The sequence below is a fragment of the Taurulus bubalis genome (assembly GCF_910589615.1).
Source record: "Taurulus bubalis genome assembly, chromosome: 11".
Classification (NCBI taxonomy): Eukaryota; Metazoa; Chordata; class Actinopteri; order Perciformes; family Cottidae; genus Taurulus; species Taurulus bubalis.
In genome coordinates, this window is record NC_136599.1 from 20959519 (window position 1) to 21081414 (window position 121896).

Genomic DNA, 121896 nt, shown 5'->3' on the forward strand with positions numbered 1-121896 from the left:
ATGTATTCTTCTGTAGATCAACTTTTCTCCTGTACTTTTATCTCTGCTCCTTTTTTTGGCTTCCCTCATCTTTTGTGTCTTTCACATCTATAAATGTGAACGGCATTCACCTCAATGACAAATTAAATACATGTTGCTTAATTTGTAAACCTGCGGAATTGACCAGCTCATATCTTTCAACAAGATTTCCGCTCAAGTTAAAAACGTTCTTTACATTCAAAACATATCCCACATACCTGTGTTCTCCTGGAAGTCAGGAAAAAGTGTAAATAATTTGGGGAAAACATTGTAATTGTATTACGAGACTAAAGTCACCATATTTCAAGAAAAAAAATCGACCTGCCCTGTAAAACTGAAGCAACTTTTTTTATATATTCATATTGCTGTGTATCTTATTAACCTCACAATGTACATTGGTGTAACTTTTGACTCCACTTGTAAGCATCTTATAATTTAAAAAGTTATAAACCAACTCAAATCCTAAATCAATTCTCTATAGTTCTGCTATACAGACACTCTTGGTCTGCTGCTTTTCTACAACCGATGATGAACCGATGATGAAATTATCATCATCGGTTGTAGAAATAAAATATAAGATCCCCCAAAAAACAAAAGCATCAAAGAATAGCACGACAGAGCCCTAAAATAGTTAGAGATAATATATTCTAATACTGTGCAAATATCACCAAATACGTTTTTGTTGTGTGTAACATCGCTGCGCCACACCCTCTCTGCCTTCTCTAGTCACCTCTCCACCACAGACGGTTGCATGGTTGATATCTGTCAGTTTCAAGCGGAGACGGTGGGCTTTTTAGGAGCCGAGGTCCTGACCTCGGTGACCTCACAGCTGGCTAAAATCCCATGATCGCACCAGAAGCATCGGTCAACAAGCGAGTCTGCTCCTCAGAAGATAATGCAAACGTTATATTAGAAGTTTGATAAAATATTGGTCGGGACATGTCTGCAAACCTTTCGTCTTTGGGGCCCCCTACCTTTGGCAAAAATAATCTATCGCCCCACATTTATCCCCAGGGAGTATGTTAGCACTGAATGAGTATTGTTGTGTTGAGTCTTTTGGAGAACCAAGCCTTTAGGGTTGGTTCCAGTTTCTAGTTTTAGCGACCACTCAAAGCAATCACCTACACACACACTGGTGGCAGAGACATACCCTTGAGGATACCACCTGTTACAAAGGAGCAAGGAAAATTCACACTCACACCAGCAATTAGGATAATAGGATACGGGATCTTGCCCAAGGACATTTCGACATGTAGACCACGCAGGGGCCAGGGATCAAACCACCAACATTCAGATTAATGGATAACAGCTCTACCTCCCGAGGGTATGTTATAGTTGTGCTTAATATTCGTGGTGCACCTACAATCCCATGTGGCCCCAGCCCCCAGCCTGGGGGCATGCCTGTTCGGCACGTGGCCGTTCAGGAAAGAAAGATCACTCGTTGACTCCGGGGAAATGAAGAGTTTGTACCACGAGTATATCTGGCATCCAACCTCAGCCAAAGAGCTGCGGTCTGTAGAAGCCCCGCCTCCGCTGCTACGAAGACATCTATTGTTTGTTTGTTTGAAGGGTACTAATGTTCGATGTCGCGTATCCAAATTGCCTAAACTTATAGTTATATTTGTTTATTTTAAAATATTTTTTTCCCAAGCTAAGCATATGACTGCCCAAGTCTACTTCAGTAGGCTATAGTCAACAGTAAGGGAACACATAACAGTTCATATACAGCGACGTTCAGTGCTGCAACTGGTAGTGAACTGTCAATGAATGCTGTCTAAATAGGGAATTGTCCGCAAACATTTTTCTGTGTAACAATTTTTTAAGCGCTGTTAAAGTTCCAGCAAAACCGCACCGAGAGCATATTTTAGCTTCCATAATCGAACACATTCCATAAAACTAAACCGCTGACTTTTATGACCCACATCAAACAAAGTCAAGTCCAGTGAATTTAATCAAATTTTAAACAATCTTCCATTCCTCTGAGAGATGATTGGGTAATCCACAGTTTAGAGCTTATACCAGGGACTCTTACAACAACAACAACAACAACAAAGAGAAGGAACTCTCAAATTTTTGGAGATGCTCCCGCGCTTCATCTCCTCGCGACACCGCCAGACAGACAGACGACAGCGAGAGTGGTCGGCTTGTAACGCCAAATGAGTACAACGGCGACGTAGTCCAAAGTGCACTTTATGAGACACGTACTGGAAGAGCGCGTGAGAGCGCCTGCTTTGAGGAAAGAGTGTGCTGATGTTCTCCTGCATTTTTAATTAATTTCATCCATACACTTACACCCCCGCTGCATTTCCCAGTTGCCAAAGCTCTTTAGCAAGAGAGCCGCTGGGAGAGATGCACCGCGTCATATGGCTGCTGGACAAGCTGAAGATGACACAGACGCTTTTTAAACTGGAGCCATTTAGACCAGTTGTGTGTGTGTGTGTGTGTGTGTGTGTGTGTGTGTGTGTGTGTGTGTGTGTGTGTGTGTGTGTGTTTTCTTGTATTTTTTGAATCTTTGAGAGCCTAAATGTAATGACCGAATAGCAGAAAATGAAAGAAGAGGATGTTTTAGAAACAAAATGTGAAAGGGAAAAAATAATAAGAAGAAAATAGAGTTTTTATTTTGATGAGAGAAATAGTTGTTTTTAAATGTATCCTTGGACAACCATTACCTAGGCTTGTGTTTTTTAGCACAGAAAATGTGAAAATGGTCCATTAAGGCTGACCCTTTTATGTTGAGAGGCACATCGTTCGCTCAGAAGGAAAATGCCGTGCTGTTTATTCAGGAGTGGGGACAAGGACTTGTATACAGAGTCAAAATACAGATTTAGCAAGGCGGTGAGAGATGCTAAACGACTGTACTCTGAGAAACTGCAACAACAGCTATCGGCAAGTGACTCTGCTTCTGTCTGGAGAGGGCTCAGGCAGATTACCAGCTACAAGCCGAAAACCCCCCACGCCATGAACGACCTCCGCCTGGCAGACGAGCTGAACAAGTTCTACTGTCGCTTTGATAGACAATGGAGCAGTCCTGACACCATTCCCCACAGGCCCATCAGCCAGCCACAAACCATCAGCCCACCCTCCCCCGGTCCATCAGGGGCTCACGCCTCTCTATCACCGCCCTCCCCAGTGACGACCCTCACTATTCTAGAGAGGGACGCCAACAGACTGTTTAAAAAACAAAACCCCCGCAAAGCAGCGGGCCCGGACTCAGTCTCCTCCTCCACCCTGAAGCACTGTGCTGATCAGCTGTCTCCGGTGTTCACAGGGATCTTCAACACCTCCCTGGAGACATGTCACGTTCCAGCCTGCTTCAAGGCCTCCACCATCATCCCCGTCCCCAAGAAACCCAGGATCACAGGACTCAATGACTACAGGCCCGTCGCCCTGACCTCTGTGGTCATGAAGTCCTTGGAGCGCCTGGTCCTGTCCCACCTCAAAACCCTGACTGACCCACTCCTGGACCCTCTGCAGTTCGCCTATAGGGCCAACAGGTCTGTAGACGATGCTGTCAACATGGCCCTCCACCACATCCTCCAGCATCGGGACTCCCCAGGAACCTACGCCATGATCCTGTTCGTGGACTTCAGCTCTGCCTTCAACACCATCATCCCGTCTCTGCTGCAGGACAAGCTCTCCCAGCTGCACGTGCCCGACTCCACCTGCAGGTGGATCACAGACTTCCTGACTGACAGGAAGCAGCACGTGAAGCTGGGGAAACACGTCTCAGGCTCTCGGACCATCAGCACCGGTTCCCCCCAAGGCTGCATTCTTTCCCCGCTGCTCTTCACCCTGTACACCAACAGCTGCACCTCCAGTCACCAGTCCGTCAAGCTCCTGAAGTTCGCGGATGACACCAACCTCATTGGACTCATCTCTGGTGGGGACGAGTCTGCCTCCAGGTGGGAGACTGACCACCTGGAGACCTGGTGCAGCCAGAACAACCTGGAGCTCAACGCTCTGAAGACAGTGGAGATGGTTGTGGACTTCAGAAAGAATGCAGCCCCACCCGCCCCTCTCATCCTGTGTGACTCCCCCGTCGATGCTGTGGAGTCCTTCCGCTTCCTGGGCTCCATCATTTCCCAGGACCTCAAGTGGGAGCTGAACATCAGCTCCATCACAAAGAAGGCCCAACAGGGGATGTTCTTCCTGAGGCAGCTGAGGAAATTCAACCTGCCAAAGAAAATAATGGTGCAGTTCTACAATGCCATTGTTGAGTCCATCCTCTGCTCCTCCATCACCATCTGGCATGCTGCAGCCACTGCCAAGGACAAGGCCAGGCTGCAGCGCATCATCCGCTCTGCAGAGAGGGTGATTGGCTGCAATCTGCCATCCCTCCAGGTCTTGTCCACTTCCAGGACACTGAAGCGGGCAAGAAAGATCGCAGCTGACCCCTCTCACCCTGGACACAACCTGTTCGTGTCCCTCCCCTCTGGCAGGAGGTTGAGGTCCATCAGGACTAAGACCTCACGCCACACTAACAGTTTCTTCCCGTCGGCAGTCGGGCTCATCAATAGAGCCCGGGTTCCCCACTGACTGACTATCACAGGACTATTCTCGGACCATTCTTTCGGACCATTTATTTTTATTTGTATTCCTTTCTCTCCTCTTACCGGTCACTCCACTGCACAATTCATATTTAAACACTCATGCCACATACACTTACCTTTAACTTTAACTTAAACACACACGTCACTTTAACATACACTTACATTAATGTTATCTGTTGTCTGAGCACTTTATCCTTATCTGATTTAGACTTTTTGCACTGTTGCTGTCGTTGATTGTTGTTTGTCTCGTCTATTGTCTAATGTATGCACCTTCCGCCTAATTAAATTCCTCGTTTGTGCAAACATTCCTGGCAATAAACGATTTTCTGATTCTGATACCGGTTTACTAGATAATACATATTTTCAATGCAGAGAAATGCTCTGTCTTCATTTCTTCTCCTTATGGTCTATTGTTTGTTGACAGCATGTCTTTAGCCTTTTGAAGTACAGACTTTTGGAACATTTTTCCAAAGAGTACCTTGAGTTTTATGATTGATTTCCTACCTCCCAGGTAGCCCCCATTCAAAACCTGAGCACTCCATGCGTCACTCTATGATTTAGTCTCATTACATTGTCTATGCCAGTGGTTCTCAAACTTCTTTTGTCACGCCCCACTTTGGAGGAAGAAAAATGGTCATTTCTCACCGCCCCAACAAAAAGATCTCTGTAAGGTAGGCTTTTCTGCTGTTTTTGTTATGGCAAAACGCCAAGAACTGGTGAGTCGTCAACTATCTTGGGTGCAAGCGTTAACGGCGCAAGCGTTAATGGCGTAACGAAAGTTTCCACGAAAGTACAGGCATTTCGCCATATATTTATTCATGACTTGATGTGAAGTTCTCATTTCATGGGGAGAGTGGTCATCCTGAAACCACAAGGTAGCCGGTTCGATCCCTGGTCTCGCCTTTTTTTGCAAGTTGAAGTGTCCTTGAGCAAGACACTGAACCCCCAGTTGCTCCCTGGGTCCTTCACAGCAGCAAACTGCTCCTTAATTACCAACGATGGGTAAAATGTTGAGAATAATTTCCCACTGTGGGATTAATAAAGGATTATTATTTAAAAAGAAATATATACCTCCGTGCCCCACTAGAGGGTTGCGCAGTTTGAGAACCACTGGCCTATGTCAACCTCAAGGGGGATGGGAGAGGGGATTTTCTCTTCAAATGTATGTCCATGCAGTTCAGGTGGAATGAGGAAAAGTTACCAAGAACATGGCTCTACGATTCGCCCAGTGTCCGGGCCTATTGGCTACTAGCTGCCCTCAGCTTGGGAAAGTCTTGTCTCAAAATTGGGCTTGAAAGCCAAAATTCAAGCAAAAATAATTTTGGGTGGAGACATTTGTGAGATCATAGACTGTTGAAGATGCGACCTGTTGCATGAAAATAGGTTAATATAAACTCTCCCCTAAGGTTGACTTAAGCAACGCTATGCGGCTGAATTATGGAGCAACGCCACGTCACGGACCTTCCAGGCAGCCATTGGTTTCACTTCCTGTCAGGACAGAATGTGAACAAATTTGCATTGCCTTGAACATTTCTTAAAATAAATCGCAAAACATTCCCCTTTTACTTGTTGTAACACTAATGCTCAACCCTGCTATACAAGCAGTTATTGGATTGTGGTTATCAGTGAACATTTAACTGATAAGTTCAGTGTAAACATTCAGGTATATTTGGTAACAACATGATAAGTAATGACATTCTGAACAAAAGATGTACATTAGTTTTCATATCAGTAAAATATAACACAACTGACTATTAGGCTTTTACTGCCCTAAAGACTATTTCATGACAACATTTCTCTGCTTGCCATAAATGTAAAAAATGATCAGTTGAGAAAGTCCTGGCCACATAATCCTGCTGGGGAATAAAATGAAATGCTCAAAGTCCATGACCAGCTGACAAACTGTAATGAGACTTTATTTAGAAGTGGTAAAATAGGTACGTCTTAACAGTGAGGGAACGGCTGTATTTCCAACGAAGGTCTCCGAAGATCTCACAGTACAAAGGTCAGTTTCACGTTGTGTGTGTACACGCGTTGAAGAGACAATATCACGTCATGCGAGAGCGGGTCAGTCTTCACACTGCAGTAGGTCCAGTAGTAAAGAAGGAATCTCATTTCCTCTCGGGGTGAATTGATGCGCAGAGCTAGCAGCCCGTGTAAAATTGACCATGAAAGTCGCTCAATTCAGATCAAAGTCAATACAGCCCCTCTCGCCTGTTCAATAGCGTCAGTGTATTAGAGGTTGCAAGGCTCAGAAGGCTTTCGCCCCTCTCCTCACTCCATCCAGTGACGCTGTGTGTCTGTGAGATGAGGTGGATGGGTGACAGATACATGTGGATATACAGTATACTATTTATAGCGCATGAACATGTCATTCAAAGCCATCTATAAAAGTGATACCATGATGAAAGTTAACATAAACCTTTATTGATGCCCAGACGGAAAATGCAGCAGCACAAGGACAAATATAAGTAGGCAGAGAGAAATGCAAATAGAAATGCAGATAGATACAGAGGAAAACTCTTGTTTACAAGTGCAAAACAAAATGTACTGTACAAAGATAAACTATACAAAAGCAATTAAACTATAAATTGCAGGGCAAAGAAAGCAGAGTACTCACATCTAGAGTATAAACTGCAATACAATGTGACAGGAGATGAGGGAGCACGGTTAAATGTTGGAGGGCTTCGTGACATTCGAGGATTCACAGGCAGCACCGTGAATGTCCTTTTGTCCTTCATGGGTGGTTTGTTTGTTGTCAAAGAAAATGGCAGTATTTGTCTTGATCTCTTCCCGGCCAAACCGAGATTGTTGAGCACAGTGTGTTTTTAGCTGTCGGTCAAAGCTAACAACACCCTCCTTTTACTTATTGCATTCTCCTCAAGTGTTGTGGAGCCACTGAAATGAGCCAAAGTTAACTTTGAACCGATTGATATTTGTGTTGATCTGTCACCTGAACATCAGAGAGCTTTTGAATGTGACGTCAAACATCAGGGAAGAAGATGAGTAGACATAATGTATAGCTTCTGTCCAAAAGGGTCTCTACACGATATGTATTAACAGGTATCAGCACAATTTCCCTTCATTCCCCAGAATCCTTTTGAGTTTACATGTCATTGACAAGTGGATTTATTGAGAATGAATGGAACAAGATCAAACAGAGGGAACAACAAACATGTCTTCTTCGGTACAGTGTGTTCTATTCGTCTGATACAAAATACTAAAAAAATTGCATCGAAGAACATAAAGTACAGACGAATCCTTGTCATCTAAGACAGTTATATAAAAAACATTTTTGTCAGTTTGATATTCTGGACCTGAAGCATTTTTTACAGTTGGATGAATTGCAATGCAATGCTATGTCTGTCTGGGGTATTCTTCAGTTCTGCAGTACAATGAGAGGTTTGCTAAAGCAGTGAAGTGGGTCGCGGGTCCATGCTTGGGCGAAAAACCTGTGCTTTTATTTTGAAGGGGGTTTTTTTATTTGAAGGGGAGTGCCATCTATTCACACACCTTAATGCTGCGTTCACACCTCGCTTTCCTGCCGTGAGTTTACTCGCTGGTCTATTTGTGATAATTTGCTTCATTCGCGTTAGACACGCCGGAGAGGAGGAGGGGCTAATCGCCATGAAAACAGTTAATTTCCACCATCCACCATGGAAGAAATAACAACTATTTCTGCTTTGTACATGTTGTGGAAGTTCCACAAACGTCGGAACGTCAAACGCCCTCGTGTCTGGGTTCATAATATTTTCCGTGAATGAGACACATTTTTCACGTTGCGCCATTCGCGTCAATTACGCCGCCCGTTACTCTCATCCATACATCTGTGCACTGACTCTGCATGTAATCTACTCGCAACACGTCTTTTTGAAACTACTTCTTACTTCATTTTTGTGCATGAAAGCTGTTGAGTCTGTTAAAAAAAGGCTGAAGTCACTGAATTGTTGTGTGTTGTAATACATTGTGTCCTTTAGATGCACTTTTGGGTTTTTAATCAACTATAAAAGGGAATATCTATTAATAGTTTTTTTTTTCGTGCATACTGTGATATCCTGTACTATCTCAGGTTCAAACTGCACCATCTTTTCATTAAATCAATTTGGGAAGTTGAACATTTTCCTCGATTTGGGTCGCGACTTGTCATTTAGGCGTGATGGTGGGTCTTGCAGCCAGACCAGTTGAGAACCACTGTGCTAAAGGAAGTCAGGCAGCTGCACATCATCAAGACACAAAGCGGTGGTGCTCTTGGAAACGGGGGCCGCCAAAATCAACACAAAAGGAAAGTAACTTGTATTAAGTTTAGTTTGGACAGAATCCAATGGACGATCATATAATTTCAATGTGAAATAACGACATTTTGCAAATATCAACTAGCATTAGCCACCAGCAAGACCACAGTGCAATCTTGTGAGTTTATGAATTCATGGATTTGTTGTATTGCTTATTATGCAACCTTCAGAAAGACTCTTCAGTCAATATGTACAGAAGTTTACTTTAAGCTAACAAAATTCAAGAATAGCTCAATGATATTTGCGCCAAATGGATGGGTTGACTCTCATTTCAGCCATGTCTAAAAAACAAAACAAACAACCCATTGTTATTTTTGCATTTGTGACATAATGTAACAATAACACCTTTATCCAATTGATTTTTCTGTTTGCGATTGATTCAAATGGTGCATGTTGATCAAGTGTGGAAAGTAACACCACTGAATTACGGTTAGGGTAAGATAAAAAAAACATCAATGAGTGACTGTCTCGCAACAGAAAATATATGTCTTGTAATGGAACAAAAAGTACCCGCTTTCTTGTATTTCCGAAGAAAAGAATAGCGTGTAACAGAGCTTGTCGTTCAGATCTTTATTCTCTACGCAGAGAAGGTTCATTTGTCATACAGAGTACAATTGAGTCTGCTGGAGGACGAACACACTGTGCAGGGCATGTTCATCTCATAAAGGTAGTGGACAAATGTGGGAGACAGGATGAGACCTGACAGAGAGTCTGCACAACATCACCTGACCTAAACATCCTAACCTCGGATCTGTGTTTGTAGAGAAGGGTATCCTGGTGCCATTCAACAAGGCACTCAAAGCATAAATGGTATTTACGACCTTGTTATTTCTGGTCTTGTTGTTGAGTAAGGCCTCCAAATGTAAGTCACATATAGAAAAGTATCACACTCTACACATACAAAACTGGACTAACCCTAACCTAGACCACATATGGCGGCTCTCTTATAAGTGGTTATTATTTTAAGCATCACAACAAAGGTCCCCTAACCTAAACCTATAATAATAACTCAAATAATGATATTTCTCTAACACTGAACATATTTTCAATGGTGATTTGGAAGGGTTTGAGAGGGCAGTGACAAAGAGGGAATGGACAAGCGGCATGTTTTGATGCTTACTTTGGAAGACATTCAAAAAACGATATAAAATGTTTGAAAATAAGTTTTCTGTTTCTTCTTGTTCTCATTCCGTTCGCTCTCTTGTAGCTGACGTGTCCAGCCTGTCAGTTATTTTATTTGTTTGTTTTTTTATATAGTATACTGTGATTTGCTGTCTGCCTTAATTTTTGAATTGAAAGAACGAGTAGCTTAGAAAATGCAACCCAAGCAGGGCCCGAATGACAACTGACACGTTGACTCCCTTGTGGTGAAAAGTGTTTGATGTAAAAATCTAAATGAATATTTTAAAAGTGAGAATTATTAATCTGCCAATCTACAAAGAATATTGACTTTTAATTGAAACATAGGAAGAGACATAGAGCCTTTTTAGTCAGCTTTAAAAAAAAGTGTTTTGTTGCAAACGACTAAAAATCTCAAAATATCCCTCAGGGTAATAGAATCACTTTAGAAAATGACATGAAAGCTGTTCAAATTCATGAATGTCTCAAATGCTGGGTGAGACTCAAGGAGTGTCATTTTGAAGACATGAATGGCATGTTGAGCTCAGTATACAGCACTGTGCCAAATGTGAAGTTGTCACAATATATTTGAAAGCGCACAATGGTCTTCTTATAGACTGCTGAGTTCTGTCTGCTCCCTTTATTGAGCTGGAATCTCTCCAGGTTCCAACTGTATTTGTCTTCTTCCCATACAACACCAGCTTCCACTTCTCCCAACTCTTCCCGAGCAATTTAAACACACAGCGATATCAAGTATGTCTCTTTAATTGCCTGAAACATTTTTGTTTGAGGGTAATGGTCTAAATATCGAGAAATATTTAAATTACATGCAGCTGGCTAATTAACTAGAATGAATACAATTCTCATGTACACCAGTGTTGATGCAAGAAACTAAAATATGCCTGACTTCAGTGGACTTCAGAGAACTCTTCCACAAAAGCACGTTTGTGACGCCTCACTGGTTTCGTTGCCAACTTTCTTTGCGTCGAACAAACTTTGTTTCCGCATCACTGACTCAATCAGCATTTCGTTTGTTTCCACTGTCCGAGACATTAAACACAAGGCCAGATTGATTAATGGCATTTAATTTTTCCCAGCATGCAGCGTGAGAAACCCTAGAGTGTTCTGATATATATCCACTAATTAGAGCGAGCCAGCTAATGAGCCTCGTTTGGGCTCGGAAAAGTAATATAGGAAAATCTAACGCAGAGGTGATGCCCCGTGGCAATTAGATAAGTTACCAGACAAGCAGTATTTTTCCGAGCGCTTCTTAGCCCCCTAAGAAGCGCTCAGAAAAATACTGATTTAACATCAGAAAAACATCCTTAAGTGTCTTCATTACCTGAGATGAATTTGTCTGTTACAGTCCTCAATTGATCGAGATTGATTGGTCTAAAGGCAGGTTGTACCGGCTGGTGAAAGCCAGACAGCGTGTCTTACTCATTGAGAGCTTGTTAAATTAATACAATAATGACAAAAATGTCTTCTCAAAATTGGAACCTTTCATACAGGTCTATTTATGCTGTCGACATCTACTTATTCAAAGGTAAAGTAACCCAACAATAGTTAGAACCCTATTCAACAACCAGTGTCACAAAGCCTTTCCTTTGTCATGAAGAATATAATGTTCAAGATCCTGGGAGGTGGTGTGGGGAATAAGGTCCGGAGTCCAAAAAGAGTTATACTAATAATTTTTTAATAAAAGAATGATGACAGAACAGCTTATGCAAACCCGATCTTAACCCATTTGATTCAGAAACCATACCGGTGGAAAGGCTTGGTTGATGGTGCAGAGCTTCAATGTCATTGTTCTAGTGGTTTCCCTGCTGACAGGTCATTTTTCCTCTTGGTCCGGCTCTTCTCCAGCAATCTTTAGCCCAATGTCCACTTCTTTCACAGTTAAAACAGCCTTCATCATTCCTCTTGTTGTCTTGTGCCTTCTTCCAACGAGGTTGGTCGCCTTCTGCTTCCCGTTCCTTTACAAGTTTGGTCACCACTTCTTCGGTCACCACTTCCACTCATAGCAGCCATCTGCTTCTGTGCTTTCGGGCCCTCCTTCTTTCCAGCTGCTGTCTCATCTATTTGGATTTTCAGCAGTTGCCTTGACATCTTCTCGTCACCTTCACTCTCTTCTTTCTTATCCTCATTATACTGATTGATGTGGTGGGTGATGTGTTCTTCCCACAACCCAACCGAGTCATTCTTAAGGCCCACTGTCTGTCGCATTTTCTGTATTAATGAGGGTGGGAGACCTTGCACAACGGCATTCATCTATAATCTCAGGCAAGTCTCCTCTTTGTCATGCCTTGTACCTGTATATATTTCCCAGTTTGCAGCAACTCGCCGCAGGTACACCATCGCTTCTTCACCTGGCTTGAGCTTGATGCTGTCCAAATTGGCCAGGTTGGGAGTATGGGGCCACTGGATTCTGATGGCGTTGAACAGGGTGTCACCAATTCTGGAGATTTCTCGGCTATCTTCGATGGTTTGACAGCCTGCCGTCCTCTCCAGCTCCTGCAGTTCAGTCAGACTGGAGCACCTTACCAGGATGGCTCTCAGATCCCCCATTGCTAAGAGGGTTCCCGTGGTGACTGTGTTCAATGGTCTCAAGGGGCTCCACCTTTCGTCAGGGGAGGCAGTTTGTCAATAATATACTCAACATCTCTGGGGTTATATGGCTTGTACTGTTTTACACCATTGCTCAAGGTCAGGATTGGGGCTTGTGTGGAATCTGGCTCCTGCTTCCCAAGGTGTGGTACTCGGTTGGGCAGACAGGTTTGAGGTGGGGTTCGGGGAAGTGTTTTGACAAAGGTTTTCAGAATGTGCCGGGAATGGGCCTGATAAGGAGTTTGTAGAATGGACCAGGGCTGCTCTTACGATGAGGGGGCCTGTAGGAAGGTTCAGAGCTGTGTTCGCAGGTGGAGTTTCGGCACCATCCCAAGTTTCCTCCTGCCTCCTGTCTGCTATGTTTTTATCTGCCAACTCTATTTTGAGCAATATTAGTTCTCTAGTTGTCTTTTCTATTGTTTTGGAGAGGGTCTTTATTTGCGCTGTGAGGATGCCCATACCACAATTAGTCCGCGCGACATGATTGTCTAGCATGTGTTCCACATCCTGTACTTGTTCCTGTACTTGGGGTCTATAGGGCTTGGGTAATTCAATGCTGGCATGGGTGAAAGGGGTGGGACCAGGGATAGATGGCGGTATTGCGGCTGCCTCCGCTTGCCGTGATTGTCTTACATTTGGGGGTGTTACTCCTTCCACCAGGCCCTCTCTCCTCCCTCCATTGCGTGCCTCCACTAGCGCCATGGCATGGAGCAGTAATCGTGCATCTACGAGGGCTTTATTGGATTCAGCCACGGCCGTTGAGATCGCGAGCCATCCTTTTCCTTTCAACTTCTCCTTTGCTGCGCTGTCTCTCAGCTTGAGCACTTTCATCAGTGCCATCTTCTGCTCCTTGGTGGGCCACTCCTCGGTTGTGAAATCAAGTAAACCCTCAGCATGCCATTCATGGATGTGTTTTCTCAGTCTCCTGTCTGCTTTTCCCTGCCCGTCATTCTCAGGGCTGCATCGCAGGCTTCATCAACCCATGATGAGGTATTCATTGGTCCAGACATCTTGAAAGAATCAGGTGCTGACTTTGGCTTATATAAGGAAATGTGAATGTAGAAGTAAAATAATGAGCAATCTGTGTCGAACGTGCAAATGTGGTGTAATTGGAAGAATACAGTTGGTTAAGGTTATGGGGAGAAAATACTTCACACAACAAATCCACTGCAACCGACCTGAACAAAGGAAAAAACAATCTCACACTGCAATAAAACTGGCAAAAAGGAACACAATCTCACACTGCAAGCAACCTGGCCAAAGGGAACACAATATCACACTGCAACTCGATGTTCATGCATGCAAGTATAATAAAGTTATAAAACTACAATTCTGTTAAAAAAACTATTAATTTATCAAAGTGTTATTTATATACAACTATAGTTAATATTCAGTCTATTCTTTATGTGAAAAATGTTTTAATCTCACTATCTATACTGTTTGAAGTGTGTGTAAGCTGTTTATGTGTAAACTATTTAAGCAGTCTTTATTGTTGCAGTACCCCTTCTAACCTCTGTGCCTTATTGCAGTAATACCCCAACTTTGCCACTTGATGGTGCTAAATGGTTACTCTCTTCAGTGAGAAATATTCTTCAAACCTCTAGAGGCGCTTATCTTATTTAAGATCAAGTACCCTCCTTCTCCACTATACCTTAGCCACGTTTTTACCTTCCCCTTTCCCCCAGAATAATAAGTATCACAATTGAACTTCTCTATGTATATATATATATATATATATATATATATATATATATATATATATATATATAGGTTCTCTGATTAGTTATGATCTCGATCTCTAGTTCTCTTGCCGCAGGTAGCTATATTGCTGATCCTCAGCTCAAACGTCGTCTTATTAAATTTTCATTTTGATTTCTAGCCCTAATCCTGCACCTAATACTGTAAAAAAACTCTGTGTCCCGTGCTAACTCTTTGTAAGCGTAACAAAGTGTGGATCTTCTTTATCCACTCTACAGCCAGGATTATGCAACGTCGTTTTTCAGATTTACAATTTATATGCATATGTTCATTTTCTTGAGGATTATTCACGGGGTATCGAAACAATTAAGGGCCTGCTATTTTAAAAGAAAAAGAAAAAACTCATTCGCAATGCATCGCCGCCATTGTTCAAACCACGTGTCTCCTCTTTCTCAAACACGCTTCTTTCTCCTTCACAACCAAACAACGGCACTCACGCACGATCTCATTCAACATAAAACTACAACAAAACGTATGGTGGCGGGGGATGGACAGAGAGCACTCTCTCCTATTGTCTTATCTGGGACCCCTGCTGGTGTGGCGTTGGCCGGGGGACAAAGCCGCCATTGTCCTAGAAGAACAACGCTGAGCTTCTTCACACTAGGCCACAGACACACGTGCGGTCTTTCACTCAACACAAACTACGACAAAAACATGAACATTCCTCAGCTTTCAAACCACATATAACATACATGCACAAGCCGACAATCATCTCCTTTCTCCTTAAGAATATCTTCACACTATGTCGTGTTTTCACGCTAACAATTTAAATCCACGTCAGACCGGCCTCTCTCCTACTCACGTCTAAACGTCCTATTTCTACCTATGTAAGGTTCGATCAAACAGGTCCTTAAATACCTTTCTTCGTAAGCGCTTCATGAGCAGAGAAGAGGTGATCCTTCGCGGCCTGTCCGAATGCTCCAGGCCCCTCACCAGAGCTCCTCAGAATCACGTCGGGGTCACCAAATTGAAGAATATAATGTTCAAGATCCTGGGAGGTGGTGTGGGGAATAAGGTCCGGAGTCCAAAAAGAGTTATACTAATAATTATTTAATAAAAGAATGATGACAGAACAGCTTATGCAAACCCGATCGGGGCCCCTCCTTCCTCAACAAACTCCAGACCGCAGGTCTTGTCCAGTCACGTGGGGATTTAAAAGGGCCGCTCTTCTTGCTCACGTGTGAGTTGTTGTTCTCATTCACAGAGCTTAAGGCCACTCATTGGTTTGTTCTACGGCATGCAATTGGCTAAAAGTCCCACAGGGGCGGAGTCTCTCTTGGCACATGTTTTGATTGCTAACGCAATATTTGACCTAGAAGGAATTGTTATTCAGTTCTATATGTTACAACTGATGAGACTGCAGCTTTCAGTCAACCTTTCACAGAAACCTTTCTTCTCGGCTGGCTGACATGCAACTCAAATCCCCCACCAGTTCCTCATCTCGTGTCATAAACCACAGGACGAACCACAGGTGGTCCATTCTCTTTGTTCCTCAAGACCAAATGCTCCTTTGTAAAACCCTCAACCACTGTCTGTGTGTAAATTACCGTGTGACCCTCAGCATACTAGTGGCTCTGTGACCTGATAAACAATAATCTATCTTAAGCATTGCAATGTACACATGGACATCATTACACAGTAATAAAGTGACCTTCATATGCATACAATTACAAATCCCTCATAATAATATCCCTTATTAATTATTACATTTCATGCATTGTAATGTACACATAAACAACTTATTTTACATAGATGTGCAAGTCCACATGTGACAAACTAAGCTTAAAAAACACTACAGTCACTTAATTGAAGAGGATTACCTTGTTATCTGTCCTGCTGTAGCCTACCTAATTGAAGGTTATTATACACCAAGTATGTATAATCTTTAACTGTTAATTACACTATCTTGTCGCAGTGTGATAGCCGCATCTTCGTCTATTCAAGCAATAAGCCACGAAAGTGATTTTACAACAGCTAAGTCACATTGTTAGGCACAACATGGACATTTAGCAGAACGGTTGCCAAGCAAAAAAAAGTGAGCCTCATACAAATAAAAACCTTTAAGCTAATTTGTTCACTTTGGATGGAGATAAATGGCCATTGGACCGGGCGGCAGCAATGACAAACAAACATAAATCCCTGTAGACTCTCATTATTTCTTTCACAATCAACTTTGTGTTTTTTTGAGCATTCATTTAGTCCAGGCGGAAGATATTTTAACCTTTTGCGTTATGGAATTCACAACCCTAAAGAGTTGCTTAAGTTAGCTTTAGAATATTAAGAGAAAGTGGCTTTTTAAAGAGAACAACCACACGAAATAAGAGACGCAAAATCATTTTATTTCATATATTTCTGCAACATATTGTCATAATTGTTGTTGATTTTTCTTCACGTGGAATCATGTGAACGCAAAACCACCAAGGAGAGCGTTACAATTTTACCAAGAGGGAAACACTCCATGATGGGGGAACCGACTCAGACAGAACACCTGCTTCCTGTCTTGGCTTTTCCAGCTTTTTAAGTTCTCTCATTAATTTCAGCGCGTCTCTCTCCTATCCACCTCTTCCCACCGCTCATCCACACTTCCAGACCCAGCCGCAGACATCAGTCTGTGGGTAGGCGTTTGATTTTCCTGAGCAAATTAACATGATAGGCAGAACACGTGAATGTATTGATCAGGCTGATAATACAATTATATTAGCATCCTCCCTATCTATACATAGCATGTGCACATCTCAATTCACTGATCTGGAAACAACAGTGAAGTCATTGACAGTAATACTGACTTATATTAACTATGTTTTGGCTCTGGTCCCATATTTACTTGCATAGTAGCCTATGCAAGTAAATATTGGAAAATGTAAATGTGTAGCCTGCCTCAAAAACTGATTGCAAATTAACTGATTGTGATATAAAACAAATGTATACGCTCTGCCAGTAGGCCAACTGTAACTTGAGTCACTCAGCTGACCATCAGACCCAAACACACACACACACACACACACACACACACACACACACACACACACACACACACACACACATATGCAAAGTTTCATATGCAAAATTTTATCAACACAAAGTTGGAATAGATTCAAGAAGGCAAATGTCCAACTTCCTGTATCCTATTGACCCAGAGAAGCGTCTGGCAGGCTGTCTGACATAGATTGCTGTCCAGCCAAAGCTAATGGAAGCAAATTTGATTGAGTTTCATTTTTAGCGAAATAAGTGCATTTTAGTCCCGTCTGGTCAACAGTTACCTGATGTTCATGTCGAGGGCTTTCACTGTGAAAAGAAAGATCTGTAATGCGCTTCCAGTCAGTCTCAAAACACGCTACATGAAAAGCATCTTCATGAAGGAGCAGCTCTGCACTCGTCATAGCCCCGTACTCGTGGGACCTCGTTTGTGCATATAGAGCAGAAATGCTCTCTCGTGAGGATGCTTTTCCACTCGCATCACGTGCCCCCGGCCCTCGGCAGGTTTTTAAGACTAATTAAAGGCCTCGTGGGAAGCGATAGAGAGTTTGCCAGACTCTGGAGCCTCCATTTCGTTGTACACTATAGCGTATAGTTTGAATATGGGAAGCTCAAAAAAATCATCTCTTTCCGCTTTTTTTTGCCACGTATGTCTAAAAGTACTTTTGAAAATGTCCTGATGTGCAAATTAATTGGACAAAAAAAGAAAAGGCCTTGGAGTGTAAAGGCTTTTATTTCAGAGACCTGTATTCATTTCACTGGCTGTTATGTTACAAATACTGACCTCACATTCAAACAAGGCTTCCCATTGGCTAACAGTTTAAATTGTATGCGGGACTACACTCAAAGTAAACACATACACGCCTCCTACTAATGTATCATTCCCTGTAGCTCATGTAATGTTGAGTTATCACCGCCTGAGGTTAGTTCTGTTGGGCTGGTCTCATTCAGTGCCCCAGTACTTCGTTGCATAGGGTTGGAGTTATATCTCACATTTTTGGGTGAATAAAACCCTGATTTTGAAAATCCACCTGTCACTCCTCCCGCCTGCCAAATCGGTCCTCTCCCAGGCAGCATGTGATGAAAGAGACATGGACATTAACATTTTAGGATTTACACTTCAAAAAGCAATAGCTGTAGCTGCAATCTCACACTTGTTTATGCAAAGGATCTGCTGACGGAACCGGTAATCGCATCAAAGCTCCATTCAGCCGTCATTTAGTCTGATCTTGTGTTCATGTTTGCCTTTATCTGTTTTGAAAGGGCGGTAGTGACCTGTCCTTTCAGAGTGTTTGTGGTGCTATGCCAATATTGTGCTACTTCTGCCTTTCCGACAGACAGCAGTCGATATTTGCACAGTCACAGGAGGGAAAATGTAAACATAGGTTGTGCTTGACCAAATGACTAAGGCTGTCATTTGTCTGGTAAAGACAGTCTGTGCCAATATTAGACTCTTGGATTACCATCACGGCAAGGGCAAGTCTGATATAAACTGTGTGACACCGGCAGAAAAGTCCAGGACGTCTCCAGTTATGTGGAGGCTCACGCTGAAGCATCTTGAACTGATTGCCGCAAGGCTCACAGTAGCTCAGCCGATGGCAGCGAGGGACGGAATAATCCTCTCAGCGTTGAATGACTCAGTACATACTTCTAAATGTGTTTGAGTCATAAAAAATAATGGATACAATGTACTGTGGTGTTCAGTTTCTATTGCTCTGGGGCACAATATGCTGGAGAAATGCTGACTTCTCCCAGCAACATTTTGTTTTGTTCATCCTCAGAGCAATCACAGTAGTTCTATAATTTTCTCCACATCTGTTCCTCGTGCGGCAAAACAATATGAAGGAGCTCAGAAGTGGGATCACTAGGGGGTGGAGTTTTAAAGGTTATGAGAAGTCTGAGATGCTCAATGACAGAGAAACGTAAAACGGACGGAAGAAATGCTGTTCCTGAGAGTTTGGGCCAAGACAATGGCCATCTACTGTATACATTACATTTTACACTACATTTCATTTAGCGACTTTTTGTTTTGCTCTATACACCGTAGACACAGCAACGGGGAGCAATTCATGCACAATACATGCAAGTTGTCGGGCATCAATACGTTGTGGCAAAAGGGTTCCGGTCTATGGGATTTGCAGGGTTTAACTGAGCCACTCCTCCAAATATTAAATGGGAACTTTGTTGTGCGTTTTCCTACGAAAGCCTGTCAATTTCAGCTCATTTTGTTTTCAACAAAAAGGTCCGTCTGCACAGGAAGCTCAGTCCGGTTTAGGCGACAAAACTACTTGGTTGGGTTTCGGAAAAGATTGTTGTTACTGAAGTACGCAAGTTACGTGACAATAACATCAACGCTGACTTGCCACTTGACAGATCCCCTCCATTGCTTCAGCGGTCTTTATACTTCCTCGTTCAAGATTACTTGGATTAAATCATTGTTGCGCGACATCTACGAATGACGGTGCATTATCTTTCGTAAGTATTTCTGCAAATGCTGGCTGAGATCATTCTGTCCCACCAAAGTCTGTATACAAGTTATGGTAGTGCTGCTGCATGTGTAGAAAGAGCTGCTCCAGATGGAGCTGCACAAAATCTACTCAATTCCCAATTCAACAACTGGAACAGGTTTCGTCTCGGTGAAGCTATAAATACTTGTCATGTTCAGCCCTTAAAGCTGCATTCACAATTGTTGGGCCACCAGGGGGCAGAACCCCCTCAAAACACCTGATAGTAAGTCCACAACTGTCTCCCAAGGCTTATTAGGCCGTCTACCTCCACTGTACAGAGCAACAATAGCACAGGCCCTGCCTCAGCAGTTTGGGCGATTGAGTCTTGATGAAGTTTCTTCATCGACAGTAACTTGAGCTGTTTGAACTGAGAGACATAACAGTAGCTCAGCCCTGATGGGACTAATACTAGATTAAAGAACACAATAGACTATGAAAAGGAAATGTAAAGCTTTGGAGGAAATAAGAAACCTTGTCAGTTTTGCTTGTGTTTTTCTTGGACACATTAATCTCTTCTCTGTAATGTGTTTGGCCAGCCTTTGCTAAAAGAAATTCCACACAGTGAAACTGCATTGTAATTTAGGCTCCGAAAACATATTTTGTCGCGAATTACTATTGCTTTTGACCTGTCACAAATAAAGTGTAAAGGTCGAGGTGGTGGATGGGTAAAAAAGTCCTGAAGCCAGGAGTCTGCTGTTTGTGTCCCCTGTGAACCAAGTTTTTTTGGTAATTAATTTCAAAAACACGTGAATGTAATTAGAACCCCCTCTTGTTGTACTGTTGTGACTGTTTTGTAATTGTGGCAGAGTGTTTGTGAAGTCACACTATCTGATGTCTGTGTATTTTGAAGTGTGTGCTGTGATTACACCTGTTGTTGATATGGCAATACATTTTTGTATAATTTATGGATTTACAGTATGACTGTTATATACTGCAGCAAATCAAATCTGTCTTATTCCAGTTCAATGCATGACTACCAGTGAACCAGGTGTCACAACACTATAATACTTCATGCCGGGGTTTGTGGTTTATGTATCTAATACGTCTAATTATACGACTCATAATCTACCACCAAGATGGAATAACATTGATTTAAATGACTCCTCAAAATGAGATCATTGATGCAATCACTAGACATTGGACATGGCTCTAAGCTGCCAGAAGAACATGTTAATGAATTAAAAAGATATCAATGGAGTATTGTACAACAGATGAAAGGAATAACGTGTAATGCATGCATGTTTAACTAATAAGGACTCTCGTCATAATTTAATAATGATGGCATTAGGGTGATTAAGCCTCATTAGCATTAAAAGTAATCACTAAGGGTCTGGCGAATATACATTATGATTAATTGTCGCACGTTGACAGACGCAGTGTAAACAGAGCAGGAGCTTGCAGAGGAGCTGCTAGGAGATCCAGACATAAAGGGTACAAGCTGAAGGTTGAACCAGAGAGAGAGAGAGAGAGAGAGAGAGAGAGCTCTGTGTTAATAGCACGGCAATGAAGAAAAACAGACAACTATTATATATCTGCAGAAGAGGCCTACCCACACACACACACACACACACACACACACACACACACCCGAGCATCACGCTGTGGTTTTGTTTCGCTTGTTGCCAGGCGACTGCAAAATAGCTGCCGATCTGCCGTCAGTCACACGGCCAGCTGTTGTTTATTGTGCTGGGTCGCTGTGATTTGGATACACAGGTATTATATAAAATCGGAGGTTGAAGTGAAGTGGAGTAGGTTTTTAACTCAGGACGCTCAAGGCACTCTTCCAAAAATGCAAGGCGCCTAAAGCAGAGAAGTGCTAGACGCAGCACAGCCGGGGGTAACCGCAGTGTTTATGGGGCAGTAAAGATTTGACAATCATCGGTAACAAAATACATTTATTCTGCTGACTGCATAGTAAAGGCATCTTACACTGTGATTGACTGCAATAGATGCACACTTTTATCTTCCTTACCTTCAGCGTTACTGGTTTGAAACGCCGACTGGATTAACATATGCATTTTGTCTTCATCACAGTAATCATAGAGGAATCATTCAAAAACACTAATGTTACTGAACCAATAAAACATCTTGCTCCAGCAGCAGGTTGCTGTTTTACTAACTCAAACAGGAGTTGCTTTTTATTTTTATTTTTACTTACTGGGGACATTCATTCAGGGTTCGAACCTTTCATCTGTTGGACACTACATGAGCTGTCCTGTAGGCCAACACGTCTACTCTGAAAACAAAATATCTTTTTATCTTGTAGGCAGGGAATTGAACGATTGTAAAGCTGCACTTACAAATCATTTTATTGCAACGACTGATGAAAGGGCTATTAATATTAAAGGTGTTACTCTTAATGACAAAGATAATTTACAGTTCCCCCTCAATTCTGCCACTTTTATCTCATTATTTTGGGTTTTAGGGCCCTGTAACCTTACTGTTTTGACTCGCTTTCAACAGCAGCAGGTAGATAAAGTGATTAAACGCTAACTGCCCAACGCCAGTTACAGAATACAGTCTTCTCAGGAGTCGGTGGAAAACAAAACATAGCTAAAAGTAGAGTTGGCTTCCTTCATCAGATGGCTAGACACACACAGTCTTGTATAGCCGACCAATCTCCACAGTGCTGAGGTCTGGCTCAACATATTGTCGCTCATGGGTGGCGCGAAGCACAAGATGCACGAACCCAGAGTTTACATTCAGTGAGTCAGCCTACCAGACACGTGAGTGCTAATGTTACTCCGTGTCTGCTGGGTGTTTACATAGGCAAAATGTTGATCATTTGTGTTGACAGCTTGTTCAGCCCACCAAAAAAAGCACAAACAACTAAAACACCCATTGTTTTTACATTCCTCTCCACCATACCATTAGGCTCTGAATCTGAAGATGTCAGAATCATGAATATGGTCTATGTTCTGTCCATTACCCTCATATTGTAAGGTCTAATGAACATTGTCCTTTTCTCCCTCCCCTCGCCCGAGTCGTGTCATTGTGACAAGAAGCATATTCAAATACAACATATTTTCTTTAAATTGAGCCCGACAAACCTAACTGGGTGTCCGCTAATTGGTAAAACATTTAACCTTTTGGCGGAGGTGTCAAGTAACGAAGTACAAATACTTTGTTACCTTACTTAAGTAGACATTTTGGGTATCTATACTTTACTGGAGTATTTATTTTTCAGACGACTTTTTACTTCTACTCCCTACATTTTAAAAATAGCCACGTTACTATTTCATTTTGGTTTGTTTTCACTCCGACTTGTCATCGTTCAAAAACACACACAAAACCTCTCCGCCCCGTTGCCCACAGATACGTGCGCGCGCACACAGGTGAGCGCTGAGCACACACACCAGCGGACAGAGAGCGTCGAAAAATATGTCGCGTGAAAAGTAGACCGCTATATCTGCGTTTTAAATGCTCCCAGGGTGAAGATGCAACAGCAGCTCTCCTGTGAGGAGCAACCGGAGTTCTCCTCGCACCGGAGCAGCTCTCTGAACCCGGAGCAGCTCTCCTGCTCCAGGTGAAACGAGCCACGGTGCTCGTGTCTTCTACCAACAATGAGCTGCTGGCTTCACATATTACAAAAGTACAAAGTACACGGATATAAAACGAAGTCATTAATAAATACATGGACAAATGTCTGTACTTTCGGGTAAATGGTTACGGTACGCCGTTAACAGGTTACGCTTGTGCATGCGCGATTTGACGCGACGCCGTGAGCTCCGTGAGCTCGTCTTTTCCTGCTGTTGCGTTTCTCAAAATAAAAAAAACAGATCTAAGCTCAATATTGAGCATGAATTGAGAGAGGCCTATCAAATCTACAACCCTGTTTATAACATATGTGTCGAGGAAAGCAGGTCACTGCAGCCACTAATACTGATACAACCTGATGGCTCACATATCTGCACTCATTCTGTTTTGTTTGGCAAAAACAATTAAAAGCTTATTGTTTTCCACAATGAGCTATTTAGTAGTAACTAAATATGAGTAATTTTTTTCACAGATCGAACTTACACAAAACATTGTCTGATGGGGCAATCTTATTTACTTGAAAGTGATTGCAATTTTATTTATTCTGTTATTTATAAAAGCACAGATGAGTCACACAATTATGTTATTTACAGAAAAAGTTTGAGAACCACAGCTTTAAGTGTTTGTGTCGGAGTCGCCGCCGCCGCCTATTTTGCACTATTGCAATACTTATAGGCAACTAGTTATCATGTCTTCCGCTCCATGAAACGCATGTTAATGCTCAGTAGTACACATATGGTACTTTAATGTATTTGCATTGTAATAAAATGTGATAATTTTAAATGGGCAGCTGAAACGGGTAGCCTAGTGCATCCCACATTTTTCAACATAAGATTTTAAAACATTATAGTCATTATGGCCTTTATAAAAATGATTGTTTTGGGGGAGGTGGGGTAGTGCACTATAGGCCCCTGAGACGCGGCTTAAGAGTTTGTCCTTAATGGAAAAAAAAACATTCCCCTTACATTACTTTTACTTTTATACTTTTAAGTAGTTTTTAAACCAGTACTTTTACACTTTTACTGAAGTAAAAAGCTTGAATTGATACTTCAACTTTTACAGAAGTATTTTTAAACCCTAGTATCTATACTTCTACTTGAGTAATGAATGTGAATACTTTTGACACCTCTGCCTTTTGGAAACCCAGCCCCACCTTGCCTATTCTCGGACAACATTTTTTTTTTACGTTTCCTTAATTATCTCAACCACATCGGTGTTTAACTTCATTTACATTTATAAATGACTGTAACCCTTGTGAGAAGAGAACTATGGTTTAGTAACCGTTAAGTACCTTATGTAAACTCGGAAAATCCGGAAATTTGCCGCGCCGATCGCAACGTTTCACTAAAATATTAATAAGTACCCCTTACAACGTTTCTGACTCCTGAAGCCTTCCTGGTTGCCCACATTTCTAAAGCCTTGTCATACAGCAAGTGCGGAAGCAGATGAATAGTTCGTACACAGCATGCCTAAATCGGCCAATGTTTTGCCACTAAATAAGTTTTTTTTTTTTACTGAAACTCCTTCCTAAAATGCCAACGCTTTGTTTTATTGTGATTTTTGTTGTGATTTTTGATTGGTATGTGGGCTGTTGTTAAGGCCCTGAACCATACAGTTTGAAAAACTCGGGGACCGCTCAAGGAGGCATTCTTGGGGAATCTGGCTCATATCATGCTGGATGTTCATAGTTATGATCAAAATGTTATAAAAGTGATTCTTTTGAAAATATACATTTTCTTCGCAAATAAATTCTGAAACAAATCATATAAAATAACAAAAGTATTAGAACTCATGTGAGGTTCATGCGACTACTTGAACATGGAGGAACAGGAGGTCCAACCCCAGAGCCCCCCATGTGGGGGGCTTCGTGTTTAAAATGTTTTTAATAAAACTTACATTTTTCGCAGAGCCACCTTGTGTGAGCTCCAAGCAGCTGTCCTATAAATTTGCTTCATAATATGTGTCTCTCTCTCTCTCTCTCTGTTCAGCCTTCAGCAGCTCTGTTGCCAAAAACGTGTCTTGTACCATCACCTTGTGCTGAAGAACTGCAGGCGAACACAAAGTAATGGCTGTGAACTAAAAAGGCTCCGGGCCATTAGTGACCAAAGGGGCATATACAACACAATAGCCTACATTAATATGTAACTCAGCCTCCAGAGACTTTGCCCTCAGTTACAGCTACTGTGCAGCATGCCATCCACCTGCACATTAGGGCCTGGAAGTGGTTATCGAAATGCACAGAAGGCCGCGTCTTGTGTGAAACAAACGTATGACCCATAAACCTGTGAGAAGAGCGCTGTATTTGGGATCTTACGTCTTCGTCAAAGTGCGTTTATCTTGTAGCAAAGTGATTTATTCCAGCATGTCAAAAAGAGCTCAGAATCATGATGATGAGTGAGAAGACCGGGCTGATAGAGTTTGTAGGAGTTTGTTTGCTCACTCAAATTGTCCTTCGCTTTGCTCTTGTTTTTAAGTCTGGGTTGTCAGCAGAAAAGTGCTGGAATATATCTGCTTTAGATATTGCAGAATGAATAATTAAAAACCCAAGCTTCACACGTCAAGAGAGGGTGATGTGTACATCGCTTTGAACAAGCGGTGGAGGAAATGAATAAATACATAAATTGTGCGTGTGTGTTTATGTGTGTGCGCGTGTGTGCGCGCAAGCAAAGGAAGCCACAGAATTGAAATTGCACAGAGGGGATGAAAGCAAGGTAATTTTAACATAAAGCATGAACTGTCAGAAAAGCTTTTTCACTCTTCGCGGCCTGTTTAGGCGGAGAGTTTGTGAAAATGACAGATCCAGCCTATTGTAACAGAGAGAACCACAAACAAACTTTACGGTTCGGCAGTCTCCTTTTGATAGCTTCACAAATGACATTTGATAGCATGTTAACAACCATATTACGAGTACAGTGTTCGAGACGACTCAGCAGTAGCATGTAAACGGGGATGGAAGGCAACATGAGTTAAAAATAATAATAATACAATACTAGTTTTAGAGTTCAGGGTGGAATGAGATGTACAACTGAATGTATGACATGTCGGTGGTGTAAAGGACAGGTATTTGCACCTCAGACGGATGTGTTTGCACTGCATTAGTTGAGAGGCGGCGGTAGTTTGAAGAGATGAGGAGCCGAACCTGATAACACTCTGACACACCAACAAAGATCAAGGGAGCAGGAGCTTCTGTTTCACTCTTCTAAACCAGCGCACAGCTTTGTCTATGTGTGTAAACACAGCCACGTCTGCGTTGGTGTGTGTATGTGTGTGTGTGTGTGTGTGTGTGTGTGTGCGCACTGATGCGTTCTGCTGCAGTCATTTAGCTCAGCTGCGGATAGCTCCGTGTTTGCTTTTTCGTGGCAACTTTCCCTCTCTAATTGGTCGCAGTTCAACTTTGTTGTAGAAGGCAGTCTGTTCTTCCCGTCTACAGGTCAAAGTTTCCTGTGTAATAACAAACTCAAAAGGGAAGACTTTTTCTTCTTTCGGAAAGGAAACAAATTGCACTGTGACGACTTTCCCTTTGAGTTTCCGTGCACTCGGAAAAAATCAAACGTGGTGAAGTTTGAAGACAATTCAAATAGTTTCACTTTCCACGGATTTAGTTTTCCGTGGAATTAGCAGGAGCAACAGCCACGATGTTTGAATGGAAACTCAGACTGCATCGGCGGGAAAAAATCACCAGTGAGGCTGTATTTAAGCAAAGAGGTGCTTTAATTATGCTAATATGCTAATATGCTGACAATGACAGTTCTAACGAGACGTTGAGAGATTTCACTCAAAACCACAAATGTCGACTTCATGGCGGCACTGGAGGAAAAGTAGGAGGTCACACATTTGTGTGTCAATCCATCTAATAGACGCCAAGACATGTCAAAGGATAAGTATTGAGTTTGACCTGCTGGTGGCGCTAGAGGAAAAGTGAGGGGGTTCACCAAAGTCATTAGGAGTCAGCCTTTGAGGACCGTGGACGTGTGCACGAAGATTCATTGAAATCCATCTGACAGTTGGACCAACGTGGTGGACCGGTAGGCCAACGTTGCTATTCCTTGAGACTGGATCAACATGATGTTCCCTTTTCATTTCCCAGGGGAGTCTGTGTTGAAGACTGCACTTGGCAAAATAAAAAGTAAAGAACTATATACAACATTATTCATGTTGTATATTATGCATAGTGGTGTTACTGCTTGGCTTGAGGCCATTGCTTGTTCTTTACTATGGAATACGATTTGGTCATCGTTTGTATGGATTATGATTATGTACCTAACAAGTTTTGGTTGAGACATTGCTAAACAGAAGAAGCTGACTCAGCACATTAATGCATGAAATGGGTGGGGCAAGAAAGTGTTGTTGCAATTTTAGCTTCAATGTCAAGTTACATTAAAATAATCCATTGGTTGGTTGGTTTATAGTACACTCTTGAGTATGTTCAGTGATTTTTTCTTGTCACTCGGAGGCAGCAGCAAACCAGCTGTTAAATAGATATCCGCGACTTTTACGTTGAAATGTAAAACGTGTTTGCAAAGAGTTGCTCAGTTACAGAGCAACATTATCATTCAATAAGAGACGTATTCCTGGTGAAATATTCACCATCTCTCGTACTCTCCAGGGTTAATTAATTATGCAACCTGCATTTGATATAGTTTGACAGAAACATATAGTTAGTTTTAGTCCAATTTTAGTGACAGGATTTTTGTTCAATTTAATCCAGTTTTCTTTTATGCATTCATTATTTTTATATCCTCTGAGCATTCTGAGGCTACAGCTGATGCCGTCTTTATTTGTGTGTCGTGGTTACACGTGCAGATCTTGCCACCACAGCAAAATGAGCAGAGCAGCCAATCTTTCAGCAGAAGGATTCACTCCATTATTCACTGCAACGCTTATTATCTCGGTTAAGCTTGAAGAGGAGAAGCTAAAACACTGGATAATGTAGCGATAGTATTTTAGCAAACATCTACAGCAGTGGTTCTCAAACTTTTTTTGTCACGCCACACTTTGGAGGAAGAAAAATGGTCATGCCCCACTACCCCAACAAAAAGCTGATCTCCGTGAGATAGGCTTTTCCGCTGTTTTGGTTTTGGCAAAACGCCAAGAATCGTTAGCCGTCGCGCAAATGCAAGCGTAACCTGTGATCGGCATAACGTATACATTTCCACGAAAGTACAGGCATTTTACCATGTATTTATTCATGACGTTTTATGTACTTTGTAATTTGTACTATGTGAAGTTCTCATGCAGCTCATGGGAGAGTGGTCGTCCTGTAACCACAAGGTAGCCGGTTCAATCCCCGGTCTCCCCATAGTTGGCATGTTGAAGTGTCTTTGAGCAAGACACTGAAAACCCAGTTGCTCCCAGGCGCCTCACAGCAGCACACTGCTCCTTAATTACTAACGATGGGTAAATGCAGAGAATAATCCCCACTGTGGGATTAATGAAGGATTAATGAAGGATTACAAAAAAGATAGATATTTAAAAAAAATAAACTACACTTTTTTCAGATTTTTAAAGGTAGGTTTTTATTTTGTTTTAGTCTTGTTTTCTATGTTCTTCATCATTTATTATTATCATGAATAAACTCCACTCAGGAAGGTAATTTATTAATTGACATTTTAATTTCGTTTCCAGTGAGATATTAATGACTTTGCTGTTGTGAAAATTACTGATGCTGCTCTAGAAACAATATCTAAGTATATATAATTCATAAATAACTCCTAATCCTGTACTGAATTTAGTTTTGTTAGCTTTGTTTGTATATATATATATATATATATATATATATATATATATATATATATATATATATATATATATATATATGTGTGTGTGTGTGTGTGTGTGTGTGTGTGTTTTTAAAAGCAATAATGTAATTATAAAGAAGAACAGAGTATTGATAAGAGTAGCTCCTTGTAGTAATAATATCATAAAGATACCTTTCTCTACTTGAAGGCCCCTGTAGTTCTTTGACACCCTTGGAAAAGATGGGTTGAGCGGACGGGTATGTTGTTGCTTGCAATCTGCAACCTCACCACTAGATGCCACTAATTCTCACACACTGTTCCTTTAAATCCACGGCCTGGTCAGCTGAACAAAGGGCTGAAACTCAGATTTGCTTGCTGATTCTCTGTAGGTTCATCACTACGAGCGACCCCTTTCACATTGTTTTCACATGGTCATGTGATGAATTACTATTAAAAAAAAGTATTTCTTTAAGTATTTCACTTCAGTCCACAGTATCCTCTGCTCCAAACTGATGCTGGATGCATCACACTTTTTAACATATCTTAGCTCACATGTTTAGCAGCTCCTGGTAGATTTGCTTCATTTAACCTACTCTTTGACCCACTTTCAAAGAGCTTACCGCTGACAACAATAAAGGGCAACATGACACCTTGAATAAATCAACTCCACCCAACTGAGAAACTTTTACTTCTACAGTCTATCAAAAGATTATTTTTAATTCTGCCTTGTTTGAGCGTCTGGTGTGCAACAAAGTCGAGGCCAGGGGACTGTCTCTAACAATGTAGCAGACCTGTCACTCACTCAGCGCATCTGCGAGGTTCCCTTCACCCAGGGGCCCACCTCCTTCCATTAGGCTGAGTAAATGAGGTGCCAATCAGGCAGTGGAGGTTTTGACTCCACACAGAGCACAATAAGTGCCCCTGTCTGCTTTGCTGGTTATGGCGAAATGTTGTTAGAGGCAGACAGGGGGATTCACTTCACACTTAAAGCATTGTGGGAGCAACAAACAAAAGCACTCACAGTTGTTGCAGGCTGGGATTTGGGTTTCTGGATATATTTTTTTCAGGGTGAAAAAGGCTGCAAAACTGAGAGAGGCAGATACAACTTGAAACAAATGGGGTAGAGAATTGGTAGAAATGGACTACTTCATGCCCCACAGATAGGATGCAGTATACTTCATGCTTGAGATGTGTCATTCATTCACTCAAATGACGTTTAAATCCAATCAACTATATGGTTAAAACTAAAATTATTGAGTTCAGGAGAAATGGTGGTCATGGTTAAAAGAAACCAGCATTCGCTGTCGGTAAAAGGCGGGATGTGAACCACAGTCAAAGGTTTTGTAGAGTTGTCCTTTTAAGTGTTTGAATAAATTCCCAGTGCTGTTAGGATAGCGGTCAAGTTTTCATTTAAAAAGTTGTGAGTATTAACTGAATTTACAGTAAATTGGCAAATGAAATGTGTGCTTCCATCCACTACCGTTTAAAAACATATAATATTGTTCTCCAGGCAGGTGCCATTGATCCATTGGAGAAGAAAAGGGCACAACAAGATGACGTGACCGAAAGAGCGCCAGTCAATCCTCAATAAAATATGATGGAAATATGTCATTTTTGTGTGTTTCATGTATTCCTGTCACGTTCTATCCATGAGGCCACACATCTGTGATGTTTTCTTCCCCCGACCTTTTCTTTCTCTTGCACTTTGTCGCATTTGGTTTTTATTGCCAATTGCTCCACCTCAGCCAAGCAAGTTGTTGTATGTGTACATTGAAAATGTACAAAACAAACAGGATGGATGGATAGATAGATACACTTTATTGTCCCAGCAGGGATATTTATCTTGGCAACAGTGTTATAGTTCATAAATTAAAAAACGTCACAAAAAACATTGGTAACCATCTCCCTTGTGTGGTGTTCGGGTCTGTGGGACCCATTTGTATTTTTTATTAAAAGAAAAATGATACGATTCCTTATTTTTTTCTAACTCAGATTCATTGGCCTTGGCTCATTTTCTGTAAAGAACATAAATCAGAACACATTCTCAATGACCTCACCCTGTACACCCCCCTACACATTTATATTACATACAGGATGATCGAGTCCACTGGACCCGGGGATAATAAGAGTGTGGAACTTGTAGGTCCTGTGTACCTTCACTCTGTCCTCATAAATGCTTTTTATATTGATTGTAATTGGGATGAAGTAAACATCTGTTGAGTATTTTAACATAAAATTGTGTGATTGAGTTGAATTAAAAACCCCAAAATGCCACTAGACCCACTGACACAGGCTGAATAGCAAAGATATAAACACCACACAAGGGTTAAAGGTACAGCAAGAAACATTTTACATTGACAACACGGCAGATTAAAGTGCTAAAGTGCTTTGCAGGAACAAACAATAGCTTCAAGCGGTTTGGTTTTTGCACACAGTGTTTTATTCCTGATGGCAGAAGTTGGTATTCAGGGAAGAGAGGATGCTGAAAGTCTGCAATGATTTTTGTCGCTTGTGGTATGACTGCCCGCTCGTACATGTATAAGCTCAGAGTCATTTCTTTCCTATAGCTGTGCATATTGGCCAGCCTGCCTTTTATACTGCACTGGTAGGTTGCCAGACCATGCGGTAATTCCATATTTTATGATGCTTTAGGATTGAATGGGAGCACATCAGCATGCTGTGGCTGCTCGCTCCATACAACCTCATCGCCTTAGGGAGTAAAGTCTCTTCTGCAGTCTATTGCGCAGGTTATCAATGTGTGTTTTTCAGCAAAGCAGAGTGTCTATGTGGACACGGAAGTATTTGTACAAGGATACCTGCGTGGTTGTCTGGTTTTTGATGACTCATCATCAGTCAGTCACTTGCCTCGGGTCGAGGAACATCTCTTGTAGTTTGGTGTTTGAGTGTCACATGTCCTTTTAGGAAACAATTCGCTCGATAAAGGTGTCTATCTCATCGTGGTACACAGAAGGGTCAAGAGAAGGATCAAAATCGCAGTCAATCCTTAGTAAATTTTGTATTTAGGCTATGAGGGTTATTGGGTTGTTAGAGGCGCACTTAGTATCAAATAGCATGGAAAGAATGTTGATAATAGAAAGGAAAAACGCAGACGTGTTTAAACTATAGGACAGTTCTTCTGGGGGGTAAAAAAAAAGACCAGAAACCCAAGCATGGGACACTGATCCAGACTGACTGTCAGTCATATGGAGACACCGATATCTCTCCTGAGTTTCCTCTCCCCTCCTTCCTCAGGAAACATGGCAGACACGGGACAGACATATACAGAAAGCCCTCAACGATGATGACTAACTTGCTGCAAATAATGCGCAGCGATTGCATCCGCCTGAGTGCCTTTGTTCTGTTGTACGGTACTAATTCCAGCCAAATTAGAGAGAAGTACAATAATGAATCCTCCTTCCACTTAACATGAGCGACGGTAATAATCCCATGTCAGACTGCAAGACAGAACGTTATAGCAAGGCGACAATGGTAAATCATACGGCGTGTATTGGGACATGCTATTGACAGGCCTCTGGCCCGCTTGGGTCTTAATTCATGAAAAGCCCCGCTGCGCTCTGCCCTTCCACAAGTGTCTGAGGGTCCAAGAGCAACAATGATTAATGTGGTTATAAAACCAGTCGGCCGACTTTTAAGTGTTGCACTAGATCATCTAGTGAGGGAGCTCCACCATGTGCACTGGAGCGACACAAAACTGGGAGCTGTGAGAAGTGCATCGAAAACAAATCTCTCATCAAACTTTGATGTGCCTCCCGACTTAACAAAAAGAAGGAAAAAATAAACTCCTGTCCACCGACTCGGCTATGAAAATCTTAAAATCCCGAATGTGTTATGTTCCTGAGGTAATATTTGCTTTCTGTCATGCACTGAAACTGTACTGCTGCTGGTTTCACATCAGAGGTTTATTTGGTATTTCCATTTTTAAAGGGGCATTAAGTAAGAATTTGACACATAATGCCCATTTTATATATATATTTATATATGTGTGTGTGTGTGTGTGTGTGTGTGTCCACTAAGAGCAGAGATCTGTTACTTTAGAACCCAACCCTCACATTTACAGCGGCTCAACAACAGACTGTAACCTTGAAGGTATGGAGAGGCTCAAGTGGTAAACAAATAACGCAACAAAGCAAATAAAAGCAGATGCCTGAGAGTACACCAAAACCACACTAGAACTCAATTGTTCCTCTTCTGTGCTCCTGAGTCTAGCCCTTCTAGTTCTCAGCCTGATGGGCTGTCAATCATCAACTCCCGCTCTGGTGGCCAGGTGAGACTGATGCTAACATAGCGTTAGATTGCTTATATAGTTTATTTTTACTCCCTACTTTTGCACGCACGATGCTGTGACATCTCCTCTCCCGTGACTCCTTGGCATCTCACTGCAGCGGCCTGGAGGCTGGTGTCAGGTGGTCGGGGGAGTTCAGCTCTGTATAAGCTTGTGGCAGCCGGACAATCTTTCTCTCTGCCCTTGCTCCAACGCCCATTTTGGTTTTGTAGTATTTCATTTAACTTTTCTTTAATTAAAGGGACCGTGTGTCGCATTTATGGGGTGAAATTGTCTGAAATGGAATATGTTTGATATGTATGTTTTTATTTGTGTATAATCATCTGAAAATAAAAATCTTTGTGATTGTGTTGCCTTATGACATATGACAGTTGTATCTACATACGGAGTGGGTCCTCTTCCAAAAGGCTGATGTGTTTCTACAGTAGCCCAGAGCGGACAAACTAAACACTGGCTCCAGATGGAGCCATTTTACCGCTAAATCAGTGGTTCTCAACTGGAAAGGCTGCGGGACCCACCATCACCCCTGAATGACAAGCCAAATCGAGGAACATTTTCAACTTCTCAAATTGATTTAATGAAAAGATGGTGCAGTTTGAACCTGAGATTGTACAGAGTATCACAGTATGCACGATAATGCACTTTTACAGTCAATTAAAAACCAAAAAGTCCATCTTAAGGTCACGAGGTAATACAACATGCATGTAAAATAGTCAGTAAAAGCCATAAAAATCGTATTTATCCAGTTCTCAAACGTATGCTTCTTAGCTCACACCTTGCTATTTGAAAAAACGCTACTCGTCTGGATGAGTCCGAAGTGTTGTAAAGAGTGAGCCTTTAGCCTTTTGTTTGGGAACTAGTGAGCATGTGAGTGAATAAATGAGACTTATCATATTGCAAAAGCTGTGTGTTTTGATATAGTTTTGCTGTTGTTAACGCGGCCCCTGTTTACTTCAGTTCATCGAGGATTCACTCCGTTTTTTTATTCCTCATTCACCATGGAGGCTTATGAGAAAAACAAAGTACTTAAACCTCAATGTGCTGAGCCGAAACAATGGAAAAACACACAGCATCGCTGTCCCAATACTTACAGACTGCACTGCAGTTATTGCAGTTATAGTGTGTAGACTTGGCGTTCATATTATTTGAGGGTCAGTGGGGTTTCTGATTAGACCGAGATCCAATTAATGGAAATGTTAATGCTAATCCCTGCTCATTTCTTTTTGTCCGTCCATACTCATGTGTCTGCAAATGATTGAAAGTCTGACGCAAAATCGTCGTCTGACATTGATCCCTGTCAGACCACGATTTTGCGATCTGCTTTTATATATTCCAAATTATATTGATGCTGCCACCCCCTTCTTCTCCTCTCTCCTTCTGTCTCCCTTCCATCCCAGAGGCGTCACGTAGGCTAATACAATTATTTGTTAAAACACAAAGGATCAGCAAAAAAAGAAAACGTTTGTGTTCTGGATTAAGCAATCTTTTCTTTGGCTGTGGGGCGAATAACACAGCGTGTCCTTTTAGGAAACAATTCACTTTGTAAGGGAAGCTCAGATGCCGTTTTCCCTGCTTCTTGTTCTTGTGTATACTCCTGAATGTGTTGTGCCGTGCAGATTTTACTCCCTCTATGGAGGAGAAGTGACACAGGGATGCACACAGGCACTCGGAACAACTTTGCTCGTTATCCAATACCAAGTAATCTGTTCGAACAAAGTCTCTCGTTGCTGTACATATTGGATTCATGTGAGCCAGTATTGACAGTGACATATGAGGCCTGGGTGTCTCTTTTTCTTTTTTTTTATCGTGGGGAGCCAGAGCTAGAGTGCGGATAGATGGGAGGTGAGCCACGTTACTGAGTGTATAGCTACCACTCCCTCTCCTCTGGGATTCTGCTCTCCGTTCCTGGCGAGCTCACCCTGGGGGATGTTGTTGGATGATCTGCCTTCAAAGGATTTCTTTTTTTTTTTAAGCATGTATGTACATCAAAGCGGGTCCATCAATTATGATTTAAGTAACACATATTAATAGGCGTTAACCAGTGGAGAACACATCACCAGCACATAAATGGTGAACCGTGGGATTTGTGTTCAGCGGCATGTCTATGTCATGTTAGAGGAATCTGGGCGTAGAACACGAGCCCCTCAAACCCATTAGCTTGTCAAATTGTTTTTGACTGGCTTTGATTTTGCTTTCATCCTCCTCTGTCGCTCAGTAGGAGTGAGGCGAGGCTGTTATCGTGCAGTGGAAATGGAAATCAAGTCTTAGCCCGTAGTACAATTGCACGGGAGGCTCTTTGAGTGGGGCAGAACAAAGAATACGCTTTCTCAATTCACAGTAAGTGAGTTTCAAGGACAAGTCCAATAATACTTCAGCGGCGCATTAAGAATGCTATGACTAAATTAATGCCGACAGATTATTTGGCTTTTACTTCAATCTCTGCATTATTCTAGTTCAATTTGATGGTTGCTTGGCTTGATTAAACTGCACAGTACGTTTTGGGGGATTTGAATATTAGGAGCTGTGCTGAGCATGGTGAGAAAGCTCAACATTGTTGGTCAGACACTTTTCGGGACAAATCACATCTTCTTAGAAGGTGAGATATGAAGGTTGATATCAATCCTATTTCAAGCAGGAAAGACTTTTTTCCAAAAAAAAATTATATGTATTACATATGCATAACAATTGAATAGTAAAAAGTCTTCGGTGATTGGACTCTATCCTAAAATGGGATAATCAAGGGGCAGTGATGCTGAGTTCTGATAAGGAAGAATCCCCCTGAAGTCCAGACAGGAGAAGTGAAGAAGGGAGTTGCTGTGATCCGATTTGATTGGATTAAGGACAAGGTGGGGACAAACTGCCTACCCCAAGCGAAGGAGTTCAAGTATCTCGGGGTCTTGTTCACGAGTGAGGGTAAGGTGGAGCGGGAGATCGACAGACGGATCGGTGCGGCTGCAGCAATAAAACAGGCGCTGTACCGGTCCGTCCTGGTGAAGAGGGAGCTGAGCCGGAGGCGAAGCTCTCCATTTACTGGTCGGTCTACGTTCCAACCCTCACCTATGGTCACGAACTCTGGGTCGTGACCGAAAGAACGAGATCTCGGATACAAGCGGCCGAAATGAGCTTCCTCCGCAGGGTGGCCGGGCTCACCCTTAGAGATAGGGTAAGGAGCTCGGACATCAGGAGGGAGCTTGGAGTCGAGTCGCTGCTCCTTCGTGTCGAAAGGAGTCAGCTGAGGTGGTTCGGGCATCTAGTCAGGATGCCTCCTGGACGCCTCCCATTAGAGGTTTTCCAGGCACGTCCAACTGGTAGGAGACCCCGGGGAAGACCGAGGACACGCTGGAGGGATTATATCTCCCGGCTGGCTTTGGAACGCCTCGGGATCCCCCAGAATGAGCTGGAAAGTGTTGCGGGTGAGAGAGAAGCCTGGGTCGGCCTGCTGAACCTGCTGCCACCGCGACCCGACCCCGGATAAGCGGCTGATAGTGGATGGATGGATGGAAGGACAAGGTGCAGCATCTAATTGGTTGATTTAAAGTTGATGCCCCCCAAGCAGTTGATAGAGTAATCGCAGGGAGAATTAGAGACTGAGATATTTATGAATGACAAGTAGTGTAAAGAGAGTCTTCCTTTCTGAACTACCGCTTAAGTTCCATTTCTAAAGGGGTTTAGCCTAGCTTAGCATAAAGCCTTCAGACTTTATGCTACTTTATACGTCTACCAGGGCAGCTGTGGCACAGGTGTTAGAGCGGATTGTCCTTTAACCACACGGTTGGCGTTCAATCCTCAGTTCCTCTTTTCTGCATGTCAAAGTGTCCTTGAGCAAGACACTGAACCCCAATGCTCCTAAATGCTGAGGCTGAGTTAAATGCTGAGGTCAAATGTCATGTATGTACCTTGTACTTACCATGTACTTTGTTGTTTTTACTCCTAAGTAAAATGATATCTTCACATTCTCCTGTTACAACATTAAAATGATATTTATGCAGGGACACATCAGTATAAACATATTGATAATACATGTACTTAAGTGGGATTTTAAATGCTTTACATATCTGTTCATGTTGGGTTAAACAGACAAGAGAACATATGAGTCAGTGAGTATTTTTTTCACGTTGCACTGAGACGGGATAGCAATCTTTAAGCTTAGCGAACCTTCTCTGTATTTCTTAAAGCCGTTATTGTTGAATCCAAAAGATGGAGCTAGTAGCAGTGGAAGTTGTTAACCTGATAATCGCATCCCTGCATGCTGCTGAACTATCCTCCACATGGGTCTGAATGTAATGCATGACGTAAATAATACAGAAGCAAACTTACCGTGCACTCAATGTAGTCGCTTCATCCAGGCTGAGATATGGCTCTGTCTCACTATCTACAGATGCTGGGACACCAGGGGCTGCATGGTGCAATAACAAATATCTTAATGTGTAAAATATGTGTTTATTCTCTGAATCAAGCCTCTTCCCCTCACCACTAACCCACTTCCTGAAATAGATCCGCTCCATTCACACTCTGAAGTCTTCCAAAGAGGAAAAAGTGCTTCTGGCTGCCCATGTCCTACATAATGTAATTATGTAAACCAAACCAAGAGAAAGAACCCGCCCACAACACAATCTACCACGCAATCAATGGCAGATGATCATTGAGAGGGCTATAAATGTATCAGGCTTCTGGTTGAGCGTGGTGCTGCTGTCGCTGATACAACGGTGTTTCCTGGGATACAGTCAGCCTGAGTCGTTTGTTAATATTGATTTCTTTTTTCTTTTTTTATGTGCGTGCATGGATGACAGGATTCAAGAAGTTCTTCAAGTGCCGAGAGGAGCATGTAGGAGCAGATTGCTTTCTCGAGACCGCAATGACGACGGCTATTTTCTGTCCTCTTAACGAAACCACTTGGTGCCTCAATCGTCATGAAATGCACCTTGCAAGGCCTGCTCGTCGTTCAGCGATGGGCAATGGGCCGCTGCCATAATATTCTCCCTCACGCACACACAGACACACACAATCATTACACTCACTGATGTTCGGTAAATTGCAGCTGCATAGAATAGTTTTATAATGAAGGTCTAAGAGGACAGAGCTTAGGAAGAGAGAAGACGTACTAAAAACAGCTTTGCGTGCCTTATCTATGTGACAGCATGTCTGTAACACAGCTCATTGGTCCAGCCATTAAAAGGAACAGCCTGTCCTCTTTCAGATGCTTCCATTGATTATATTGGCTCACTTGGGGACCACTTGTGCCATTACAGCGTGGTTCAATCTGCAAAGTGTCTACATCACTCATTTGCTTTCTCCCTCTTTTGTTTTATTTGTTTTATTTATATTTTCTTAAGGAGTCCTGGGTTTCACACATAAGCACACACACTTAGAACCCCTACATCATAGCCCATTGGTGCCATTAAAGCCAGGGCCGTTTCCTCAGCTAAGCCTGTCAGGTCAATGAAGATGCATGTAAAGTGAAGTGATTGCATTTTCTCACTATCGAGCCCTCTCTTTGACACATCACATGTTCACATAACGGACCATGTCAGAGCCTGACCTCCTTCGGAGACCCTGTTACTCTTTTATTTTGGGGTTTCACGAGATGTCGACACTTTAACATGTGTGTCTGGGTGAGGAAGGGGGCCAAATGGTACGGTTTAACACGCTCTGTGCTTCATGCCAAACACTTACGAGCCCAGGCTGGTGTTTAGAACCACCATTAAGGCTGCACGGCCTTCATAAAGTTTAGCTTCGCCAAAGGAGTATTCATCACAGTTCCTCTTGTGCAATGCTCAACGCTGTTTCCAAAAAAAGATGGCCGAGCTGAAGTGACAAAGAAAGCTCTTTACTTCTCAATAGCTAAACATGTCACGTTTAATGTGTATCTCGTTGGTGATTTTCAAACTTTTGTTGTCACAGGATATTGAGGCCCCTATGTGAAGCAACTGACAATTTCGGACTTTGATGACTCCAAATGGTAGTATCAAAAGAGACACTGCAATAGGATTTTACATTCTACAACTTGCATTTGGCAGAACAATTGTAACAAGTGTGGATGATATCCAGGATTGTGGCATATTGTTTTTGCTTCCGTTTTTGTCCCAACTAGAAATTGGCAATCATAAACATGATGGCATGGCATTTACCGTCTGATTATCAATCCACTGAAAGAAAATGTGAAAAATCACACACACTGAATTCCACTTATTCTGACAGATCTGACCTAATGGCAGGTAGACTGTTTGATTGACGTACTTCTGTTTGCACCTGTTAGCGTGGGTCAAATTGCTTCTGTATCATTCCTATTGGTTCTAGGAAGCCGATTCCTCACGTACACTCCAACATCAACCTAATACAAAGTAACTGAAAACACATGAGGGGTGTGCGGGGCCTTAGTTACGGTCATCCCATATGGAGAGATTTCCTCCATATTTATCCATATACGGTATTAATGTGAATACCGTAAGTGTGCAACACCCCTGTGTTTTCTATGTGTCTTCCCAGTGTTTCCTGATGGTTTATTCCCTTCACCTGTTCTCGTTCCAGACTCTTCCCTCCTTGTGTGTCTTCCCCCTGTGTGATTGTAAAGCCTCGCCCTCATTGTTTCCACCTGTGCCTCGTTGCCTGTCTTCCCCTGTGTATTTAGTCTGTGTCTTTCCCTTGTCCATTGCAGGATGGTCTTCTTGGTCTCCCATGTATGTATATCGCCTTCGAACTGTAGTTGTGTTTGTTTCCAAGGCTGGTCTTTTCCATTGTTTTGTAACTTTCTTTAGTAAAATACCTTTTGGATTTTGCCTCACAGTGACTCCTGTCGTCTCCACTGCTCCTGAATTTTTGCCCCACCACACCTGGTCGTGACAAACTGTTGACTGAAAGTATAGAGTAATAGTAGTGCCAGTGAACTAGAATACGTTCTCCATCTAAATTATTTAAATTCAAGTTCAACTTTGAGCCACTGCTTTAGATTATGCCCTTTACATTGGCACACAAAGTGAATACATGAATGTACCAGTCTTTCCCCAACAAAAAGCTCTGGGCTGCAATGGTTGAGTTATTGCATGAGTATAGAGTAGCCGGTCCCCTCGCGTGGAGGACAGAAGTAGGGCATCAGCAACATACTGCGGGGATATCGCAAGGCATATGGCTGAGCAACACTTGAGCTACATTCAAAAATGTTTGTTCATCGAGTGCTCTCAACTGCCCTAATTACGTCGTCCAGTCAGACAGTCGACTGTATTTCCTCATTAGAACTAGTGTCCCGACGTGGCCTCGGCCTCGATGACCAGAGGCCATGTTGTAGATTGGAAGTGGGTAAAGTGGCAGCTCTCCCAGCTCAGAGGAACTGGGGGTGGCAAAGGAGGCGGTCAATTAATATTTCAACAATACATCCTCTGTGGCCTGAGATTGACTGACTAAACTGCTAGCTGTCGGAACAGTTATCTTCAAAACTGCCATGTGAGTAGGAATTCAAAATGCTCGGTTGAGAAAGGGATTTCATATTCATCGCTCACTTTTGCATTCTGCATAGAATTGGTTACAGAAGCAATTAACACTGGAGGAAAAATGAAATGAATATAAATAAGGCTGAGGGACAACATGTCGGCGTAATCAGACACCTTCTCTTCTCCAACTTTGTTTTGTCTTTGGATCAGGAAGTTAAGCTAAAAGTTGAACTTATGCAGAATATGAGAGGATGGATCAACAACACCTTTTCAACCCAGAAAGAGCATTTGTATAGAGCCCTTCAAGTCTTCCAGCTGTACACCAAATGTCATCATTCACCCATTCACACACATGACAGAGGCCACCATGCAAATGCCAACTGCACTAAACAGTTTGGTGCAGTCCATATGTTGGACTCTAGGGTTGTAGTAAACCAAGTTGCCAGATGGTTCTTGTTCCTGTCCAATCTCTGATTGGAGCACTTTGCCTCTAAGTGTGATGAGATTTGGGTTTAAATGAATACTTCACCCACAAAATGACCATTTGTGTATGGTGAATGGAGTATCAAAGAACAGAGAAGTCTAATCATTATGGTTGTAAACATATAATGAATGTTAACAGCCAGATGTTTGGCTTGTAGCTTCCTTAAACCTAATGCTACAACTCTGCAGGACATATGAACTCTTGAGGATATAATTAGGAGCTCCTTGAGGAGGATATGCTGGCCCGCACTGGTCCGGGGAGGAACGACAATATTATGTCCAGAGAAGTTGCCGTAGATTTGTCCTTAACGGCACCTCTATATCACACTGTTGACTCCATGTCAAAATCCTATTCTATGTCAAAACAAGACCGCCATGTACCATCCCTGATCCACAACCAGTGAAGTAAAGCTCATTATTTTGCCTTCCATGGTGATACATTCGGTCTGGATCCTCAGCTACCCGTCAGAAAGTTGTGGAGTTCATTTGAAGTTTGCCTTTGTTTTCCCTCCTCCTCTCCTGCTGTAACGTTTCAGTGGCATGTTGACAGGTTTATCTTGGAAGCTGATGAGGTGCACCTTGGTGTGTTTGGACTGCTTGATTAGTTGACATGAAATAGGGAAATTGTGGCATGTGGTGAAATGCTCCACGCTGTTATGGGAAATGCACCTGCTCAGGTTGAGTGAATTGGTTTCTTTGTCTCGCTCGTTTACATTAACATTAGAAAATGGTAATTATGTCAAAATGTCGAGCAATAATTTCCTATGATTCTCTTTTAGACACCTTGAGTCTTGTAGTATAACTCCCTATTTACCAATGTATTATCATAAGGCAGTGCAGATATGACTTGAGTAAATTTTTTTGTGGGAAGACCATAAAGGCACAAGCTCTGCTCTTGATTACATTCACACATTTCCCAATAAATCAAAACATCAATTACATGCTTGATCCTCTTCATTCCACGTCTGCAAAGTTTTAAACAAAAGAATTGCAAGCCCCCACCACACAAGTCTGGATTGAAAGCTGGTCCCAGGCCCTCAGGGGCCCCAAAGGAACGGAGTTGATGTTGTGAGGCCATTAGTTTGTGTCAATTTGATTAATTGTTCATTGCAGAGTTGAAATGGATCCTTAATTTAAGAAACAGTAGTTGGACGAAGAAATATTGACTCATTGTCCACTTAATAGCTTTATCCAGAGCTTAAGCATTTCCCAGTATAGACATTTTGCTCTGTTTGTCGTGGACATCACTCATCATGCTCCAAACAAATCCTAGTAGCATTTCAACTCTACTACCATACAATCTGAATTAAAAATAAAATGTCAAACAACAACTAGCAGCGGGGCAAGAATACGCAAAATCTGGCAAAACTGCCAAAATGTGATGCGGTCGGCCTGTGGTTTACTGTGACGCTAGATGGTGGCTGAAGGACAAGAGAGCGTGCCATAGCTCCGGGAGACAAACCTTTGCAGCTTTTGCAACTTAAATACAGCAAACCGCTAACTGAGGATCTGTCTCCCGGATCTGCCGGCCATCTTCCTCTCAGCGAGGTAGTCTCCCGGTTGAAACAAATTGAAAGTCTGAGTCGTATTATTTATGCCCTTTTTGGACTTCAGTGTAATTATCTACTTCTTGGTTTGTTTAAAAAAACATCCAAAAATCAATTTCTTCAAGTTGGCTTTTCTATAATTTCTTTAAATGTTGTAACTAATTTAGTTGCTCTATGCTTTCTGTATGTGAGTTTGAATGTGTTTTCTCTTGTGCGCTTTGCGCTTGGTATTTGGGTTTTCTGTACTGTGTTTAAAAAAAATGTGCTATATAATGAAAACAGTACCTACTCACAAGCTGGTTAGCATGCTCCTTGTGGTTGATATCTCTGCAACACAAGACATGTCTTTGACATAACGTCAACACTGTCACCTCCTCACGTTCCGTTTTTCTTTTCCTTTTTTCTTAAACTAACATTCTGGCAAGATCTTACACACTTCATCATTAAAGGTACCAGGATACACAGCAAACAGCTCATGCCCTGGGCCCCCTGTGGGTTTAACCCATGCCTGCCACTACAAAGCAATACAAGTGGGTATATTTTGTATTTGAATGTATTTCCAAAGAAAAGTTGCATCTGTGGTTCTCACCGTGGCGGGGTGTGACACGCTAAAAGTTGCTCTCAGCTCCGGAGAGCAGCAATCAAGAAAAATCAATTGGAGAACCATGCTTGTAACTATATCAGCATGACTCATACCCACATCACTCCAACTCAATGATATGTTGACAGTGATCCATGGTTCCAGTTTGTCCTCAGTAACGTGATTGTATGGTTTCATGGTTTGAAAGACTTTGTTGCAAACAATATCACATGGGAGGGCTTTGCCTTGCTGAAGGACTTGATCGAGTCAGAGATGTACATGCAGAAGCTTTTCAGCATGCACCTGGAGGCAGCACCGCTCTTTGCCGTGTGAGCAGATATTTTTCAGTCGAGGGCTTGTGAGGGTTGATTTATTTTTTCATATCATGTGCAATGGAGTTGCAGGCTTTGAGTTACCACGCTCTCTCTCTCTCTCTCTCTCTCTCTCTCTCTATGTAGGGCAGCCCGTGGATCAGCTGACATCCCCATCCTCCCACTTGCCCACACAATCTTGTTAAAGCATGCAGTTAATCTGAAGAGGAAAAGGACTCTCTTCACAAGCAAGCGGCTCTTTCATCACCCTTTTGTATTGCCCACGTCACATTGTCACGCGAATATCGAATTCTCCCAAACCTCAGGTGCTTAGAAGAAGCGGCGCCCATGCCTCGCCTCTGCCTGATGTCATTTGCCTGGGAGTGACTTTGTGAATTGGGCATTAGCCCGCACTCCAGGAGCCCAGATAGCATTATGTCGTGGGAAGAATCAACAGCTCAATGGGGACTCTCCATTAATTTTTCTCCTCTTTCTGTGAGAAGTTGGCTCAACCATCAATAATTTAGACCCAAGTGCCGCCACAAAGATGAAACTGAGGAAAGAAAGTAGTGCTCTCCAGAAAATCTTCAGGAAGAATCCCACGACGGTCGTCGATTTAGAAAATCTTGAGTGTGTATGTATGTGTATGTATATATATATATATATATATATTTATTTTCACAATCAAGCACGCACAACAGAAGGGAGGAAACACACACACACAAACCTTTTTATTCTCCCTTTCTCTTTATGTTTCTGCCTATTTTCATTGAGAGCTGAGTGAAAGCAAAGAGCCTCGGCCGCTACCTTGCAGGCGAAAGGTGAAGAGCAGCACTTTGATGGCCACAGATACAGGGTCGCGCGGGAAAGGCCTCTGTTTGAATTGCCCCTCACTGACCGTCGCCGCTCTTCTTCCGGGCCTGCCCAACGTGAGCAAGGCTCAGTGAGCCATCCCAGCCCCCGCTTGGACAGGAGAGGTATTGTCTGGATCGACTGCTTGTCCCCAGTCTGAAGTAGCTGGAAGTCTCAGAACCCCAGAGCCGTGGCTTGAATATTTCTCTGTCCTTGTGGGCTCTCGAACGAGCCTCCCGCTTTTATGGGCTGTGGAGGTACATCTCAAAAGCACCTTCCATCTCGCGGAAGAGAGAAAGTGAGAGCGAATCCTGTTCAACTCCCACATAATCACGAGTGTGCTTTTTCAGAGATAATAAAAAAAAATGCACGCAGCTCTCAAACAGAGCTGATTGTGCTCAAGAGGGAAACGAACCTCGGAAAATGAAGCAAACCTCTTCACCCTCCTCCTACTTGTGATACTGTTTGAGGTGTCTAGATTGCCTTCATCTGACTATTCATTACACAGCCGCAGCCGGAAGGTGACTAAATCTTTTAAATTAATTTATCAAATGCCTTACTTCCTCATTGAATCAGAGGGGAGTTATCATAAAGAGGATTTCCATTCCTGAAACCAACAAATGAGGAAGTTCAACTCTGCAACTGTGCTACGGTGTTACTGTCTCACAAGTTTGTGTTTTTTTTGTCCATGTACCAGGCATGCATGTTCCGGTAAACACGGTACATGTGTGTGGTGCTTTGGTTGACTTGGCAACACTGCCATCTCATGGTGATCAGAGCAACAAAAAAACAAGAAGATGAACAGCATATTGCTTTTCCGAAACATCTTTATTGGAAAAAGATTATTAATTAAGCAAGATGCTCCCATGTATCAAAGAGACTGACCGTTTGTGTTGAACTTGTGGAACTAGTTTTCTAAACCTCCTCTGACTGAAACACCCCTCTTTGGAAAGGTTTTATCAAAGGGGGTTGCATAAACTCCTCTCTGATCTTTTCAGTGGGGACTTATTCTCTTCTCTTGTGGTCTATTTCTAGTCACTGAACCTCCAGAGAGCCGAGACTGTCTCTGGGCGAGGCTGAGATCCAAGAGATGGCAGATGGGTTTGACTTTTCCCTTGGTGTGTGAAAGGCATCCCCCAAACCCCCCAAGGGCTAAAGCCGTGCCTCACAGCGTTTTGAGCCTTTCTATACCTGGGCACCTTTCTGATCTTCCTCCCTCTCAGTGCCTCTCTTTGTGTCTGCATGACAGCTCTGCTCCTCTCCACCTGCTTCTTCCTCATCCTCCTCATCCTCCACCCGACCCCTCTGGGTTTGACACCGGAGCACCAGTGCAGAACACCTCCCCAACCCCGATTCCCCAACTCGCTGCTCGCACTGCACCACAAAGATCCTGTAAAGCTCCAAGAGGACGATGAGGATGTTCTTGCAGGTGAAGAAGATCATCAGCTGGTTGAGCACCTGCTCTCGGACCATGAGGTAGAGCCGGTAAACCAGGAACGGACCATCTTGGAGTCCCACGGTGAGCAGCAAGCTCCACGCTTCGCTGGAGCAGCAGGAGGTGGACGGCGGCGGAGCAGCCGGGCGGCGGGTGAGGACAGGCACCCTCTTCTGCTGAGACTCGGCCTCTGGGAGTTGTGTCTGGGTCAGCACCAGAGGGAACTGCATGAGCGCCCAGGAGAAGAGGCCAAGGCCCATGTAGACAACCGTTTGGTTGGTTTTGACCTCGGGTTCCTTGAAGGTGTCGAAGATGTCCAGGATATCGGCGCCCAGTCCCACATAGACCATGAGGAGCTGGGAGAGCTGGTCTCGGGACATGTGACCCTTGGGCATCAGCCAGCGACCCAGAACCAACACTATGAGCATAGTCTGCTCCAGGCCAGCTACCCAGTTCTCCGGGTCCAGCTCCACGATGGCCTGGGTGAAGGAAGCAGCAACGTATGGTTATGACCGAGGCGTTCGTCGAGTTCGACAATTCATTTTTCACAGTTACAGAGCAGGGAATTTCCTTTGTATTCACATTTGGCATCCCCCCGATATTGCAATTATTTTTTGACCAATCATCCATGGAGATATGATTATTTTGAATCATGGTCTGTGGTATTGTCAATCATCCACTCAACAAGACCTCTCCTCTCTATTCTCGATTTGAGTCAGCTCCCCGTTGTGGCAGGGATAATTGAGTTTATCCTGACAGCCCCCCTTGACATTTCACAACATTAACGAAACACTATGTCTTCCACTCTCAAAGGCTGCCACCCAGCCCCGAGCATAGCCATGGGGCAAAAAAGTTCCCAAATCCTACATAAAAGAAACTGCACTAAAATCACCCCAGAAGAGGAGAGATCTGAGAGTTTTTCAAACAGGAGCCTATCTGGACTTCATCTCACTGTGTCAATTACACATTTCCTGCAACTAATAGTTTATCCACCCCCTTGCTAGATTTAAATCTTATCTGATATCAGGTGTTGCTTTAATGTGGCTGCGTGGAGGGCAGTTTTGTGGTGGGCCACCTACCGCTGTGATCGGGATGCGAGCCAGCAAATGAAGCTCGGGGCCTGAGGAATTGTTGACAGGCAGCTTGGACTGCAGCAGGCTCAGCTCCAGGAACCAAATGGACGGGATGACAGTACTGAGGTAGAGGAAAACCATGGGGGAGAACCTAAAAGAGGGCCGCCAAAGGAGGGGGGAGGTGGACGGGGGAAAGGTGGGGGTAGGTTATTTTTAGGGACATTCTGTGTTGTTTTTTTGATTTGCCACCCACTTAAGAAGAAAGAGTCTCTTTTTTTTTTTTTCTCCAAAAGAAGCATCGAATTTCAGACACGCAATTATTCTCATCATATATGCAAATCCCTCTTGACAGTGCAAAGCCTTCTCCACGAGGAGAGAACTTCAAAGTAAGACTCAGCGAGAAAGAGAGAGGCCTGAAGGAAGCTTGTGTCTGTGGATGCTCACTGTATGTGTAGGAGAGCTGCAGCTTTTGAATGAGACGCAGCTTGATGTTGAATGAGGTGTGACACTAAATGCTCATATCCTTTGGAGACTCGCGTAATAGAGGTTGGTGTCAGTTTATGTTTACTCGGCAAGAGCCAGCAGCAGACCTTTTTTTTCTCCCGCCACTGGAAAGTAGAGACTGTGACAGAGACGTGATGGCAGGATCAGAACATAAGCTCAGCAAAAGACAGAGCAATAACAGCGCGGAGGAATAGATTTGTTTTTGATAGACAGAGAAAGAGCTGCAGAGGATAACAGAGAATTTAGTGGCAGAGAATATTACAGGCCGTACACAAGCTGCCTCTCACCACCCGGAGCAGATGGGTTGTAAAATGTTCAGAAGTTATTTACTGTCCCTCACAAAACAGGTTTACAAAGTCTTGCTCACAACACCTCAATCCTCATGTCACGCTTTAAGAAAGAGCAAAAGATGGTTTGTACGTGCTTGTTTAGCCTAAAAATATGTTTTAGTCTGTTTACTGAAGCAGATCCAGGATCCTTTTTTATCAAATTGAACTACTCAGCCTCTGAAAACACTTATACAATGTCTTCTTCGTCCCTTTTGTAAAGCCGGAGACATTTCCCCCTCTGGAGATGTTGCGTCAGGCTTCATTTGTCTCGATTTACCAGGCAGGGATGCCCTCACAAAGAGACACAATCAAGTTGCATTATGGGAAATGGAGGATCCAGCGTTTTCGGAACTTGATTCATACTTAGTCCAGATATTTCGGACTTCTTTTTGTATTTGTCTCTTGTGAGTTCCACAACTTTATGAAAGTGCAATACTAAACTGCTGAAGTATGCCTCCTGCTTTGCAGGTTGGTTAGATTGGAACAGAGTATCATGTTATTAACATTGTGGTGTCAATGTCTGCAATCGATGCGTGCAGATTTTGAGCTATTCCAGCAACGTGGCTCGAGGCATGATAATTTTTTGAGAGGCATTTATAGAGGATGAAACTTAATGATTTTGGTGATCCATTTTTTAATCTGTCCAATACCTTCAAAACTATCGTCATCTCGTCAGTCCAAGCTGCATTTTGCGTTTAGTGCCAATAAGCAAATTGTAGCATGCTAACAATCAGAATTATGCTAAGTTAGCATTGGCATTTAGCTAATATACAGCCCCGCAGAGCCTGCAGCATTGGCTGCAGATAATGCACTTTTTGAGTGAAGGTCCAATCTTAGCCAAAAATGTCCGCCTAGTCCTGACACTGTTGTGGTGTAAATGTTACCATTTCCACTCTGCGTTTCGGGTGCACTTCAGAGTGACGGCCATTTCCACGCCCAGCAGCGCTACGCCCGTCAGCAGCAGCCAATAGAGTGGCTCCTCTTTAACGGCCACCACGCGCCACACCGTCACCGCCCCGTGGACCGCAAACAGGAAGCGACTCAGCAGAGCCAGCAGGACGTTCAGGAGCCGACACATCACGCACCACAGAAACCTGGAGAGAAGACCGTTTTATTGTGTCACTTAGATTAAATGATGGAAACACGTTTTTAAATAGAAATCAAAGTGTTGTAAATCCTCCCTGGATTTTCCTCTTCCCTTAATTTACTGTATAAAAGCCATTACTAGATTATTTGGTGTTGTTGATACTGCCTGAACCACTGACGTCCTCTAGTTTAGAGTATGACACAAAGACATATGAAGTATATTAAATGATAAAGGGAAAATCTTATTTACATGCCACATTTGCTTTGAAATAGATAATTCTTCCAAAATCAATGAAAGCTGAGGCTTTTCCAGTATTTGTGCGCAACTTTCACAAAACTTTTGTTTACAAGGTCTCAAAAGTTGCAACAATAAAGCCCTTTATGTTCTTTGAATCTGATATAGTTTAACTGCAACACACTTAATATCCAACAGTAAAGGCCTTGATGGAGGATAGAATTGACAATTGCCAAAGGCCAGTTTAATTTGATTGCATTTAGCAATAAATTCAAGCAATAAACTCACACAGAATTGTCAGTGTCAGGCAGCCAAAAAACAAACCAACCACGAAAATGTTGTAAACAGTTAAGTAACTGCCTGCATCATTACACGTTATATGCCCCAATTGAGCTTTCAATATCAATGACTATTTCATAATGTTTGTGTGCAAACAGTCCTCGCTGTCAATTAGTCAGCTTAGGATAAAAGCCTCTGATCTTTGGGGGAATTCAAAGCAAGCAGTGATTAGTAAGCAAGTTAGAGAAACTGATCTGGAGTCCAAATTAAATAACTCCAGGAGGCTTTGCATGGGTTTGCTTAAATCTGATCTCTGGATCTGTGGATTATTATGATGACTTGAGGACTTGAAAGGGGTTAAAAAGCATAAAAATAAATTCCAGCCAAGGACCTTTGTTGCAAATCATAACCTTCTCTTGTCCCCTATGTTTCCTGTTTGTTTCTGAACTGTCACCGTGTAATTAAGACAAAATGCAAAAATAATCACTTGTAATGCTACTTTCTAATAAGGCACACTTGGTAACAGGATTTATAGACTTTTTTGTGGTTAAAAGAATATTTTCTAACACTGTACAGATGAAGCACAGACCATTAATAAGAACAACTTAGTGTTGCCAGGTTGTGAAAGATCTCTCTCTCTCTCTCTCTCTCTCTCTCTCTCTCTTTCGCACTCTCCCTACCATTACAAATGTTAGCAAGTCATTAATAAAGGTATTTTTCTTATTTTCTACAAGACCGTCAACACTGCAGTTACCAGTATACTTTCAATAACAACATTTACGCGTCATGTCACAATAAAACGCCATCCAGTCGGCATTATGTTCCGTTCAAAACAGTGTTGCTGATACTGTATACATTTAATTTCTAAAGGACAGGGTTGTCACCCACAATAGAGTGGAATAGAATATGTGGTTTTCACTGGACAGCGATGAAATGTTAGTCATTAATAAAGAGTCACAGCTTTCTCACTTTCTAACAAGCCAAAAGCAAAAGTTAGTGAAAAGAAATGTATGTGGCTGGTATCATTACTATAGTAAATGAATTAATGAATGAATTACATATTATATATTCAGTTTGTCTTTGTATACAAAGACTTGAAATCACAAATAACTTTTTTATGATGTCTGTTTTGATCGGTCCATATGCCCTGAAGAGAATTCATGCCATATGTAGTTGCATGCAGTACCTACAGTATAAGCTGGATCGGTTGAGATCAGTTCCTTCAGTGTATTTCCCAAAAGTTCTCGGACGCTGCAGCAGTAGAGAATGTCAATACAAGAACAGTCACACACTCTGACCAGGCCTGTGACGGTCCGGTTTTGCCTTTTAAATGACACCTACAAGACCCACTGGATGTGTAGACGTGTGTGTGTGTGTGCGTGTCCTCGGTGCCATTGTAGGAGATAGCGTTTCCTGCCCCCTGCGCCCACATCTTCATCGCCATCCGTCATGATGTCATCTCTCCTGGCCCAGAACAAAGTTATCTCCCTGGGAGAAGCCGTCCTGTCGCGCTCCCTGTTCAGAGAGCACCCAGCCCTGCCCGGATCCCACCCATGCCTGCGCTGCCTCTGCGCTGTTTGCCCTGATAAGAGCCTCGCTCCAGGGCCACTGCACTCATGAAGCACAAAAACAGGGAGCAACAAGAGCTATAAGCTATTGAAGACGCCGATGTTCCCCTGAGCGATATATCACTATAGGGGTGAGTGGATATTCATTTTGGCCACTGCCTCAGAACGAGGAGGCTGCCTGCATGGACCGATGCTGTCCAGGAACTCCAGTCCACTAAAGTCCGAAAGTGGAACAATCAATATGTTTACAGCCTGCTTTAAAAATGGGTTTTGTTCTCGACAGCTAATTCGCCAGTTCATACAATTGCCATGGACAGACATTTTTATTTTATTAACTTACAGATGTTCAATTATATTAAGGTTTAAAGTGAGGCATAATTGAGTGTGGTCACTTTGAGTGATGTGCCAGGTGGCCAGCTGCTAGCCGTCTGCTCTGCCGTGCCATTGGGGCTCATTTTTGGATTCGCCGGTTGTGTTGTCGCTGCCAAGATGTCGAAACCGATTGCTGACGCTTCAGTCTTTGAAGGACAGGTCGTCAGTGTTTGCTGACTGGGGGACTTTCGCTGAAGATTTAGTGACTTTTGGAGCCCGTGCTACTTTCATTTAAAAAGCGTTGGCAACACATGGGCTGGGCTTTTCCTGTCAGATCATTTTTTTAATCAACTTACCTACCCGAGCCTTTAGGTGTTTCCAGACTAAATGCAAGGCAGATTTTAGAGGCGGCATGAGTGCATGAGACGTCAATGAACAGACGAGTATTTGTTCCGTGTCGCGCGCATTGAGGCAAACACTTGTCAGTGAGAGCTGAAAATGTTGCAGCGAAAAATTCACATTTCATCTTAAGGCTTTAGAACTCCAATGTGTAAGCATACGGAGACCAGAAGAACAGGGGAGAAAAAATACAGAGAGAAGTTTTAAGCTCAGTCAGGGTCTGACTCGGAGCTGCCACGTCATCACAACACACTTCACACACATCTGGTGTGTGTAGCCACAGCTAACACCTACACGTTCAATACATTGGCTGTTTGGGGCAAAGAGACAGACTGTGCAGTGTGTTTCTAAATGTCCTCAGACATATCTTTAATATTTTTGTATTGCAGTTGCTTGTTTTTCAGACTCTTGTTGGGATGTTTCTGTGCAGAGCCCCTGACCTTTTCTATCGACCCATTGTAAGGTCAGGATTTTCCTTTGACCATGTTCATGAAAATCTATTGTGAAAACTAACCATGGCATTGGTGGTGAATATTAATAGTCCCCAGTGAATGAATCCTTGGTGACCCTCTGACCTTTCCTCTTGAGACAGCATCAGTCCCCTTGTATACAGGAAATCTAACGGACAGTTTAATGTGACATTTGTCTTTATGGTTGTCAGAGAAACTCTACATTTTGTCTGCAAAATAACACAACACATGTATTTGGTGGATATAGCATTAGACTTTCAAAGTTTTCTGAGCCCTAAAATAATAATAATCACTGTGGCAAGAAATCTTGCATTGACAAATGTTCATCTCCCACAAGGGATTTCAGCATTTCTATCCTTTTAATCACACCCAACAACCATTTGGATTTTAGATTAAAGTGACCATTTGAAGTAGGAGAGAGAGAGGCAGACACACAGGTACTGTAGTGGAATAAGTCCTTTAATGGTGAGGAAAAAGGCAGAACTGGCAGAGGGAGATAAGACACCCCAGACAGTGTCCTGAACGAAAAATGAATTGAAAAGAAAATGGGTGGAGGACCAAAGGCGGAAGAGGAAGAGAGAGGGGAGGAGGGTTGGCGATGGTGCGGGAGGAGGGCGAGTGAGCTATCAGCCATGCAGAATAGTAGTTCACCTCATCTTGTTATCCTTCTAGTTTGGGCGGCGCGTTTGCTTTTCGAGATAACAGGCGGTTCACTCCAGATTGTTGCTTTTGAGTTAGTTAAGCCAAGTGTGCTTATTTGTGTTTGCGAGAAGTGCACTCGTGGTCAGTACTGCAGGTGTTCGAGCAGAATGTGTTGTTTCGGTGTTTCGGAGTTCGTATAACAGCGTGTTTGGCTAAACTGTGCTCGCGGTTTATATAAACCTCCAACAGGCAAGACAGTGCTTTGCATTTACACTGCACATTTCTGTATTGATTTAAATATATGAAGTCCTGTTAACACTTTTTAAACTCATAACTACTTCCATTACTACAATATTTCCATATTCACAGGCCATATAACTTCATTTCTTCTGAAGTTTTCTTCTTTCTTTTTTTACTGAGGCCTGCAGTATATTTCAGCTGCACCAGTCTGCCAGCATTGAAGTGGCACAACTCCAGCAGTTTCTTATATACAGCCCTGGATGGCAGCCATTCGCTCATCCTGCTGCCTCCTCTTCACATGGTGTACGCCACCCAGTAGATCACGTTCACCACGGCGAAAGTGAAAGGGAACACGGCCCTGGCGTAGATGTCGATGGTGTCGGCGTCAATGGGCTTGCACACGCACTTGGAACAGCATTTCTTCTCCTCCGCGCTCTCCTCCGGCTGCCTGGATCTTCTCCTCCTCGGCTCGGCCTCCTCGCTGCCGCCCTCCCCGGGGATTTCGCTGCTGGAGCGCTGGGGCCGCCCGTGGCGGTTGGAAATCATTACGCCCTGGTTCATGCCGGTGACCGACAGGGAGAACAGAACCATAGCCTGTTTGCCGTTCTTCACAATGGACTGTGGGGAGACAGAGAGGTGTGGAGGCACTTTCTGAGGTTTTACATGCTAGAGTGCAGTTTTGAGTTGTTAAGCATCAAATATTTGATAAACGTGACTGATGGACTGGTTGTGGAGAATCCAGATACAATTAATAAACCTTGCTGAATATCAAAAGAAAAAAGAGAGGGAGCTAAATTTTAGTTTTATATTTTAAGAATTACATTATCCACTATTTTCATTATTACAAACCCAACAGTAGAACACGTTTTGTCAAACCACCTCTTGCACTGTGCTACTGCATCACTTCACACTCGTTTTGCTTTATCATAGAAATACTTGGTATTATTTAATTGTGCATTTCTTTAATCTAAAGACATGGCATTAGTATCTTTCTGCATTTTTTGCAATAAAAACATTCAGCCCCGGCCACTATTATGCAATATTTTTACAATAAAACATTACAATCCAGAATTGTTTAGAGCTGGACCTGAAACAAGGATGATTAGGAAGTCCTTGGGTCTTGATTTTGAAAGAAAACGTTGGTTCATTCAATGGTAGAAGTATTTAGATCCTTTACTGAAGTAAAAAATACTAATACCACAAATTCTTTGTTTTCTGTGGAAATATATTATATTGAAAACTAATTAGCAATTAAAGCTCACAGATTAGTGGAGTAGAAGCAGAATTGCGCGTGAAAAGTAAAGTAACTTAAGTAAACTTACAAGACTCAAATAAAGTACCTACAAATGTAAGTATGGTACATGTAGTTAGTTACATTTCACCTCTGTTGTTTTGTAGGTTTCTATAGTCCCTGATATTTTAGCCTCGTCAACAATGCATGCTGGGTCGCCACACATTTCCAATCACCCCACTGTACGTTTCAATGTCACTCACTTCAATCATCTTGTCATGTCTTTGTCCTCATCAGAATATAACAAGATTTTGCCTACCATTTCTATTATTTCATTTGATTCATGTCCTATTCTGAAGGTATACCTCAGCAAAATGTATATCAACTGCAAAGCAAACAGGCAGTATGATGAGAGCAGCTATTACTCCCTGAAGGGAACTCTTCCATTTCCCCATTATGCTCTACAGAGATGCATTGTCTCGCTGTAGGTCAGTGGGATGGTTGCTTGTCAGCGCCCGGAGTTTGAGGCGCCGGCACAGGTCTGTGTGCTCATTACTCACAACACTCCCCTCCCAGGAGCTCCACATTGTGATCTGTTGATGGGAGTACGTGACGGGAATGATTTCCTCACCTCAGAGCTGAGCTTGTTGGCCTTCACCTTGGCCTTCTCTTTGAGTCTGTAGTCGGCGTTGTAGTGAGCGAAGGCGTACTCGATGAGCGCCGCGAACACAAACACGTAGCAGATCCAGAAGTAGACGTCGAGCGCCTTTATGGCTGACGCCCGAGGCAGGGAGGAGCGGGCGCTCACCATCAGCGTGGTCATGGTGAGCACGGTTGTGATCCCTGTGGAAACAACACAGAGGCACAACATGCATATTATAGTTATTCTTTAGTTTTATTCTTTTAGCCATGCTTGCACCACTGTGCCTTTATACAGCTGCACAGAGCCGCCAGCATTGCTGCAAGCGCTTTGTCTCATTAACAGACCACATGTGTTGACTTTCACAGCCCGGTGACCATTTAACATTCATATTGCCTACGAGCTGATTATAGCGGTGATGATCATAATCATCACTTTCTTCACAGGTTAAGCGTAAACTTAAAATGATCTTCACAATACTGGAAGGAAACAGCACTTAAACAGTCACTTGGGGACACTAAAGCAATAAATCCCAATAACATCTGGCCGGGTGTCAAGCCCCAATTTTAATGTCTACACATTAAATCTCTGATCGGCATATTGCCATGAAATTTACTGAGGATATTATGCTCGGAGGAGGATGAACGTGGACATTTAATGAGCTTTGCTACAGTCGAGACAAAGTCAACATGGTACACAACATTTGTCACTACCTGGAAGAAACTAAGCGTATATTTTGACTTGGTCTTTTCTCTGTTACCAAAACCAGCATGTACTTGACATTTGTACTGCTGGTAAGGCTCTAAAAATAGCAAAATGGTCAGTGTTGTTCAGTATGATTAATTACATTCATCTACTCAAGATTTTAGAGGGGTAGTCTGTGTTAAAATGGCATTTTTTTTAAAGTTAAAACAGACCTCATCAAACTATTACCAACCTAATGATACACGAGCAGGGACTGCCGTTTGGCTGATCCAAAAGGACACCCAGGACATGGCGACCAGCAGTATGGAAGGCATGTATGACTGGATGATGTAGACGCCTCGATTACGTCTCAGCTCAAAGCGGAGGCTGAGCCTCGGAAATCGTCCCGCTGGGAAGCAGAAAACAAACTGTTTAATTGCTTTGCTGTGTTGAGGAAATTAACACAATGTATAATTGCTTTACTGTTACTACAGAATGCTATCTGCTCACTTGTGCCCCTGGTGGCAAAGCTCCAAGATGCCAGACATAAAAGAAGTGCTGCAAACTACATTTTCCCAGCAGCAACTCCTATCATCTCTTAAACCTCCTGCCTGGCTCAGCAGCAAGCCTGACTTGATGAATTCCTTCTATGCATAGAATATTACCAGAGAAGTGCTTCAAGTTAAAATAGAAATCTTGCTTCAAAAAGTCTTCCAATGCAAGAGGCAAGCAAAATGGTACGTAATGCATAAAACACTCCATCAAATGGAAACTGGTCCTGACGACAAGAAAAACAAAGCAGAGCAAGATTGATGCTCACCAGATTTGAAGTTCATCATCTCAGTGACAAACCGGTAGTCCGTGATGGTGAACTGGGAGAGCTCCAGTTTGTCCAGGCCGTGGATGTGTTTCTGACTCTCTGACCAGTGGTACACAATGTCCTCTGAGGAGTAGCCATCTAGACAGAGAACAAACGATGACAACAAGACATTGGATCAGTCCAGCCTACAATAATGCAGTAATGTGAGGGTATAGAGGGAGTAATGGAGAAAGCTTGTCGCCAGGCGACCCTTTACATTAGCATGTATGTGTTAAAAAAAAAATCAAGAAAGCAAAATGTTATAATGAGTGTGTGAGGGAAGAAGCAGACTTTATGTGAATATGACTTACAGCTCTCCAGGTCCAGCATACACTCCTGCTCATCCATAGGATACTTGGTCAGGTCCATGTCACACGCCACCGTGGAAGTGATTCTAGCAGCAAAGCAGCCCAGTTAATCATGACTTAATGTTCATCACCTGTTGTTTCTCAGCACCTCACCTGGACAACATGTTCTACTAACACATAGTTCACATTCACATGGCTCACCCATCTTTCCAGAGACTACAACGTTGTACAATAGCTGAGATGAAAAGGAGCTCAATACTTTACAGCAATCATCATAATTTTAAGACAAGACCGAAAAACCTTTGAGCCAATTAATGGATTTCTTTGGCTCAATTTCGGGAGGAAACTAAATTATTCGGTAAACACAACACTGACATATGTCATAAGGTCAAATGGCAAAATGTTTAGCAAACAGTCACTTGTTTACACATCCAGAAGACACAGAGCCACATTAATATTCACCTGGAGTTGTGTTTTGATGAATGCAACTTGAATATTCACTCTCCTTTTATCTTTGGTTTTCACCAACTCCTGAGAAAAGTATCTTGCACTCTAGCTGCTAAATGCTGCCTCGTGCTAATGAGGATGAGGCCACAATGCGAATGAGAGCAGCTAGGCCGAACCTATACAAAAACGTTTATGGGCAATGAAACTAAAACGCATAGAAACAGCTGTTTGCTCTGTGTGTGTGTGTCTCTCTCTCTCTCTCTCTCTCTCTGTCTCTCTCTGTCTCTCTCTGCCCCACCTACACACAACAAACAGTAACAGTGCTGCCCTGTCGTGAGATAATGTCCTATTATAAAACAATATATTAGTCAAGTCAAGAAGACAAATTGTTTAATTGAGTGTTTTAGCTCTTTTGTCTGGTGTGTAAAAAACAAATGAGAATATGTACTTAAATATAATAATATAAATATAATATAATATATAAAAACAAGACTTGACTAATCAGATTTGACTAATCAGATTTTATATATATATATATATATATATATATATATTGTATAGCTTCACTAAACAGAAAAAAACAGCATTGGTCATTTGTTCAACCACATAAATCAAAATACGGACAAAGAAGATTGGGGTTGGACGGAAAGGGTAAAGCTGTGCTTCCTGAGACAACTATTCGCCTCTTATCTCCTACCAACTGTTACCAATTGTTTTTTAATCATAGGTCCAATCTTTTCCACACCTTAAGAAGAAGAAAACCATCATATTAATACTTTTGTTCTCATTTGTAGCTTTTTGGGAGGCACTTACAAACAATGGCATCCTGCCAACAGAGGCAGCAGAAGAGAATATGTATGCGGGGGGTTTGGAAAGGCAACGACAAAGGATATAGTTTTAGGTTGGAGGATAATTTTTTTTCTTCACAGATTTGTATTTCAAAGTTCATGGATTCTACTGACACACTCACAGTAACAGCCAATTTTGCTCTTTTTATGATTCACCTGGACCCACTTTACCTTCACCTTTTATTTTCCATGTTCCTCCCCCATCTCCCTGCATCCGCCTGCACATCAGAGATTTTTTTCTAATCTTATGAAGTTACTACCCAAAGAAATGACTCATCATGTGATGGATCATGAGAGATTTCCATGCCTAAAGACAGCAAATAAGAGATGTCTGTGTTCTAAAATGTCTGTTAAAAAACATAAAAATCGGAAACAAGCGAGTGCTTTTTCATATTAAAAAAAACCCTCTTAGCATCCAGATACAAACTGTCTCACTGGGCAGACTAGTGTAGACAATAATCTGCTTGCTCGTACCGGCTGCTGTATAGAATGACTCCGTTGGGCTGAAGGCGAATGAGCTTGTTCTCCACGGTGACGTCGTGGAACCAAGCAGATTTGGCATTGACGATGAAGGTGTCGGGCACCCACAGCTTGTCCACGAATCGACTGTCCAACCCCAGCGTCTTGTTGGTGTGATTGTAGGACAGGCGGTCATCGCGCCAGCTCTGCCGCAGGAACACGGTCATGGTGTAGTCCTGCCAAGAACAGCACACAAACAAACACACATGCGAACATGTCGGCTGAGTCACGGACATGGGGAGACAGACTTTACAGAAAGAAACACCTCTAACGCTACAGTGTGAGTGAAAAAAGAGGAATCCTTAAGTTGTTCTAAAACTCACTTTCTATCAAGAATATCTATTTTTTTAAATAAAACAAAACCAATGTGTGTAGACTGAAGTCTGTATTTACCACTCATTTAAATACACATGTCACTTTAAACATTACACTTCTACTGTAAATGTATTATGTTTCTATTTCTGCACAGTTCTACACTATTTCTGTGTTGATTGTTGTTGTTTGTCTAATGTATGCACCACCCGCCAAGACAAATTCCTTGGATGTGTAGCATACCTGCCAAATAAATGGTTCTGATTCTCATTATACAATTAAATACAAATAAACCTTGAACTGAAATTAGTTAGATCCGTGAACAGCTCTACTCTGACTGTGAAACATCTGAATAATGTCTTTTGTGGCTCTCACTTAGACTGTATGAAGTGGACGTAGTCACTGTGATGAAGCCTCAACTTTGACATGTTGGTCATCGCCATCTTGGATTTTTGCAACCGGACGTGACAAGAGGGTGGAGCTAAGTATGGTGTAAATTGGATGTAGTAGTCAGTTTTGCTTTTTGCCTGGTTTTCCGCTTTGGTTTTCCGCTTTTATTGGAATGCTTGAAAATATGTATTTGTGTGGAAAAGAATCCGGGCCACATACATAAAGTGCATCGACTAGATTTGGTTCTCACCATGCAAAATCCCTGAAAATATCGAATTATCTAACAACTCAGCCAATGTGTCACACATGTTCACACTGAGTACTTTGAAACCCTCAAGTGGGATAAATCAGGATTATGCAAATAGCAAATCTTTGATCTGTGCCGCAAAAGGGAAGTTGAAGGGATGACAGCGAATCTGTGTGTAGAAGGAATGAGAAAGCGACTATATACGTTACCATGTTGGCTTCAGAGATGTGGTCAATGCTGGCCACCTCAATGGCCATGGCCACGTTCACCGGTGGACCTGCAGGCGGAGAAGTCAGAAAGGAAAGCAAACCTCGCCTCCAAACACACACCTTCTCTGCTCATTCTGAGCCCATCAGTCCCTCCGCTCTCCATCTCCCACATGTTTCCCCTCCCACCTTATATCATCCCACGTCTCCAACACTCCTACAGAGCATAGAGATTAAGCATTATCGAGTTTAACCATGCTAAGTGGCACATCACACTGTGGGCATTCATAAACAGCACTGGGCTTTCATGGACTCGCACAGAGTGAGCTTCTGCCAACATTCACACACACACACACACACACACACACACACACACGCACGCACGCATGCTAGCATTCCCACTCAACAGTTTGCCATATGATTAGCATGGAGTGTGCCTCTGTGATCGGATGCTAGAGGGCAGAAACTACAGGGGAGCTCACTGATGCAGAGCAGAAAGGCTATTTATACTGAGCATTAAGGAATCACATATTACCATTCCCCACCATTCAACACCTTCCCATAACCATTTCAAATCATATTCGGTTGGCCATACACTGGATGTGAAGTGTGAGGTGATTTACAATGGCATGTTCATTGCACGCCAAGGTCAGCCGGACACGTTTAGAGGGTGTCACCTGATGCAATAGCAAGCATGTTTTACATATTATCCTCCAGTGGTTGTGCACGGATTAATAATGCATTTAAAATACATGCACTGCATAAGCAGTAACATGGACAATTTGGCTTCTATATACTGAAATGTTAATGTTAATATGGAATTTTTTGGATCATAAAACCTAAAATAAATAGCATGAGTATTACACAAATACATTAGGATTCACAGAGGTGTTACTCTGCATTTGCGAATAACGTCCACAAATATGTTTTGAGTTCTAGAAATGCTAGCACTTAATGATATATTTGTCTGTTTGGGAGGCAATTTAATAGTCGCTTTGGACAAAAGCATCTGCAATATGAATAGACTGTTATGTAAATGATCGTAATGTAAAAATGTTTTTCACAATACAATGGGATTCACGACTGTACAAATAAATGGTTTGTTTCACAAATATGGTTTTCCATTTACACAAATCCAATCATGTCAATGTTTGATTGCAAAATTGCAAAATATCTATTATGAATGTCTCCTAAGCAAAGAATGTGATTAACAAATAATGTGTGTACTTTCATAACCAAGATAATTGGTAATATTATATTATATTTAGCCATTTGTGTGTATACTTGCTCATGTGGATTCTCTTAAAGCCATATTTGTGAATATTACCTCATTTTTAAGATGCAAAAAAAACATCTATGAATCCTTTTTTGTAATTATTAGTATTTGTGCAAATGTCATGGGTATTTGATTGTGATGTAATGACACAAACATAACTCCGAATTAAAAGGCTATGGAATGTGAGTTGAATGAAGGGACTTCCTCCCAATAACACACATGATTCCTCAGCGGTCACCGACAGCCTCTTTCCTTTGAGCTGCCATTTGTCAGCCTACTCTCATGTTCCATCAATAGAAGTGCAGCCACCACGCGGTGCTGTGGTTTGCTGGTCTGCGTAGGCGTGTGGTGAAAGCGGTGCTCCTGCTCCACATTTTCACCTTTTGCTCAGCTGAGTTAAGCTGTGAGATTGAGAAATCTATCGCTGTGGTCATTGGATGTTTCACATCTTGCAGCCATTCTTAGCAACGTCTCTAGAGCGGCGCTCGTCGTTAGCACCACCCGTCTCCCTCTCGTCCTCGAAAGGCCATTATCGTCCTCGATAAGCCCCTAAAGCAAAGCCTCTCTCCCACCTTGATGGTTTTCTTTTTTTTTTGTGTCCTGAACAAATGACTCGCCTAACTGAAGAGTCAAAGCAGGTATTTGCTTAAGGTAAATACGGCTTTGTTTTCAAATGTCGTACAAGAAGAAGAAAAAAAAGAACCTCTCAGGATGATGGAATTGGAGAATGAAATGTGAACGGTCGTGTTGCTGCACCTTGAGGTGGGTGATGCTAAGGATGGCTGTAAATGTGAGGGGGTGAAATGCAACCCAACGCCACGAGCAGTAGATCTCATACTCACCTCCTATCCCAGGGCGAAAATTTCTGGCATAGCCCTTCATTAACTCATCCAGGTTCGGTAACCAGGATATTTGAATGTCTTTACCTACATAGTCCCCAATGTCATTCAGCATCGCCCTAAAGGAGACAAACAGCAAACACAGCAGCCTTCAGAGGTCGTCCAGCTACATCATGACAGTCAGGAACGTGCACATCTACAGGTAAAAACACACCTCTAGATGCCAGCAATGTTCACTGTTGAGGGAAAAAGGATTAGAATTCGCTGTAGTAAAAAAAGACAATCCCAAACCTTTCCTTTAATTTTGTCTTTAAAGATGCATAATTGTTTTGTTTTTTGTTTTTTTCGGGGGCGGCGTAGAAACAATCTGTTAAAACAAGAACGACATATCACCCCCTTGCAAACGTGTTAGTAGCTAATTGGTTATCTTCACATCCAGCCGGCACGGAGAAAGATTTACGGGTTTATTTATTTTATGTTCATCAAATGTATAAGAACAAGAAAATTCAACATATGTATGTATCTCTCCCATATCATATAAACCAATGTTCTCTAAATCTTTTGAATTATTCATTACTGAATTGGGATATTATAATCTCTTAAATTTGTAACAACAATAAGGCGACGTATTTTCATATACATATTCATAAGAGATTTAAGTTGGATAAAGCAAACTCTCTGTTTTTATTGGTACTTTGTTTTAATTTATATAATAATATGATGCAAAGCGCTGCATGTCTCGGCATAAGTCATAGTCAGTGAAATGGACGTGCACTCAAATGAGTGGAATGAAAAATGCAACCATGAATTAGTTTTGCGTTATCATCAGCAGCATGTCATTAAAAAACAACAACATCTCATTAGTTGAGGATTCTTGCATGGAAATGGCCACATTGTACTGATACTGAATGTCAGAACAAAGCGCTAGCCATCACTCGTATCCTCCCAAATATTCCTGCACACATCAAGCATATGAAAGCCACATGGGTTTAAGCCTGGCTGGCATATTTTCCTTCATTTGTGTCTCCAGAGTGTGTCCACAAGGAGGCTGATCCAAATCTAGCAGTGCAGCTTCACATTTCACAGAGCTCAGACGGAGCGTCATGCTGCGCCTCTGTCCATGGAGCTCGGGACCATTTTATTAAAACGAGACGGGTTCTCATTAGACCACATTTAATAAGGCTTTTAAGTTAGCACCTTATTACACTGCTGTCTCTCGTGTGGGGCAGTGACACCTCCATTAAAGCAGTGCTTTTGGCTTTTCCCATTCCTCTAAACTCTCGATAGCTGAATAATAGGATAAAAGGGGAGTCCTTTTATCTATATATATATATATATATATATATATATATATATATATATATATATATATATATATATATATATATATAACGGACCCCACCAAGGCCCCTGAAACCCTCGGGTAGTCCCAGAGGGCCCAGAGCCTGTGTCTGAGAGACTTAACAAGGATTTAACAAGAGCAGCACAGCTCAGACACCACCAGGTGGCAGTTTTGCATTCTAAAACAGAGCCTGTAAACAGATGACATGCAGATAAATATTGCAGTATGGACCTTAATGTATTTGAGTTTACATCAGGTCAGTTATGTCGCCATTGGAAACATTATGCTGCCATTCAATATGAGCAGAGAATTACCCATCACTGTTTTAATATGCAATCTGTGGCAAAGAATCAGATTTTAGAAGCTAAAAGTGTTGAAAGAGCCGGCTGACGTGCGATAAAAGAATTGAATGAAATGAAAGGTTTCACTGACATTCAAAGTCACAAAGGCTGGGAGTGGCATTGACAGGGAAATGGACCATATGGGGGCTTGATCGAAGGCGTAATTATTGACCAACAATGAAAAGTCATTCAGTGACCTTTGCAATAAGGCTGACATTTGGAGAAAGTCGACAACTAGAGAGCAAAGCGGTACACCCACAGGCGGATACGTAGAAAACTGACCTCCTCAGCAAAAAAAGAAACACATGTATTAATTATCAACATGAAATAGTAAAACAAACTAAACTGAAAATCAGTAATAACATTTCCCTTGCGAATCCGTGTTGTTGTAGTAGCAGATTTATTTTTAGCCTGGCAATCACTGTCATGTCTGAACTAAATTGGGAGCACCGAGTGAATTAATTAATCACTGTGTGACTCCTGGATTTCTTCACTAATTGGTACTTTCTAAATATGGAAATAAAGAGCTTTTCCTTCAAAAAATCCATTACCACACCATTTTAAACAGGCCTCCTCACAGGGACGAGGGAGGAGGCCTACCGTACTGTGTTCCTTTTCATTTTTCAGGATTCTTTGTATTGCAATCCCTGACATTACGAGGTGTATTTATAGTCACAGATTACAGAAATGTAACATTGTGCCCTCTTTATGTCACAGACCAGTGGAAGACCTATATCTCTTTTCCTTAGACGTGTTGTTAATGGATTTTGTAGGGGCCATCTTATCTGTTTATCTGTTGGTGGCTGCTCTTCTCCTATTAGAAGCGCATCTTATTTATTGAATCCAAAATACTAAATGCGAACACTTAGTTACTAAACTTACAAAACCTTGTATCCCTGATGCCTGAACAATGATTGTGACAAAGTAACAAAATGGACATGTATTTAAAATGTCACGGACATATTGCTTTGATAAACATTACATTTCGCTGCTCTAAAGAACAGCTCCGACTTCATCTGACTCTCTAAATTGATGTCGTTTGAGAAAAACGAGATTTCCCGACCTGAATATGCATTTTACGATCACAAAAAGCTGAACTACAACATACGCAGCTCTCCAAGGGGGGGGGGGGGGTGAAATATTACTGTTTGCTGCTGAAAGACATGCGAGGGCTCGAGTGTGTCATCGCTCTCTGTGGAGATTCTCTAAACATTCAACGTAACCCCTCTATTTTCTCAGCCCTCCATCCATGACAAACAGCGTAGAGAGAGTGCATTTCCAGACGCTTCTCTCCCTTCTGTGTTTCCCTTTCATTAAACGTCCCTCCCAAAGGCCCGGATCTGCACCCGTCTGTTTATGAGCTAACATTAAACAGACGCAGAGGAGACAGGAGGAGGAGAACAAGACAAAGAGCACAAAGAGCCCCTCTCAGATTTATGGCGTCTTTTTTTTCTTCTTTTTACTCAATGTGCAGCACGCACTAACAAGCCTAATTGCTTTCTTACACTGTCACTGCTAGTTACCTGATCCCCAATCCTCATCTGATGCTCACCAGGGTCATTTGGTTTAATGGCATCGACGTGAGATGAGCAGCTTTGCACAATCCATTTGGATGAATCATCAAAAAACACAATAAATAAGTCTACAGGCAGCTGCCCCATTTATATGACTGTGTGTGTAGGTGTGTGTGTTTGTGTGTGTGTGTGTTGCATTAACTGACAGTAACAGTGAATAATAGATCCCTTTTCATTTAGCAAACGATCGTTTAATGGACTACATTAACAATCTGTGTATATTGTTTTGCTTTTAGGTGTCCAAGGAGTCCAAGGAGCAGCATAATATATATTTGACATGTTAATGAATGAATACTGCATTTTTATCTTTCTATCCAGTCACTTGACAAAATTAAGCAAAACAATCATTTTGACTTATATACATACTGGCTTATTTTTATTTTTTATTTTTTTATTCCTCTATCCTAGCATCTAATCTTATATAAGCAACGAGGAAAATGGAGAGTGTTGAAAGGATATATGGGGGAAAAGGAAATGGATAAACAATTGAAAGTGTGCTATATGAACAAGGAGGGGAGAAAAATAGATTTAACAGTTTTTTGTATTTTGAATCAAAAAAACATACCACGTGAACTAAGTGTGCACCAATGGACCAAGGACAGTGTGAGTGGCCTCTGAGCAAGTGTGTCCCAGCAACCCTGTATCCAAATTACATTTATATACTTATTAATTCTTTCAGTCAACGCACATAAATCAGAGGGAAGGCATTGCGGCTTTCAGTGTACACAATGACCCAGGGTTAGCATCCAGAGTCCCACAATAGTTTGTGGAGACTTTTTAAAACATATATTAAGCCAAGGCGCTGATGTTTCCCTAACTTTTACCAAAGTGTGCTGAGTCCATACTTATATCACATATATTCAGTATGAAGTTTTTGCAACAGAGGTATAACATATTCTGTTGCTCCAGAGAGTTTTAAGGACATGGACATTTACCCAGCAGGGAGGGTCGAAAGAAAAGAGTCAAAATATCTTGATAGGCTTATGGTCGTGCTATAAGTACTCACTGTATCAAAGTGAAATTGTATCTCCAATAGACCAGTGCCAGATTGCTGTCAGAGATTTATTTTTTTCAAGATGTCTGATACATTTTATTAATCCAAATGTGAATGCTTGTAAGCCTATTTGAACTAATTAGAAAACAGAATAATTGTGTTTGGAAGTGTTGCCGTTTGCATGTGGTGCGTCGCCTCAGATCCAGCAGGAGGCTTTTAGTGGAAGCACTGAAGTGTCCCTGCACCTCCTCACTCTGCTGCTCAAGGACACTTAAGCAGTGTGATGTCTGAACCCTGATCTAGAGATACAGGCTGCTCTCTCTAAGCACGAGGCCTCTGCTCCTTCCTCATAAACACAGAGAGATCTTCAGGGGATCTGCTGGATGGACATACAGTACTGTACAGGCCAGAGAAGATCTACACTGCAAATCATACACAACATATTCACATCCTGACAAAAGTTGGAGTTGAAAAAACGATTATTGAATTACTTTCTTCTTCTACAGTAGTTGCTATGCCAATTGTGTTTGGCCAACTGACGAGATATATTTTAAAGGGAGTAACTGGTAGTATTAAAACAATATGTTATTGAATTATCAAAGGCATGCCCTCCTGAATGCTATGATTAAAGTCAAATTATTCACCAACATGTTCTATTTCAGTAACTGATCAGGTTAGAAAATAGAAAACATTTGATGATGCGAGCTTCTCAAATCTGTACTTTTCTTTTCCCATATTGCAAAAGTGTGAGGGGTCAAAACCCCACTCAAACACATTTGTGTGGGGTTTTAACTGTTCAAATAAGTGACTCATGGGACATGTGATGGGTTCTCCTTAATTTTTGTATTTTATTTGCTCCGCAATGAATTGCTTGATTTGACCAGACAACAAACATTCTCCGCTCTTAAATTATTTGAGTTAAATTTGAATTGCAATTACAAACATAAAGCTCCAAATGCTGTATCAGAGGATTCTCCACACGTGCACTACTTGATAATCCAATTCCAAACGCTCCTGAGCATATTGAACTGACTGGACAGTAGACTTAGAATAAAGTGTTTCTCGTTGTCGTCTAAACTGAGTGGGAGGCTTTTAGTGGGAGCACTGAAGTGTCCCTGCACCATCTCACCCCGCTGCAGGAGCAGAGTCGGGACAGTTCATGCAGCCAGATCACTGTGTTATTGGGAAATGTACTCTTCGGGCAGCAGGAGAGATTTATCCGCCGACTCAGCCTCTCACACAGATTGCTTGGGAGCACTGTGTCACTCGCCGTTTAAGGACGAGTGTGACAGATCAGAGAGATCATGACATGTTGGGATTAAATCTTGCTGCCACATCTTGCTAAACCATAATATGACCACATACAAACAAAATGTGTGCGGTCCCTCAACTCCTCTGGCTGTTTGTCTTAAGCTGAAACATGCGACTGAGCTTTTCTGTCCATATTGCAAGATGAATTAGCATCTACTATTAGATTGGATGATAAAATATGCTGAATATTATTAACATTCAATAACATCAGCTCTCATCCTATTGACCCTCAACCCTCTCTGTGCACTGTGAATGCTTCCTGTATCTGGTCCACAGCCGACTACGCAATGAAACGAATCACCAAAATATTACGCCGCCTCACCTGTTTTTGTGTCGGCTAGTTTTTTGGTCATTCAATTAAATGCTAATTGATTCATAAATATCCCCCTGTTAACGTATTTGGTCTCATTCAAGTATTAAACATGTATATATGAGGCTTAAATCAAAAGGGTGACCATGCTTTTGCCATCAGGGCCCCTCGACTTTGGAACGACCTACCGGAGGAGATAAGGCTTGCAGAATCAATAACTCCTTTTCAATCACTTCTTAAAACCCATTTGAATAGAATTGCTTTTAAATTGTGTCATCCTTTTATGTCCTTTCATGATCTATTATGCAGTTCTTTTGTTCCCCTGTTTTTGTTTGTTTATTTTATTTATTTGTTAGTTTGTTTTCTACTCCATTTGCTCTTTTTGGTTATTTGTTTGGTTTTGTTGTATTCATTGCCTTTATGGTATGGTCCTTTTTGTTTACCGGTATTCAAGTTATGTATGACTATGCTTTGTTTCTCTGTAGAGCACTTTGTAAACTTTGTTTTTAAAGGTGCTATATGAATAAAGTTATTATTATTATATGTTTTCAGTATGCATAAAGCATAGTTGTGATTTATTAACCTCCCCCCATGTATCAAATAACTTCTAATGTTATCCAGCTGCCGGAAGTGTTCATGTAGGCAACACCAAACCACAGTGAGCTCAACTGATGAAAATTGAATGTGGTTATAATCTCATGTTTTGCTGTGATCAAATACAGTATATTATAAATATTGCAAGGGAGAAAATAGTCAAATAAATAAAAAAAAAAGTAGTGAGCTGGTTTGACAAAAAAGGTGCAGTTTTATTTCTTTGCTCAATTTCTTTGGAAAAGCATGATTTCATTTACCAATAGGCCTTCTTCACAGCAGACATGTTGGCGTGTTCTAGCAGGAAGGGCATATAGCGCACAGCAATAGTAAAAAGCTGCTGAATTGGAGAATTGAGAGCACGTAGTGCCTCCACACGACTCTCAACGTGGCAACGCCTGAGCCGGCCGCTCGCTGCTAACAGTGCAGACGACGCCAACAGTGCAAACAACATCAGCTCTAACCCCGACATGAGTTCTGTGTGAGTGACGGGCGGAGCGGCGACCATGAGCTAGCAGATTGGTGCATGCTCACATGCACGAACACGCACTAAAAACATGCGCAGCTGGCCCGAAATATGTCAACAATAGACAACAGTTGTTGTGGCGCTGTATTAATGCGCTGAATATCAGAGAGAACCTTTCATATCTCAGTTAGTCAGTTATGCCTTTTTTGCCAATAACCTTCTGCTGTGACAAAGGTCTGTTGACATCGTCGGGTGAGGCTGAAGCTTTTCTAGAGTTTTCTGAGTGTAAACACATTTACTACTTGTCCAAAATCGCTCCATATTTACTACTGTGTTATCAATGTCCTCTATTTCATTTGAGTCTCAGTAAATTGATGCACTCAAACATTTCTGCGATGAAACCAAAACATTTGTGACATTTTCTGCTAACAATCCCATCATTTTATGGATTTGAACACAACACCTGTCAGTTGGTCGCTTGGTCTGGACCCTTAAACTGATGCCACTTTCACACTGTCAAACTATGATGCTCCATTAGGGTCCAACATCATGGTTTGGCTAAAAATAAGTATATAAACAACGTAGCGCAACATCTTTTTTTTTACACGCTCTTCTGTCCAGCACCTAGTATTTGTCGTGCTTTTCTAAATCCCTTTCTGTGAATTGTGAAGGGTGACACTTCAGCTGGAAAAGAAAAGCTGTGAAAATGACGCCACACCAAAGGCGGCGAGGCATAACTCAGCAAAGCAACTTTGGTGAAATGGATAAATGAGGAGCTAAAAAGGGAACTGGAGTAATTCTGTTCAGAGCGGGGCGCAAGGGAAGGAAAGAGTTTGCAACTTTCAACCACCAAAGGCAAAACTGTGTGTGTGTGTGTGTGTGTGTGTGTGTGTGAGTGAGTGAGTGAGTGAGTGAGAGAGAGAGAGCGCACATAATGAGGTGCAAGAAAAAGCCTCCACTCTGCATTGTACTGGAAACAAAATAATAATACCAGCAGTGACTTGGGGCAGGGAAAATCCAATTACAATAGCTGTTACTCCCTCTGCTGGTGGACGGCCAAGAGGGACAATAGAAATGATTTGTCCAAATTTCAACCAAAGCTTAAGTAGCTTCACCCTTTGCCCTTTTTCAGTGGAGGCACTTGCCAGAATATGGCCTTCGGGAGGGGGGGGACTGGGGCTCGGCAGTGGATGCTGATTATCCCAAGAATTGGATGCTTGTGAAAGCTCATGGAAGAGAACACGAGGGGCATTTCGACTACACGCACATGAATGTGCCGTGAAGGCCTCCATTGAACACATATAGAAAGTTCAAAGCGCTAAAACTCGCCACAGTAGTTTGGACACACCTGGTTTACCCAGCTGACAAAAGCCACCTGTTTTGTATGCAAGACCACTACGTGGGAAGGTCATTTACAATGCTGACAATCAGAGGTCATGTTGTATCCAATTTCAATGTACACTTTAAATGCCAGTCAGTTTAAGGTTGCCTTAACTCGTATAGGATAAATCCAAATATGAATGCGTTAAAATAAACTCTAAAAGACTGGTTTCAGCTTGATGTGGAGCAAACAGGAGGCGTCGTGAGCAGGATATTTGAGACGGCAGATGTCCATCTGTTAACTCCTTCCCTTTCCTTAAACTCTCCAATCTGGGCTTCTGTCTTGGTGGTAATAGCAGAGGACTGTTTGTTGTGCGCCACGAGCATGATGGCACCCTCTGACCCTGATGGAACAGGCCTACAGGTGGGTGACGTTGTACAAACACGCACCCACTCACCTCAAATCGAATTCATCTCCATAAAATGAAAATATAGATAAATGAATAAAATAAAAACCACACTCTCTATGCATATGCATTATGCAAATAGCGTCATCAAGTCCTCTGTGCCTGGAGGTGAAGCAGAGGAGAAAGCAGACTTCTGGTTGTGGGTAGACAGAAGCCACACACACATTCACTCAGCTGAAAGCGTTATAACCGCACGTTAATATTAATAAGGTGACGTCATGGGAGGCGATACGCCGCGAGGGAGATCAAACTGACCGGCGATATTTTAGCTTTAATTTATGTTGATTATTCAAAACGTATGATGCATATGTTGATTGTCTCGCGATGTACCGTCCACAAGGTGCAGATATTGATCTCCTCGTAATGGTATTCTCATTTTTAGTGGTCGTTTGCCTTTTCCGATCAGAAGTTTTATGGTGTATCCAACTTTTTATTCACCTATTTTGTATTAATTTAGTATATTTGTTTGTGGTGCGAAGTAGAAATAACCTAGAAGTAAAAAAACATTTAAAAAAAAGCAAAGCTGATCTCACCAGGTAAAAATATCCCCTCCAAGGAAGAGCAGACCAATACTGGCCAGGAAAGTTGGGATCTCCATTCCACGCGCGTTGTGGTTAATAATTCAGGATAAAAGAAGAAAGAAAGAAAAAGTTTCCCAGAATGGAAATCGACGACAAAAGCCACAGCCAAGAGTTTTATTTCAACGCGCTCTCCTCGTGATCCGGCGCTGTGGAGGAGAAAGTAGAGTGCGCTGGTGCTGATGCAGCAGAGGGTGCTGGTGCTGGTGGTGATGGTGGTGACCCCATGGTCATGCTCCCCATGTCCTCCGCGTCCAGGAGCGCACAAAAGCGGAGCGCACCGAGGAAAAAGAAAAGTCCCGGTCCGCAACAACGAGCCGATCCAACGCCGCCGCCGCCGTCTGTCCGCCGGCAGCAGAGCAGAGAGAGGGAAGGGAGGGGGGAGGGAGGGAGGATAGAGAGAGAGAGAGAGAGAGAGAGAGAGAGAGAGAGAGAGAGAGAGAGAGAGAGAGAGAGAGAGAGAGAGTCACTAATCTGTCAATTTCCTCCCTTGCTAAACGTTTCTAAACGTCAGATTCAATCTGGCCAGGGAAGGGAGGGGCCAGGAGCATATTATGTAATGTTGAACACATCAAGACCATTGTGGTAATTACTGTCTCCAATAACGTCGTATTTCAGGGACTAACCGGAAAAAAATAGTGAGGGGGCCCCAACGTGTGCAGGGGGCACCCAGAGGTGCCTGAGTTGGTCTGAGGGACTCCAACCCCCATTCATTCATTATATGAATGAGTTTTCACTATGTCAGTTTCTGATTCAGAGAAAGTCTGAACTATCTCTCGAACCAAATCATTTAGGATGCTTTGTTATCTTTTTGTTTTTACTAATGTGATATATAATTCCCCCAGGGAGGTCCACCTCCAACTGGTGGGGAGTTCTCCTAAAATGAAAACAATTCCTCACTCTGCAACAGCTGACTGCACCAAGTTGATTTGGGCTTTTGGTCAGCAGAATCACGTGAGGAAGGAACTATACTGCAAGCTCAACACCTGCTCCCCAGACTGTTGTATACTGTTATATTGTACTGCTATATATACTGTTATATAATGCTGTTCTAATGCAAACATGTATATCTGAATATTTCTTGTATCTGGATCCTATTACTGTGAAGGTTATATCACTTTTCCCAACATGGGACCAAAGACCACTATTTGAAGCGATATAGTCTCCACAGGAACCCAGTGGAGATGCAATGTAACATCACAAAGTATAAGATGAGACACACAGACACAAAATAAATATGACGGGGCCATTATAGTGGCCCATATAGGGGTTAAGGTCCCGAACAAAAAACGTCCATCAGGGACCTTTACTGGATGTTGTTGTCCATCTCCCACCCTGCTCCTGTCCTGTCATCTTTTTCAACTGTTGACTAAAAATGTAGAAATTACCCCAAGATACTAAAAATCATTAATATAAAGAACACCAACCATTATATACATAACATATACAGTGTATCAACAACATTCACAGTATAATAAGATTAACAATGCTACAATTGTAGTACTGTAAACATGCAGGTTAATCAATAACAAAAGTGATAAAGTTTATTTTATTTTTTCTTTCGATTCAGTGTTGCCCTTTCTGAAAGTGTCGGTGGAGGACAGCTTTTTAAAAGAATCATCAACATTGATGCAGTAATCCTAACACTGCATAGTAACACAACTAATATAGTGTTATTTAAGGTTTTTATATATATGAAGGAAAAACAATGTAAAGTCAAAAACATAGCTCACTTAATTTTAAATTTCCAAGTACATTATTTCACTATAGAGATATAAGACCCAGAGGTGGGCATTTTATTCTACTCTCACTTTGATAAAAGAAAATGTATATATATATATATATATATATATATTTGTATGATTGACAAAAGTTGTATCCTCCATTCTGCAGGCCTTTTTTGTATCCTCATTAAAAGAAACCTCCTATATGTGCTGTGGGGAGAGTGCACTTTGCAGCAGTACACCGGCCTGATTCCTGCTGCCTCGCCCTGGGGAGCAGAGGCAGACCTGGAGTCTCTCCCTCCCTCCAGACCTTCCAGTTGGATTTGCTCTGCAAGCTCTTTTGATACAAAGACACCAGAATACAGCACTGCATGATATTTTATTCTGCCTGTCTCTCCAACACTAACTCTTCCTCATTTCCTTCTATTCCTCTCACCATCATTCCCTTTCTCCATCTCCATCTGCATTCCTCCTGTTTATCCATCCTTTATGTCAGCTGGAGTGTTCGTTTCCTTTCACAGCTGCCTTTGCTTTGCCTTCATCTTTCCAACAAATCATGCCCTCTATCCTACATAACACGCACACACACACACACACACACACACACACACACACACACACACACACACACACACACACACACACACACACACACACACAGATACTATTTATTTATTCAGTCTCCCATGGGGATCCAAAGATATTCGCGTATCCCAAGCTTTCAATGTGTTATATAGTACACACATCTGTCCTTTTTCTTCTTCTTCTCAATTCCTCTTCGACATTATGGTGAATTGAGACAGCATTCGTGTGTCACATGAAAGAGAATATTTCCAGTAAAAAAAAAAGCCCATTATGCCAGTGCAACACTGATCAACTACAAATCAATGTATGTTCCCAGTGTGAATCAGATAGCGGTCTTGCATGCTTGACAAAGGATTTTTGCATAACTCACAGATTCGTCATTCTTCTCTCCGAACCAGCTCATATGTTTGCTGCTGAGCATGGCTCGACTGATATTAATCAGATAAAATAAACCAGTGTTGGTGAGGGAAATTACATTGAAAGGTAGCGACAGACAGGAAGTCACAAAATGCAATTCTAATAAATGATTTTAGAAGAAGACCAACAGCAGCTTATGCAACCAGTCATTCCTAAACATAGAACTATAATGTATTATTATTTCAGTGGATTTGTATATCAGAACGACAAATTATGATGTATTATATTATAGTTTATATTCTTCTACCTCGGGTTTCAGTTGGATGTGACGTCTTTACAGCAGTAAGGTCTCGAGGGACCGCGAGGCCTCGCCCCTTGCGTCCCGTCTCCCTGGCAACACTAACGAACATGGCGGATTAACTTTTGTAGTGAGAAAAAAAGTAATTTTGAGAAGATATACCTTGCCAAGAGGCGGTAACCCCGGACAAGCGAGGTAACGGCTTAATGTTCTTTGAATTAAGTTGTGAACTATAAATGTCATACAGCCTAAATTCAGCATTAATTGTGAATTCACGTAGCGAGCTGCCGAGCTGTCTAGCTTCCTAAAATTAAGCTAGCCGCCAAATTCCATTCAGAAATGTGGTCATTGAATGTCGTCTGACTTGGTGGAATGTCACACACCTCAAACATACGACTTAACCCCTGCTGCAAACCACCGAGAGTCGGTCTTTAATTCGGCCGACACTAATCCACTAAAGAAACATTTGTATCATTTGTTTAACGAGACCAGCGGCCGTTGTGACGAGCAACAGGCGCAAACGTCGAAATTATTTAAAAAAAGTTTATGTTGAAGTCCTGGGAGGGGGGGCTAATATGCGCGTGTCATTCATGAATCAGGCGAAATGGACGTCGAAGACAGGGAAAGTCCATTCGGTGTGACGTCAGACAGGTGTAGACTGCTGAGTGTCCACCGCGGCTGCGATGAGGAGGACAGTGATGGTGAGTGTCAGCCCCCGTTGCTGCCTTGCTGTTACACAATGCAGCTTGTAGCCTCAACTTTTAAGATCTCTTCAATTCACAATCATGCATATAACTGTCTGCTTTGCCAAGTTTTAAAGAGACTGGGATCCCTCACTTGAAATACACATTTATTACAGAAAACGCTCTGGGCCGGGAGACCTCTAAAGGTGAAGATCCAGCCCTTCCTCCTGATTTGAAGTGGTTGGAGGAGTTGTATGAGTGAGTGTTTCTTGCTTTTCTGGGGATTATATCATAACAATATTTAATAGCAATCCTGTTACTTCCCTCTCAGTATGTCGAACATCAAGTCAATGTGACTCTGTATTGTTCTCATTAAGATATTTTGATAGTAAATACCAAAGCTCATTGTGATTATGATAAGTACAAACACATCCAGTTATGAGTGGTCTAATGTTATGCATGTACATAATGCATTTAATGCAGATTTTTTGCATTAAATATGCAACCTTTCCTGAATGTAGTTTTCGATCTGCCCGTAGCGATGACCACAGCGACGGTGACGGTGACGGTGACCTTGCGGTTGCGACCGTGAACGGTGAGAAGAGGAGTAATGCCGAGACAGCACGGATGTTCAAGCTGAGACGAAACCTGGACCAGCTGGACTGCTTTCACCAACAGAAGGAGTGTGACGTGCTGAAAGCCAGGTCCGTACCTGGCTTTCAACAGACCACTATAGAGCCACAGTAGAGCTAAGAAAAAGCAAACAATTGTTCACAATCTTTTCAATTTCTGGACCGATCTTTTTTTATTTATTCATTTTGATCATATTCAGTTTGATTCCACTTTTCCCAGGTCATTCCCCTCTTGCCCTCTTCACTCTGAACTAATCATTTCTATACCAATTGATTGAGCTATTTGCAGGAAGTCATTTCAGCTGCAGAGAGAACATTTTATATAATGTCCTCTCACTTTTTCTTCCCGCTTTTTATTTGTCTGCACTGCGAGCCATTAAACGCCCGATGAACTGTGATGAAAAAAATTTTATGTAATTTTCCTTTAGCAGAAAACATCAAAGGTCAGAGTAGAGCTATAGAGCTGTGCTCTGATCAAATGCAAGTGTAATGTAATGGAACATAAGCACACCACAGCCCTTGCTGTACCGTGTTGTGATGTTCTTTTCCCCCCCGCTTACAGATAGTCCTTTTGCAAACATTGGGCAATTCAAAGCTGTTAAGGTGTGTGTGTGTGTGTGTGTGTGTGTGTGTGTGTGTGTGTGTGTGTGTGTGTGTGTGTGTGTGTGTGTGTGTGTGTGTGTGTGTGTCCACTCTCAGCTTTTCAATATCTTCATCGGATTACCTTGTTACACAGAATTGCCTTCCTTTTATTGCAATAGCCACAAGGAAATCCATGAGCTTGATGCTGTGTGTACATTGTACTTTAACAGCCTTGAAAATGATCTGATTGGCTTTTATCTGGGAAGTGTTCTGTTTCAACACTTGAACTGCTCTGTGTTATTTCACATTTCTTTTTTTTTCTTTTCTGCCAGAGAAGAGCTTAATGTCTGTCGTCAGAACATTGAAAGCTTGGTGGCGCACAGGGATGCCCTGGAGAAAGAGATCGAGCAGCAGAGAACAGCGGACAACAGGTGAGTTGGTGACTGGTCTGTTCTTTCCTTTTTTTTACATGAAATGTTTCTGCTTTTTCCAACCCCTTTGTGTATTCTGCTCTTTGTTTATTTAAATCTGCAGTGTGGCGGTGTTTCGTTTGCGAGCCCAACATAAGCATCTGTGTCACAAGCTGCAGAGTGAGGAGGAGCTGGAGGGCCACATCAACACTGGGCTGAAGCAACAGCAGTGAGTCAAGATCAAGATCAGGACAGTTAACAGACAGTTACTCCGTACAATGAAAATCTTACTTTGCTAGGTCCTCCTTCCACACAGAATGACAATAACTTAGACTTCAGTTAAAATTAAAATTAAAATACCAAGAAAGGAGGTAAATGCTAATTGTATAAAACTAATATAAAATAAGGAAAAACAGTTTTGCACAATCAGTTTCACAGTAAGTGTATTGTTTCAAATATTGTAAGTATGGTAGTGGGGGTGACATGAAGTCGTTCACAGTTCTGTGTGTGTGTGTGTGTGTGTGTGTGTGTGTGTGTGTGTGTGTGTGTGTGTGTGTGTGTGTGTGTGTGTGTGTGTCTGTGTGTGTGTGTGTGTCTGTGTGTGTGTGTGTGTGTGTGTGTGTGTGTGTATGTGTGAGGGGGCTCCGAGAGGACACAGGCATCGGCTGACCACTTACATTAACACTGTGGGGAGCAAACACAGAGGGCTTAAACCAGCGTTTAGGTGTCTGATAAAACTTCAAACCCGTGGATCTATTTCTCAAAACAGAATTCCTGGATCGTATTTCAGCATCTCAGCGGTACCTGAAACAAAACGCCCACGCCAATGCAGCCCCTTGTGTTTCTTTCTAAAACGGTGCTCTCTTTAGTCAGAAAGCCTGTTCATTTGACATTTCGTGCAGCTGCGTCACAGTGATTTATAAATGCTGCAAACCATCATCTTCTAGCTTGTTGTGCAAGTAAAGCTGCCTCGTTCTGTTTTTAAGGAACTGCTTGTTGTTCTAAAGGAAAACGATATCCTCTAATACTCAGAAAAAAAGCTTAGCTGTTTTCTAGGCTTTTCCAATCATCGCACGTTAAGTGTTTGCCTCCTGGACTAATTGATTCAGTTGACTGATCTGTTAAAACAAAAAAACTACAAAATCAAACCCGCATTGCGCTTCAAAACCCCAATATAGCTCTAGCTTTTTTACCTCTGCTACAGTAAGTGGCGACTGGGAGACAATATACACCACCAGTCAACATTTTTAACTTCCGTGTCCTATCTACATCCATCTCATTCTCCATCTTTGCTTCTCAGACTGCTGCTGATTGAGGTGGAGGTGGAGCTTGGCAGGTTCTCCTCGCTCCGGCAGGAGGTGCAGGAGGAGGAGCGGGTCTTCCAGGCCCTTAGGAGCCAGAATGCAGCGACAAGGCTGCAGCGGGAGAGGAAAACCAGCCAGAACCTGCAGCTCAAGATGCAGCATCTCAGGGAGTAGGGAAAACAATCATCTTTTACATGCACACTGTGTGTGCGTGCGTGTGTGTGTGAGTGGGACTGTGTGTGTGTGTGTGTGTGTGTGTGAGTGTGTGTGTGTGTGTGTGTGTGTGTGTGTGACAGCTACTCTGTTGAGCATACAACATTATTCTCTCAGTACATTAACATATTAAGTAAGTAGAAGATGTGACATCGGATTTCAGCAAAATACCACTTATATGCACAGGGTAAATGATTATTAGTGAAACATAAAGTGCCTTAAAGTATATGCAACGCATCACTCCCCTTATGGAGGTAATGTTTGTCCTGTGACATTGTGCTACAGCATTTTCTTATTGATTCTTTTATGAGACGGCTGTATGGGGGAATCAGTTACATCAACCTTGAAAAGCCATGTGATGACTGATATGTTCTATAAGTGTTTGGGATTGTGTTCTGATAGTAAACAGGAAGCCGTGCTGAAGAAAGAGGAGGCTGAATATCAGAAGAAGATTGAAGAGGGTCGGGCGAGCCGCAAGATAGCTGCCAAGTACTTGAAAGAGACCATTAAAAGGTAATCAGCTTTAAGCCAATAAACAGGGATTGGACTAGAACAGGAATATGGGGTTTGTCGGACGACGCTTTGGAGAGTTGACACAGCCTATTTATCATTCGCTCACACTGGCAAACATATATTAAAAGTGGGATGGACAGAATACATGAAGGCGCTAAAATACGTACAGAAGAGTTCAAGATAAAATTTCCCTTTCCAACAATAAACTGATCACTGCTAGTGTTCCCTGAGTAGAAGTAGATGTACTGAAGTTTATTGAGCGTCATTTTGGTTGAAAAAAACTATTAAAAACACATCAATGAGCCACGCTGCAGCAATGGGTCACATGTTCCTTCCTTACCAAGACCATAAGCACTAGTTTACTAGGAGTCAAGCCTAAATGCATAGCATCATACAGGCAAATGCATACACCTTATGTATAGTATATTAATCAGCGGTTCGAAATAGTCTGCAACACAATCACTATGTACTCCGGAATAAGGTTTACTATAAGCAACAATGCCCAGCTGTTTTAGAAAATTACTTGAACTTAAAAAAAGTATGCAATATATTTTTTTAGACTCGATTTTTAAGATTTACATTTTCGGCAGGAACAATGGGCCACGAGTCAGATAATCAAGCAGAGAATGGTAAATAAAGCATTGCCTCTACCATGACAGCGTGCCACCATGCAAAATAAATAAAAAATCTATTTATATTACGATACTCTACTTTTGAATAACATAAATGTCCTGCTTCGAAGAGTGAAAGAAGCCATCAGCCAATCAGACGCCTGATTCCTTCATCTGCTTGCCATTCCTCATCCATTTTGTTTCCCAATGAAAGTCATTAGACTATGTAAAAATCTGTGTTGTCATATAAAGATTTGTATCCGTTCATTTAAATAGATACATTTTGTATAAATGTGTATATGTATCTGGAACAGTGTTCTCTAACAGTATGCCACCTAGAACCGGAAGCAAATGTTATTTCTGCGTAATGCTCATTTCTCATGTCATAATAATGAACCGCAATGTTTCATGCCGATCCCAAGCAGTAACAGACGATTAGTTTTTATCTCCTGTATTTGAGCCTTCACATGCTTTTTGGATTGTCCTCGTTTCATTCAGGATGCACCAGCAAGAGGCGGAGAAGGAGCAGCAGAGCAGGGAGCTGCTGGAGAAGAGGATACAGGCTGTCAAGTCACTGAAAACCAACATAGCGGCCACCCAAGTGAGCGACACCTTCCAACACTGATACCGCAGCATTATTGTTGTTGTTTTAGAAGTATTAAGAAACACAAGCTGTAGCACTATGTAATATTAACCTTTTCTATAGCCGCCATATCTATAGTGCAATATAAGAAAGACTAAATCCAAAGGGCATAAGTGAACAACATTAAAGTACAAACTATATTTAGTGTATTTAGCTCATGAAGCTTTCAAGACATCGTAGACAGAGATACAACTATGCTTAATTTTACTTGCGCAAACATGTCAACTTGAGCACACTTATAACTATATGCAAACTGAATGTCTTTTTTGGATGTTTGTCTGACAAATTATTATTACAGTCAAGGGTCAAAATTCATTTCAAGCAAAGCACCGCCACTAGGAGACAAAATGGGAGAAGCGTTAGTGTCATAGGTATAAGAGTGGAGTGTGACTTATTGAAGTTACATTAATTTATCCGATCATGTGTATCTTACAAAATTACTCATTGTAGATTCAAACAAGACTGTCATTTGGTCAACTCCATTAAAGGAACTCATCGGGCATTTGTTTTTCGCCATTAGGATTTGGATTTATTTATTCCAACCACTCTCACCAAACTCTCCTCTTAGCAATGAGAGATGTGAAGCAGAAACCACATTTCCATTTCATTGTCATTACTACACCCCCTCATGGATCCCAGAATGCAGTAAATTCAGCTCCGAGCTGTGTATGCTAGCTGTTTTTCGCCAGTATCATAATATTCCAATGCAGCCATCATCATGCTGTATTTTATAATTCACCATTCAACAGGTACATTTAATAGTTTCGGAGAAAATAGCGCTGTGAGATACCTGCGATGTGGTCAAATATAGCATCATTAATCTAATTTCTTTAGGAGAGCTTACGGGTCCAACAAAGCAGAGCCAAAGCAAATGCCCAGAAGAAAGAGCAGCGACAGAGACAACTGAGAGAATCCCTGGAGGCCCAAGGAATCAACAGCATCAAGCATATGTACCAACAGAAACAACTAGAGGAGATTAAACGAAAACAAGAGTACGTCCTCTCTTCTCCGCTCCTCTCCTCTCCCACATGCATGTCCTCCACTCCCACTTAATGCAGCAGTGTGTGGGTGTTTTCTCTCGCAGTGCGCTGAGGAATACACAACCACAATTTCCGTATAATGCGGCCGTTGTTGATTTGCCTTTCTCAGGGAATTCGAGGAGAGGCAGAAGTCAAAGAGAGTGGAGATTGTGGCAAAAATCCTTCAGGAGGAACAGCTGGTAAAAAGCAGAAAGAGGCACCAGGCGCTGCTGCCCAAACCCTCAACCACTGACAAGTTCCCATCTCTGGGGAGAGCGAGAGAGAAGCTCCTGCGCTACCTGGATCCCAGCCCCCCGTCAGCCGCCGAAGAGAGAGCCACAGTCGTGAGTGGTTCGAAGCATCCCAGATGACATTTGTGAAATGGCTGTTAACAGAGGTCGAGTGAATTGAAACAATAGTGTGCGCGCGTGTGTGTGTGTGTGTGTGTGTGTGTGTGTGTGTGTGTGTGTGTGTGTGTGTGTGTGTGTGTGTGTGTGTGTGTGTGTGTGTGTGTGTGTGTGTGTGTGTGCGCATTTGTTCAGCAGTTGAGACAGTTCAGTGACCTCAGCAGCTCGTCGTCAGCCTCCTCTGATGTTGAGGACCTGGAGGAAACCGTGCACCAGGAAGTGGACCACCAGAGCCCTGCTGACAGCCTGGCTGAGCCTGAGTTCTCCGGGCTGTGGGACCAGAACTACAAGGTGCACTGAAACCAGCCCCTGCCAACCAAAAGCAAATCCTTGCAAGCTGTTACCGTAAATTCAAACACTCATAAATCATGTCCCATGCACAGCAGCCATATAAAAACTTTTTTTTTCATGGACACGCTTATTTCCTATTTTTAGACAGCTGAATTCCCTGCCGACAAACTGAAGCAGCTTGTGTGAAAATAATTCCACTAAAAAGCAGATTTTTAATCGATAGGGAATAGTTGCGTAGCAGGTTCGATGTAAACAACAAAGCTGATTCATCTAAATTCTTGTTCACTGATTTAATCGGATTGGCTAGAAATTGGGGTGGAGGTTGCATGCTTGTTAGTGTGTCAGTGAGGGATCACATTCTCATTCCTGCACTCCAAACTCAGGTAGATTAGAGGCACTGGTTTTTGAGGGGGAACTTCCACATCCTTCCTGTGACCCTCACACCGCCATCAGGGCTCGACGTTCCGCTTGACCGGAAGATTTCAATTACGGATGTGAGCAATTAGTGCTGGAACCAAAAAACGTAGTTTCATGATTCATTGGCAATTCAACAACAATGTTTGTGACAAAGTCGTGATCAAGCTGAACTGCTTAATGATCAGCTGGTTCCAGATTCTCAAAGTTTTTCATTGGCTATTTTTTACGGTCTTACGTTTTAGCTAAATTTATATACATTTGGGTTTGGACTGCCAGAGAAAACAAGACACTTGAAGACGTCACCTTGGGAACTCAGAGATTGTATTGTTCACTATTTTCTTTTTATTATTACTCACGATTGATTAATTGGTCAAACAAATCATTCATGAAAAATATTCAAATAATGTTATTTACAGTTCAACTGTTGATTAATCAAACAACCGCTCGAGAACCCGTTAACTGTTAATTCTTAAAGACGGTGCAACATTATCATAACATTATGGTGCATTATCTTCGCTGCTATCTGTGCATGTCTGGTCCTTCACAGCAGGATATTTGTCTTGGTTGGAGGTTTGACTTCACCTGCTGCCTGCAGCTCGTCATCTGTCCAGCTCATTGTGACTGCTGCTACAAACTTCTCCCCCTGCAAAATGATCTGTGGCTGCATTTATGAAATCCATTAAAACCCTTCATTAATAGGATAACGATGAAAGCGATATAATAACAATGATGATCATCAGCATTATTATCGTCGCCATAAATATGTGGTCACGTCATAACCCGATCAAAGGGCCTTATTAGAGTCTGGTTAAAATGTTAACGAGGTTAACAAGAGTTACTCGCCAATTTGTTTTACTTGTTGCAAAAAAGTATCACACTGATATCTGGGGCCAAAGTCATACTAACACATTAGCTAACAGTAGACTATTAGAGCGCCTGTAGGTAACTAGAACTGACTTTCTAACACAGTTTGAGAACACTACAGATTTAGAAGTGCAAACCTGGTATTGTTATATGATTTATTATTAGTTGTTGATAGTGTTTCTCTGGCTGGCTGCCGTGGAGGTGAGTCTGTCTTGCTCATCCAGTCCGTCTAAACACTCGAAACACTCGAAACGCGGGACGTTAAGGCATCGCTTCTCATTGCGCTGGAGCCTCCGAGCAAACGCGCCGCTCACAGCGGCTCGCAGCTCTGAGCCAGTGGCAAGTAGAGTAGAAGTGTTCTCCCTCCTCCCAACGGATCAGACTCATTCCCTCATCAAAGGCATGAGATGATTGATGGGGAGGGGGGGGGGGGGCAAATGATGATCAGTTCACATCAAAAGCTTTACAACACAGGAAGAACAGTCAAATGGGGCTCTTAAAGAAACTTTCACATTTTGAACACTAAACACACAGTTCAGCTCTTTTTTTTTCTCTTTAAATAATTTAAATGTTACAATATCTGACAACTTCTCATGTATTCTGCATCAGCCTATTCCGACCAGGCCCCGCTGTCGACCTTATGTCTTATGTCAAAATTGTCGATTGCTCGTATTGAATGCTGATTAGATATTATTTTCTGAAATATAATAACTTTGTTGATTACCTCTTAACGTTCTGCCGTCGCGCGGGCGTCCTTTACTGTACATTCTATTGTACACTGTGCCTCTATTTATAGTTCGGTACGAGTTCGGTACGAGTGCCACATGTTTCTGGAAACCTACGATTCTTGTGATTCCAGCTGTGCAATCCGTTTCAAGATCAGACCACCACAGCAGCTACAAACAAGACTTTTGTCAGACAACAACAAACAAACAAACGATAGCAAAAGCCAGGCAACTCACCGATGACGCCTCATATTGATCTATAAATCCATAACATTCCAACAACAACGGCGTTGTTACGTCGTAAAGGTGCAATAAAAAAAATCCCATGAAAGATTTAGTCCAAAACACATGATTACATCCAGAAATATCCACCAACTGTTGTTGCATCATTTCATATCAGCTGGAAGATATTAAACAATATTTCTGTATTTACACTCTCAAAGCAAGTTTGCATGAGAGCACAGACGAAAACTAAATGACCGCAGAAATCTAACCTTTCTTATGAATCCTCACTTGAACCAATAGGAGCTTCATGTCCTGACTGACAGGTTACATGACCCAACCAGAAGCTACGTTGAAGTACAGGCTCAGCCTCTCTTTTCTTACGCGGATCAAGCCTGTCACGTCATACAGCTCGGATGACAGGTTCTTGTTCACACATAACGTTCAGAGTAGAAGGGATCATCTGAGGAACTGACAAGTAATAATATAGATCTGAAAACATTCATGACGATGGAAGGTTAGATTTAGTTTCACAGTCACCAGGCACACTCTCAAAATACGTTAAAGATGCATAATCAAGAGTCTTAGTATGGGATTAATTGTAAAGACTCAACCAGCTGTTGCTTCTCTTTGTGGTTACAGAAGCTCCTGAATGTGAAAGCACCATTGGTGCAGACAGAAGTGAACCAGAAAGCACTGGCAGCGACCAGTGGAAAGCTGACCATTCCTGCTAAAAAGGTTCATGGAAAGGAGTTGAAAGGGCCTCCATTCATCAGTAAACCAGAGGTCATCATCTTCAAGGTACCTCACCACTGGTTCTGCAGAATGCACATCCTGACATTTGTCATAGGAATTCATGTCTTCAAAGAATAATAATGAACTTGCATTTTTTTTACCTGTTTAAAACTATGTATGTCTAATCAACAGCTGATTTTCTTTTTCTTTTGTTGATGATTTTTAAGAGTGACGTACTGACATGACAGTGAATGTTCATTTTTAGGACTTTGAAGTTGGGATAATGTATAAGAAAAGAATCGTCCTGACTAACATCAGCTACGTCACCAACCACTGCAAGCTCCTTGGGGTTTCCGTCAAACTGAAGGATTTCCTCTCTGTCAAGTAAGATTTTACATTGTAAACACACTACGATAGGGGCACAGGGGGGTACAACTCTGACAACGCTCTGACGTACTCCCCAGGACCTGGAAACAGACTTTGATGCTTAGAATGGGTGGAATTGCCCTTTAATAGGCTATAAAAATAAAAATAAACGGGTCTTTCAATCTACTGCTCCTTAAAAAATGCCATTAGGACATCAGATAGAGTCATCTACTTCTCTAACCAAATTCCATGAAAGTCTGGATGATGGAAGGTGATACGTGACTTGGACCTTACTCTACTGGACGGACTGGCATTACATTTATCTTTATTGTTGAAATTGTTGAACTGTCCCTTTTTAAAGTGTCAATCACTCCCAATTCCACTAGGAGGTTGATTCTACATCGACATTAACAGACTAGACTTTGAAAGAAGCCACTGTGAGGCAAATCCATCTCTGTGGGGGGCAAACAAACACACACAGCATTGCACCAAGCAGCCCACCAGAACCTAAAATTAATCCCATCTGAGGCAAATATTGATATATTCATCTAAAAGAAATAAAATAGACACCCAAATAAACACAATTTAGCACAGTTGTTGTTCAGTGAACTGGGACAACACCAGAGTTCGAGGTGTGTACAACAACACAAGTTGAAGCTCCTGTGAAGCTACTGTGTGTTTGGTCACTTCAATTATCTCATGGAAACATCTGCTGATGTATCACCACGTGGGAATTCAATGCAACCACTTCTTGTCATTTTAAAGGACGATGGAGTGGACGTGAAAGCAAAGCCTGTCCTCCCACGTATTGACGACAGCTTGTATCGCCACGATCGCAGCTCCTCTTATGAGACTCAGCTCAGTGAGTCAGTCTGCGCCTCTCTCTCTCTCTCTCTCTCTCTCTCTCTCTCTCTCTCTCTCTCTCTCTCTCTCTCTATCTCTCCCAGCAGCCCACAGGCCGAGCAGAGATGCATTGTTCTCCAGGTCACTCGCTGTGTATCACTTTCCCATCAGCTCCCCCGTGACTCGATGTGGTTTCTTCGTCTCTCTCTCTTCTTTCTGCCTGACTGGGTGAAGAGTCTCCCGGGCAACGGCAGGGTCAGCTGGAAACTACTGATGCCGCTCTTGAGCCTTCGTGCTGGGATACTTGTCCGAACGTATCACCTTCTAGTCCTCTGATCTTAACTCACAAGCAGCAAACTTGCACTTTCCAAAACAAAACAAAAAAATATGGGTGAATGCACGCAGAGTGTACATGATACCAGAGGTGTCAAACGTATTCACATTCATTACTCAAGTAGAAGTATAGATACTAGGGTTTAAAAAATACTTCTGTAAAAGTTGAAGTACCAACTCAAGCTTTTTACTTTAAGTAAAAGTGTAAAAGTACTGGTTTAAAAACTACTTAAAAGTATAAAAGGAAAAGTAATGTAAGGGGAATGTTTTTTTTCCATTAAGGACAAACTCTTAAGCCGCGTCTCAGGGGCCTATAGTGCACTACCCCATATCCCCCAAAACAATCATTTTTATAAAGGCCATAATGACTATAATGTTTTAAAATGTTATGTTGAAAAATGTGGAATGCACTAGGCTACCCGTTTCAGCTGCATATATGCCCATTTAAAATGATCACATTTTATTACAATGCAAATACATTAAAGTACCATATGTGTACTACTGAGCATTAACATGCGTTTCATGGAGCGGAAGACATGATAACTAGTTGCCTATAAGTATTGTAATAGTGCAAAATAGGCGGCGGCGGCGACTCCGACACAAACACTTAAAGCTGTGGTTCTCAAACTTTTTCTGTAAATAACATAATTGTGTGACTCATCTGTGCTTTTATAAATAACAGAATAAAGAAAATTGCAATCACTTTCAAGTAAATAAGATTGCCCCATCAGACAATGTTTTGTGTAAGTTCTATTTGTGCAAAAAAATACTCATATTTAGTTACTACTAAATAGCTCATTGTGGAAAACAATAAGCTTTTAATTTTGTTTGCCAAACAAAACAGAATGAGTGCAGATATGTGAGCCATCACGTTGTATCAGTATTAGTGGCTGCAGTGAACTGCTTTCCTCGACACATATGTTATAAACGGGGTTGTAGATTTGATACGGCCTCTCTCAATTCATGCTCAATATTGAGCTTAGGTCTGTTTTTTATTTTGAGAAACGCAACAGCAGGAAAAGACGAGCTCACGGAGCTCACGCCGTCGCGTCAAATCGCGCATGCACAAGCGTAACCTGTTAACGGCGTACCGTAACCATTTACCCGAAAGTACAGGCATTTGTCCATGTATTTATTAACGACTTAGTTTTATATCCGTGTACTTTGTACTTTTGTAATATGTGAAGCCAGCAGCTCATTGTTGGTAGAAGACACGAGCACCGTGGCTCGTTTCACCTGAGCAGGAGAGCTGCTCCGGGTTCAGAGAGCTGCTCCGGTGCGAGGAGAACTCCGGTTGCTCCTCACAGGAGAGCTGCTGTTACATCTTCACCCTGGGAGCGAAAAACTCCACCAAACTATGCTTAGTCAAAGATGGTGCAGTATTTATTCCTCACCCACGACTTGAGTGCTGCTTCAGCAGCAGCAAAGGAGACAACAGTTCTATTGAGTATTATTGTTATAATACAGCTTCAGTACAGCACATTGCTCATTTTAATGGAAAATAACTTTTTTCCATTGTCTGACGTTTCTGTATGTGGTCATCTAATCCTCTGTAAGAATAAATGCTTACTAACTAATTTTATGAGCTGCTGAGTGACTCAAATATTCAAATGAGGAAGATCCAGCAGTGTGATAGTACGTAGTAGTTCTGGGTCAGGGTTAGTGGCTGATGTTAGGAACACTTTGAAAACTTAAAAAACAAGTAAACAGACCGTGCAGTACCAGGAGCCATTTTTGTTATTTCCTGCTTGTCGACAGGTCAACTTATGATGTCATTGAAGCAACTGACAGAAGAGAGTCTTGGGAAATGAAGGGGAAGTCAATGTGCCATTATCCTGTCATTGCTTATGGCTGCAGTGGCTGCTCTTTGGTACATAGTCCTACTTTCATCAGTCAACAGCTGCCGATACATTGGGTCCATCATACAGTCGAAGATCTACTATTACATTATGTTGTGTTTACGTGCATCACACTGATTGTTCACATAATATTAGAAGTAGTCGTGACCACTGGATGACTCATTCAGCTAAAGAACAACACAAAACAAGGCATTTCTTTTCTTGAACAATCCTCTCTACAAAAACCTCTGGGTTCAAAATAGACCACTGCAATACTGGGTCTTCTTGAATCCAGTACCCAGTGTGGTATTCTTGTATTACTGTTGGAGAAACAACCCCTTGTGTGGGGTAGTTTTCCACCAATGGGTATTGGGTCAAATTAACCCATTACTCCATTGGTGCTATATTGACCGGGCATATTTCTAACTCAGTGAGACGTAGTGGATTAATGATAAACCCAACAATAGATTGAATAAAAAAAGAAAAGTAAAAATAAGGATTAAATATATTTTGTATCATGTGTTATAAACTGTATATATTCAACTAGTGTAACTGTTACCACCACCATAACTGGAACAGGATAATATATACAATAGTGGAGGAGTCAAATAGTTTGGTGTCTATTGTGAAAACTCAATTGACCTATATTTCTGCCCTTGTACCTGTCATGCAACCCTCTGTCTACTATTCACTCTCTGTTGTGTTTACCTACAATATTGAGATCAGTCATGACAACTGCAAACCCTTCGTGGCTCACCCAGCTAAAACTATTAGCACATCAGGAGGGAGAGAGAGAGAGAGGAATGTGAACGAGGAACGCACTGGGTATTTTCACGTCATCCCATGGTTCCCTGTACGCCCCCTGAATTTCTAAAAATGTCTTCCCATCCCCCTCCACCCCCTCACCCAGCGTACCCGCTTTGTGTATTTGTGCCAGAATAGTCTCTGCTCTATGTTTTCACTGCTGGGACTAAATACACAACAGCCCAGGGCAGACCGGGTGGAAAAGTATTGTTTAGGAAACAGTGTTTATGCAATTAGTTATAATAGTAATAATAATAAACTGTATGTATATAGCACTTATTAAAACAAAGGTTGCAAATAACTTTCCAAGTACGCCAAGTCACCTCCTCGCATGTACTGTAAATGATGGGCGGAAGGCACCCTTCTGTGGTCTGCGTGCTCCTGAGCTGTGTTGTGAAAATGAAAACTGAGACTGGAGTAGAAATGATGGTACTCGACAACATCTGAGGCTGCACTCACACGTACAACTTGTTTAGTTTGATCCAAATCACGCAGCACCAGATTGAGATACATCGTTTAATTTTACATCCAGTGTGTGGACATGTCTTTAACCTGTTGAGCCCTAGGGCCCAATCGGGGGACCCTTTTATATCAGGAAAATCAAGAAAAAAATCATGGTATAAATCCCGCCCCCCCAAAAAAACAAACATGTAAGGTATCAAATTAAACATAAAAATTATGGCTACAATAATATATAATCGCGATGTACAACCTCTAAACACAACTCAAACAATAAATAGGACTAGGGGTTAGGGTTAGGGCTTAAAGGGCTACTTAGTTTGAGCGCAGTATACAAATTCAAAAGGAACCTTAAAGTCCAACTGGAATCAATGTGGATGTTTGTATCTGCTCGAGCACACAGTTGTAGTTTTTAGAGCCAGGCGGCAGCGACTGCATGACCCAGGGCATGATGGGAAACGCCTAGCTGTCGCCGGATCAAAGAGCTGATTTGCTCTTAGATTTGACAACAAACAACCAGGTTTTATAGAAAATCCTATTTTCCTGTGCCATTGTAATACAGCTAGATTGTTGGCTATTAGCCGCATGTTGCGGTACTTTTTCCACCTGCTTAAAGATCCCCCAAAAAGAAAATATACATCTCGTTTCGGATGAATTGACCGAAAAAGCTCCCCTTAAAAACACTTTGTCATTGTCAAAACTTCATTGATTTCATATAATTCCTTAAACTACGGTGCAGAAATATGCATTATGTTGTCGCCACTAGATGTAAAGAGAGCAAACTCTCACTTCCGTGAAACAAGATTATTTAAGTAATATTCTCACATGTCGTCAGAGTTTGGATGCTTCACTGGAAAGCGCTTTCCGAGTGTGACAGTGTTTTAGCTCTGTTGAGCTAAATAATAAACTGAGAGGGCTTATTGATTTACTGCAGGAGAAGCCAATGGGCCTGGAGGTAAAATAGAGCACGGCATAGTTAGTACAGTACCGTACAGTCTCCGCTTCACCACTTCAGTCTGCTGCAATAGATATACTGTACAGTATGGCCTCGTTTGAAGCGGTCTAAATAGGGCTGGAGCAGGCGTTTTCAAACTCTGCCTCACTCAGCATTTAATCCCAAGTGAACTGTTCTATTTATTTTTTTCTTCACGTGTCTATCCATACCACCTGAATCTTGAAGCTAGGAAATAACAGGTATAGCAATAAGGAAAGGAGAATCAACCAAATGGAAGAAAAAAAAGTAATTCTGTTGAAAGTGCAGTGTGACGTTCATAATTACCACCAGATTGGAATGGAATGAAAGTTGGAATGCTTTCATACACTTCCAGGTCACAGTGGTGAGCACGGACACCAGCTTCAACCAGCCGTCCTGACAGCTGTGTCGCCAACTTCAAAGAGTTGGCTCAAACCAAAATGGAACGGTCTCTTGCACACTGGGGTTTGTGATATTATGCACAGATTTCTAATTATGTCCCCATTTTTGAGCTTACAAATACTATTATGTGTGTATTATATATGTATTATATTAATCTAACAATGGCACATAAAGCACCTTTTGGGTTCATCAAATGGAATTTGATGAGGTCGCCTGCTATTTGTTTTTCCATCTGCGTATACTTGATTGTAAACTCAAACTTGGTTAAGTAACATTGGAGGAACCAGGAAGAGTATGGTTGTTTTTAAAAGGTGTCTAACTGAAAATTAAAAAAAACAGCCCAGTGTTACCGGTTCTTTCCCAGTGACAGTAGCTGGCAGCATGAGCTCCAAAGGTTGCTAGATATAGCGAGAAAGGCCTCCCTCCAAAGCCCCCAAAATGATCGCTATGAACAAGAAATGTGAAGAAAAAAAAAAGAATCTAAATTCCATTACCCACTAAAACATAGAAAGCATTCTCTTTCACAGAGTTTAACATAAGGAAGAAAAACTGTAAAGTAAATCCGCTCAAAGATTGAAAGGGTTCCTGTTTTTGGCCCGTACCACAGCTTCCCACCAAGTTTTGGTGAAAATCCGGCTGGTCGTTCTTACGTAATCCCGCTGACATGAACTCTGCTTTCGTCTTCTGCAATCTGAAGGCCAAATGGTCAATTTGGCACAAAAGATATCTCATAATCTACGCACGACTGCAATCAGATTAAAAATTTTCCAAATTTGTAACAAGATAACCCCATTACCAAGACCGTACAACAAGGTTGTTAGGTATCCGTGATGTTCTGTTTCTAATTATGCTCACAGTTGCATGTTTCCAACCTTTTTCTTAATTTATTGAATTCTTGAGAGTCTTCCCTGCTTCTCTGGCTGGCTGCCTGCTCCATGCATATCGATCGGCTCTCTCTTCGCGAGTTGTGCAGCTCCTCGGGGCAGCATTAGGGTTGGTGTGAACATGTGCTGTGAGATACACATGTTGCTTTGAAATAGCTCCCAGTCCTTGTGTTGCTCTTCTTGTCTGGAAATAAACTTTTGGTTTTCTGCTCTGGTTTACGGTCGAAGATGCTGAAATAATTCTATATGGAACGAAACCTTTTTTCTTTCCTTTGTTTGTTTTCTTGACCTCGCTTCTCCTCCCGGTCTCAGGAGATCCATCACAATTCCGCATTTCATCCGAAGCTGCTGATCTCTTGTTGAATGCAGCATGGACGTACTGTAAATTCTGTTGGGCTTCACAGCCAAAGTGTTTCCACCGTGGTTCATGTCATTAATCTGCCGACGTGTGAGGCCGTGCAAAGACAAAAATAAACACTGCTTTTACTTTGTGTTACTCAGTAGAAATATGTCAATATATCAACTATTTTACAATGTGTCTTAACTGTATAATATCCAGTTAAATAACCAGAAGAAAGGCATTCTGTTTTCCATATGCGGTAATGCAGTGCATTTTAAGTTATATATAAAAAGAACAAGATTTTCTTATTCATAACTCACTGTGATTTGTGTTTCAGCTTTGAGCCTCCTGGTTCTTTATCCACTGGGATGTCCTGTGACATGCAGGCTGTCTTTCAACCTGTGGTTAGTAACATCACAACTCCTTTCAGGCATTTACGGTGCATGCATAATGTCCAGTTGAGTAAAGCATGTGAGAGACTTTTAGTGTCAGTACATAAATACATGTAACTGCATGTACATAAACTGTATATAATTCTACACCATTTTGCTTTATTTCTGCTTCATTCTTCATATAGCATAGTTTATATAGCTTCACAATGCACCTTTTAATTAATTATTTTCATGATATTTAAAAATATCATGTGTTCTATAGCACATTGGATTTAAAATGAAATAATGCTTAAAAGCCAAGGTTCTGACTCTTGAGCTTTAATTTGAGGTTTTTCACATCCACCTCAGATAAACAGAGTGTCAGAATCACACAAGGGACTACCTGCTCATTGTCGTGCCTTTGTATGTTACCTATTCATCTCTCATTGCCTGTGTGAGCAGTGCAAGACAACAAGAGGTACAGAGGCCGGAAATATTAAGATGATAGTCAATCCCAAGATTAACAAATAAGATATAAGATGATAGTCAATGCCAAAACATGACATATATGCATCCTTGTGAAAAACGGCATGCACATATTCCCATCAGCCGAGTCCAAACTCATACTCTGCCCGATTTCGTTTAATTATTTTGTCTTAGAAGCAAGGTTTATTTCTGAATTCAGTGTCCATTAATCAATCCCTTTTCAGATCAACGAGGACTTGGAAGGTGAGGTCCAGTTTGCGTCCGCGGTGGGTCCCTTCTCTGTGCCCGTCAGATGCACTATAAAGAGATGTGACGTGAGTTGTGTGCTGTCGCCAACCGCCAATTTAGTGTTCCAAATGATTACCAATGTCATTTTCATGTCTCGCAATTTGCTCATGTCAGCCTTTTTCTTCTTTTTGCTATACATGGTATGCATGCTATAGTTTGGGAGCGTGTGAGTATATACACAATAATGTGAATGTATCCTCTCTCCAGCTGGAGGTTGACAGCCAGTTCGTTGACTTCGGTTCCCACGTGGTGGGCCAGACTATTTCATGGACGATCACCTTGACCAACAAGGGTGCATTAGCCACCCTCTTCAGCCTGGACACCTCCACACGTCTCAGTCCAGAAACCAGCCATGCCCAGATGGCACCCAAGGTCTCTGCCAACGCCTGCCAGTTCAGACTGTCATTCTGGACCTTAAAGAGTTGCTGGTTCCTTTGATGGAGCAAATTTGCAGCTACAAAATGAATTTTAAATGAGAAAATCCTACAGCGCATAAGACAAATGTAGTCAATCTTCATTGCCAGGTCAAAAGACATTTGAATAAAGTGTCATGTACTGTACAACTTCCAATGTGTGCGTTGTTGGCTGACAGGAGAAAAGCAGTGAAAACACAACATCTGGCGACCAGAGCAGCTCTGTTTCCATGGGCACCAGAGAACTCCAACCAAAGCAGGAGAGTCAAGAACTCTCTGAGGCGCTGCAGCAAGAGCACCCAGGTAAAGCTGTTATACACAGCATGTACACATAATGCCCATTTTACCAACGGCACTGCCTAATGTGGAACCATTTCTTTCCCTTTTCCCACTGGACATTCTATACCTGCTCACCACACGTGGACAAGCATGGACACAGGCGATTGGCAGGATCCCTTTAGCCAACCCTGAACCTAAGTCCCCATCCCAAAAGAACCTTGTCCCCTGAAAAACATCTTTAAATTACAATGCATGGCACTTTTCTTCTGCATTATGTTTTCTCTGTCAGTGTTCTGATAGAGGAAGTACGACTTATTATTATTATTATATTATAATAGGGGTGACCATGTTAGCATACTGATGTCAGCATTTATCTCAAGTGCAGCCTCACAGAGCAGTTTGCATGGCTGGAGAGTCCTAGTCTTGTTTTATAATACTTGTTAGAGTATTGAACAAAATCTATGCCGACTAAAAGTGTGCAGTAGGATGTAGTGACCTTTTCGGTATCAACCAACACCCACCATCTTTCCCTGGTCTTAGCAAAGTGTTTTGAGTTGACTAAACTGAGCCACAATCATGCTTTAGTTACAACAAGTGGTGTTGTAGGGAAAAGAAATACACTGAAAAGTCAGTATGTAGTTGCAGTTGTATGTGAACATCAGGACAGTGTTTCCTAAAACAGCCTCTGAAATACAGGAAGTAAGGACTGACAAAATCTCCTCATTGTTGACGATTTCTCTCATCTTTCTATTCCATTTGGTCCTGGTATAAGAACAAAAAAAAAAGAAAAGCACACACAGAAAGCAGTTCACCTTGCTCTCACAGCTGATGACAAGAAGGCATCTTCTCTTTAACGTTCTCTCAGATCAGAAGTCTTCATCGCCTCACTCAGCACTTTTCTCCACAGATGCACAGATAAGCTGTTCAGTCTTTTGCCTCGGCTCTGCTGGTGTGGAAAAGACTGTGACTATTTCATCTATTCACCATTGTTGGGGAGAGGCTGTCTGATCTAGCCCAAATGTTTAGGCTGCTGGCAGTCGTTGATGTTATACATTTTCTTTTTACTGTATTTGCTTTTTATGCCACCGATATCTCTTGAACTAAAGGCCAGATTGGCATCACATTTGACGTGCCCATTCATGCTCTGAAGCATAAGCGGTACTTTATTTTCTAGGTCAAACTGCGAGGATTCTGATGATGAGGTCTCCCTTAGTGCCACATCTTGGCTTATGGAACAATTATTTCATCTCCTGAGTTCACGGTATTTCCTTTGTGTTGTGTTTGGTGTGTTGGTAGCTCCTGAGGACAGTTTGACCACTCAACTACGCAACAGTAGAAATGACCTATGATCAGCTTTTGCCTTGTGTGTGTGTGTGTGTGTGTGTGTGTGTGTGTGTGTGTGTGTGTGTGTGTGTGTGTGTGTGTGGCAGAATCAGAGGCTTCAGCTTCCAGCCCAGAAGATATTCCTGAGACTTGTGTGTCCACCGATGATGTCCAGATGGACCAGAGCCACTCAGACTATGGTGACATAACTCTAGGAAATGTAAGTATTGCAAATAGTTATGTCGAACGGCAACACAATTAATGTGACCTTTCTAAATTATTATTGTCCAATAATTTAGTTAAAGACCAAATGAAAAACTGATGACAGCTTGTGTTGAGTGCTAATTTGCAAATGGTCGCGTGCTAACATGCTAAAGCAAGAAGGTGGTCGTGGTCAACTTTACACTTGCCGAACATACGCACGTTAGCATTATCATTGTGAGCATGTTAGCATGCTGATGTTAGCATTCAAGCTGTTAGCATGGTTGAAGACTAGGATTGCCAACTTTCTCACTGCCAATAAGGGGCAAAAAGGTAGCGAGCCTCGGTCCCTGACACCATGGCAGTGTGGTTGTGGTGTAGATACAGTGTATATTTTTTATTTTCATTCAATTTAGCTTCAATCGTATTTACTATCAAAATGTAAGCTTCTGTGAATAAGAAATCATTTTTGACCTTTACAGATAAAATACAAAAACATTTCAAATGCAAAAGAAGAACACCATGACTCACCAAGTCTACTTTATCCATAAATATGTTTTGGGGCTTTTGACAGATTAAAGCGTTCACATATATTTGAAGTTCATTTTTCCTGGACATGATTATCTATTTGGTGTTCCCTATGTTTTGGAAAACCACCTCCCACCCAACAAAGCACTGTTGAGCCTGACAAGACCACCAGTGTTGTTGTAGCTGAATCTGTGTTAATCGTATGGTACATATAGGAGGCTTCATTTTCCTTTGCAGATGTTACGAAGAATGCTCCAATATTGCTTGCATCCTCAGCTAGTGTGGCCTTCTTGTGCATTTCTGTGCACCTCCATGGCCAATTGAGAATTCTCGACGGCATAAAGTACTGAAGGCTTTCTTCGAGTCACTGCTGACAGGTTTTGCCCAAGTTTTTTTTGTATTCCTATCATTTATTGTAGCTGCACAGTGTTTTCTTTTGTCAGGTTTTTCCATATTTGCACATGCCATTATTAAAATGTTGCTGGAATACATATATAAATATATACATATATACATATATAAATATATGTATATATTTATGATTGAATTATCTCTCACCTGTGACGTGATCGACACATGTTCTGCTACTGCTGGGATCTAGGATCTGTAAGAGTGCCGTCTGCTGATCAGAGTAGAATAGCAGTCAGCACGGGACAAATGAAGGTCCCATATAGGACAAACCAATTTAACCCAATATAGGGGACGTTGCTAGCTGTTGGTATGACAATTATCATATCTGAAGATATTGGCTATAATAATGTCTTTTGACAGATCTAACGCAAGAATATAATTCTCAACCTGTACTAGCAAAGAGACACTTGGCCTGTTTCAAAAGAGACAGATTATTACACTCAGCAGACCATTTTTCTGCCTCTCTGTCTTGTTTTCAGCATCGATGCTGTGTGTGCCTTGTGGCCCATGTGAAGTTTTGGAGTTGTTCAGGGTTCATTAGGTCTCTCTGGTGGGGGCTAATGGTGCAACGCCTCTTCCTCTGCGCCTGTTCTGGCTGTGTTTGTGTGTTGCATGTCCCCGGGTGCCTTCTGCTCGGCTATTGTCATTTTGACTGATACTTTCTCATTGTGTGGTTGAAGGCTTGTGTCTCAATGTGCAGATTATCCATCAAGCTATCGCGGTCACACTATGTTGAAGCAGTTGCTGCACGAATGGCTTCCACCACCTTGTTGCTGAGCAGAAAAACCACACAGCTTTTCCGTGTAGTTTGATTGCATGCCGTTTAAAGTTACACTTGTGAGAGATCTCCGCTTCCCCTACATGGATAGAATAGGTTTTATAGGTTTTGTGTCGTGAAGTGAAACGGTTAATCCAAAAGTGTGTCCTGCGTGCACTTAATCAGCTTCAGAATCAAAACAGAGAAAGCTCATGAAGTTCACTGAAAATGTCATAGTTGGACTTTGTGTTTGGCGGAAACGTCTGATATTCATCTCACTTGACTGTCACTTTTACTTTTGTTTTGTAGAATTCTTTTAGAATACAGAAATTATTTTTTACTAAATCAAATGTTCACTGGTTTGATGTGCCCTCCCTCAGGTTAGAGAAGGAGAGATTGGACCCTTTGAAAGCCTCAAACTGGAAGTTGTTTTCACTCCAACCATCCCAGGAGAGGCCAAACTGGACTTCCACATCAAATTCTCTGACTTAACCAGCAAACCAGTAAGACTCAAAATCTTGCGAATAGAAGTATAAAACAGGATACAGGTAGTAGTTTTAAAAGTTTACAGAGCCATAGATTCCATATTGCCATTATTTAATGCAAACCAATTTGTGATTACAAACAAACAGATACCCATCCAGGTGAGGGGAGTTGCAGTCAGTGTCCCGGTGTGTGTGGTTCAGCCCAGCATTGACCTGAAGATCTGCATGTTTGACCGCCTCTATCAAGATAGCATCATGGTGCAAAGCAGGTTGGTCCCACAACCTGAGATGGCTGACAGATTTGTCATATATGTAAACACCCTTCATAGAGAAACGTTGTTGCACATCTGCACTGTGGTTCTTAGAAATGTATTCATGTTTTGTGGTCGGCTCGAAATCAAAACCCAGAATGTAACACGCGAGGGTGTCATGACCAGGTGTGGTTGGGTACAGAGGAAACGACAGGAGTCACGGTGAGGCAAAATCAAAAAGTACTTTACTAGTCAAAGTTACAAAACAAGTGAACAATCTGGTCCTGGAAACTAACGCTTGACAACTACAGCTCAAAGACGATGCAAACACGTGGGTATACAAAGAGGATAATCCTGCAACTGAACAGACAGAATACAAAGGGTGTTACAGAGGGGTCTTAGTGAATCCACCCAACAATTCACTGATTGTGCCACTTATTGTGTACATCTGTACAGTACAGTAATAACACATTTGTCAAATAGTTTTAAAGTAAATTCTGAGAAAAAAAAACAAAAGCAAAAAACATTTAACTGCCTACCTTGTTAGCGCCAACAATACGTGTAACTCAATGGAGAAAAGTCCCTCTGGCCCTATAATTGAACAAAACTAGTGTTCTATCCCTAGTTGATGTCCAATTGGTTTACACTTGAGACTCGTTTAACAACCTTGTTTGAACAGGCAACGCATCAAATTAAGGGACGCGAGACATCATTTAATACAATATTAGTGTCACTTTATATAATCATCTGTAACAGTTGGAGACATTGGATCAAGGACAAACATAGTGTGCCAAGAAACTGTACAAAGCCTTATTTCAATTGCATTAGTTCTCAAGGTGACGTGCACGTTCAGTAATCAGTAATAATAAAGGACTAGTCACAGATTATGCTACCTAGGGGTACCCCTTTATTTTACAGGTCCCTTCTTTCATAACACGTTATTTTTAATGAATCAAAACCACTTTGTTACATTTTAGGATCTTTCTTGGACAACTGTACTAATGTGGTACTGATTATAACAAATGGAATAGGTGCAGTTGGTGAGTGGCACCTAATTTATTTAGTCGTTGCATAATAGAAGTGCATATATGCAGTCACTTTCTTGGAAATTATTAGAAAATGTTATTCGCGGCAAGGTGCCCATAAAAGAGAGTGCAGTATCAGTGTTTATGAGTTGTAGTCGTGCTAAATGAGTTAATGTTCACCTGCATGAACATTAACAGCAAGGACACGAGAAAAAGAGTCACTGTCAGAGCTGTTTTTCATGTAAAATTTGAGCAGATGGTCCACACACACACACACACACAAACACACACACATACTTACAATCGTTTCCCCCCCAAAAAACGGCACAGTATTCACCAATTGTTCTTTTTTTTTTACTTAAATGAGACCAAAATGTTTGCCACCACAGGTGCACACAGTCTACATGTCGGATTCAGACCTCTCTAATGAGACCTCTTCAGCCTCCAGGTAAAATGTAGCCTTTGTAGACAGACAGCTGGGGCATAGCCATCTATATACTGACTATAAGCAAAAACGTGGAAGGCTCTGAGAGCCAGTGTTTGGTTTGTCCATTCTGGGCCCCTGTAGAAATGTGGTGATGCAACATGGTGGACTCAGTGAAGAGAACCCACTCCCTACCTAGAGAACAGCTCATTTTAGGCAAACGAAAAAATGTATGGTTTCATACACTAATGAAAACATAGTTATGAATATCATATTCCATTTATGCGAATATAGTCCCTTTTAATGCTACACACTATCTTTGAGAGTAAATGTTTTAACATTATTTTGTGTTGTGTAATGCTGTAATTGTGAAAACTCTACTGCACAATTTGCCCAGATAAAGACATCAAACAAAACGTGGGCAAACTAAAAGCATAGAATAGGCCAAATCAGTATGTGATTACCACAGAGTGCGTACTATTAGTTTATTATGAAGTAATCGTGGATGTTGTCTCATGTACACACCTGGTAGAAAGCAAAAGCGAACAGTGAACCTCACACTTTTCAGAAGTTTACTGAAAGCACAGTGTTTCAGTCACAGACCTTCATCAGGCTATTCCACTCACAATTTAAAACAATATTGACAAAAATAATTGGTATATTATGATGAACCACATATTAGGATATTACTATTTAGGAGGCTGCGTAGAACCCCACAGCCCAATAAGATTATTGCAGCAGTGAGTGGTGCTTGTCATATTTCCATTTTATTTGTTGTCATGCTTGGAAACATCCTTGGAATAGAGTTTGGGAAGTGGCACAGACTGCTGATGTGGCACGCTGGCTTATCTGAATGCAATACTAAAACTCCCTCATGTACTCAGTCTCAGCCAAAACAGACATTATCACAGAAAACCGGCTCATGGAAATCCCTTAAAATTGACGGGACCAGCTTACTTTTCAGCTGGCCCCGCATCAAAGCAGCCTAACTCCGCTCAGAGCCAAGTATAGAGATATTCCACGAACGTGCTGACATAATGAAATAGAGATGCATTAGCTGATAAATGTTCCTAAACACCCAGACGAAGCGGTAAACCCACATCCCCACAATCCTCTCTGGTCCGTACAATAACACAGGACAAATGGTAAATCCCCCCCATGATTATGGATGTGATACATTATGATGCGCCCGGGAGGTTAATAATTCACCGGGGGGTCAGTAACATCTGCAGGCGCCGTGCCGTCCACCACCTCGCCGGTCGTTGTGTCACATGTGGGGGAGGGAGAGCATGTGTGGGCGCGAGGGATTTGTGACAACTGCCATCTGGTGCGCTGGCACACCAGCACATGTGACAAGATGACGATGACAGCATCAGTATGAACGGCAGCTTTTAAAGTAGAAAAAGAAAGAAAAAATGAAGAGAAAAAATGAAAAAATGTTTGCTTGCACCAGAGAACCATGCAACATGTCACTCTTCCTCCAAGACAGTAATTTGGACACAAATAGCTTGGCAGGCTTTTTGGGGAAACAATAAGAGAGCTGCTGCTTCCATCGTGCAATTTGTCACTTTTCCCTTTGAGTAGATGAGTAGATATCCCACAAGTCCTCCTTAGTTTCTGACAGCTTTTTCAAGAGAACGGCACGAAGCATAATTGAATATGTCTCTCTTGTCTGTGAGCCAGTGATTTGAATATTACTCCTATACTAATTGAAAGATTTCTTTCAGGAGACTTTAAAATGCGCATTGTTTGATTTTTGCCTTCGAGCCAATGATTGCAATATTCTTCCGGCAGTTGGCAGAGCTTTTTTTCTTTTTGGGAGCAGTGAGGATTTTTTTTATTCATTTCAAACAGGAAGCCTGGACTTTCAGATCCCTCCTCCACTAGCTCATGCTGGGAAGTTGAGTATTCCTGCCCAAATTATGGCCACACAAACACATTCACCCAGCTCTTATTCCTTCACAAAGCCTTCTGTCCTTTCTCTGTTTACTGTGTTTCTAAAATGCCTCCCGTGCATAACGTGCCATCCAACCTGAGTCCTGTATTGTTTGGCAAGAGGAACGTGAGCGTGTTATTATTTTATTTTGGGGAGATAATAGAACCGTAGTTGCTAATTAAAAACCTTGGTCCTCCAGCTGGTTATTTTGAAATACACCATATAAAGCAGACAGTGCTGCATTGTGGGGGACGGTTAGAAGGCTTGGTGTCCCGTGAGGCTTCGCGATGCACGTGGAGTAAGCATGCACGGTCACCTGGCCCGCTGAAGAAAGGGAAGAGGCTGTGCTGCAGCCGTGGGCACTGCGCGTCCGACACTGCGCCGACTCAATTGCCAAGAAACCTCAATGGTTATTATGAGTTATCAATGTTGCTACGACTAAAGGGTTTTTGGGGAATATTACCGAAGCAGTAGAATACAGAGAAAGGGGTATGAAATGCAGCAAAGGTTCAAATGTCTGTAACAGTAAACTGCCTCGAACGAAACCCAGGGAGGGAATCACGTCGAGCTCCAGTTCCAGTGATGGTTATTTTAACGACCAGTGGTTGTGTAATCGTGGCTCGCCGCACTTTTCTCACACCAGAGTTACTCCGGTTGCCAGAGGGCTTCGTCACATGAACGCGGACACATTTTGTCTCGGTACACTTGCTGGATTGATGCGGACGCTTTTCTTGGGATGACAATGTCTCCACACCGGGAGAAAAACAGTTTATTTATTTATTGAGGTCATTGTCATGTTGTAACAGGAAAGGGTTCTGCATTAAAACAGCACTAAAATGTCCCTGAATAGGAACCAAAGGGCCGATGCCGACCCATAAAACAAACAACCCCTGTACATCTGCGACCAAATGAAACAGGAATATTAGTATAATGTGATGCTTACATAGTCATGATCATGATTTTTTTTTACCCTGAGGAAGCAGATTATGTGAATTGCTGTGAAGTGACCTTTAAATCACTAAACATTGCTTCAGCAAAGAACTGGTCGCAGGCAGCCAGTATAACAAAAAAGAAAAAGGGATCAGTTAAATTCCCCTGTTAATTAAAATGTCTAATTGCCCTAAATGACTATGTAACCATGAATACTTGAAGGTTATCACTTGGCCGGAATAGAGATAGCGGCTTCATATCCCCGAGTGTCCCTGAGAGTCCTTGCCTCGGGGAAACAACCGTCTGGTTGACCTCGCTGCTCAAAGTGGGTCGTTCCATTTGAGAGGGGAATCGAAACAACGAGGTGTCCCTCGCTCTGTCGGGCTGCAGCTCGCTCATCGCTCACCTTTGTATCTTTTGAGGAGGACTGCAGACGCGACTAAAATGTTATCACCATATGCCGTTATCACCTCCAGCAAAACCTCAACGTGTTTGTACTGTCATCGTTTCATGAAGGTGTATGAGTGTGGGCTGTGGTTGGGACGTGTTGGAGAATTCCCCAAGGTGAAGAGACGTTTATATCACAAGCATCAGCTTATAACTGAGGCTTGTAGCCACAGGCACAACCATCTGTTGAGGCTCCTGGAAAATTGGGTCACCTAAATGATTTGGAGTTGGGGTACATCGCTCCATACGAGGGAGATTTCTGTGTCACTCAAACAAAAAGTATTGCCCGTGCCGCGTCTTTTACGCCACCTGATGGACTACTCGTGCCGGCCTCATTTCCTGTGCATCACTGCCGCAGCGGTGCTGCTTGTGAACTGTTGAACAATACATATCGCCCTGAATTAGGCCCGTTTTTAAGAGAATGCACTGGGTGTGTTCATGTTGAGCTAATAAAAGCTAATATATTTTGCATGACAGAGCCAGCACTGCCCTGAAGCTGACCTTTGAGGTGTGCCCGGAAATGAGGAGACACATGGAGATCCTTCCAAAGACGGGCTTCGTCCAGGCCCAATCAAGCTTTAATGCCCAACTCAAGTTCCTGCCGAGGTAAGGAAGGACACACGAAGGATGCAATGATAATGGAATCGCTGGAGCATTCATAATCTTATTTTAGATGGTAACCTTGTTAGGATTCTGTCCACCTTCTTTAAGAGTGCAAACTGCTTCTCTCCAAAGGAGACTTGTCATATCCTCCTGAGACCCAGCCCATTCATTTGTGTCCTCTGTGGTGGACACTTTGGTTTTGCATCTCACCTTTTACTCATTTGAGTTACCCTATCAACCCCTGCTGATCTCTAAAGAGCACATCCTGGGCTTTCCATTGATACCACATGGGTAGGGGTGGGATGATGACAACTTCCTCTTTCTTTCGACACAAGATCAGCCAGCACATTTTATGGAAAGGGGTTCTTAAAGGAACCCTTAATCTTAGAATTAACCCTTAAAGGAAAACAACTTTTTTTTCAAAGAAGGGTTCTTCATGAGCAAATAGTTCCGGTTGGACCTTCTGCCCTTCAAAAAGAACCCTTTTGGAAACCCTTATTTCTTAGAGGATCAGCTGGAAAGGATAAATCTGGACCCAACTAACTATCTAACTTTTGATAAAAGGATATTATCAGCTGGATTTATCTTTTACTAGTTGACTACAACTCATAGTGTTGCTTTTCAATAGAGACAAGCTGTGGAGTCTTCCAGATGTGCAGCCAGCGGGTCTCAAAGTGTTGCTTCCACATACCTGCACTCTGAGCGCGATGGTAATGGTTTCTAATGACTTTGAAGGACATGGTAATTCTTTCCACAACAATACCGGCTCTATATTTAGATGGAGAGGCAGGAGTTGAACTGCAGTGTGAAAGCCAGGAGAAGCGGACTGGGGACCTGGGGCAGATATGAGAGGCGTGCAGTGCAGTATGTAAAAACCCAGCGTGGGCGCCAGTACTCTTCTGCCCACCCTTCTTCTTTTTTTCTCCCTTCACAGTTCAGCAGCTCTGTATCGATGGCTGAGAGGATATTGATGTAAAAATAATGATACTAATAATGACAACAGGGGGATATTTCCTTCACACATGACAAAAGTTAGGGCATGCGGTGGTCATCGTTCGGCGGGTGGGAGTGGGGACATGTCAGTAATCTGCCTTAGTGAATCACCAGAGGTTTTAATGCCAGGCTTAGTGTACAGCATTACTCTGATGCTGAGATAGTGCAGCGTTCACAAGCACTAACGCAGCAACAGCTACCGCCCCCTCCCTCCTCTCTCCCTATCACACTTTCCTTCTCCGTCTCTCTCTCTCTCATTCGCTCCTGCACTGTCTTCTCCCACTCGCTCACACATACTTCTCGTTTTCTTGGCCTCTCACCTCCATGCTTAACTGCACTTCTCTCTCTTTGCTTTTCTCAAATTATCTCCACAGTCCTTCCATCGCTGTGCTCCTCCACTTCCCCCTCGAACTCTGCATCCATTCTGCCTCTTTCTGTTACTCTCAAACTCCTCTCATCCCTCTATGCGTCCAGCATCCACACCGCTGCTTATACATCGCTGACCCCGATTCTGCTTACGTAACCCGAGACACCAGACCCAGTTCCCTGTGCTCTCATTATTTGCTCTGAAGTTTATTACAACTTGGATCTTATTTCGTAGATTATATCTATAGATTATGATAGCGTTGAACTCACGTAGTTAATTATTTTGAATTTTGGTTCACATCATATGAGAAGAAATGTTATGCCATTTTGGGGTACCCAATCCTTGTTTGGACCACTCCGGAGGAAAGGCTTAAGAATCGCTTTTTATTGTGCCGGTGATTTGTGTCTTTCAGGCTTTGAGGATTCTGGAAATACCTTTTCTGAAACAGCAGTGTTGCTGAACTACCTTCTGTGTTATTATAACATCATCAGGGATTATCTTTCAGAAAAACCAACAACGCTTTGCTCAAAGCAACGACAATGCTGAGAGGCTCATGCTGGGGCTATGGTGACCAATAGAAATAGTGGGCCCGGAGCGACCAAGAAATAAGATCAGAATTATCCTCTAACCCCCGCTGGGAATGGACAGTGTTTCCTGCATGTCAGCAAGCTTGGTTCCTGCATGTCTCGTCTCTGTTTGCTTTTGTTTCAGGCAGTGACAGTGTGTCATTTAAAATGGCACTGCCAAGTCCTCCCAGCCAAAGCCTGTGATTGGATTTCCAAATCCTCATTAGCAGCACTGCCTTCACTCACTGTCTCATCCACACACACACACACACACACACACACACACACTCACGCACGAACACACTGTTAAATCTGGATTCAAAATGACTCATAGCTTTCGTTCTTTACACAGGTGTTCGCTTCTTGCCTTCCCCTCCTGTGGCTTTTGGGAGAGGGTGAGCACATTCTTGCTTCTAAGCTCTGAAGGATTGTGCACAACCTGCCCACATCTTTCCTTTGCTTCATCCCTCTCTGCCCGTCTTCCTCCACTTGTATTTGTCACCATGCAGCCCACATGTTTCTCTCACGTATCCAGAGCCGTGTTCTGTTGGCTACATAATCCCCTCTCAGCAACATCAAGGCCAATGGTTCACATGTTCCTGAGATCCTGTTCAGCCAAGAGGAATCATTTGAATTAAAATGGACACCGATTTATGACACGAAGTAACCTGGCTTACTTTGGCTCAGACTTTTGAGAATGTATTTACTATCTAGACAACTGAGAAATACATACTTTACTTTGGAAGAACAACAATTCAGCTTGTTGGGTCGGAACGGAGAGAAAATCAATCTGACACACATGACCAGAATAATAATTTAAACCTGGTGACAAGTTCATTTGGATAGAATCGCTTGAATGATCGGTTTTAGTTGTAATCCCTGAAGAGCGAGGTAATGTGTCCCTTCCCGGCAGTTCCGGCTGATAAAAGGGAGATTACAAGGATGGTTTGCTACAGATTACACCGGACAGCTCCACCAGTGCTTTCCCTGATAGTTCACTTCTCACTACAGTAACAGGGACTTTAATAATGCCATAAGTTGCAAACAGAAACAAAGAAAATAACCTGTCTGTCTTATTTGATTTTAAAAAGATTTTTCCACAGTCATTTATTGTATTTAGTTTTTTTGCCAATCCTTTTCCCCATAGAGGAAAATCCCTAAACCCTCTTAATCTGTTTTGTAATCCTTTTCATCATCACTTTTTAATGGTGATGAAATCCAAGCAGCAGTCCATTCTAAAAAAGGAATATATTGAATTTGCTCCCATCGGGTAAAAGGATGCACTGCAGCAGCCACTTTCCTAAAATCAAACGCTCTTCAAGTTTTCCTGAGAAATATGTCTGTATTTTCAACCTTCCTCTCTCGTTTTTTTTTTTTTTGACTTTCCAGGTTTTTCAGGAATACACACCGAGATTAGATTTCTCTGTGTCCATTCGAGCTACTGAAATAGCTCAGTTATTTCACTAAGTTATTTTAGTATCTCTTGGTGAAATCCTTTGGAGAGCTGCACTGCAGCTCGCTTAGCAGTACCACAACGTTGGAACAACTTTTAAGATTTGACTATGTCCCCTACTAATCTCAGAAGTATAATTAAAGACTCCTTGTGTGGTGCACTACTGCTTGGCCTCTGAAGTCGCTCGTTTAAACAACTTCACACTCAACAGTGCACTTCCATGGGCCAGATTGTCAGTTGTTGAGAAACTCAAAGGGACGACAGACATACAGACGGACAGATTCATTTTAGTTAGATGGAGGAGAATTGCTTCTGGTCGAGGCGGTGCGGATAATCTGGCTTCAGAGAAGAAAAGCACCCACATGAATCTGTGCAGGACACCGACAAATCTGCAACCCCACCCATCTGCAAAATTCTCCCGAGCATATGGTCCCGGCGACGTCCCACCACGCGTTTCCACTCTGTCCTGCCAAAGCTAATTCAAGAGTGACTCTCCAGCAGCGATGTTATTTGCAGGCAGAACAAGAGTGCTTTGTTAAATACACCCCCTGTGCTCCATTGGTCAAGTTAAAGCTGGAGAGGGGGGGGGAAAACTCTCTTTTTTTGTTAATCCCCATAGTAAATGAGGAGATTTAACGTCGCCGTGATTTCCAGCTTTGAGTTATGACGGGTGTTTCGAGCGGCATGTGTTTTGCCCGCCGCCGCAAAGAGAAAAGTGTGGGGGGGGGATATGAATCCTCGAACCTGCGGCTGACAGATTTGTCGAAGGCGAGGCTTGGTTGTGAGCGCTTTGAAAGAACCGACACCGGCATCTGGAGAGCCCTAAAACCGCTGACATTTCCAGCATTAGCTCTCAAGCCTTCAACCGGCATTAAGAGCCTAGGGAAGAAAAGACAGAGGAGACAGTTGATACTGTAAGAAGCGGGAAACAGGGAGGAAGAAAGAGCGAAGGATGGGGAGGAGAGGGAGAAAGAGAGAGAGAGCGAACACTGCATCTGACATTTGACCACTGTTTACATGATAATTAACTATACATGCTATACTGAAGGACTGGAGTTTTACATAAGCCTGTGCATGACTACTGGGCCTCTTTGAATCATACTTACGTCTCCCATCACCATGGCTACAACCTACAGTAGTGTGGAGGCGCGCTCTACATCTCTCTCCCCATGCTTTCCCTGGCGAGCCGATCCTACAGCCGTGGGTTAGAGCAAAGTGGTGGTTCTTCAGGGTCTGAATCTCCAACTCTTTCTTTGAAGAGCTCGACGGTAGCTCGCGGCTTTTTGACTGATGTGTTGAGAAAAATTGTTAAAATCACGTGTTTGTCACCAACCTCTAATTGCTGCCTCTACTCTTCTCTGTTCTTGGACATGCTGCAAAAATACAATGTTTTATAAGAAAGTGTAACTGTGTGTGTTCTCACGGCGTACCTGCCTGATCTGCTCGCTCTCACAGGAGCTCTTTATCCAGAGATGCCAAGAGGCTTTTCGACAGCGACACGGGAGTCCTGGAGGTTCCGGTGGCGGTTCAAGTAGCAGGCCAGGTTTGTATTATGGTGACACACTGCAGTCTCTTTCACACCAAACCTCCCTGTGATCCTGGGGAAAAACACTGTTGTTATCGTGCATCGTCCCTCACAGAAAGCGGAGCCACTGAAGGTTGTAACCTATTTAGCTGGTAACAAGCTAAAATTATCTCCCACCCCCAAGGCCTAGTTACTCCATGGGCGTTAATAAGCCGAGCGTAAAGGTTATCCCAAATTGTTTCACTGAAAATTTCTCTAGAAGGAGCTCTAAAAGGGAAAGCAAAAATCCATGCGCTGTCTTCTTATTCCATGGAGTACATATGATGAGCTGACATTCATTTTATTCTTTATTTATTGGTGTATTTATTTGTATTATATGCCATCCCTTTTAACATGGGGTTATGCGTACAATCGCTTACTGAATTACTTGTCCCTTCATTTATGGCATACAACATACTGCATAACGTACAGTTTTCATATTTGACATGTGCATAATGGAATATAACACATAAAACATGGATAATTTATTGTCATTACGCAACACAGGGTTGAGCAACCAAATGCAGTTTTTAAGCCATGTGGCATAAGTGCTCCGGTAATAAAGACGAAAAGACAACAAATTAAGACAAATAATGTATCGATATACACAGGCTGCTGTTGCCGTAGATAATACTTAAACAGACATTCACACTTGCAAAGTGGGAGGAGTTATCATACCCTGGGTGCCTCTGGTACCCAGGAATAAAGTTTAGAGTTTGAGCATTGAAACTCTCACAAGATGAGCAGCTGCATTCTTTCATGAATGACAAAAGCCTCTGTGCATAAAAATATAAATGTTAACTACTGCTCTCGTGGTGCTTTTTATGGACCGCAAGTTAGCATTGCTCCCTTTCCCATAAAAATAAAAACTTGGAGGGGCGGGTTGGCACAACGGCACGTGAGACAAAACGGTATGTGGCGGTACCATGCGGTGTACTTTTGGAATCATTAGATTCTATTTGATAACACTATCTTCATGTTGCTTTATTGTGCATTGAAACACTGATAAGGACACTATTTGCTATTCACTGTCAAACATAATAAATAATTCCCCTCAAGAGACACAAATCTCAATATCCCCTTCACAAGGTCCAATTTGCAAACTGAAAACTTTAGAAATATGCCAGTAAATGCTGGAGCCCTTGAAGTGGAAAATAAATAGCTTACAGCAACTGAATTCCGTCAGCTTGTCAGCAGCCGCCTTTATTAAAGAACATAGAGCAGCTGCTTAGACATTTGCGTTGCACTGATGCCAATTCTCTTTCTAAATAACTCAAATCTGGTCGGTCTTTTTTGCCAAATCGTCACCTTCATCTCGCCTCCATCCTGTGTCTGTGTGTGTGTGTGTGTGTGTGTGTGTGTGTGTGTGTGTGTGTGTGTGTGTGTGTGTGTGTGTGTTGGGCCAAAGACTGGGCCAGGATGCTCCTGTGGTGCACCAAAGCTGTTGCCCCCAGCCGCAGGCCCTGAGCTCCTGGCATGTACACACTGTGCACACACACACACACACACACACACACACACACACACACACACTGTTGTATGGCCGCGTCACAGCAGCCAGAAAGCCAATGGTGCAGAGACCAATAAATAAGGTCATCTGCTGAGCACTGACATGATTAAAGAAGATGTTATCTTGAGGGGGAAAAAGACCAAAATCAACAAATGAAGTGAATCCCCCCAGTAAGTGTTCTCCGTGCATCCAAAGATCGATTTGGCTTATTCCCCCGTGACATCGGCCTCAATTGTTGTCCAGAAGCGATTAAAAACACACCAGTGAGGTGACACTTTGCTCAATGACCATTAGCTCAGCCTCAGAGTTAATCTCACCTGCATCATGCCGCAGTAAATACTCACCAGCACAACATATGTAGTAATTAACACAGTCCCAGAGAAATGCCCACCAGTGTGAGTAATGTTTGCTTAAAAATCAACAGAATACCCTGCTGTTTCACGGAATTATTTAGTCTCTTCTTGAATGAAAGGATATTTGTGACGGGTGTTTAATGATTTTTACTTCCTGGCTGAGGGAAGAGCATACCATCGCTTTAATTCATTTCACGGGACTTGTTGACAATGAGAAAAATAAAGAATAACACCAGCCTAGCATGATTGATATGAAATCTCACATTGAACCTACACTAGATGTGGATTACGTAGTCGCACGCACACACACACGTGCTGTACACGTCTTGCATCTCAACTGCTCAGTGATGACTGATGACTTTATGCTTAAAAGCATTGCCCAATTAGGGGACTCGCCCTGAATTAATTTGATTCATCAGATGAGTAAGTGTATCCATATCTGTGAAAATCCCAGACTTAAGAAGGTGTTTGTTTTTCTTTCTATAAAAGAAACATCAGTCCATGCTCGTCCTGTTCAGTCTTGTGTTGCAGTCTTTGTTCTACTCAATGTTGTTGTTTTTTCCTTCAATCTGCTTATAATAATGTTTGATGAGGTACAAAAAGGTGATACCCATCCTGATCATTATTGTTATTATGAAGCTGTTTTTTCTCTGCCCCGTCTGTGCGTTCAGGTGAAGCCGGTGCATTTCACAGTCCAGGCTGTCGTGACCTCCTCAGACCTGCGGTTCGACCGGGCCGAGGTGGATTTCGGCTTCTGTTCCATCTACCAGTCGGTGAAGAGCAGCGTTTTCCTCACCAACCTGTCCCTGCTGCCGCAGGACTTTGGCTTCCCGGGCGTTCCCGAGGTACTGCATGGAGCAGAAACTCCTGGGTCGTTAGTTTGCAGGGCTGTGAACACCTTGTGTCATATGTTACTGTGTTTGTAAAGTACAGTTGCTTGGATCCATACAAGCCCAGATACTGTAGAACAATGTTTTTATCAGTACTGCATCACCCAATGATGTCACACATGTAGGAGACTCACATTTAGTCTGGGACATAAATAGGACTTTCACTCTTCACTGTTTTCAGCTTCACCCTTCAGTTCACAGGCTTCCTATTTTTTGGGGAGTTTTCATCTCTTTTCGTTCAACCCTGAATGTTGTAATCCTGAAGATTTCAGAGCTGGTCTATTTTGGCATCCCCTGCAGTTACCGAGGCAACAGCAAATGCAGTTTAGCGCCACAGCAAACACTCGTTGAGTCGCTACTTTGGCAAAAAACACAGCAAATAAAACACCAGTTGGCTGTTTCAATGTGAAGCAGCAGCTCTCATACGTGTCAAGGAAGTAAATAATAAACAGTGAGACCGTTATCAATGAGACAACGTTATGTTGGATTTCAGTCAAACATTGTTAGCTGTGAATCCCCTGTGTTTAGGTACGCAGCATCCCACGCAGGAATGGCGTACTCCGCCACTAATAATAAAACAACTGTTCTTACCCGCCCTGCCAGTTTTGGGGGTTGGTTCATTTTCCAGTTTTTGCTCTTGACTTAACCGGATTAATAGTGCTGTTAAAAGCACTGATCTAATTAATTATGCTGCTGTACAAACAGCAGCCTTTGTCTGTCAGGCTGCTGCAGAAGAAAGTCTCTTGTTTCCTTGCAGCTCTGGCAGTTCTTAAAGTTGTACGTTCGAGCCTCCCAAGTGTAAAACTGTTCAGATATTTGCCGAAGCACCAGCACCAGCAGCAGATACACTACACATTCTCACTTCCCATGTAAACAGGAAGTTAAAAGACAAAACAAAACAAGTTGGAGCACTTCCTTGTTGCTGAAACGCATATGATCAATTGAAAGATGGTTACTGAATGTAGGCACGTTAAATGCCTATTGCAGAAAGAAACAATGGGGTTTAATTTTCTTGAAAATCTTTATATAACTGCAAATTGGACATTTGTGTTGTTGTTGTTCTCTCACACTGCAGTTTATTGAGCTCCAGCCTAATGATGGCTTCGGCACTCTGCTCCCCCAAGAGACCCTGGAGATAGATCTGATCTTCAGTGCCAACAAGGCCAAAGAATACAGTTTCCAGATCAGCTGCAAATCAGGAATTGACAGGTTACCTCTTTAAATTGAATGGATTTGTTGATTTAAAAGACCAATATATCCATGATTGCTATCATGATATTTGGGTTCAATCATTTAAATAATAGCAAACAACTTATTTGTATTTGTCCACAGAGATTTCCCACTGTCATGCCGAGCGGCGGGTGTCCGCCCTCTGCTGCAGCTCTCCCATTCTCTGGTTCAGTTCGGGGCCACGGCGGTAGGCGACCGCTCCACTGCCGTACTTTACCTGCTCGACCTTCAGACCGCCCATAGCCGGTCCAAACAGCCAATCCCTCCGGTGGTCGCGCCCAGGCTGTTCTCCTTCGCCCTACCCGAGGATTCAGATGTCAGCATCACTCCTTCAGCAGGCGGCCTGCTGCCCGGAGAGGTGGAGTAGCGCGCCTCTTTTCCTTTACAGGGATTTTAAAGGGCCCTCTGCCATTTATGCACATAAACTGCAGAGTACTAGTCTTTTTAATGTGTTTCTTGTGAATAGTAAATTACTTGAATGCCCCTTTTACAATGGACCTGTTCAAACCGAGCATGTTTTCAGCGCTATCGGGGCGGCTGAAGAATATTTCAGCCCAAATAATAATGATAATAATTCAACTCCGTACCTCAGCACCCTCTGTTTTAGTATTCCGGTGGAGCCGGCTCTCCTGAAGTTGTGTTTCTCATTTTACGGATGGCCAAAATCTAAATGTAACATTGTCGCAAAACCACAATTCAAGTTTTCGACTCTTGCTCTAAACTCTGAACTAATCAGAAATAGTTTGAGTTGAGTTTGTGAACATAGCCTTTCATTTTTACTTTGATGGGAAACCAAACCTGGGACTGGTAAAAATACATTTTACTTTGAATGGCAATTTGCAACAAATACATAATGATCACAGAGCAAACGGGTCTGAGGGGAATATCTTCAGCTACAGCGAGACACACAGCCGTCATGGCAACAGATCCCTTCACAGTGTAATGATGCACTCTACTGGACATTTGTAGGATGTGAACAAGTGCCTTTTTTATTGTATTTTGCACAGTCTATGCTGCAATATCCATGAGTACAGAACATGATACAATCAAAACAATGAGTCTTAATAAGGTAAGGTAAGGGAGTTTATTGTCATTGTAAAACATACAACGAAATTAATGAATTAATGTTCATCTTGTATTCGTGGATGCAGCATCATCTCAAAGTGCAGGTGTTTTGAAAATTATTTTAGTTTATTGTTGCGAGTTGTCACAGTTGAATTAGAAATCCTGTTGACTCTGTTCATAGGAACATTCAAACTGCGTAACGAAGGCACGGTGGGAGAATACAGGGATTATCGTCCACTCTAGAGACCCCCGCCCCACACACACACACACACACACCGATAGGAGACTGCCCAAAAATAGTTCAGACCTCTGCTTTGTAATAAAAAAGCAGAGGCTTCAATAGATAAAACACCATCGAGGAAGAGCACTGGGATGTATACACCACTTCCTGGAAATGTGTACAACACACAACGGAATAACAACCAGTGTTACTGCTGGACCCTTTTACATCTGAGAGCCTCCTCACATGAGACCTTTTTTCCCCACTCGCGCAGAGACGTCTAGTCCAAGTGACGTTCAGACCCAGACTGTCAGACCAAGACATCAAGGAGGAGGCGCTGCGTATCCTCCAGCGAGCCAAGTACGCTGGACAGGAAGTACGACTCCACACACACACACACACACACACACACACACACACACACACACACACACACACACACTCCGGTCACCTCCTGCTGCTGTGAGGGTCAGCCTGTGCCGCCGCAGGGGCTTTGAATGGGAACTCATCCTCACCAGCTTACTGTTTTTTTTTTCTTCTCACTCTCATGCTGGTGTTTATATAGCAAGTAGACTCTACATTTGTCTAACCTTCGAACCCATCAATCAACCTTGTGTGTGTGTGTGTGTGTGTGTGTGTGTGTGTGTGTGTGTGTGTTGTAAAACTAAAAACGAGGTCCCAGTGGAAGCCGGTAAGAGCAGCAAGGTGTCAGATGACCCAAAGAGAGACCAACTAACTGAAACACTAGATGCTGCCGACATACAGCCGTGGTAGGAGGTGTTTTATTTATATAAGACTTGATTTTTTTTTCTTCTTTAATGTCATCAATGTTGTTGCTCGCTTTGTGGCACAAAATTGCTTTTGAAAACATGCAAATGAAGCAATTTTTTTTTTTATCAATATTCTATCACCTAATATCAAAGAGTTGTACTGCAAAAATAAGTTATTCTTTAGGAAACATCTTTCACATTCTGCCTGAAAGCCTCTTTATATATATAAAAAAAAAACTTGGTAGTTATTATCTGATATCCAACAGCACTGAAAAAAGACGAATACAAAGCTTTCGCTTAAACATTCCCTCTTCTTCCGGTGCTAAAGTGACTTCATCAGTCCTCACATTTCTCTTTCGTTTGCAGTGATCACAACAAATATATATCTTATATATAGATGTACACACAGTATTATCTCAGCAGAGACGGAAAGGTTTGAAAGGATAAAAGGGTTTCATTGTGATAACATGAAGTTGATGCTGTTGATTTTTTTCTTTTTTCATTGTGCCGAGTCTTTCTCTTTCAAGGTCGAAGCAGTATGAGGAGGCCAGGAACTCTCTGCTGCACTCCTTCAGTCCCCGCTACAGGGAGTGCACCGTCCCCTGCTTCGTGTCAGACGGGGCCCCTCCGGAGGACGACCGACAGGCCCAGCCGGCATGGAGGTAGTAGCACTAGAGTCAACAGCCCTCTGCAGGCTAAATGAACATATTGAGTTTAAAAATACCAATAAGCTTATTTCACAAACATGTACATTATTCGTTGAAGGCCCTTTAAAGCAGTTCAGTTGATATTGTGTTTTCGTGGTGCACATTCCAAAATTTGGAAATAAGCCTGGCTCTCCCGGCGGCCCCAGGGTCTGGGTGCCCATCAAGTGATGCTGTCTCGATGTCCATTGTGAATTCTGGCACCACCTTGCATTTAGAGCGTCCTTCTTATAGTGAATCCGATGTGTGGGATCGGGCGTGAAATGATCTTGTTGTTTGCTACATAGATTATGTTCTTCCCTTTTTAACATCTGCTATAGTGGACACATCTAGGCTGCCTGGAAGGAAACAAATATATATATCATCACTTTAACACCATGTGTATGGAACACAGTACTGATTACCCAGTAAATAGAGGAAGGACTATCATTTAGCATGAGCTGTGTTTGCCACCAAGATTAAAGGGAACTCGAGGATCTCACAGATTTAAAAACAGGTGACATCATCAGGAGTGATCTATGTGATGGCGACGATGTGCGCCAGTGTTGATAACTTTATGCTCAAGCCAATATGCTGGCGAGCGCATTTCATGTAGAGATGATGTCAAAACACGTCTCTCTTTCGAGCTGGCTGTACTTTGTCAAGCTCTCGCGATGAACCAGTGGAAGTCACATGTTTGTGCCCTGTAATGTTTCCACCCTTAATGTGCCGTTGAGTCCTTTTATATACACATCTAAAAATGTCATCATAATGGCCTAAACTGAGCAGGCGCAGGGCGTTCCTCTTGTATTTGGAAACCTTGGAACCAATGTTCTTATGTCTTTCAATACTGCGGTGATTATACCTCTGTGTTGATGTCCTCGTCTTGTATTTATTTATAATTCGTGAAAAAACTAAAAAGGCAGTATCCCATGACCTCTCTATTGCAGTTTGGTGCGGTCGCCTGTTGAAACAAACGTATCAGAGAGAAAGAGTGAGAGACTGCATCCAAACTTGTTGTTGACCCCCTCTGTCTCTTTCTTCTCTCTACAACGTCTGGTTTTATCCAGTGAGTCTAAATGTTGTAGAAAATGCCTTCTGGAAGAAGAAAGTGCTTCACCTTTGGTTTAAATCTAAGCGGCTCAAAGGAAGTACATATCCTGAGGCCATTCCACTTGTGAATGGTAAACATTCTTGTTTGAAGTGTGGCTCACCAAAGTGTGTTCCTCACACCGTTTGTGGAGACGGAATTAAAATGAATCCGGTTTTATCCCCAAGGATATACGGATCTATGTGATGTGAAGGAAACAAAGAATGGGGAGTGGCACATACTCTTTATTTGTTCCATATCTCCACAGGCCCTTCGACATGCTGCACCTAAAGCTGCAGTGTCCTGCTATACAGCCCCCTCTAGTGGTCGTATCCAACAGTGGCAATAATAGAGTCGACTTCCATCAGGTGGCAGTGGGTGAGTGGTTTTGGTCTTCTCATCCTGTTAATGTTCAGTTGGTCATCCAGCATACATACATTATTAATTTATTTTTATTTGTGTCTTCTGTCATCAGGTGAACAAGAGATCAAGAGGTTTACAGTTCAGAACATTTCGAGGGAAACGTTGGATGTATCCTGTCAAAACAAAACACAAAGTCTTTCAGTTAGCTCGACAACTAAGAGTCATGTTGTGAACTGCTAATGCTAACAGATTGTCGATTCTCACAAATCCCCACTTGATGTCTGTAGAAATGTTAAACAGACTTTCTGAAAAACTGATGTGCGCGTTCTGTCTTAAAGGGACAGTTCACCTCAAAATCTGAAATACATATTTCTTACCTCAAATTGCTGTTGAGTTTTTTAAATGTTTGTTCTTCTTTTTGCCACTTTGAGCTCCACATGTACCATATCGTCCCATTATATACAAGATAAGAGAGACATCTATACAGCCAATACCTCACACAAAAACAATCTAGATTGTTAAATAGCACACAAGTAAGAAGAAAACATATGTTTACTTGATTTTGGGGTGACCTGTCACTTTAACCTTAAATGCTCACAGCAATGAAACATTTGAATACAAAAATGTCTTTGTACCTTTGAGAACAAACAGTCGAGGAAAAAAAGGACACAAGGAGAGAGAGGGATGGGGAACGACACGCAAGAAGTGTCTCTGGTCAGAGTCAAACTTGGGAAGTGTTGGTTCATGGCCAAAGCCTTTAACCCCTCAGCCACAGTTTCTGTAAGCATTTCTAAAGAAAGCTGACGTGTAGTGCACTGTGAGTTACACAGAGTAACATGGACACTTCCACTGGACATACATATTGCTTTTATTTATCAAATGTCCACTGCTGTGAGCACCATAAAGGACATTTTGTGCTATTGCATTGTACTGAGGAGGAGGCAGAAATCTCAGGAGGGCTCAAGAGAAGAAAATATTAAATAAAGAATAATAAAATCCACATGGACCTCTTTATACTAGTTACTTCAATTAAATGTAGTACCTCTTAATGCTAAATTGCCACTACTACTACTACTACTACTAATACTACTACTACAGATAATAATATTATCACTTTTTCTTTGACCATTTCCAAGCTGAGGTCATCGGTGCTGGATGTGCATGGTCCTTTTTCCATTCTGAATGCTCTCAGGAGCATTAGACCCGGAGACAAACACACTCTGGTTCTGGCCTTCAGTCCATCGCTGGAAAAAAAGGTCGGTGGAATTTTTCTCAAACTTAATTAACGAGTGAGTGTGTCACACTTTTCCCACTATCGGGTGAATCCATTGATTTGTCCTCGAAAAGATTTTGTCATTGTGCCTCTCCATTTTCAAAGATAATTTAGTAACGTTACAAATATTGAGCATGACTCTACTGTTCTCTAGTACTGTGAGACTCTGGAGGTGTGTAGCCAGAAGATGACCCTGGAGATGACACTGTGTGGGGAGGGTGTGTTCCCTGCCGTCACCTCCTCCCACCCTGGAGGTCTCCTTGACTTTGGCTATGTGTTGGAGAAGCAGAGCACCTCGCACGTCCTGAAGGTCAGCCAGTGAAGAGTGAAGGGAAGAGGAGAAAATGTCATCTTGGTTTTGAACACATTCTCTGTTCGTTTTGTGTGTCTGATTCCGGGCCATTCTTCAAATGGATTGATGTTCATATGCACAGATTATCGTGGAAGTTTGCAGTGTTGGAACTGACATCAAGTCCTGTTTTGCCTGCAGCTGCAGAACAGCTCAGCGGTTGCCGTGGGTTTCCGGGTGCTGCTGGCCAGCCTCGCTCCCTCGAGGCCTCAGGGTGGAGCTGACAGTGTGGCCTTTCTGCTGGGGACTTCCCCCGACTCTCAGGTCCAGCCTACTGTGGGTAAGACAAAACTAACACTGCAGGGATTCAGCAGGGAACCTGAAAACCTCAACACCAAGCATCATGACATACAGGTGTGCAGGAAAAGCCTGAATAAATGAGAGGAACAACAAATGCAAACAACTCTAGGACACACTGAGAGTACTTTTATGGTCATTCTAGTCTAACGCTGTTCTACCAGAGCATCACATCCATCATGGAAAGATGAGTCTGTTGCTTCCCACACAGGAACCCAGAACTACAGCGGGCTCAGTGTCTTCAGCGTGGTGCCAGGAGGGGGCAGCGTTGCTCCGGGACAGAGCTTGGACATCGCCATCACCTTTCAGCCCGACCACCCGTCCGTCAACTATTCTGACAGACTAACCGTGGAGCGCATGAATAAGGTCAGCACAGCGCCACCACGAACAGATACACCGAGAACAGAACACCCAACTTGACCTTGAGCTCAATCGCTGGTTTAAACGCGTGACACGGTCCAGGCAAAAAAAACGCTGCCCTCCAAGTGTACTTATTGCACCGCGTATGTGTCGAAACCACCTTAAGCCTGTGCCGTTCCTGTCTCTCAGAGTGAAGTGTGTGTGGTGGATCTGAAGGGTGCCGCTTCGTCGCACAACATGTATCTGTTTGGGGGAGACCCGCTGACGGTGCCCATTGAATCCCTCCTCCCTCCACTGATAACCAGTCAACCTCACCTCACAGGTACCCCGGCCTCTGCCTTCATCTCCCCCTCAGGGTTATCCACCCCCGGTGCAATGGACACGATGTAGCTTAACGGCATGTAGTCATTGTGGAAGGGATCGATATTATTAAAGTGACTCAAGCTCAAAGGTACTGAAGGCTCCATCAAAGCAGAGAAAATTCAGACTCTGACACTATGGACATGACTTATAATTCCTCGACACATTGCCTAATTTATGCCAGCGGGGGCAGGGTACATGTTTTAGTGATTTACGCTATTCAATCAAAGGATGCTGACAGCCCAAAGTGCTTCTCACCAGCATTTAGATAAGATTTCAGCACAAGATCCAAAACAGGCACAGCTCCTGGACAAGGTTACTATAAATTTCACTAAATCAAAGCGGTGTTTTGCATTAAAAATAACACCAGTAGTCGGAATAACAAAAATAAATTGATTTTTTTTCTTCTGAATGCCTCCCATTGACAACCAGCAAAATTTGCGTATTTTTCCAATCCTTCTTAGAAGCTATCGGTTTTCATTAATTCCCATGAAGTGTGAGAATCCATCAGCAGACTCTTGTGCAAGCCAATTGGACTACTGTTTATCTGCCCTTTTTAAAGTTGCGCATTTGAGAACAGTCAGCAAGTTCTACACGTGATTTAAAGCTGGATTTGTTGAAACAATGAATGAATGAATGAATGAATATATACTTTATTAATCCCCGAGGGGAAATTTGGTGTCGACGTAACAGCAATTTACAGACAAAATAAGATCAGGAATGAAAGATATATATATACAATAATAATAATAATAATAATAATAATAATAATAATAATAATAATAATAAAAAACAAAATAGCTGGGGTGAAAGAAAAAAACAGTATTAATTTAGGAATTAAATTAAACGTGAACAGTAGAAGTGCACAAGTAAATTAAATCGCAAAGTATTGGACAAATAAAGGGTTTGACCTGATGACAGTTTTATGTGGATTAAAGGCACCACGAATATCTGTAATTTCATACAATTTCCATCCAATAGTTGTTGAGCAAAACTGATCCTTACACGGTTCTCTCTCTCTCTCTCTCTCTCTCTCTCTCTCTCTCTCTCTCTCTCTCTCTCTCTCTTTGGAAGAGTCAGAGCTGGTGAAGAAGCCCACCAACCCTGTGCTCGTGACCCTGCGGGCCAGCTACAGCGCAGGAGTCGTCTCGGCCGCAGTGAGGGAGCTGCAGGTGGGCTGCATCCGCTCCACGCCGCCCATTAAGAAGGTACCGTGATGTCATCGGATATGGAAACTGCAGAATGTTTCATCATAAGACAGTTAATAAGCTATCCGAGGCAGGGACTCATTTCATAATCATCATAACAGTGAGAAATTCCATATCATTATTATACTGTGTAGCTACCCTGTAAATTATTTAATTTATTGGTGAAGGTTTACATTTTTTGTGTGCGATTTTGTCTTTTTTTTCTCTTGTTTTTCCCAGAGTGGTGAGTTTCTCTGGGATAACTCGGCATCTCTGCAGCAGCTCGGCTTCAGTGTGGAGCCCAGCAAAGGCACTGTGGAGTCAGGCCACAAACGCACCATCACTGTCACATGGACCCCTCACAGTGGATACAAGGTGAAGGCCATTTTTGTTTTATTTGTTGAACAGCTAGTTTACTTAATTACCATTTTCCAAAAAAAGAACTACACAAAAAAGCTACTCATTGACAGTGAAAACAATAAAAAGAGTCACCGGCTTTGGTATTCTGATGTTTACAATCTGTTCCACCTTCTTTTGGCCTTTTTGCACCCTGAACATAATTGAATGATTTTAATAAAGAAATTGAATTTTAAGGTCATGAATATTTAATGATATCAGTACCTTTTTATAGCTATACCACCATCTAACCGTGTGTGTGTGTGTGTGTGTGTGTGTGTGTGTGTGTGTGTGTATGTGTGTGTGTGTGTGTGTGTGTGTGTGTGTGTGTGTGTGTGTGTGTGTGTGTGTGTGTGTGTGTGTGTGTTCAGCCCCATGAGGTAGTGCAGACATGTTTACCTCTTACCTTGAAGGGGGATGAGACGAATGTTTACAGAGTCACCCTGATGGCGTTCGTCTCCGCCACTGCTGACTGACCTCTACGGTGTCTGGATGCTGGCCAGTGGGAAATCTGCTCACACACACACTGAAACAAAACCCAAAGACATTTGGTACCCAAAGACATGTGGTACACTGTACTCATTGATTATTTACTTATTTAATCTAATTAATAAAGTTGGTATTGGTGTAAGAACTGTTTGCAAATCTGATTTGAACCATTTAATTCTCCAGTGACTATAGCTTCCATGGGGCCCAGGTTAAGTTCTAGCGTAAGCATCTAGCTGTAGAACCTACTTCCACCACCAGGGGGTGTATATAATGTCAACTAAGCAGCTGTGTTATATCATGGTTAAGGGTGTGCCAGCTGATGTATACAGTAAGCTGCATACTGTAGCACTGCCGGCACTATACCCATAAAGTGGGAGGAGGCCGGGGTCACACAGTTCGTCAAATATGACACAGAATTTGCAAAGATTGATACAGATGAATGAAGGATAACATTAGTTTGGCATAAAGGCCACATGTTTACAATGATAACCTATTGATCAGGCACAGGCTGACGTTTTGGTTTTGCATATCGGTGTTAATAATAGAAGTTGGTGCTGTTAGCTTGATTGCTGTAAAAGTGGAAGTATCACAAATATTACAGTTATTCATCTTAGTAGTAGGCTGGTGATTATTATCGTTATATTCTTATTTTTCTATACACTTTTGGCAGCTTCAATCCAAAGATAATAGGGCCAGTGTCAAAAAGTCACAGTTGATTGATTTAACAATGGTACTCCGGATAGCCACCAAATACGTATGTGTAAGTACTACACTTTTACATTCAGTCCTCAAATTTCCAGCTCACGTGTCTATTCAGAGTTGGTCTTGAGTGAATGTTGTTATTTGATGAGGAAACACAGGTTTTTAAAACTCGTAGAAAAGAACATACTGCCTGATAACTGATTGTGAATGAAGATTAAAAACAATAGATTTCACTTGATTTTTAACATGAGGGAGATCACTCCGATCAGTCCTTGGGTTGTGACGCCCGTCCTTAAGACCCGTGGACTGGCCCTGGGCCGGTACTGAACTGGATGGTTGTATTTACAAGTACCTGCCACTAGGAGGCCCCCTGATGTCCCAGTGGTCCTCCCAGTGCTTATGGAATTCCTGGAATGTCATGGAATTTAAAGCAGTAGTGTGTTTCAAATAGTGACGC

General features: G+C 42.3%; 3 protein-coding genes across 3 annotated transcripts; 1 reads left to right on the forward strand and 2 right to left on the reverse strand.

The window, feature by feature from the left end:
• Positions 1-45787: 45787 nt before the first annotated feature.
• LOC306743727 (transmembrane protein 26) lies at positions 45788-49021 on the reverse strand (the record flags this gene model as incomplete). Its single annotated transcript, XM_079226275.1, has 3 exons — positions 45788-46516; positions 47117-47261; positions 48828-49021. 3 exons carry the CDS (start codon positions 49019-49021, stop codon positions 45788-45790), a joined length of 1068 nt encoding a protein of 355 aa, XP_079082401.1.
• Positions 49022-53468: 4447 nt separating this feature from the next.
• Positions 53469-71294, reverse strand: gabrd (gamma-aminobutyric acid type A receptor subunit delta; the record flags this gene model as incomplete). Its single annotated transcript, XM_079225718.1, has 9 exons — positions 53469-53792; positions 55037-55248; positions 55983-56138; positions 56550-56687; positions 56900-56982; positions 58666-58886; positions 59869-59936; positions 61984-62099; positions 71230-71294. 9 exons carry the CDS (start codon positions 71292-71294, stop codon positions 53469-53471), a joined length of 1383 nt encoding a protein of 460 aa, XP_079081844.1.
• A 3548-nt stretch (positions 71295-74842) lies between these two features.
• cfap74 (cilia and flagella associated protein 74) lies at positions 74843-120746 on the forward strand (the record flags this gene model as incomplete). Its single annotated transcript, XM_079225864.1, has 38 exons — positions 74843-74939; positions 75098-75179; positions 75461-75625; positions 76468-76566; positions 76670-76774; positions 77846-78019; positions 78465-78575; positions 79685-79787; positions 80664-80821; positions 80979-81192; positions 81391-81546; positions 84417-84575; positions 84775-84893; positions 92089-92155; positions 92833-92922; positions 93104-93297; positions 93497-93612; positions 95019-95131; positions 97189-97311; positions 97441-97562; positions 102784-102912; positions 107744-107831; positions 110387-110560; positions 111681-111814; positions 111938-112193; positions 113395-113496; positions 113784-113890; positions 114418-114552; positions 115932-116041; positions 116139-116194; positions 117163-117282; positions 117454-117609; positions 117790-117928; positions 118157-118311; positions 118495-118627; positions 119746-119873; positions 120093-120227; positions 120620-120746. 38 exons carry the CDS (start codon positions 74843-74845, stop codon positions 120722-120724), a joined length of 4929 nt encoding a protein of 1642 aa, XP_079081990.1. The 3' UTR covers positions 120725-120746.
• Between the last annotated feature and the right edge of the window lie 1150 nt (positions 120747-121896).